General features: G+C 49.0%; 1 protein-coding gene across 2 annotated transcripts; it reads left to right on the top strand.

Moving 5' to 3' along the window:
* Window positions 1-24,233: 24,233 nt before the first annotated feature.
* Window positions 24,234-134,165, top strand: ERG (ETS transcription factor ERG). Of its 2 annotated transcripts, XM_056119418.1 has the most exons (10): window positions 24,234-24,359; window positions 71,504-71,721; window positions 91,005-91,156; window positions 110,196-110,399; window positions 111,175-111,255; window positions 113,431-113,502; window positions 125,015-125,083; window positions 126,574-126,630; window positions 127,127-127,174; window positions 133,542-134,165. In XM_056119418.1, exons 1-10 carry the CDS (start codon window positions 24,342-24,344, stop codon window positions 134,060-134,062), a joined length of 1,440 nt encoding a protein of 479 aa, XP_055975393.1. In that variant the 5' UTR covers window positions 24,234-24,341; the 3' UTR covers window positions 134,063-134,165. The 2 variants fall into 2 exon arrangements, with proteins under 2 accessions (XP_055975393.1, XP_055975394.1); XM_056119419.1 differs by lacking the exon at window positions 113,431-113,502.
* The last annotated feature ends 9,323 nt before the right edge of the window (window positions 134,166-143,488 follow it).

Genomic DNA, 143,488 nt, shown 5'->3' with positions numbered 1-143,488 from the left:
GCAAAGGAGGGGGTAGGTTGGAGAGCAGGGAAGTCTGGCTTTGGTGGGGGGGGAGGGTCACTCCTGCTGCCCCGACCTCTGCTCCCACCATCACTCTTCCTGCCACTGGGCTTAACTACTTCTTCTATCTTTGCCATTTTTGATACTTGGAGTTTTCCTCTTCATCTTGAACCACTTTTTCTCCCCCTGACCCAGGAACTGTTGCTGATACTTTTGTTTGGGAGCTTCTGTGGATTCCACCACTGAAGGGGTGTGAGGGTGGTATGGGCTGAACATGGGGGTTGCTGTGGCCCAAAAGACAGCTGGTTTGGGGGGTTCTGTGCTTATACTCCATTCACAAGGATCACCACCCACCAAGCGAATTGGGCTATAACATTGCTGGCCACCTGGATCAGGAGCAACTCCAAACTCTCTGGCATTTGCTCAGAAACATCGACCTTCCATGGTGGGTACTATTAGCATGGCAGGATTACTGCTTCTCACTTCCTCCCACCTGAAAATGGGGGTGACTCATCTATTACTGCCTCAGGAAGACGCTCCTTCATGGCCAATTTCATGTACCTCTGGCTGAGTGGGGACCTGTTTATAAGGTCAAGTCTTGGTTGGCTGACCCGAGAAGGACACATCTCCATGCAAGGTTTTCTTCACATATGTTTGTTTTTTTTCCTTCCTCTTTTTTGTGACGTCACACCTGGAGGTGTCCAGGGTTTCCTCCTGCCTCAGTGCTCAGGATCACTCCTATAGATGCTCAGAGAACCTTAGATAGTGCCGAGTTTTTGAAGCCAGGTATGGTGTGTGCAAGGCAAGTGCTTTAACCCCTATCCTGTCTCTCTGGCCCAGGATGATGGTTAAATATGTTACAGTGTTGTATTTCAGTTCTTGACTCGTCCCCATTTTCTCTCTTTTTAATCATTTTTTTTCTCCTCTATTTTGATCTTTGAAAAAATCCTAATTTTTGAAAATTGCAACGTGGGTTGGTGGGGCTGGAGTGATAACACAGCGGCAGGGCATTTGCCTCGCATGCAGCCAGCCCAGCCGAGCTGGGTTCGATTCCTCCGCCCCTCTTGGAGAGCCTGGCAAGCTACCGAGAGTATCTCGCCTGCATGGCAAAGCCTGGCAAGCTCCCCATGATGTATTCAATATGCCAAACACAGTAACAACAAGTCTCAAAAATGGAGACGTTACTGGGCCTGCTTGAGCAAATCGATGAACAACGGGAGGATGGTGTTGGATGGACAGACAGCAACGTGGCTCAATTTCTCATTACTGTCTCAGGGCCTTGAAGATGGTCTTCTTCATTACGTCCCAGACACTTGTTTTGCCCCCACATTCACAGCTATAGTCCACCTGGAATTGTTTTTTGCTGAGGTCTGAGTTCTCAAGTTTCTCTTCTCCCCATATGGAGATCCCATTTCCCAGACACCGTTTTCTAAGAATTCTTTCCTTCCTTCAGCACGCTGCATGTCATTTTTTGTCAAAATCCAAGGCTGTCCAGATCTGCCCAAATCTATTTCTGAGCTCTTTTTCTTTCCCACTTTACCTGCACAGATACCTCTCAACCTGAACCTTTAAAATTATAGGGCATTTCTCTCTTTTTTTTTTTTTTTTTTTTTTTTTAGTGTTTGGGTCACACCTGGTGATGCTCAGGGCTTATTCCTGTGTGCTGAGGAGTAAGCCCCCTGGAGGGCTCGGAGGATCAGATAAAGTACCAGGGATGGAACCCAGCGAAACTGATTTTACTTCTGTGTGCTGTCATCAGTAAAAGCTTAAAAGTTCAATAATGCCATTTTCATCCGTCTCAAAATATCTTGAAATCTGGTTATTGGAGACAGAGAGCTAGCACAGGGTCAGGAACCTAGTGATCCTAGTTCCATCCTCAGGGTGGCACACACGTTCCCAGCAATTCTAGGGACATGGGGTGCCAGGAATGAAACCTGGGTCAGCACATGCAACACATTGCGCTACCCACTGTACCATCTCTCTGGCCCCAAGCCTGACTTCTTTCCCCACTCATCTCTGGACACTTGAGTTTTGTCTGTGTCTTGGCTATTGTAAACCTCTCTTGGGTATATGATTTTGTTTCCTTTGAAGAACTGCCCGGAGTGGGTGACTAGGCCATGGGATAGTCCTAGTTTTCATCTTTTCTGACACTTCATACTGTTTTCCCCAGTGACCATGCCACCCACATCCCCAGCAGCAGGGCACCAACTTCCCTTTGCTCTGTAGTTCTGTGATGCTTGTTCTCTCTCAATTTTGGGGGTAACTGACATTCTAAAGGTAGGGGTGGAGGCAACATAGGCAAAAGTAGAATAGGGATAATGATGACTACTGTCTACTTAAGGCTGCCTTCTGATTGGTTGTGTGAAATATCCCGGCCTCTGCTCTTCATGGAATCACTGAGGTTTTTTTTAAAATTTAATTTAATTTAATTTTAATTTTTATTAGTGAGACATCATGAGGTACAGTTGTAGACTTACAAATTTTTGTGCTTGGGTTTCAATTATACAATGATCAAATACCCATCCCTCCACCAGTGCTCATTTCTCACCACCACGGATCCCAGTATCCCTCCCACCCCCCATCCCCCCCATCCCACCCTACCTCTGTGGCAGGGCATTCCCTTTTGTTCTCTCTCTTTCTTATTGGGTGTTGTGGTTTGCAAAAGAGGCAATGGGTGACAATCATGTTTGGTCTATAGTGTACTTTCACCTGGTGATGCTCAGGGGTTACTCCTGGCTCTACACTCAGGAATTACTCCCAACAGTGCTCGGGGGACCCTATAGGATGCCGGGGATCGAACCTGGGTCGGCCGCTTACAAGACAAACGCCCTCCCCACTGTCCCATCGCTCCGGTCTGCTCGCTGAGTTTTGATGGGCTTAAGAACCATCCTTAATGTCTCTGTCAACTTACACAGTGGATCATATCTTGGGAATCAGAGAGGAGAGCGATATTGTGTTGAATAAATGGGCGGTCTGTGAGTTCACCCATGGCTGTCCAGAGGACCCCACCCCCCCAGCTTGGACAGTCCGTGGATGTCTGTCTCACTCTGTCACTGAACTCGCTGTCTGGAGGTCCTCGCAGGTGCCAATCCACTTGGCTTTCTTCTGCTGATTGCCACAGACAGCTCTGTCCTTAGAGCTCTGCTGTGCATTCCTGATGCTCTGTGAGATGGAGCACATTTGCAGCACCTTCCACAGGCAGTCCGGACCCTGTGGCATCTAGGCAGTGGCCCCATCCTGCAACAGTCCTACCACAGCCTCAGTCCTCACTTACACATAGACAAAATGATCTTGCAAAGCTGATAAAATCATGTTGCTCTGGTCCAGTGTTTCTTAACTGGGAGGTGTTTGCTTCCAGTGCAGGCACCTAAGACACTGTCAAAGGAGAGTGACAGTTGTCACAGCCGGGCGGGTAGGAGGGTGGAGCAGGGCAGGCTAGCAAACACCTGTGTTACACAGTACAGCCCCCCCCCCCCAAAAACTGTGTGGCCTCCAGTGCAACCAGGTCGTCTACTCCCCATAACGTCCTAGAATTTCCAAATGTTCTTTGAATCCTTTAGATATACTGTTTTGCCGTGTTTTTAGTTTGGGTTTTTCCTTTCTTTTTATTTTTTTTTTAAATTTTTATTGAATCACCACTAGATACACTTACAAAGCTTTCATATTTGAGTTTCAGTCAGTCATACAGTGATCAAACACCCAGCCCTCCACCAGTGTACATCTTCCACTCAAAGGCTGGAAAGCAATTCTACAGGCAAACAACTCCTTTCTTTACTTTTTTAAAAAAATAATTTAATTTTTTATAATCACTTAATCACACTTAACTTCCCGTTAGTCGTCGATTTGCTCGAGCGGGCGCCAGTAACGTCTCCATTTGTCCCTGTCGCGTGCTAGTGTAGCCCAATGGCATCTCTTCGCTCCGGGAACATGGAGGGCCTCAAACCGATGGTTCATGACCTTGACAAAGAAGTCTGACCATCTGGTAGGTGGGCGGCCACGCGGTCTCTTGACATCCCGTGGAATCCAATCAGTAACAGCTCTAGTCCAACGGTCGTCTTTAAATCTCATTACGTGACCAGCCCATCTGATTTTCGACACCTTGGCAAATGAGAAAAAGTAGTTCACAATATTTGATTACATTTAATATTCAAACACCCATCCCACCACCCTTACACCTTCCCACTGCCATATTTTGGATGTTTCCATCCCAACTCCCAACACCCTGTTCCAAAGCAGAACCGAAAAAATTTATTTTGTATTGTTATGAATCTGTCTGTAGCACTGTCCTCCCGTTGTTTATTGATTTGCTCGAGCGGGCACCAGTAACATCTCCATTGTGAGACTTGTTACTGTTTTTGGCATATTGAAAACACCACGGGGAACTTGCCAGGCTCTGCCATGTGGGCAGGATACTCTCGGTAGCTTGCCAGATTCTTCAAGAGGGATGGAGGAATTGAACCCGGGTTGGCTGCATGCAAGGCAAATGCCCTATCCACTGTGCTATTGCTCCAGCCATGTAATGTCTTCAATTCTTATAAAAAGAAAAAAAGGACAATAAAGTGCATAAAATCATACTAAAAATATTAGGGAAATGTAAGATCATTATAGGTTACATTTTTTTATAAAAGAAAATAAACTCTTACCTACATCCATTTAATTACTATGAAATAGAACAGAAGAATATGATTTATTCTCTACTACGAAAGACTGTAAGACTTTTGCCACAAAATATATTTTGTGCAAATATTAAACAGAATTGTTATGAATAAACTGCTGAATATGCTCCAAAAAACTTTCCTTAGAGGAGAATGTGTGAAGATTGTTGAATTGTACCCAGTGGCCATTGAACCAGATTGCTAATATGTTGTTAAGGGTTGAGCCTTAACAACACACACACACACACACACACACACACACACACACTTGATCACTTGATCACTTGACTTCCCATTAATCGCTGATTTGCTCGAGCGGGCACTGGTAACGTCTCCATTTGTCCCTGCCGCGTGCTAGTGTAGCCCAATGGCGTCTGTTTGTTCTAGGAACACGAAGAGCCTCAAACCGATCATTCATGATCTTGATGAAGAACTCTGACCATCTGGTAGGTGGGCAGCCATGCAGTCTTTTGACATCCCGTGGAATTCATTCTATAATGGCTCTAGTCCAGCGGTCGTCTCCAAATCTCATTACGTGACCAGCCCATCTGATTTTTGACGTCCTGGCAAATGAGACAGTGTCCCTGATTCTTGATCATCGACAGAGGTTGAAACCCAGGATTCTTTTTCTCATTTGAGTGAAACGTGATACTCCAAGCATAGCTCTTTCAATTCCTCTTTGGGAGACCCGAATAGCATTCTCATCCTGTTTGCGTAGGGCCCAGGTCTCTGAGGCGTATATGAATGCAAGAAGAACAGTGGAATCAAAGAGATGTGCCCGGAGCCGGAGGTTCTTCGTCCTCTTAGCTATTTCTTCGATGCTCTTGAAGGCGTTCCAAGCTGCTCTCTTCCTCTTGTGCAGCTCAGGTGCCAGGTCATTTGTCATGTTGACTTCTTGACCTAGGTACACATAACTGTTGCAATCAGAGATGGTCGTTCTGTTGAGAGGGAATGGAGTGTCAGGGACGAAGCTGTTTCTCATAAACATTGTCTTTGTAAGATTCAGCTGTAGTCCAACCTTTCCACACTCACAGTCAAAGTCAGCCAGCATTTGTGCCTCTTGGCTAATGTTTGGTGTTATTAAAACAATGTCATCAGCAAAGTAGAGTGGTGTAGTTGCTGACCATCTATCTTCACTCCCATTCCTTCCCATTCCAGTCGTCGCATGATGTTCTCAAGGGTGGCACTGAAGAGTTTTGGTGAAATGGTATCACCCTGCCGCACCCCTCTCTTGACATCAACGATCACTTCTTTGTAGAATGGTGAGATCCTGGTAGTGAATCCGCAATACAGCTCACGGAGGATCCTGATGTATTGGGCTTGAATGCCCTGATTGGCTAGGGCTTCAATGACCACTTCCATCTCAACAGAGTCAAAGGCCTTCTTTAAATCAATGAACGTTAGACAGAGCGGCATTTTGAACTCCTGAGAAACCTCAATGAGCTTGGTTATTGTGTGGATATGGCCGATGGTGCTGAATCCTTTGCGGAACCCGGCTTGCTCGAATGGTTGTCCTTCATCTAGTGTTCTGCCAATCCTATTCAGGATGACTCGAGTGAACAGCTTGTAGATGACAGACAATAGGCAGATGGGGCAATAGTTGCCAATGTCGTGGATGTCTCCCTTCTTGTACAGTAGTACAGTCCTGCTGGTTTTCCATTGGGACGGAATCTTGCATTCAGACAGGTAGCGTGTGAAGAGCCAAGCCAACGTATTGATGAATACTGACGGTAGGTTCTTCAGACACACACACACATAAATATTGCCTTCTACTTTATTTATTTATTTTTTTGCTTTTTTGTGGGGTCATACCTGGGGATGCACAGGGGTTACTCCTGGCTCTGCACTCAGGAATTACCCCTGGTGGTGCTCAGGGGACCATATGGGATGCTGGGAATCAAACCCAGGTCAGCTGCGTGCAAGACAAATGCTCTACCCTCTGTGCTATTGCTCCAGCCCCCAATTGCCTTCTACTTTAAACCCCATCAAATGTGGTGCGCTACTCTTTATGAGTATGAGTAGTGTGAGGTATGAGATGTCCAGAAATAGGTTTACTTGTGGGTGAGGCTTGGTCTGAGTGTGTGGAGAGCGACCATGAGCATGGTGGTCATTGAGTTCTGGAGGTTTTCTGCTACTGGGGCTGGATCCCTTGGAGCTAGGAGGGGCCTCACCCCCACTTCCGGGGAGGGGTTGTGAAACAGCCTGGTGCGGGGTCTGGCGGCATGGCTATGGTGGTGTCATGCTATGCTCCCTTCTGAGAGATAAGGACCATAAGTCTCAGGATCGAGGTCGTTGATGAGATTATCTGGTGCCAGTCAGAGGTGGCTTGTAGGTGTCTGTTAGCTTGTTTTTGTTTTTGCTTTTTTGGGTCACACCCGGTGATGTACAGGGGTTATTTCTGGCTCTGAATTCAGAAATTACTCCTGGCGATGCTCAGGGAACCACATGGGATGCTGGGAATCAAACCTGAGTTGGCTGCGTGCAAGGCAAACACCCTACCCGCTGTGCTATTGCTCCAGCCCCTAGCTTATTTTTAAAAACTGGCATGTATTCACTAATGTATTGATCAGAAAGTATTATGGTTCAGTTTATTATCAGAGAGCATTCCTTTCTCTGCAAGCCATTCATTCATGGGTCCTGGTATGTTTTTCATCTTCGCATCTACAATCTTCCCTTGATAAAAGCCGAAGCCATGATGTCCATACTGTCTTTTTTACCTCACAGAAACAAAAATCTAATTTCAGTTGAGGAAATGGGAAGTCCCTTTGTAGCCTGACAGTGATTGTCATATCCACAGACATCCAGAGTCCATCATTGTCGAGCTGTGCATGTATTTATCCATCCCCTTGTGCCGACATCCAGGTCAAAAAACGTCCATCACGAATCACGACGACCATTCTGTTATTCGTGGATTGCCTCAAGCAGGCCCCAGTAACGTCTCCTTCATCCTAGCCCTGAGATTTTTAAGAAAGTGCTATATTCAAGGCTCTTTAGGAGAATGAGACCCATCATTGTTACTGGTATTTGGCATATTGGGTACGCCATGGGGAGTTTGCCAGACTCTGCCATGTGGGCAGGTTACATTCGGTAGCCTGCCAGTTTGTCTGAAGTAGGAAAGAGATAATAAGATGTTATAATAAGATGTCGTGCGGCCGCAAATGCGGCCGCGCAGTTCCGGAAGCTGGTTTTTATAGTCTCTGAGTCTTGGCCGTTGATGGGATTACACAGCGCCAGGGGGGCCAGTTGGTGGGTGTGACCCCTGCCTACTGGAATTCGGGGGATCTGGGTGGAGGATGCTCAGCCCCGATCCGAGTAGGCTTGGAGATCTCAGCCCCGGGACCTTCTTGCCTTTGTTCCTCTGCCGGTACCTTCAGGTGTGCGGAGAGTGGTCTCAGCATGGTGGTGGCTGGTCCTGGAGGTCTTCGGCTGCCGAAGCCTTGGTTGGGGCAGGGAGGAAAGCTCAACCCGCTCCCCTCCAAGGGGCCCTGGAGAGGACAGCCAGGTGCGGGGGCAGGAGACTGAAAAGTGTCCATATTGGAAACAATTTTCAATGTGATTTGAAATTAACACGGGTTTAGTGACTTGACATCATAAGGGCAGAAAGTTCCCATTTGGTATCGAATGGTCCATTTCTTCATTTTGGAGGTCATGAATTATTCTTATACCCAGTGATTTTTCTCCTTCACTGATATTCATTACTTTCATACTCAGGAAAATTATTTAAATACTAAATTATTTTCTTCCAAGGCAAACGTGTTGGTGACTGCATCCTTTACTAAGCTGCAGTGTCTTCCTCGTTTTGGAAGCTGTCGAATTTTCTCAAGAATTCAGCACTTACCAAATCTTGAGGGAAGGTAATAACAGGGACATCTTGTACTGAGGACAATTTCTCTCCTTCTAGATCATTTTTTAAATTTTTCTAAAGAGAACTGAGACAAAAACAGAGAAAAGCAAGAGAGCACTGAGTAGAGGAGCTTTTATTCCTGACTATTAGGGGAGAATATCTGAGTTTAGAGAAAAAATGGATTTTAATGGATGATGTCAGCTTCTTTTTTTTTTGGCATTCATGAGTGAGAAAAAAAGAAGATGGTTCAGGGGTGGCAGGTTGCAGTCCATAGAATGATCTGGAAGAGACTCAAAGTGCTGGGTGTCTACAAGGTAACTTCTACTCATGCTCACGTGTTTTTGATTTGCAGTAACTAGCTAGGAAGCCCCAGGTATGTATGGCTTCATTGTTAGGGACCCTGCTCCTTCAAAGACAAAGTGCTCCCCACTCCAAAGGTACTGAAATACTTTTAACTCCAATTTACAGATTAGGGAAAACCTGTTAGGTTAAGGGTCACTGAAGGCAGTTGAAAAATCTCTTTGTGAACGTCCCAGATTTCTGACTGTTAAAGAAAATAATAAAATAAAAAGAGCTCCGCAGTGCAAGAATTCCATAAAACAGAGAGTGGTGTGTGCGGCACATTAATGGTTTCCATTCCTGACGAATAGCTCCCAGCCACTTCCAGCGAGAACACTCCAATCCCTCCGGGCACAGGCAGGGGGTGAGGCGCAGACAGCAGCATCTAGCAGCGGAGTATTTGTTAGCAGGGCACCTTACCTGCCTTTGCTCATTCCCACTGGTGCAGACCCTCCGTGGCCTGGTGCCTGAATGGAGTCTGATGAACACCGACCCCGGTGACAGTGGATGTACATATCATTCAGGAAGCCTGGTCCAGTGGGTGTGCAAAACACTCAAGAAGTCTAGTCCAGTGGATGTGAAAATCACTCAAGAAACCTGGTGCAGTGGATGTGCAAATCATTCAATAAGCTGGGTCCAGTGGGTGTGCAAATCACTCAAGAAACCTGGTCCAGTGGGTGTGCAAATCACTCAAGAAACCTGGTCCAGTGGGTGTGCAAATCATTCAATAAGCCGGGTCCAGTGGGTGTGCACATCATTCAATAAGCCGGGTCCAGTGGGTGTGCAAATCACTCAAGAAACCTGGTCCAGTGGGTGTGCAAATCATTCAATAAGCCCGGTCCAGTGGGTGTGCAAATCACAAAAGAAACCTGGTCCAGTGGATGTGAAAATCACCCAAGAAACCTGGTCCAGTGGGTGTGTAAATCATTCAATAAGCTGGGTCCAATGGGTGTGCAAATCACTCAAGAAGCCTGGTCCAGTGGGTGTGCAAATCATTCAATAAGCCTGGTCCAATGGGTGTGCAAATCACTCAAGAAGTCTGGTTCAGTGGACGTGCAAATCATTCAGGAAGCTTGGTCCAGTGTGTGTGCAAATCACTCAGGAAGCCTTGTCCAGCGGGTGTGCGGTCTTTCAAGAAGCCTGTCGGGAGTCTGGGAAATGCATCTCCCTTTGGGGCTGCCACCCATCTCTTACTGACTGGGGGGACAGGCCTCCCTAGAGCTGCGGGTAGCGTGTCCGAGCCTCACCATGTGTCATGGACACTGATTTTCGGGCCAGCTTCCGTCCCTTGTTTGGCCAGGCCCACCACCATAAACTCCCCTTCTGGTGCTCACTACAGTCAGGGTGATGAGTTCCAGGGAAAGTCATCGCCCCTCCTCCAGCCCCCTGGGCTCACCTCCCTAGTAACTTGAGGGGCTGAATTTCTCCCTCTGCTGCTCCCCGAGCACTCACACTCTGGGGTGGTCCCAGAGGAAACCTTTCCACGTGTCCTGGGGAAAAGGCTCTGGGGGTGTTGGGCAGCGCTGCTGCTGCAGAGTGGACAGGAAGCACCGGCTGTAGGAAGCTGCTGCTGGGCATGGGTGTGGTGTGGGGAGAGGGCCAGAGAGAGCTGCTGGGGGACAGGGGACATGGCAGACGAGAGTCACAGGGCCAGAGCGAGGACAGGGAGGAGCTGTGGGTACTCGTGTTTCTGGAGTCAAGTTGCTGTCGATAGTTTGGCCTCTTGCTCCCTCCATGGAAGATTTGGCTGGGCATTTATGGCTATGAACTCCTTCCTTCCTTCCTTCCTTCCTTCCTTCCTTCCTTCCTTCCTTCCTTCCTTCCTTCCCTCTCTCCATCCTCCCTCCCTCCCTTCCTTTCTCCCTCCCTCCCTCCCTCCCTCCCTCCCTCCCTCCCTCCCTCCCTCTTCTTTCTTTCTTTCTTTCTTTCTTTCTTTCTTTCTTTCTTTCTTTCTTTCTTCCTTTCTTCTTACTTCCCTCCCTCCCTCCTTCTTTCTTCCCTCCCTCCCTCCCTCCCTCCTTCTTTCTTCCCTCCCTCCTTCCCTCCCTCCTTCCTTCTTCCTTCCTTCCTTCCTTCCTTCCTTCCTTCCTTCCTTCCTTCCTTCTCTCCCTCCCTTCTCTCCCTTCCCCCCTCCCTTTCTCCTTCCCTCCCTCCCTCCCTCCCTCCTTCCCTCCCTCCCTCCCTCCCTCCCTTCCTTCCTTCCTTCCTTCCTTCCTCCCTATATCCTTCCCTCCATCCCTCCTTCCCTCCCTCCCTCCCTCCCTCCCTCCCTTCCTTCTTTCCTTCCTCCCTTCCCTCATTCTCTTTCCCTCCCTCCCTCCCTCCCTCCCTCCCTCCCTCCCTCCCTCCCTTCCTTCCTCCCTCCCTCCCTCCCTTTCTCCTTCCTTCCCTCCCTCCCTCCCTTCCTTCCTTCCCCCTCCCTCCCTCCCTCCCCCCTCCCTCCCTTTCTCCTTCCTTTCCTCCCTCCCCTCCCTCCATCCATCCCTCCCTCCCTTCCTCCCTCCTTCTTTCTTCCTTCCTTCCCTCCCTCCCTTCCCTCTCTCCCTCCCTTTCTCCTTCCCTCCCTCCCTCCCTCCCTCCCTCCCTCCCTTCCTTCCTCCCTCCCTCCCTCCCTCCCTTCCTTCCTCCCTCCCTCCCTCCCTTCCTTCTTTCCTTCCTCCCTTCCCTCATTCTCTTTCCCTCCCTCCCTCCCTCCCTCCCTCCCTCCCTCCCTCCCTCCCTTCCTTCCTCCCTCCCTCCCTCCCTTTCTCCTTCCTTCCCTCCCTCCCTCCCTTCCTTCCTTCCCCCTCCCTCCCTCCCTCCCCCCTCCCTCCCTTTCTCCTTCCTTTCCTCCCTCCCCTCCCTCCATCCATCCCTCCCTCCCTTCCTCCCTCCTTCTTTCTTCCTTCCTTCCCTCCCTCCCTTCCCTCTCTCCCTCCCTTTCTCCTTCCCTCCCTCCCTCCCTCCCTCCCTCTCTTTTTATATACATACACGTATGAGGCTGGCTGGCCTGAGAGGTGGAGTCTGTTGTTGCTCTTCTTCCCCACCTCAGCTGGTGATGCTCAGGCATTAGTCCTAGCTCCGCACTCAGGAATTACTCCTGGCAGTGCTGAGGGGACCAAATGGGATGCTGGGGATCAAACCCGGGTTGGTTGTGTGCAAGGCAAGTGCCCTCCCAGCCGCACTATCTCTCCAGCCCTGTGCTACTTGCTCTTGATGACTAGGGCCCAGAGGAGGCTGGACCTCATCCCGAAGGTGCCTGACTCACCTGTGGGGGTGATGCCAGCTGGGTGGGTGGTGGGATTCCTACTCATGGTCTTCCCACGAACCCCATGAGGCATAGGCACCGTTGCTCCACGGCAGCCTTGCACGTATGTAGGTTGCCTCGGCTTAGGCTGGGGCCATGTACCCTTGTTGCTGGGGCACCATGGGGCCCTGGGAGGGGTCCTCCTGGAAAGGCAGCCACCTCAGTCAGAGCAGGTCCCTGGAGAGACAGCAGAGGGGCTGTAGGACCACCCAGTGCTGAAGGAATTTGGCAGGAAGTCCTTATAGCCAGAGCCGCTGGCCAGAGCTGCCTGGTATTCCAAAGGGAGCTGCTCTCCAGGGCTGAGGTCAGGGAGACCAGCTGGACACTCTGTAGGCTGCAGCCCCAGTGGATGTCCAGCCTGGCCCACATGTTTGTTCATGAGTTCATGTTTTCAGCACAATAGCCACGCCCTGCCTGCTTCCAGGTCGGCCATCAGTGGGGTCTCCATTCATGGAATCAAGGGAGGACTCTTAGTGGCCATGCATCTTCTCACTGCCCAGTGCCCTGCAGTTACCCAAGGCATGGCCACTGTCAGGAACTGGGGCCCTGAGGAGGACTTGATGCTCTGCTGAGGACAGGCCTGGCGGGGAGGCAGAGCTGGTCTCTCCATCCTCCTTTCTACATCTGTCCACCTGCCCATCATTGATTTACCTGCTGTCTCTCTATCTAGCTGTCTGTTATACCCATCAGTCATCTACCATTTCTCTATCATCTGTCAACCTGTCTGTCCATTATATTCATCACGTCCCGACCGCTTTAAATCCCAACGATCAGGGCTGGAGAGATGGCACAGATAGATATCTCTATCACCAATCAATCCGTGGCCTATTAGTATTATCTCTGTCGACCGTCAGTTGGGTCTGTGTCTCTTCTTCACCATCATCATCTCTTCTGTGCGTGACTCATGACTTGGGTGGCAGCTCTCCTCTGAGTTTTGGGCGAAAAGCTCAGGAATGGAGATTCAGCCTGCAGTTGAGAACTAAGTGAACAGCATGAAAATTGGGCACGTTCTGTCCAGAACTGAGGACAGAGGGGGGTGTTCTGGTCTCACGCATGGCCACAGCTGCCACGGGGCCACTCTTGTTCATATTGGTTCGCCCTACTGGAGTCTCGAGTTCAAGTCAAATATTAGGGCTCTGGGACTTAGTGGTAGAGTGATTGCTCTCATGGGTGAGTCCCTGTGGGGGGAAGGGGTGGAGAGAGAGAGAGAGAGAGAGAGATATGAAGAGGACGGGAGGGGAGGGGAGGGAAAAGGAAGAGAAAGGGAAGGAAGGAAACAGAAAGGAAGAAAGAAAGAAAGTAAGAAGGAAGGAAGACAGGAAGGAAGAGAAGGAAGGAAGGAAGGAAGGAAGGAAGGAAGGAAGGAAGGAAGGAAGGAAAGAAGGAAGGAAGAGAAGGAAGGAGAGAGAGAAAGAAGAAAAGACAAAAGGAGGAAGAGAGGGAAGGAAGAAAGTAAGAAAGGGCAGGAGGGAGGGAAAAGAAAAAGGGAGAGGGTGGGAGGGAGGGAAAGAAAAGAAAGAGGGAGAGAAGGAGGGAAAAAAAGAAAAGAGAAAGAGAGAAAGGTCCTTGAGTCTCAGGCATGGAAGCGAAGGCTTAGGCAAAGGGATGGGGTGCGCCCTGGGGTACCACTCTCTGCAGGGGTTTCCTGGAACCTCCATCCATGGAGAGACCATGCCGCTTGCTGGCGCTAAAGGGAGCTGCATGCCCACTCTCTCGAGTCCCCAGCACTCAGCCCTGCAGGTGCCAACCCAGAGTGGTTTGTCTTTTTCTGGCTGGGTCACGGTCATGGACAGCCAGGGCCCACAGTGTGAAAGTCGGTGCTGCACCCCCGCTCACTCCTGTGTCCCCCACACAGAATGGCGAAGTGTGTTTCCCAAGTGCGACCTTCTGGAGCAGCACCCACCGGGAGAGGCTTCTACTCTGCAGCACAATCCCTGGGACATTGTCTGGCCTCAGCCATGGGTCCCCAAGCCAACCCAGATGCAGATATCTCAGTCACGCAAGCTTCCCTCACCCTAGCTGGCCCCCAAAACATCAGCAGTACTCGACACTCTTGGCATCAGAGGAACTGGAGTGGGAAGGAAACAGGGACATAGGACAGAGATAGAGAGGAGGGTTGAGACACACCCAGCCGTGCTCAGGGCTGACTCCTGGCTCTGTGCTCAGGGCATCCTGCACAGTTCCTGCAAACCTACCAGGGCAGCTATGTGCAAGGCAAGCTCTCTATCACTGTGCTCTCTCTGGTCTTACTACAGATTTTTTTTTTTTTTGGTTTTTGGGTCACACCTGGCAATGCACAGGGGTTACTCCTGACTCATGCATTCAGCTCCTGACGGTGCTCAGGGGACCATATGGGGTGCTGGGAATTGAACCCGGGTCAGCCGTATGCAAGGCAAACGCCCTACCTGCTGTGCTATCGCTTCAGCCCCAAACTACAGATATTTTAAAGCACAAGTGAGGACATAGAGAGGAAAGCTATGTTATGATGTTACTCACATTTCTGGGCAAATGCTTCCAAGCACTGTATTTAGTATTGAAGTATTTAGTGTTTTGTTGTTGTTAGGTTGGAGCAATAGCACAGCAGGTAGGGAATTTGCCTTGCAAGTGGCCAACATGGCTGACTCGAGTTCGATTCCTCCACCCTTCTCGGAGAGCCTGGCAAGCTAGCGAGAGTATCTCGCCTGCACGGCAAAGCCTGGCAAGCTACCCGTGACGTACTCGATGTCCAAACACAGTAACAATTGTCACAATGGAGACGTTACTGGGCCCGCTCGAGCAAATCGATGAACAACAGGAGGATAGTGACAGTGACAATGAGTGTTTTGTTGATTTTTTTCTTTATGGTCTGTTTGTGGGGAGAACACAGCCAGCTCTGCTCAGGGCTTACTCCTGGCTCTGTGCTCGGGGGTCGCTCGCTCCTGGGTGTGTCTGAGGAGCCCTATGCAGTGTCAGGGATCAAACCCAGGTCCGGTTCCTGCAAGGTAAGCACCATCCACACTGTACTGTCTTTCCTGCCTTAAGGATTTTGATGGCCCAAAGACTCAGTGTTGTTTTATCATAGCTGCATTTCCAGGGAAACCTCCACATTTAATTGCAAAGGTGAGTTTATTTTATATTTATGTCTTAATAGGTATGCTATTAAAAAAATTCTTTGTTTGGGGGCCACACCTGGCGATGCTCAGGGGTTATTCCTGGCTCTGAACTCAGGAATTATTCCTGGCAGTGCTTGGGGGACCATATGGGATGTTGGAGATCGAACCTGGGTCGGCCATGTGCAAGGTAAACGCCCTCCCCACTGGGCTATCACTCCAGCTCCACATATGACAGATTTATAAGTGGGCTCCTTAAAGTAGATCCCCAAGTATTGTATTTACCATTCATAAAGAAAGGGACAAACAAACAAACAAACAAACACTGTCCTCCCGTTGTTCATCAATTTTGCTTGAGCGGGCCCAGTAATGTCTCCATTTTGAGACTTCTTGTTACTGTGTTTAGCATATTGAATATGTCACGGGGAGCTTGCCAGGCTTTGCCATGCAGGCGAGATACTCTCGGTAGCTTGGTATTGCTGTGCTATTGCTCCAGCCCAAAGAAAGCCCAAAGAAAGGGACAGCAAAGAAATTTTCAAATGTTACTTCTCGTCCCCTTCCACAAATCTTCTCTCTGGAAAGGGTTCATTAAACTTACCTTGACGCGAACTGCTGGGACTGGAGCCCATGTTGCCCACCAGGAAGTGAGGCCCTGGGCAAGAGAGCAGGGGGCTAGTTCATATGCTCACTTTGCATGCCTGCGACCCTCGCTCAGTCCCCGGCACTGCATGTGGTCCCCAGAGCACCACTAGGAGAGATCCCTGAGCACAGAGCCAGGAGTAAGGTCACCCAAGCAGCGCTGGGTGTAATGCACCCCACCCCTAAAAATGCAAGAAGGTCCTCCCCAATGGCTTGATGGAGCCCGTGGGGGAGTCTTGGACACCCCTGGTCCCAAGAGGCACGGCCGGCAGGGTGGTTCCCAGGGGAGGAGTCCCTCACGGGGTGTGCAGGATTCTCAGTTTCCATGGTCAGATCCCAACCAGGCTGTCTGCTGCTGCTGACCTTAGTACCTTATAAGCTTACTTCCTTACATTCTCTAACAACGGGAAATTGGTGGCATTGCGGAGGGAGGGGGAGGGTCCCCCACCCCTTCGTGTATCTACATAATAAGCATTAGATTGCAAGTTTAATGAATCAAAAGGACACCACTGTGTAGGACAATGATAGCAATTCCAGAAACACAGCCCAGCACAGCCCAGCCTTGGGCTTACCTAGAGTCCCTCTAAGGGCCTTTTAAGAGGGACGTTTAGCGCCCTCTAGTGGCAGAAATTCATGCCGTTCAAAGCAGCGTTCCCTTGGAAGCTTGAGGCTAACCGGTCCTGGACCAAGGGGTGGGAGCTTCCTAAAAGAACATAGGCAGGATGGTTTGTGCAGCTCTAAGCAGCCATGAGAAACCCCCAAGTCAGGCCAACTGAGGCTTGTCTTCTGGTCTGTCACAGACAATCACTTGGGGAGAATGTTTCTGCTTTGACTGCCCCCCCCCCCCTCCTCACTTCTCCCCGCAACCCCTCTCTCCCAGCACTGCAGCTTTCCACAAAGTGAGTGTGGACACTCTAGGGGAAAAGGCAGCTCAGATAGAGAAGGGAGCACCAAATAAAGGGTGTTGGGAGGATCCTCCCAGGATGGGAGAAGCATGCTGAAAGTAGACTATAGGCCGAACACATTTGCCACTCAATGTCTCTTTTGCAAACCACAGCACTCAAAAGGAGAGAGACAACACAGAGGCAGGGTGGGATGGGGGGATGGGGGGGGGTAGGAGGGATGATACTGGGATCATTGGGGGTGGAGAATGGGCACTTGTGGAGGGATGGGTACTCGATCATTGCATAACTGAAACCCAAGCACAAAAATTTGTAAGTCTACAACTGTACCTCATGGTGTTTCACTAATAAAAATAAAAAAAAAACAACGTGAGTGTGGAGACTTGTATGGGTTGGATAGAAAAGCATCAGGGGCCTGGTGAGAGGACAGCAGGGAGGGTTACATACTGCCTTGGCACCAGCAGACCTGGGTTTGAGCCCACATCCCATATGGTCCCCCGAGCACTGCCAGGAGTTACTCCTGAGAGTGGGACTGTTGGCTGTGCCCCCCAATTCAAACCGAAGCAAAACAGATACAAAAGCTTTGAGTTAACGTCAGTACAGACCATTTGAATTAAATCGGGTGCACTTAAGCAGAATGAAACACATTTTCCTGAGGGTGGGCTGGAAAAGAACACGCCTGACTCGGCTTGCAAGGCACTTCATAGCTGGCCGAGATGGGTCCTCTGGACACTGCAGGGGGTGAAGATACAGTGCAGGGAGGGGGGGCAGTCAGGGGGCAGAACAGGGAGAGGCCAGTGCAGGGAGGAGACCGGGAGAGGGGAGGGTGCACAGGCCACTGTGGAATGGGTTCAGTGGGGAGAGGGAGCAACAGAGAGGATATTATGCCCAGATGAGACTGTAGACAGGCTCTATCACAGAGCTGCTGCAGTGTAGACTGGGTGTTGTATAGTAGGGTCCAGTGTATACGGGCATAGTGTAGACAGGGTGTTGTGTAGAGATAGTCCAGTGTAGACAAGGTAGTGTAGGCTGGATGTCGTGTAGTAGGGTCCAGTGTAGACAGGGCAGTGTAGGCTGGGTGTTGTGTAGTAGGGGCCAGTGTAGACAGGACGTGATGTAGGCTGGGTGCTGTGTAGAGAAGGTCCAGTATAGACAGGGCACAGTGTAGACAGGGTGCTGTGTATTGAGGGTCCAGTGTAGACAGGGCAGTGTAGGCTGAATGATGTGTAGTAGGGTTCAGTCTAGGGTGCTGTGTAGGGTGATCTGTGTAGAGCATCTACAGTATAGAGTGGGAACATGCAGATGTTTGCAGTGTAGACAGTACAATGCAAGGAGGATTCCGTGTCACCGCCACCGCAGGGGCCAGACCCCTCTGTTCCCCTTCCTGTGAGCCACCTCCTCTGCAGACAGAGATGCAGTTTCTTCCTCTGCCTAGCAGCTGCACGTGATACAGTTTAGGGATACCTGTTTCTACTAAGAAACACAGAAACCCGCTGAGTCCCATAGAAACAAAGAGCCCATCTCGATCTCAGGCTTCCCCTGCCCCCTCCCCGGGACCCCATCTGGCAGTGCTCAGGGCTCAGGGCTCACATAGGGTCCAGAGGTCACCCTGAGGCCTGGCCTCCTGCGCCCCAAACTCCTCCTCTGATGCTGACTGAGTTCTCAGGCTGGGAGTTTCCATCCTCCGGGAGCCCCAGGGTGCCAGTTGTGCCCTTCCTATACGAAGTCCTGGACAAAGCAAGTACAGATCAAGACCCCCAATCAAGACACCTCATAGCCTACAGGTGGGACCAGCTTACAAACATGGATAGCTTTGACAAGGGGTCACACTGGCGTTCCTTCTAACAGCCCAAGAGAACTTCAGGGACCTCGGACGAGGACTCAGAGTGTTCGGGACAGTTTTCATATGTGAGGAGGAGTCATTGCTGACAAACAGAGACCACCCTGTGGGGCCCAGGATCGCCTGCTGGGCGTGTGTGTGCTGATGCCCGCTCACTGGGAGAAGGGCCTGGACACGCCTCAAACGGCTCACAAGTTCTATTTGGAAATCCGATCATTGAAACAGGAAATTTGAAAGTTGGCATAAGCTAAATCATTGTGTCAAAATAATTGCTCTGAGGATGTTCTTTGCCCTTGGCTTTTGTTTTCTCGGCGTCCTCTCAGCAATGGTGGTATTTCAACTCCCTGAAGCTGCTCTCCATTCTGGGCTGAGGTGGGGGTCAGAGCAGAGAGTTGGTGATTTTTTTTAATTGTGCTGATGAAATGGGGCCCCCTGAAACTGTGGCTCCACTGGGGCCCATGGGCCTGAGCCGACAGGGGCTTCAAAAATGAAGGAAATTGCGACTGGGTGTTGAGAAGTCAAGGATTTTAGTTTGCGACCACAGTTTCCTCAGGGTAGATTAGTTCAGCCTCACGCTGAAGAATTATCCAGCCCTCCGCGAGCGTGTTGAAACAATAGTTATTTAAATTGTAATTGGATTATTTCTTAATGTGTTGCTAGAGGGTGTTACACACACACACACACACACACACACACACACACATACACACACACATACACACGCATGAACGCATGCATGCACAGTCCATAGAAATTCAGACTTTCACAGGAGTTGGTGACCTTGAGGGCTGAAGGCTTCTGCCATTCCTGCTCATAAATGAATCCTCCCGGGGAGCAGGGCTGGAAAAGTCCCACCTTGGGACGGAGTTTTCCATTGTGAGGAGTCGGCCCTGGCTCCTTATCTCCCCTCCCAGACGTATCCCTGGCAGCAGTCCGAGGGACATCCTCCTTACCAGGCTTCTCTTGAAGAATCCAGACTCTCTGCGTTTCAGGATCTCTGTGTCACCCCCATCAGGACAATACGCAGCGTGTGCTGCCTCCGTTGTGGGCCTGGAAAGGGTCCCGGTTCTGTGTTTCATGTGTGTGGAATTTGAGTCTTGCTCGCCCAGACTTCCTGAAGGCTCAGATGCCCGGTCACTGGATGGCGCTCCGTCATCCTCGTTCCCCAGTGCCTGGGCTGGAAAAGCTGTTGGGGTTCCTCTGGCTGTTAGGATACAGCGTCCGTCCGTCTCTAAGGCAGTCCTTGTGCTCTAGGATTTAGAATGACTGGCCAGGTGACCAGAGAGAGGATCGCCCCAAAATACATGAAGAGAAGAGTGCTTGCTCAGCCGGTGGGAGCGCCACGTCTTCCAAGGGGATGTGTCTCTGGGCATGTCTGTGAGGGAAGCCAGACTGTGTGCTGGAGTCTCTGCAGAGGGTATAGAGCAGAGATTACATGGCGCTTATGTAGCTTCCATTGTATGTTTATAGTAAATGTTTCAAAAGTATAAATGAACCAAGGTGAAGAGGTGGAGGCGAATCCACAGAGCGTCCTGTCGTGTTCTGTCACCATTATTACGGGATGGAGCACCAGCTTTCTCATTTGCTCTTTTTGCTTTTAAAGGATCCATGATGAGCAGATTTTCCTTTAGAAGCTGATTTTCATCTCAGCGGGCGTCAGGTGCTCACAATTTCCCCTAGCAAGTATTCATCTTCCAGCCCTTTCCTGCCCTGAGTTCCGAGACGATGCGTCTTTCGGCAGCTGAATGTTTAACACAGGGCTTGAGAACGGAGCCCAGAAATCTCGAGAAATCTGTTGTGTTTCTGCTGAAACGCGTGCCCCATCCTCTCTTGAGAGGCTCCTGGAGCTGTCTAACTTTTTGGTGCTAATGTTGGAGCCCAGGGCCCCCCAAATGCAAGGCCAATGCCCTCCCACAGCCCGGCTTCTCTGTTAGACGCCCTTCTCTAACGATGCCCTCAGCTACCGCACCGTCCACCCTTACCTGTCCTCTGCATAGGACACAGAGGGAGGCCAGTGAGAAGGAGAGTAGGGGATTGGCCACTCTTGGGGAGCAGATGACAGGGCTCCTCAGAGCCTCACTGGCAGGACTGAGTCTGTTTCCCAGGCTTCCTTCCCTTCCCTGGGAGTGAGGCACAGAGTGACTTACAGTAAGAGTCTGAGGGGACTCTCTGTATCCATGTCAGCCTAGTACCAGAGGAAGCCATTGTCCAGAGTACCCCTGGGGTAGGGTCTACTGGTTGTGTTCCACCCCCAGATTGGCTATGAGTAGTCCGGGCTGAGATCATATTTACCAGGGACTGTTTGACGTGTGTGTGTGTGTGTGTGTGTGTGTGTGTGTGTGTGTGTGTGTGTGTGTAATAATATATGTGTTTTGGGTTGACTCCTCCCTTGGGGAAATGATTTCTGCACTACTGTGTTCCAATGAATACATCTGTCTTTGGCCCGAATCGCCCCTAAAATAGAACAAAGCAAAACCTAACAATGGACAACCCTTGCGTTAACTCCTCCTTGAATCCTGGGCTTGGAGATGTCATCATGCTTCTGTAGACATTGGGAAGAAAAGAGAAACCAGCCAAGCATCTTGTCATGAGGGATGACAAGGGTTCACCTCTCAGAATTGTGTTCACAGCGTTCACCTCTCATCTCAAGACTGGCTTTATATTAGGTCATTTTCCATGTTCATATATGTTTTTCAAGGACGGGTGTGTGGTACAGAGACAACAGGACTGATAGATAGCAAGGTACAGAGCCATCCTAGGTTCCGTCCCTGACATGGCATATTGGCCCCCGAACATGGCTAGAAGTGACTCCTGAGAGAGGGGGAGAGGGAGAGGGAGAGAGAAGGAGAGAGAGAGAGGGAGGGAGGGAGGGAGAGAGGGAGAGGGAGGGAGGGAGGGAGAGAGAGAAGGAAAGTCCCTGCCATAGGACCATCGAGGCAGACTGGGGGAGGGGGTGGAAGGAGGGAAACTGGGGTTATTGGTGATGGGAAATGGATACTGGTGAAGGCTCAGGTGTTAGATTATCATATGACTGAAACCTGATCATGAACAGCTTTGTAACTGTGTATCTCAGAGACTCAATTAAAAAAAATTAAACAAAATAAAAAGAAAAGTGATTCCTGAACACCATGGAATGTGGCCTCCCAAACAGACATTTCCCAAAGTAACCCAGAATATATGTCTTTTTAAGATCACACACAAACTGTATGGGCAGAGTCTTGAGGAGATAGGTCAAATAATAGCGCTGGGCTTTCTGTCTCTGAGTATCCAAGCCAAGACATTAAAACCCCCTAGTAAAATAATATGTTTTCTCAATTAAAGAATGAAGAATCAAGGGGCCAGGGAGCTAGGGCAGGGGTCAGGTGTGCACCTTTTCTGTGACTGACTTGCGGTTCAATCTCTGGCATGTCCTATGATTCCTCAACCCATCAGTTGGAACCCCTGATTGTGGAGTCAGGATTAAGCCCTGAGCACTGCTGGGTGTAGCCCCCAAACAATTTTTTAAAAATTTCAATAAAGGTTTCATATGTATAAAATATACATGTGTCCTCCCGTTGTTCATCAATTTATTCAAGCCAGCCCAGTAACGTCTCCATTTTGAGACTTGTTGTTACTGTATTTGGCATATGGAATACGTCATGGGTAGTTTGATGGACTTTGCCGTGCCGGTGAGATACTCTTGGTAGCTTGCCAGGCTCTCCAAGAGAGGTGGAGGAATCGAACTCGGCTTGGCCAGGCTGGCAGCGTGCAAGACTAACGCCCTACCACTGTGCTATCACATGTGTATTATACATAAATAAACACGAGAGAGAGAAAAGGCTGGGACAGGGTGCAAAGCTGCACATCAGTTACCAAGGGCAGATGCAGGCTAGGAAGGGGTCTTTGTAACTGGCAGTTCTGTTGTGTTGGAAATGATTTGAAAGCAGAGTGAGAGCAACTCTGATGTCTACTGTTGCATGGGAGACACATGGCCCAGGAGTGGAGGCAGGTGTTCAGTGAGACTGACTGTCTCTCCAGAGAATAGGAGAACAAGGCGGGACTGAGGGACCCCAGGAGGGGGCGGACTTTCATCTGTGGAATCTTCTCCATGGCTGCTGTTTGGGGGGGGGGCACGGGTCATACCTGTCTGCTTCCAATGGTGGAGAAATTCACAGCAGGGGGATGAGGACAGAGATATTTCTCAGGGGGCCCAAGAGCTCAGCATCTCTGGGTACCAAACGTGTCTTAGCACTCCTGTGTGCTGGTGCGAAGAGCCCAGATCAAACACCCCAAGACTTTGAAAATGGAGGGGTAGCAACGTTTAATCAGCCCCATCTCACACATTGTTCTGAGATGAAAGGGGGCAACATCCCTCAGAGTGGAGGTGCTGAGAGTTTGGTTTTTCTTTTTTTGCACAGGTTAAGACTTTTTTCCTATTTCCCCTGTCTCTCTCTCCTCCCATACCCCTTCGCCTCCCTCTCTCCTCCTCCTTTCCCCTTCCTCTCCTCCTCCTTTCTCTGCCCCCCACCTCTCTTCCCCATCTCCCCCACTAGAGAGCCAATCGGGGGAGAAGCTCCAACATGCAGAACGCTGGTGGGGGTCTCCTAGAGCCCTGACACAGGGGGGTCCGCTGTGTCCGGCCCCCACTCCCAGTGCCCCCAAGATTTGCCACATGACGCAGGGCAGGATTGGGTCTATTGTGTTCTGCGGGTCCCCTCTCCTGACCACACCTCCTGACGGGTCCAGCTTTCGTGGAGCTGAATTCAAAGCAAGCTTGTTTCTTCCAGAGAACAAGTAATTTCCGGACAATGAGTAACCGAAGGCCCGGATTCCCGCAGGCTCGCACAGGCCCACGCGCGCACAGTGTTTCCTTCTACCAGAAAACAGGCTGCCGGCCCTGGCCCTGCCTGCCTGGGAATCTCAGGGATTCTCCAAGGTCTTCCCTGTCCAGCAGTGAGTCCCCTTATCTTCCCCCGAGCCCCGGGTCCCAATGAGGTCCGGCCACTGATCTGACAGCACCTTTGTCTCCACTCTCATTGATTCGATGTTAAGGCAGATCTTGGGAATGCCCAAGAGTCCACTGATGTTCGCTTCTGATTGATTGTGGCAAGTTAATTCTGGGGTCCCGGAGACTCCAACGGGTATGGGGTAGGCAGGAGCACGTGTGAACATTTGCAAAGAACATGTGAAATTTTGTGATGCGTGAGAAGCAGTAAGCAAAGGCCGGCCAGTCTCCATGAAAGGCAGTTGCCTGTGGAGGCTGTTTACAAGCAAGGAGCCGCACAGCTCTTGGCCCCTCAGCCCCATGTCCCAGTTGGGGGCCAATGCAGGGGGACGGGGCCTCCTTCCCCCTGGCCCCCAGGTGCCCACAGCTGTGTGCAGCCTTGCAAACCCGGCGGCCCCACCTGCGTCCTGCTTGTGTCTCCTGCCACACGGCCACACACCAGGTCACACCTGCCATGGTAGTCCCGGTCCCCAGGCAATTGATGCTTTTTTTTTTTAATTAAAAAAAATTCTCCTGGCTGCATATCATCAAGAAAAACAACATTGTTTTCAGGGTCTCTTATCTCTCCACTCCCAAATATCCTGTTTCTTCGGGCTGGGCAGCCGGGACCAATAGAAGCCTCTTCCTGCCATTGGCTGACTTCATTTCCCAGACTTAGCACAATCTCATCCGCTCTAAACAACCTCATCAAAACTCCTTTCTGGTCAGCGAGAAGCAATAATTATTATTAACATTTATTAGCGATCAATAAACGTGTTGCGTTATGGCCAGCACTATTAAGGTAAGGAAAAGGGGTTCCTTCGCGTTCAACCAAATCTTGGGCTCCTCCGTCTTTTCTTGGGTTTCCTTTATCAAGCAGATAAGTTCGTGTTGGGTAACACCCCCACAGCCACAATAGAGGACAACAAGATTTCCTTTGCACTGCCTAGTAAATTTCCTTTTTCCTACTCCAACCATCCGCAAGGCTTAAAAACTTCAAACTCAGAAAAAAATTGGGGTTTCTAAATTCACGGTGGATGGCCGCGGATGACTCTGGCCCAGGCTTTTTGGAACGCTTCTGAATTTTCTTTCTCTTTGTCCCCTCGAGGGATGCGTCTCTGCTGGAAGGCCACGGACCGACAGACAGGAGAGAGAGGCTGGCGGGGTAGGGCAGAGGATCAGAGGGAAAATGGAAATTGGAAATGGAGATGTTGGGAGGCTCTTGAATAAGTCTCGAGCCTCTGGGATGCCCACTGGCCCCCCGTGGACAGGAAGAGCAGTCCCCGCCGGGCACTGTTTTTTTGGGGGTGCTCAGCTGTTGGCTGTATCTTTCGGAACATTCGTGGTCAGAGCTGGGCATTCTCAGTGGCCACTTGGCCAGTTTGGTTGTGTACTGTCCTTTAATAAAATGCCTAGTCTTCTGTGCGCTGTGAGTACACGTTTGTTGGGTGATGTAGGGTGTGGGGAGTGGGGCTTGGGGGGGCCGCGGCCTCTCTCGGTTCATTCTCTCTGCGGTGTGTGTGTGTGTGTGTGTGTGTGTGTGTGTGTGTGTGTGTGCATGTGTGTGGTCTGAAGCAGGTTTCCCTGCACAGGTTTTGAACAGGTGGTGTGAGAGGTGGCCGTGGTGGTCAGAGCAGAGCTGGGAGACGCTGACCCAGGATAGAAGGCTCCTCACGGCTGTGTGTAGGCCGCAGCTCAGGGCTGGGAGCAGGGCAGTGGCGGCGGGGGTCGGTGAAAATATTGCCGAGGTCACTGGTCCTGGGTGACACGGGGAGAAATGAGAAAAATCAGCAGGAGGAGGCAAAGCTGACGAGAGGGGGACAGTGTGTTTGGAGTGTGGGCTGGCTTTTGTCTCGCTTTGGGAAATTGCAGGTGGGACCCGGCTCCATTTTCGTTAGAGTTTCAGTTGATCTGAAAACTCCCAGAGGGAGGCAGGGGGTCCAGAACTGAGCCGGCTTTTTTCCAGAGGTCCCCCTTCGTTTGGGAATATTTACAATTTGCAATGTCTGTATTTGAGGTTTTGACTGACAGGGTGCTTTAGAAATTCTGCTCAGTTTTACATTCCTTGTGGGTGTTTTGATTCTCTGGACATGTCCAAATACTGTATCTTTTTTAAAAATCATGTACAAAAGCTTTCACTTATAGAGAACTTTTTTTCTTTGCTTGTCTTCAAGGGTGGAGTGTGCTAAAATGTAATTATCATATAAAATAGTTTTGACAACCTACGGATTAAGTTTGATGTGCTTTTATGTCAGTCATAGAACAGAACTTCTTTGATTTTTATACCCCAAATGCTGTCCTTTTTCTTCTCAGACTCATCCTTAATGGCGTCTCTATTTCAGAGCAATTAAATCAAACATTCTTTGTAAATCTTGAAGCGTTTAAGTACAGTCATATCTGAGCGTGAGTGCATGGTTCCATAAATCAGTGTATTGGAGAGTAAGGGAAGAACAGACCACCCTCTAGAATGTGGTCTTTTAGAATTGGCGACCCCTACAAATGTGGTCTACTGTTTCCTTGAGAGTAGACGTTTATGAAGATAGTTTTTGAAAGTGGAATTTTTGAGACTTAGGGGATACACTTAGGGGAGTACTTTCATGAGTGCGGGATACCAGCCTTGTTTCAACATCCTCTGCACTGCCCTAGACTATGTTGCATATATTGCAAGTGAACTTTGAAAATGGCTTCAAGTGTTCCCCCCACTCCCCAATCCTCCGTTAAAATTAAATAGCTCCCCTTTATAGGTAACTTCCTCCAAGACTTGTTTCTGTTCGACTTCCTGGGTAAAGTAATGAGATGATTTTATGGACTTGTTTATAGAGTGGAAAAAGCAGGTCTTGAGTCTGTTGACTAGTTTTAATTATGTTAGCGCAAAGCCCAAATTAGCATAGGGAAAATTCCGGCTGTCCGCTGGAGCCGGGAAACGGTTTCTCATGCAGGCAATTTCCAGTCTTCAACACGTTGGTTTTTGTTGTTTCGGTAAATGAACCAATTAGTCCCTGAAGTATCTGATGAGCTGCATGTCCCAATCTGAGTGTTTGTTTTTTAATCAATATTTACAAGGTCCGCTGAGGTATAAAGAAAAGCTGACTGCTTTTATTGGCCTGTTATTGAACTTCTCATCATCTTTTTTCCTTGGGTGTTTTTGGAATCAGGACCAAAATGTTTCCACTGAAAGAAGCTACATGTTAGGAGCGTTGGGATATTCACATGGATGTAATGATGAGAGCCAAGCAGAACCCCACCGGCCCCTGTATGATGCCCCCTGGCTCGGGTGTGTGTTGGTGCTTCCACCCACTTCAGTGCTCACGGCTAGCGTAAGGGGTGCTTGGGCCCTGCCCGGAGTAACACGGCATCTGCTCAGAGCCACAGAGACTGCCGTCAGCCACGGCCCTTGATTGTTCTTCAGGGGGATTAAAGCAGCTCCTGAACATATGCCTGATCCCTCTTAATGCCACAGCTCCTGGGAAGGCTAATGAAGCTAATAATCCCCCCTCTGAGGAATGCTTTTAAATGCCTTCAGCGCAGCCCATGGAACTCTGAGGAAGCTATGTCTATTAAAAAAGAAATGCAGGTCCAGCTTCCAGCCCTTGGGTGGTCCCAGTGTCCACCTTCCAGCCCTCCCCTCCAAGTGCTGCAGCTTAAACAGCCTTTTAAAATGGGGTCCTGCGGGGGAGGGGAGGTCCCTTTAGACAGAGACCTGACAGGGATCCACAGGGGAGCATCTAGGGTGGAAAGAGTCTGAGCAGACAGGATGTGGGGAGTTAAGGAGCAGAGGAGTCTAGCAGTTAAGGTTTCAGTGTGTTGTTTAGTGAAGTCACTTTCTTTGACTTCACCTGGGGTGGGAGGGTCGGCGGGTGCTGGAAGGGCAGAATGCACATTTCCAGGATGGCTGCTTGCTGTCTTCTGCCTCCTGAGGAGCTGAGGGGTTACTGGTTATGGGTACCCACCCGTTACTGGTTATGGGAGGTGGGGGTGGTTAGGAGGAATGATTCGGGAAATGAAGGCTGTTAGGACACAAGAGAATTCAGTGCTTCTGGTGGGGGGTGGAGTGTCCTCGAGTCAAATAAGCTTGGATAGGTCTGGTTATCAGTCCCCCACAGCCTCAGTCAGGAAGTGAGGTTTCTTTCATGGTTATTTGGGGAGGTTTCACAGGGGAGGGGTATGGATGTGAAGTGTTCTCTCCCGAGGACCAGTATTGGTTCACTTGCTACGTGAGCTTGCAGGGAGCTGAGGCTGGTGCCAATGCCGTGGGGGGCACGTCTGCCCAATGTGTCTCTGGGCTGTGTGTACCCTCTGGCCCACTGGCTCCCTCCCCCAGGAAGGAAAGATGAGGCCTGGGTTGGGGGGGTGCATTTCCCCCAGAAAACATGTATATGGGACTGCTGAGCTCTTGGGAAATGTTTGCTAATTCACAACCACTTCCGGATCCTCTCTATATTCTTTAAAGTGAATCTCTCTCTCTTTTTTTCAACAGATTTTTTTTTAATTTGAGAAAATATGCCCCTTCTCCCAAACACATATATGCATCGTTTCAAAAGTCTTTTTGGAAAGATAGATAAAAATGAAATAATAGAAGCAGTATTGTGACGGCCTTCAGGAGGATGATCCGTCTGCATTAGTTAGTGGCTCCTCCGTATGAGTTCTCGGTGGGAGCAGAAGCAGGGGTACCCCTGTAGCCTGGAAGAGAAACCGGTCCAGCTGGCGTCTCTCATCATGAGACTCTGGGAAGAGCCCGGAGGGGTCCTCTTGCTGATATCCGCTGCAGTGTGGCAGCACCAGCAGTCGGCTCTGCAGGCAGGATCTGCCTTAGTGGTAAGGGCCTGCCTCAGGCCCCAGTTCCCGACTTTGGTTCCTATGACAGGGAGTTCACTGATCTGAAACGGGCTGATACAGACCAGCCTGTCTTGTGGGAGGTGAGATGCCAGGGACGTGCGTGCATGCAGGACGTGGTGGACGCTGGCTGGCCATCCAAGTCTGTTTCACCTCTCCCGGTCAAGGGCACTGTCCCAGAGACTTACTCTGACCACTCTCTCTTCCCCTTTCTCTCCTCCCTGCTTCCCTCCCAGCGTGAACATGCAGATGCCATTCTGTTCTGATGTTTCCATGGGACAAACACTCGCAGAAGCCATTCTGCACGGCCCTGCCTGCCTTCACCTCTCGCGGGCAGGGCAGGTCATGCCTGGGTCAGGGGTCAGTGACATAGAAGGTGATGGCAAGAGATGTGATGGCAAGGCTGCTAGGGGACTTTGGAGAAAGGTGCTGGAGGCTGGGGACACGACACCTGGGCAGGCAGAGAGTCCGGGGGGCCGTGTGTGAGGCTGGTGAGAGGCAGAAGTTCGGCCAGCTCAAGGGCACAGGATGACCTCGCCAAGGTCACAGGGATATTCAGGGCTGTTTGGAGGACGAGGTCGTTGGCTTTGGCACAGAGCTGCACAGGAAGCAGAGCCCTGGGGTGCATTTTGTCCCTAAGTGGAGCAGGAAGAGGGTTATCCAGACTGTTGTATTTGCGCCGTGTTTTCAACTTTGTAAGAGGCGGGTACAATGCTCAAATTCAAGGCGCATATACCCAAAACACGGTCATCCTATATAACGATAAAGAAATAAAATAAAGCAAACGAAAGGAAGATGGTTGCAAAGCAAATAGGATCGCTCCATATCCAACCAGCCAGAGAAAATGACTAGCATTTGGCACATGTCTTTCTTAATTTGATTCAGTCTCCTCTTTCTACCTATGTGCCCTGATTTTCTGATTTTTCAGCATTGCTTCTCAGAGGTTTGCCCCACGCCACTAAATTTTTGGCATAAGCAGAAACTTTTGTGCTTACTTGTATTTCGATTGTTGTTTTGAAGCTACACCCGGCGATGCTCAGGGCTTACCCCTGGCTCTGCACTCAGGAATTACTCCTCACGATGCTTGGGGGAACATATAGGATGACAGGGATTGAACCTGGGACAGCCACATGCAAGGCTAACACTGTACTCACTGGACTCTCTCTCCAGTCCCTTAATTGTGCTTTGTCTCAAATAAGTAGTAGCATTTCTTTAACTAATGTCCTGTTGTAGAGCTTTCAAATTTTTACTTAATTACACTGTAACGCACCATCTAAATCTTAAAAAAAATATTATTTATATTGGCGCATATAAAACGAGTTACTGGGTTAGTCGTGCACGTATTTTCTCCAAGTTTCTGCTAAATTTAATTTGCTTTTTTATTTTTTTTTAAAAAGTGCCGGATTTCAGAATTATTTGTACCCGTCCACATGATGTTATAAGTGAAATTCGTTCTACTACATCAACAAGTTCAAGTTTGTATATGTATTTATTTATATATACTTGTTTGCTTTTATTTTGGAGGCACACAAAGCAGTGCTCAGGGCTTACTCCTGACTCTGTGCTCAGGGATCACTTCTGGTGGTGTTTGAGGGACCATGTATGGTGTTGGGGAGGGAACCCAGGTTGGTGGCATACAAGACAAGTACCCTACTTGCTGTATTATTACTCCTGCCCCAAGTCTGAATATTTTATCTTAAATCCTTGCCAATCTTATAGGTAAAAATGTGATCTTGTTTTATTTGCATTTCTTTAATTCATTCTTTTTTTTTTTTTTAACGTGTGGTGACTGTGACCTCTGGGTCCTTTTCTGTTCCTTCTCCCATGAGCTTATTTCCCACACAGTTCCCCTGTGGATCTCGGCTGAGGCAAGCGTTCTAAGGCTGCGGGTCCTTCCCTCATTCCGTCTGTGCTCTTGGCTCTGGTTTTCTCTCTCATCAGTCGGCCCATTCCAGGTCTGCTCCTGCTTGGGGTGTGAATAATCTCGGAATTCTCTAGGTGTGGCACAGAACCTGCTTTTGTCCTGGCCTTATTCTCTCTCCCCTTCTGGATGGTGATTGGCAGTGTGAGGCTTCCACAAATACTCGTTGACAAACAATGCATTTTAATTAAAATTTTTTGAAGTCAAAGAAAGCTAGCAGAAATGAGGATCATTATGGAGATTTCAAATACGGGCACTATTTCTTTGGAGCTCTTTCTCGTCATGAATTGATTAGACCAGCGGAAGGAAATGATGATTTCAAGGAATATAGAAAAAGGTTGTTTTTTTTTTCATGGTTGTATCCATAATCTACCTGGGCCCCGTCTTCACTATTGCTGGTGCATCTCTAGGGTAAAGCATCCACAGTCTCTCTTGCAATGTTCACAGCACCTCACGCTCTGGCCATATCTGTGCAGGAAAGGTGCAGGGTTCGACAGAAATGTGCTTAGCCACACATCTCTGTTTATTTCTCTCCCACTAAACAGTGCAGGAGCTCTTTCTCACCCCGATACTGATTTAGTGCTCAGGAACCATGGAGGGAGTGACGCGTGAAATAATTAGGCCGGAAAGATTATGCTAAGGGGCTTAAATGATGTGACATTCTTCATGAGAAATCCCTCAGTCACTTGTGACTAAAGGCACGCTAGGTGGCTAATGACAACTTAGTTCCAGGGACACCAAGAGCTCCAAGATTGCTTCCAACTCTGCAGTTACGTGCTGGCAAGGATTCTTTCCATATTTAGCCATTTCCAAGGAGCTACAGCTCTGACCTCGGTCCGTGGCTGATTTAAATTTCCTCACCCCAAGTATCGACTTCCTTGATCTCTGCATCAGTAATGATAGCATAGCTCGGGACTTTTCCACTGGGTCTCCCGAGTCCATAGTGAGGGTGTGTTTGAGCTCGAACCCTGAGGCAAGGTATTCGCTGTGATGCCCACATAAAATTGCTGAGCCCCATGGAAAAGAAACGTGAAGGCCAAGCACCGTTCTCTGTACATTCTCACTCCTTGGTGTGATCCTAACTTGAACGGCAGATGCTTTACTCTAGGACAGCTCAAGGCAAGAACTAACGAGGGGTAGAGAGAGATGACAGGGCTGAAGGAGTTCACCTTGCAAGGTTGATCCCTGGCATGGCATAGGGTCTCCCTAGCAAGCCAAGAGTGATCCCTGAGCACAGAGCCAGGAAAAAGTCCCAAGCACAGAGCCAGGAGTAAGCCCTGAGCACAGAGCTAGGAGTAAGCACTGAGCGCAGAGCCAGGAGTGAGCCTGAGCACAGAGCCAGGAGTCAGCCCTGAGCAGAGAGCTAGGAGTAAGCACTGAGTACAGGAGTAAGACCTGAGCACTGTCAGATGTTTCCTCTGCTTCCTTCCCTAAAACTCTGGAGAACAGAGTCATGATGCTTATCACGTCATGCAGAGAACTACTGTGTGTCCAGGCCAGTCACCCACCGCCTTTCCTCCTTGAGGGTCCAGTGTCTCCTCCAATTATGAAATTGTAGGCGAGCCCATAGATTTTGTTTTCCCTTCCGTAGATGCCATTAGAGTCAGTTCCAAGGAGACCTTTTTTCTCCAACCTAGCTCCATCCCCCAGAGTTGTACATACACACCCTCGGCAGGTGGAATAGGGACACCACATTCTCTTTAAAGTACCTGGATCTGACTGAATTGTCCTCCAAGTTAATCAACCTCAGGGGAAGAGGAAGCAGCTCAGAATTGGCCAGCCGGGGACTGGCATGATAGTACAGTAGTAGATAGGGTGCTTGCCTTTCACGAGACCGACCTCAGTTCAATCTCCGGCACCCCATATGGCCTTCCGAGCACCCCCAGGAGTAATTCCTTAATGCAGATCCAGATATAATCCCTGAGCATTGTCAGGTATGACACCTCTTCTCCATGCCCCCTAAGAAAAAAGTGGCCAACCTTTTTGGGTTGAGACTCAACAGGAACCCTATTTTCCATGGTGTTGCTCCAAGGTTCTGGTTATGCTACCTGTGTGACATTATAATGCAAAGTTCTTGCTGTGTCTACATTGTGAGGACATAATAGTCCAGATGCCAGCGATTCTCCCCTAAAACTGGAACATTGAGTGGAATGAGCCTGACTTATGTGTATTGGGGGCACTGATTCTTCCCTATGGGTTCAGAAACCCCCTTCAGTCGGCTTCTGTGGAGGAAGGATTGTTCTCAGCGTTCCCTTCCTGCTTGGGGTCTCAGCAGGCGAAGAGCTGGAGCTGTCTTCCTGCCCACCCTCCCGAACATCACCCCAAGTCACGCTCGCTGGGGTCTCTGCCTGCCGAGTCAGCATTCCCACGAGGTTGGGGCTGCCTGCGCTGAAAATGCCTTGAGTGCACAGACTCAAGTGTAAAATGTAAAATGCTCGACCATTTTACTAGTTCTTTCTTTATTGCTTGTTTGTTTGTGGGCCATATCCAGCAATGCTCAGGGGTAACTCCTGACTCTGTAGTTGGGAATTACTCCTATGGTGCAGGGGGATTATATGGGATGCTGGGGATTGAATCCAGGTCAGCTATGTGCAAGGCCAGTGCCCTCTATGTGTTGTACTATTTATTCTTTACTATGGACTATACATTACTATTGATTAATTTACCACTTATTGGTATCAAATAAATTTTCTTTCTGGGGTAAAAAAAATCAGGAAATCCAGAAATACTTTTAAAAATTTACTCTTTTTTCCCCCTTTTTGACCAGTTTGTAAATTAAATCCCCCCAGACACTTTTTGGGGTTTGTTTTGCCTTTTCTTTGGTGGGGAGAGTGGGCACACCCAGCAGATCACCCCTGGGGGTGGGCACACTCAGGAGAGCATACGGATGCCAGGGATCAATCCTGGATTAGTCAGGAGCAAGGCAAGCATCTTACCCCTGTACTATCTCTCTGGCCCTCACCCAGTGGCCACTTTTCCTGTGGCTGACACATGTCTTTCTTCTCTTTCTGAAGCTCTAAGAGGAATCTGTCTCAGGGAGCAGAGCGTTCTTTGATTGTCCAGCAGTTTGCTGCATTGCCTGCATTGGGGGTGACCCAAAGTGGTGCCTGGACATGGGACACCAAGACTGGTATAAACGTCAGAGCCTGACCCCTCTGCTTTAATTAATTAATTCACTTTTAAAATGTCTGGGGCTGTGCCCTGTGGTCAGGCTTACTCCTGGCTCTGCTCGGTGGAATTGAACCTGGAGCAACTTACTCCTCGCATGACCTCCTTGCTGGCTGCTTCTAGGCCTCACCTCCTTCCTTCTTCTCTACATAGCTCTAAGCCCCAGCAGTGGCCTTCCCATAGAGAACTGCAAATCACCTTCTTAAAGATCTCACAGACTTGGACTAAAGGGATGGTGCCCTGTCCTTGCACGTGGTCAACCCCTGTTCGATTCCCAGCACCACATAGCCCCCCCCCCCGAACCCATTGGAAATGATCCCCGAGCACAGGCAGGAGTAAGCCCTGAGCACTGTCAGATGTTTCCTGACAGGAAACAGCCAAGGAGTGACTCCTAAGCAGAAAGTCAGGAGTAACCCCAGAGCACTGCTGGGTGTGCCTCCCCCCCAAAAAAAATATCTCAGAAGTTCCGGGGAATTTGGGAGACTGGATTCTTGCACCTTACACCATATCCCTCCCAGGTACTCGACCAATCTCTCAGCCTAGGAAACCCGGTAAACACTTTGGTCTGGAATAAAAATGTTGAGGAGGTGGGTCGGGAGGCCTGGCTGTGCAAGGGAACCATCACCCAAAGCACCAGTGACTTTGGGATTCAGTGTGTTAACTTTCCCCCTCTCACCGGAAGCGGATGTAAGTTTGCATTGGAATTAAAGATTCAGTCCCAGGTCACAGTCCAGTGACCTCAGGACCCACGTGCCTTCCTCGTCCTCCACCCACCAGTGGGAGTGAATGTGGGTGCTCCAGCCCACCCGCCCTGTTCGTTATGCCAATGCTAAGCCTAGAAGAAGCTAAATAAAATGGACTTTGACAGAGGTAGGACAACCCAGGGAAGAAGTCTTGCCTCTTGGACACCTCCCAGGAGCTCTTTTGACTTCTCTCCCCCACCCCCCCCCCCAAAGCTGTGACACTATCTGTGGCACAATCCAATTGCACACCTTAGACCTTACATGCACATGGATTTTTTTTTAAAGCCTTGTGCTTTTGGAGCTGGAAAACATCTTTTTTTAGCCCCCCATATTTACTGCGTTGGTAAACAGTAAAACGCTGCCACAGCAATTCCCCGGAGGATAAAGGGTCTGTAGACGGATACTTCCTGCGCTCACTTCCTGCACAGATAGCCAGCCGGGCCAGTGGCGCACCCAAGCAGGAAGAGCTCCAGGGAGATTTCCTCTGTGCACGCCTGGTTCTTTCTCCACAAACCCCTCTCCCAGGAGGAAAGCTGCAGAGAAAGAGCATACAGAGTTCTCCATCCAGGAGCAGAGCAAAGGAGGATGCTTCTCCCGCCGGGTTTTGTGCCTGGGTCTCCTGCTTGATCTTGTCTGCTGGCTGGGTTTCATGTGGGTGCATCTCACTGGACCAGACTTGTCCCTGAGACCAGATTTGTGCCTTGTTCCTCCCCTCTGACCCCCTCCCCCTGCCTCTCCTCTCCACTCTACCAGCCATGGTCTCCTTGGAATCAGTGGAACTGAGGCAGGAGTATGCTTCTGTGTTTGGCAGAACAGAGCATTTTGTGAGGTAATAGAGTCTTACGCTGCGGTTCTGTAGAGTGAAGGGTTTCGCAGGCTGCATTTCCAAGAATCAAAACAAGGAGCATCAGATCACAAAATTTTCAGCACAGGACTTGTTCTCGATACTGTGTTTGCACGGGTTCTGAAATGTCCGTGAATGCATTGTCTAGGCCCTTTGAACCAAAACAAATAAAAGCACAACATACCAGCCCTGAACAATAGGGAATCATCAATTACCCATCTACAGGATATGTCCTTCCCAACGGGCCCCCTTTGTGGGGGGAAGAATATATCAAGTCAACAAACAGTAATGCTGGACAATAAAGCCAGCAAAATAAATAGCACCTGAAATCTTAACTCGAGTCCTGGCAAAACTCCCAAGACGATGTTTATATTCTCTAAACATGGAAACCTACAGCTCCACCCAGCTCTCCTACGGCCCCTGCAAACATCCGAAACCCAAGCAGTGGCTGTTTGGGAAGCGCTTCCGCTGAGGTCCAGACAGTGCCTTGTGAGTTTTCTCTTGCGTGGAGAAGAACAAGGAGGCCCCCAGAGCTTGCTTCTGTAGCTGGAGGACTTACCACAGGGGACAGAAACTCAGCCTGGCCCGGGGAAGTGTACAGATGCAGACAGCTCCAGCCCCCTCTTATGAAGGGGTTTAGGATGTAATGTTCCAGAGGGTTTGTCCATAGTTATGTTCCTCCTTACCCAGAGATGGGCTGGACAAACCTGAGATTGCCCAAAGACATTGTTTTCTTTCTCCCCCCGCCCCAGTATCACTGGCACTGATCAGTTTAGGGTGAAGAGTCCAAGAGATGGTTATTGTGAAGTGATTGTTGGGATAAGTAGGGCCCCTTTGAGACTCACCTGTCTATTCATGCACACATGCTCATCTTTGGAGGAAGTCTGCAAAAATTTCAGGATTTTTTCCTTTTTATATATATTTAAACTTTTTTTAAATTTAATTGACTTATCATTCATTTACAATATGATGGAATTCGGGACTTAGCTTCACACCTGCCTATGTCTAACAGTCACCATTTTCTTCACCAAATTTTAAATGTTATTTTCCCTCCCTCCCTAAACCCCTCTGCTCATTCTTACCCACATCAGTTTTCCCATTGCTCACCTCCCCCATTTTCGTTTTCACAGTCTAGGAGTGCGAGGTTGTGCCAGATTGTTTGCTTTAGTAATTCATATTCCACATGAGTGAAACCATCCGGTAATTGTCTTTCCCTTCCTGACCTATGTCACCAAGCATCATCACCTCAAGGTCCATTCATTTCATTCCAAAGGACACAATTGCATCTTTTTAACAGCAGAGTAATATTCCATGGTATAGATAAACCATAGCTTCTTCAGCCAACCAGCTGTAGATGGACATTTTAATGGTTTCCATGTCTTGGTGGTCGAGAACAACTGTGAACATAGGAGTTTAGGATTTGACTTTAGAATTAATTATGTAATATTCTTATTTGGGGGTTTTGTTGGCTTTTAAAAAAATTTTATGTCACACCCAACAGTGCTCAGGGCTTACTCCTGGATATGTGACATGTATTTAGGGTCACTCCTGCAGTTCTCAAGACACCATCTGTGGTGACTGAGATGATGAGTTGGCTGAGTGCAAGGCAAATGCCTCACCTACTGTACTATCTCTTTGGCCCTGTATCTTCCGGGTGAGGAGAAAGTTGGGCCATGAGGAAGATCACAGGTTATGACGGCATGCCCCAGCCTGCTCAGCTCATATTTCTGTGCCTCAGTTTATTCATCTGTAGAACAAAAATGATCACGATAATGATGCCAACTTCCAGGTAGTGGTATAAGGATTAAGTCACTTAGTGGGGCGGATGTACTTTGATCAAAACTGTTCACTGTCATGAACTCTCGTGGGTCACTGGGCCCAGTCTGTTGCCTGTTGTTTGATTTATCCTCACATCTTATTTGCTGTATTTCCCCCAAGTAACAACATCTTTGTTATAGTTACTATAATGGGGGCCACATCCGATAGTGCTCAAAGACCTATGTGGTGCTGGGCATCAAACCCAGGGCCCAAGAGAAAGCGGGGAGAAGAGAGAGACAGAAACAGAGATAGAGAGAGAGAGGCGGGGGGGAGAGAGACAGAGACAGAGATAGACAGAGAGAGATAGAGGGAGAGAGAAAGAGAAAGAGACAGAGAGACACAGAGAAACAGAGGGAGACAGAGAGAGAGAGAGAAAGAGAGAGAGAAATGGAGAGGAAATGTACCTGCCATAGACACTGGCTGGGGTAAAAAGTGATGGCAGGAAACCCGGGACATTGGTGGTAGGAAATATACACTAGATGGGTGTTTGAACATTATATGACTGAAATCCAATCATAAACAACTTTGTAACTGTGAATTTTATAATGATTTAATTAAAAAAATATTTTAACCCCCAAGGGCCCTACACATGCAAGGATGTATTCTATCCCTTGAATCACAACCCAGTTATGGGTGTTTTTCTTTGTCAAGATTTATATTTTCTTCCTTTTTCTTTTTTTAATTTTTAAAGTATGATTTCTGGGTCATATACAGCAGTGTTCTTGGCTCTACACTCAGGAATCACTCCTGCCAGTGCACAGGGGACCATATGGGATGCCAGGAATTGAACCTGAGTCAGCCACGTGCAAGGCAAATACTACTGCATCCCTCCTGTACTGTCGCTCTGGCCTGGAAGCTTTTCTTTTCCAAGGACATGGCTATTCTAAGGGGATGCATGCATTTCCCTGAATGCAATTCTGATTTTGTCCTCCGCTATTCCTTTGCGATGGATTGAGAAAATGTAGCAGGGTCCCTTTTGTGATTGCACCTTTTGTGGCTCATACAAAATGGTTTCTTTTTTTTTTTTTATTCTTTCCCAAAATGTTAGGGACAGGAGAGATAAGACAGTGGATAGGGTGCTTGACTTGCACGTGGCTGACCTGGATTTGATCCCTGGCATTGCCTATGGTTCCCTGAGTCCAGAGCCAGGAGTAATTCCTGAGCACTGCCGAAAACAAAAATTTATCTGTCATACAACATCTTAGCCAGATTTGCAGCTGCTGAATTCAGCTATGTTTTCAGGAGCATGAGAAACCAATCATTTTGAGGATCCAAAGGAAAATCGACTTCGAGGATCGGAGCGGTACATTGCTTCCTCCCAAGTCTTTCCTCAGGGCTTTGCCAGTGAGTGCATGGATGTGTTTCCACAGAGGGCAGCCAAGTTGGTCTCTGGAGTGTTCCTGGAATTGGAGTCCAGTGCTACTTTTGAACCAATACCCGTAGCTGGCTCATTCCTAGAGGGAAAATGTGGGCATCTACTGTACTGTATGATGTGGCCAACACATGCCCATGATAAAGAATCTGTGGCATACCATGGAGACCAGAAACTCTTCCTACATTATGTAGTTACAACTCAGCTGTTGAATTCTTAGGAGGTGAGGCTGTGGGTATAGCAACTTTGCTCTGTATTGCCCATATGTGATAAGAAGCAAGGCTCTCATACGTGTCTGTTCCATTTATTCACCTAGTCAATACGTGAGTCTCTATCTGAAGATGTGTGCGTGAAAGTGATTGTAAGGGAGGTGCTACCAGGTTACCTGTTAGAGAGAACAAGTTCATTCCATTCCACCAACAATGACTGACTTGTTGCACACAAATGCATAATTTGTTGCTTCTAGAGATAACGAGAGAAATAGTGTTTCTGGATCAGAAATCAATATTGTTGGGGGGGGTCTGGGCATCCATATCCCCAATGGGCCACATCACATGAAGATAGCTGGTGCCCCCATGTACTGGTATATTTTAAGAAATCTGCTTGTGTTGGACAAAGTAGGGGCATGGTTGGTGACCCGAAATCTAATGGTGTTCAGAACAGATGGATTATTGGAATAACTGCTATCTCTATCGGGACCTTACTGAAGTTGCTTTCTCTTTGAGAATCAATAGAAGAGGGACACTTCCCTGCCCCTCAGAGTGTTTGGCTGCCTTGCACTTCCCAGGGTGAAGCAGAACCATGGGGCTGAGTGAGTGGCAGAATTTAACTCACAGTGTCAAACCCGGGATTTGCTTTGTGCAAAAGAGTCACAGTGAAAGCTAAGTGCTTCATGGACTGTGACGGGCATACTGTTTTTCTTCCTTTTATTCTTGGAGTTATGCCTTTGAAATTAGAATAAAGCTAAAATTGAGTTTCTTAAACCCATTTGTGCGTATCCAAGGCCTTCTCTCATCATGTGACTCTTCCGTGCTAATGATGAGACCTGCATCCTTTTAGGGTCCACAGTCATTATATTGTAGCTCCTGGCTGTGGTTATCATCTGGGAGAACATTTTCATCAATAGCCAATTTTTTTTTGTATCTGATTGCCTAGTAGTCAGCTTTCTAAGAAAGGTGAGCTTTTGGGGCCAGAGCAATTGTATGGCAGGGAGGGTGTTTGCTTTGTATGTGGTCCACCCAGGTTCGATCCCCAGCATCCCGTATGGTCCTCTGATCCTGCCAGGAGTGATCTTTTAGTGTAGAGCCAGCAATAAGCGCAGCTGGAGTGACCTTAAAACAAGACAAAACAACAAAAGGAAGGTGAGCCTTGTGGGGCTGGAGAGGTTGCCCAAGGATTAAGTCCCTTCCTTACACGTGGCCGACCGCAGCTCAGTCACCAGTAGCACACATGGCATCCTGAGTCCTGTCAGGAGCGATCCCTGCGTGGAGAGCCAGGAGTATGCTCTGAGCATCAGTCAGTGCTGTCTCTCCCCACCCCGCCCCAAACAAAATATAATAAAAAATAAAACAATTTTCAAGAAAGATTAAATTGGGGGCTTCTGAAATGGTGCCCAGGGCTTCCTCCAGGTGATTCTCCACCACTGGGGCAGAGATTTCATGCAGGGACCCGAGGATGAGGTGCTGTCTGGAGACCTTGGTGATGGGATCACCTGGTCCAACCCCCTGCTATTAGGGCTTTTCAGGGCCACACTCAGTGGTACTTAGGGACCACTGGGGCTATACCTGGTTATGCTTAGGGCATCTAGTGGTGCCAGGGTTCCAACCTGGGTCAACCACATGCAACCCTGGCAATTGTATTTCCTCACTGACCCCCCACCTCCAATAAAGATGATGTTTAATAGAAATTCACAACTATTTTATCTGTGGGCTGGAGGGATAGTGCAGTGAGTAGTGCACCTGGAAGGATAGTGCAATAGGTAGCATGCCTCTCTTGATGCAGCCAACCCAGGTTCAACCTCAAGCACTAATTATAGGGTTCTCCCTCCCCACCCCAGCGCAGTCAGGAGTGAACCCTAAGCATCTCTGGGTATGGCCTCGGATAGCAAACAACCACAACCAGTTTATCTAAATCAGATAATGAAATTAGATTCTAATGGAACCTTTATGTTTAGTGAACATATTATTTAACTTAATAGAACCTATTGATCAAAGTACAATAGCTAAGTCAAGGGAACTTTGATGTTTCACAGGATCTTAAGTATTCTGTTACCTTGGTCAAATTCTTCCTAAGCACGGTTTTATTTTTGCAATCTAATAATGGGAGCAATTTAGCTCAGTTGCTCCCCACAAGTGCCTAGCACTGTGCCTGGCATTAAATGCCATCCCAGAAAATTTTGCTGGATGCACAAACATGCAAATAAATGGTCCACTGTGCATCAAAAGCTTCCCCCGGGTGACCTATGCCTGTGGCAGTGTGTGGATTAGAAGAAATGAACTTGGTCCCTCTCGTAGCCAAGTTTATCAGCTAGGGATCCATTGTTTCTCGCCCAATTCTACTTTGCATCAGAACCCTCTTCATGGGTTTTAGAACAATTTCACTGAATGCCCAAGAGGACTAGGGTTTTATTGCGGACCAAGGACATGTGAAACAATCAGAATTTGATTATTTTGGCCACAGAAAGTGGTTGAAGGACAACACAAAATTAGATTCTAATTTCCATTTTTATCACTAACATTATTTCCAAGCAAATGTGATGTTGAGAGATTTAAATATTCTTGTCCAAACCCCTCCCCATTAGGACTTCCATTTCAAACTCTGGACTACGGAGATTTGTGTTCACCGCCCCCAGCCCCCCTCCCAGTGGTCCAAGAGCCATATTTTCCAAAACATAAAAATCAGGGAACAGTCAGACAAAGGAATTTACATGAAACGCCTTGCAGAACTGGTATTATTTTGAAAAAGTCGGGTTTATCTGGTCTCTGTAACCAGGAAACTGCCCCATTTCTGGTGTAATCTGGAGCACTTTTGGAAGCTGAACAAACTTTGTCAGACAAATAGTGGGTCATATCATGCCCTAAACTGGAAAAAATTTTGTCAAGAATAGCATCCACAGGTAGAGTATTGGTTTCCTGGGGCTGATATCATAGATTGCCGCAATTGGGTGTCCTGGAGCCCTAGAAAAGGTCTGTGGCTGGCGAGGAGGTAAGAATCCAGAATGAAGGTGGAGGCTGGCATCATCCTTTCTAGGGCGATCTGTCCCACGCCTCTCAACTCTTCTCACCCCCAACTACAGGGACTGCCTGCACACAAAGGGTCCTGGCTTCTCTCTCTGTCTTCAAGTCACCTTCTGCCTTCAGTCTGTCTTCCAGAGACTTAGAAGCAACTTCCATTGGATTTAGGGCTTTTCCACTCTCAGAGGTTCTTGGCTCAATCCTCTCTTCATTTCATCTGCCAAATCCTATTTCCACACAAGGTCAGAGTCTGAGGTTCTGGGTGGATGTGGAGGCGGGGAGGGGGCCTTCATTACAGGTCAAAAGGAGGGGATTTCAGATGGCATTTAAGGTGGCCCCCTCTCTCTGGTACCCACTTGTTGGAAGAGTGGAACAGTTATTTGCTAATGAGTGACTCCCCAAGTGTTGATTTTGGGGTGCTGTGTGCACATCGGCCAGTGATTCATGTGTGCGTGGTGCTGTGTGTGGACCCTGTGGGCTACTAATTTCACTGAAGAAGCAATCCCTACCAAACGCACCACTCTGTCACACGCATGTCCATTGCTACATCATTAAATCCTGTCCAAGGGGTAGCCAGGAAATCACTGCCAGGCCAAGGGCTTTCTCTCCAACTCTGAGTTTTACAAGATACTGAGTTTGGTGCTGTGGTTTCCCTTATCTCATTATTTTCCTGGGTAAATCTGGGCAGCCCACACCCCCTCCTCTGAGTCACGTGGGAACTTCGCTACTTGGGCGGCCAGTCCCCCCCGCCCCTTCTCTCTTCCTGGTCTGGACGAATGGGAGAGTGCACTGTGATGTCTCATGAGAAAGGGGTTCATGTGGCTTTCATCTGACCCAGCTCTTTTGTTAGTTTATTTTACTGTCTTTTGTGAGTCACACCTGTGGTGCTCAGGGCTTACTCCTGGCTCTGCTCTCAGGGATCACTCCTGGTGGGGCTCAGGGGACCTTAAGGGGCTTTGGGACCTGAACTCAGGTCAGTGGCCTACAAGACAAACATCCTACCTTCTGTACTATCACTCTGACCCCTCAGCTCTGCCAGTTAAACCCACATATACTGCATCTCAGGCTGTTACTGTCAAGTACTCTGATGACATGGGTCTCTGCCATCTTTGATGTCTACAAAGGGTGTAGACACAGAGGATTTGGACTCAGATGTATGAAGGAGTTTCCCATAGGTGCTGGTGTTATGACTCAGACTCCAAACTCATCACTGAGCTTCAGTTGATCCCCGATACTGAAGGTTCTGGATTCACTTAGGATAGACACGTGAATCTCAAAGAAGAGCTGCATTTTCTGAGAACCCGTGCTCTGTCTAGTTCCAGGACACCCCGGTGGTCACTGCGGGGTGAAAGGTGGCCAGATGCCCCTATCCACCCTGCCTCAGGCTAGGACTCAATTGTGTTCAAAACCTGGAGTGGGGATCCCACACTTGCATCCAATGTGGCTGCAGATTCAGAGATGCTGTCAATCTTGTGAGGCCGGAGCACTGGGCAGTTCCCACTCACGAATCCTTCGTACCACTCGACCCAGAGACCCGGGACTTTCCTGTGCAGGAAAAATGCATGAGTGCAAGAAAGCCAGGGAGGCAAGACACTCGAGCCAAGAGACTTGTCCCAGATTGGGTCCACGTGCCCTATTACACAGACACCACCACCATCCGCATCCTGTCTCCTCCTGATGTACGTGGAGACAGTCTGGAGACTGACCTGAATGAGAAATGCCATCCAACTCATAGTCTTGTGCCCGAGCATACTCCAAGGCCCCCCATGGCCTGACCTGACTACCGGCAAAGGGGAGAGACCAGGATAGACCCCGTTAAATGCTCTTGGCCTGAGTGGATGGAATCCCAGGCAAGCAATGGATGCGCTCATTTTCTTTCTTCCTTGGTCTGTCCTTATTCTTGACATCTAAGTTCCCATCCCATTCTTGGACTGGCTTTATGTATAAGACTTTATGTATAAGACTCTTTATGTATATGGTATATACTTTATGTATATGACTTTATGTATATGACTCTCGTTTTGGGGACGGTGGATGGGGTTGGGAGGCACCCCCGCTGGCTCACCCCACCACTACCCCCCTCAGGTTCACTTGCCCTTCATCTGCTTCTTGATCCCACCATGCACAGCCCCTGGTGCCAAAGGGATCACCCTAGTGTCAGTTCAGTGACCTCTGAGATTCAGCCTCTGGGCTGTGCAGTTATTTTTAACCTCAGGCCTCCTTCCCGCAAGCCTTCCCCAAGCATCAGCCTTTTCTCACGGACCCGCCTGCTTAGCTCAGCGGGTGACAGCATGCGCTGATAAAGGCAGGATCACAGGTTGGCTACCCAGGAGACCTAATCACAGCCCTCAGATAAAAATAAATCTCCCTTCCGTGACCACAAGCTGCATCCCTCAGGCCAATGTGTCGAGAGGTGTGGAGAGGAATCGAGGGCCAGGAAGAGTCTACGGGGGTCACCTGTACAACCTGCTGGACAAAAACAAAAGGGACAGGGGACAAAAAAAATCTCACCCCTGGGTAGGTTCCTAGCCGCAGGCTTGCTCCAAGGCAGGAAAGCAATTGTGTTCCACTCCCCCAGATTTGAAAATGTCCCTCTGGGATTTTTCCATCCTCCCTGGTCTCCTCTCGCTTCAAATCCAGGCCAAAGTCACCTGAGTCACTGAGAGAGAGAGAGAGAGAGAGAGAGAGAGAGAGAGAGAGAGAGAGAGCGCCCACCTCCTCCCCCCAGCCCTAGCCCCGCACATCTGCAGAAAGAAGCCGCTTACGTGGAATTCAAATCTGGTTGTTTAGTCTAGGCAGAGGTGGGGGGAAGGATTCTGTCTCTTTAATGTTTATAACGGTTGGACAGAACTTGTGGGGTGAAGGTTAATTGCCCTCCCGTTGGAGCAGTTGTGAGCCCAGATGGGTTATCAGGCCCCAGCACTCGTTACAAGATTAATCTCATTTCCGACAAGACTTCCCTTTCCTTCAACTGATTTCTGTGCGGCCATTGGAGCTGTCACCAGCCGTTAAAGAAGGGTGGATTGGGTTGGGATATTCATGCTGGTATGCAGCGAAACAATGTCGTATCTCAGGGAACATCTTTAGGGGAACACAGAGCAGGGCTTATAAACAGGGAACAATCGGGCCCATCAAGCTGGGCACTTCTGCAAAGGCAAATACAGCCTCTGGGCAGAGCCAAGCTCTCGGTCTGTGGAGGGAACCAGAGGGGCTTTCTTCATTTCCGAAGATTGAAAAAAAAAATATGGTGCTCTGATCAGAGCTTCCTGCATAAGAAGCCTAAGTGAGAAGAAGTCCCCATAGCTGTCTCCCCACTGGCTCTCGAGGTGGCGTGGGGTGGGTGGGGTGCTGGTTGGCACCATGCCAGGCCTCTGTTACACTTGGATTCCAGAGTAACGGAGCTATCCGGCGTTTGTCTCAAAGCAGCAGCCGCCGTTCCTTCTTGGAGTCTCAGGAGCTTCTTTTTTGTTTTGTTTTTTTGGCCACTCCCGGCTTTTTGCTCAGGGATCAATCACTCCTGGCGATGCTCAGGGGATGCTCTGGGGTGCCGGGGACAGAACCTGGATCGGCTTCCTGGAAAGCAAGCACCACACCTGCTGTCCTATGGCTCTTGCCCCAAGGAGCTTCATTTCCTGGGTGGATTTCAAGACATGTTCCCAGAATGGGAACCCCTTGAGGAAGAGGGAGAGTGGGGGGTGGGGGGCGGGCACGAGGGTGGATTGAACCCATTCCGGGGATGAGCTCTTATCCCCAGCATCCCGCCGCTCCCCAGCCAGGTGTGCTGAGCATACGAGATATGGGGGTGAATCTCAGGGGACTGGGGAGACCCGAGCAGATGGAACCTAGTGAAAGGATGGCCATGCTGGGGAAGATGGGAGAGGAGCAATTAGCAGAGTGTGGGGGATGGGGCATGACGAGGTGGCACAGCGGTCCCTTTTGGATAAGGGGTTTGGGAGAAAGCCATGAGGCGGGGAGCAGGGGCCGGGGTAGGGTACTGTCAGGGCCAAGGCCCCCAGATGGGACAAGTCCAGGTCAGCATGAGTAGCGGGAGGTACCACCGGCTGGCAGCGGGCAGCCATCGTCCCAATCTGCTCTCTCCAGGGGGTAACGAGGCAGCTCTCCCTGCCAAGTGTGGAGTAGGGGCCCCTTGTCTGGATGGAGTTGCGGGGGAGTGTGGACCCTGGGGGCTGCCTTCCTAGGGCCTCTTCCTTGCTTTCCTCTGCAGCAGCGTCTCCTGCAGGTGGGACGGGGGACGGGCCGGTTGTTCAGTATCTGGGCACTTGTCTGCTCTGCTTGCTGCCCTGGCTCAGTGCTTTCTGCCGCTCCCACAGGGGCCTGGGGCAGGGGAGTTCCTGGCTTGCAGGGTGTCCATCCAGGTGCTGGTCCCCACACCCGTGTCCTGTCACTGGCCTTGCCTTTGGTTGTGACGGTTACAGAAGCATAGCACTACCTGTCTTCCTGTGTTTATACAAAAAGGACATTGCTCTGAATTAACTAGGCAGAGGACATAAGGAGAAGAGAAAAACAATATTTACAAGTTAACAGAGTCTGATTAGGGGATAAAGGTGATTGACCGGTTGGGGAAGCAGAGCACAAAGAAAGAGGTTACAGATAAACACAGAGGAGTCGGAGCACTGTGACGGGAGTCACCCAATAAACCTTAACTCCCTGTGGCAAGGCAGAAAGGACAGACCAATGTTATCCTACATGCGAGCTCCTTCTCCCTAGATGTCTGCTCACTGCACTTTCGTCTCCGACACTCCCGAAGGTGATTCCATTCCTCATTTGTCAAGCATTAAGTTTGAATCACTTCTCCGCCCTCTGCCATCTTAAGTGTGTTGACTTCTTCAAGTCCTCGTTGTCCTCCTGATGACAAGGGAGCAAGCTTTGTCTAGAGGGAGAGGGAAGCCGAGGTGACAGCCCCCCAGCATAGTGACACGGAACCCTTTGATCCAAGGGGAGCCGGTGTCTGAGGACCCAGGGTTTCCTCCGCCCAGAGCCAGCCTGAGCAGCGCGGGAATGACATTCATGGGGCACTGGATGGGATTGCAAACCTAACAGAGGAAATTGCTCTCGGTGGCTTGTTCAGGACAGAATGTTCTGGCCGTTATGAAACCTGAGTCATCAATGTATGTGGCAGATGTAATGAGCACCTCCGCGCTCAGCCCCGGCAGCCTGGGAGAGAATGGAGCTTCAGGGGAGCAAGAAGAACTGGGGTTCAGACTCACACTTGGATCAGACTCTAAAGCCACGCAGCACCCGAACCGTGGATGCCCCAAAGCAACACACCCCTGCCTGCCCCAGATGCAGACAACAGGGTCCTCTGGACACACGGGGCATTTGCTTCGTGCGTTGGCTCTGTCTCCTTCCATGGGCTGTCATCTTCCCAAAACATGATGTGCCATGTCCTGCTGACTTGTCCCCAAGCCTTCTGCGGCTGCCTGTCTTGTGGTGGGGACCCATTCTGATCAAGGGGCCTCTGAATCCTGTCACTCTCACCTGGGACCACTTTCAGGGCTTCCCACGTGGCGGGGACTTTGGGCTCTGCTGGCGCATGCGGGCCCACCCTTGTCCCCCCTCCATGGACTTACCTGGGGACTAGCACTGGACTCTGGGGACTTGCTGTCCCAGTAACCTGGATTCCTGGGAAATTTTGACCCCCATCTGAGGGATGTGGGTTGTGAAAAGCTGCTCTCACCCTTCCACAGAGGGGCTGAGGGTCAACGGCAACACATTTCCAGGGTCCACGGTCCTTGTCTGTGCATCTTTGCTAAGGGACAGGACTCTCATTCTCAGGATGTCAGAGCTCTTGCTTGTCTAAAGCTCATGGGATAGGAAAAGTCGCTGCCCCAGCTTCCAGGATGGCTACATGCCAGGTCAGGGCATATTCTTGAACAAAGCGCCTAGGGCTGGTGGGGGTGGGGGTGTCCAGTGGTCAGTACATGGGCTTGGCACCATGTGGCCCCTCAGACAGCACCAAGGAGTGTAGTCTTGGAGGGCTCCAGGCACTGTTAGACTGGCTTTGGAGGCTTCTGAGTCCTGCTGGGAGGCACCCAGATAATTAGCACCATCCCCGCTGGCCAAGAGCTGCTGGTGGTACCACCCCCCCCCCCCACTCTCGGCCTGACCTCAGGTCTCCTGAACACCTCTTGCAAACCCCCAGCTCAGAGGAAACACAATTATTTCTACATCCTTTTTTATTTATTTATTTTTTCTTTTTGGGTCATATCTGGCGATGCACAGGGGTTACTCCTGGCTCTGCACTCAGGAGTTACACCTGGCGGTGCTCAGAGGACCATATAGGATGCTGGGAATTGAACCCGGGTCGGCCGCATGCAAGGCAAATGCCCTACCTGCTGTGCTATCTCTCCAACCTCTCTACATCCTTTTTTAAATGAAATTATTTGAATCACAAAGATCACACCAAGCATCCCTGTATCCCTTCACCCGCTCCCCCTGGTCACATAACCCAAGTTACGATAATCTGAACCAAGAGACTGGCGCTGTGAGACTGTGGCTCGGGCCAAGGACAGCCCAGCCAGCCTCTCTCTCTCTCTCTCTCTCTCTCTCTCTCTCTCTCTCTCTCTCTTCCTGGCCAAATTGGGAGGCGGCCCTGCACAAACTGAGAGCTCGGGCAGCTGTTCCTTGGGGAGGCAGGAACCAGAAGAGGGGCACATGCTGGGCCTCTTACATCCCCCTACTCTGGCTCTGGATAGAAAAACAATCTCGTCCTTCAAATAACACTTTCTCCCAGTTCTCCTCCATCCTTCTGACCCGGGCCATATCTGTACTCTCCAGCTGGGCCACCTTCAGGCTCTTCCCCGTCCCCCTTTTTTTTAAATCATTGAATCATACTTATTGAGTTTTTATTGAGATACACAGTTATAAAGTTTTCATGATCTGATTTCAGTCATACAATGTTCCAACACCCGTCCCTTTACCAGTGTACATTTCCCACCACCTATGTCCCAGTTTCCCTCCCACCCCCATCCTCCAGCCTAGCTCTATGGTGGGCACTTTTCTGCTCTCTCTCTCTCTCCTCCCCCCTCTCTCTCATCTTCCCAAAACACGATGTTCCATGTCCTGCTGACTTGTTCCCAAGCCTTCCCCTCTCTCTCCTCTCTCCCCCTCTTTCTCCCTCTCTCTCCTCTCTCTCCCCCCTCTCTCTTTCTCTCCCTCCCTCCCTTCCTCCTCTCTCCCACTCCTCCTTTCCTTTTCATGCCCCTGACTTCTGCAACCAGCATTGCTCAGGCACTTTGCAGGCTGTCTCTCCCGTGACACTCTCTCTATGGCGGTTCTAGATTCTTTGGAAGGAAACACTTCTGGGATCTCATTTCCAAGAGTCAGACCTAATGTATTTTCCCACTGCTGATGTTAGTTGGGTCATTTCTGACCATGAAGCAATGCTCTCCTTTTCTGCATGAGTCCAAGTTTCTGATTTCTAGACCCTGCTGGTCTGAGGTCTGTGGATTCTCACGGGTAACGTTTTTTTTTTTTTTTTTTTTTTTTTTTTTTTTTTTATAATTTATTTATTTATTGAATCACTGTGGGAAAAGTTACAGAGCTTTCGGGTTTAGGTCTCAGTCATGTAGATACCGCACACATTTCCCTTTACCAATACTCATTTTTAACCCCGAACCCCAATAGACCCCCACCTCCCACCCCTCCCAATTCTTGTGAGGCAGATGAGTTCTAGTTAATACTCTATCTACTTTGACTAGATAGATTATTTCGATAGAGGATGCACAATTATTGTTTAGAGTTTACGACCCACCCCCCCCAATCAGACATGCTGAAACAGCGTTGTGAAATGATTTGCTTTCTACAACTTGGTTTAAGAATAAAATGATGTCGCGCGGCCGCGATAGCGGCCGCGCAGTTTTGAATTTCTGCTATTTTACTTATTGACCCTGGAAGAATTTCTATTAAAAGTTAGCTAGTTAAGAGATTGGTTTCTGTGCCCTGGAGTCGTGGCCGTGCCGGAGAGCCGCTCGTGGGGGGCAGCTGGCGACCTCGGTGGGGCGTGGGGGACGGCCCACAAAGCCCCCCTTCCCATGAGGTCCCCGCCGCTCCCCCCCCCCCCCCCCCCCCCCCCCCCCCCCCCCCCGAGCCCGGCTCAAACCTGCTTTCCACAAGGCTCCCGTGCGGCCGCCATCTTTCTTTCCAGAGAGGAGCGGGCGGGCTGGTCAACGCCCTTCCCCCTCGGGGCAGGCTTGGTGGCGCGGATCAACACAAGTCCATTTGCTTTTCTGCTCCAAGTGGCTGGTTCTCTGTGCTAAGTCCTTGTGCCTCCGGGGCGGGTAACGTTTTTAAAAAGTTTAACGTAGAAAAAAAAGCAGCAACTGTTGATACAATTCTAGAATTAAAATAGATCAGAAACAAAGTCCCAATATTAAAGTCTGTAGATCTAGAAAATAAATTTAGGTGAACATTGTTAAATTTGATTGCCGGGTTGGTTAAGTCCTTGTCTAAGAATTTATTCAGCTTTTTGTCACTTCAGGAGGTGTCCTGCAGCCGTGTAAGCGCCTGTGCATTTGAACATTCCAAATTTATGGTTTGGGCCAAAGGGTGGACAAGGCGGCACACGTAGGTGGTGGGTGGGACTGCAGGGGCTTCCGGAAGTATGGGGGTGGGAGAGAGGTCACCCACTTGGACTTTGAAAGAAAAATGTGCCATAGTTCTCAGCCAGGGCACAGGTACCTGAAATTTTTTGGAGATCAGTATCTGCAAAGGATATTAGTAGGGCCGTGGAGAGTTCTGCCCTTGGCGTAGCTGTAGTGTGGGAGTGGGTGCAGTAGTTAGAGCCTTATTTTGCCAGGTATTGAGACCACCTGCTTCCATGGGTGCTGCCAGGGCTCTTAACAGTGGGGGTCCAGCAATTCCATAAGATTTTGCTGCTCGGCGCATCTCTTAGGAGATTTAGTTGGGGTTTGGTGGGACAGAACCAGTGAGTGAGTCAGCATCTGAGACTCTATATTATGTTGGCAGCGTCTTAATGCTCCCTTTCTTGAGGGATACTTAAAGGGATCCCAAGAGATGATGGAAAGATGGTTACGGAACTGCAAAATGCTCAAAATAGAATCTATCAAATGACCTGGCTACTCCAATAGCCTTCCTCGGCCGAGTGAGAGTGTTCTAAATGCTTGCTGTGCCCCTGAACCAGCGCAGCTGCTGTGTTGGTTCACTAAGCATTGGTTCTGTGAACATTCAGTGCCCAGGGTGTTCTGGGGACATGCTTGGGTTTTGGGGACCCAGTCTCTCGCCTCACAGGTCTAAATTATGGAGCATCATCTATAGTTTCAAGTACCAAATATTCAAATGTAGACTGATAAGACTATGTACTCAGGCGGTAGAGGGATGGGGTGAGGGAGAAAACTTGTAGGAAGGAATGTGGGCTGCTCTGCATTGAGTGTAGGCTGCATCTCATCTCTGCTTGGAGTTGTTCTAACTCATCTGGTCACAGTGGATGTGAAATAGCGTTTATTTTTTGAAGACTGAAATGAGGTTATGGAGTCCAGCCATGGAAGTGGGTGCGGTCCTGTGACTTGACTTATATTTTACATAACTTATATTTTGGACACACCAAAAGAAAATGACTATTTTGGTTCTCGGCGTGAAGCAAACGCTGCTCACCTCTTATGTGGAAGAGTGGGAGGGTGTGGGAGGGCTTGGTGGGTGTGGATCACAGAGGCTTAGCTGTTGTTGGCAGGAGAAACCAACAACACAGACCCAGCTTCCTGCCACCAGCTTCCCCCTCACTGTCTTCTCCCAGATCCAGCTGTGCCTCCTGCAGGAAGACCACCCTACAGAGTCCCTTAGGGCAGAGGAATTGCAGGAATAGAGGCCAAAGTCTCCGTCTTGGTCCACATTTCATTTCCAACAGAGGTTTATGTTTTAGTCCATATCCACTTCTCCTAGTCCACCCATGTCACTTCGACAGCTATGATCAAGCCCAGTGAAAGCTCTGAAGCAGTTAGCCATAACTAGTAGCCTTCTTCCAATAACAAAGATCGGTTTTGCATCATTTCTGGTATTTCATTGGCTTCATTCCTCTCTTCTGAAACTTGAACAGGAAGATCGTACTCCTAAGAATTTGTTGACTAACAAAAGTGAACACAAGTCAACCTTCCATCTCTTTGTTAATGGTGAAAAGTAATTGTACTTGAAAATCTTGATAGTCAATGGACCTAGTGTGGAATAGAGGGTTTGAGAGAGAGAGCGCATAATGTCTGAAAAGACCATTCAGGTTCATGAATAATCACTTGGTCTTTCCTCCAGACTGGCCCCCACTTCCTTCTGTGTTAGCTCGTCTTGTCTAGACCCCAACTAGACTCAACAAGCACCAGATGCAGCCCTGTCTCCTGCTATTACTGTACGCGGGTTTTAGTAGACTCCGAGAAAGAAGTCGGTAGAATGTAATGGTACCCAAGTGGAGGGTTTTATGTTCTTCAAGCTGGATAATTTGGTTAGACTTCTGGCACCAGACTTTGCTAATCCAATGAATATAATTATGAAATGTAAGTATGGAACAAGAGATTCCACTGCACAGTTCTGCTGGAAAGTATTTCTCAAGCTCCTTGACTATCCAGTGAGTAATGTTCAACATTGTACTTGAAAATCCTGATAGTTAATGGACCTGGTCCACTTATGGTAAGTAGACTTAGGGCCAAAGAGGATCATGGGTAATACTTACAAGTGAATGATATTTAATACAGTAATGGAAATTATTTTGAGGGAAAATCCAAGTTTTTGATTGGACAAAGTTTGGATCCAGATATAGAGTTATAGAATTCCTCTCTTTCTTCCCTTCCTCCCTTCCTTGTAGATATTAACTCATCATATGAACTATAATTCAGAAAAATATATAATATCCATAGCAAGAGTAATAATGAACAAATCTTATTCTATGCCAAACATGTTAGATTTTTGAAAGATATCAGAAACCATATGACAGTGTAACCATCATCCCCATCTCAGAGATGAGAACCCAGGGCTAAGGAGAAGTGAATACATTCCTTGAGTGGCGCTGGGTTGGCCTTTACACACACACACACACAAATCCGACACATCCCCACACTGCAGGAGCTGAAGGTGTAATGTCTGGAGTTGTACAACTAAATCACAGTGCTTAAATAAAGTTGTACAAAAATTATGAGTTGTAAGCAATATGCGTGATAAAATTAAAACTTAAAGTCAGTTGCAACAAATACACTAAGTGTCAATGCCGACAACATATGATCTCAGATTTGGCTGAGAGTATGTGTATAAAATGATTTGTGAGAAGTGAAACTGGATAAAATAAACTAAAGAAAGCCTATCCTAGTGTTGCCTCATTACCACAGATCAGTCAGCCTCCACAGCTAGCTCTTTTCCAAGTAATGCCAAGACAGGCCTAAAAGCTTCCCGTCACTTACTCTGTAACGCCTCAGATGATCTAAAATAGATGTCATAATTAGCTCTCTAACAAATTAGTATTACCTAAAAGGAAAATAGATTCAGCTATTTTCTAAAAGAAAAGGGAAAGAATAGCCCACAGCAATAAATAAAATGAGTATAAGAAAGAACAACATGTAGTTAATTATATCCATCTGTACTCATTCATTTTTCTAAGAAGATGGGGTCTTCCAAAACTCATGAAGATGATGTTTATGAGCATTTGCAGTTGACTTTCCCTTGAAATTTCCATCTGGAGAGTTGGGAATTCTTAAGTTAATGGCATACAAATGGTCAGGGGTTAGAACCTTTGGGTCTTCTTGCCAGAGGTTCTGAAATAAATTTTATTACAGTACATATCCCTTAGTAACGAGTTCACAATTGATAGGCAATGCTAGGAAAATCAAGTGCCTTTGGAGTCAAAGGCAAGCTTCCATGTCAGTCCACATATCTTGGCTTCTCCGGCAACCCTTCTTTCTGGAGAAGCTTCACCAACCGCCACGATCACGATCATGATCATCCTGTTGTTCGTCTATTGCCTCGAGCAGGCACCAGTAATGTCTCCTTCGTCCTAGCCCTGAGAGTTTTTAAAAAAGTGTCATATTCAAGGCTCTTTCAGGCTTAGGAGAATGAGACTCATCATTGTTACTGGTATTTGGCATATTGGGTACACCATGGGGAGTTTGCCAGACTCTGCCATGTGGGCAGGTTACTTTCGATAGCCTGCCAATTTGTCCAGAGTAAGAACGAGAAAATAAGATGTCACGTGGCCGCAAATGTGGCTGCACATTTCTGGAAGCTGAGTTTTGTAGTCTCTGGGTCTTGGCCATTGATGAGATTTCACTGCGCCAACCGCCACAGACCAGGGAATTTCCCCTCCACTCTCTCTCTCTCTCTCTCTCTCTCTCTCTCTCTCTCTCTCTCTCTCTCTCTCTCTCTCCAGGTGCTCTTTACACTCCATCAGCTGCCTCAGGAGTCACAATATGGTTTTGTTTTGTTTTGGGACACACCCGGAGGTGTTCAGGGATCACTTCTGGCTCTATGCTCAGGGTTCATGCCTGCTGGGGTAGGGCTCCATCTGTGGGAGCCATCTGTGGTCCTGGGAATGAGACCTGAGTCAGTTACATGCAAGGCAAGTGCCTTCCCTGCTATACTATCTCTGGCCCTAGTTATGTCTTCACTTTTAGTTATGTCTCCAATGTACAGCTTCTCCCCAGGTCCGGGGTTCTCCAGGGTTGTGCGTGTGCGAGAGGCCTCCAGATACCTCCTACTGTCCCTTCACCCTTTCTGGAAGGGGAAAGCCGACGTTTTCATGGCAAAAGAAACTCAATCCTAGTTAGGAACACCCCTGGACAAGCACCTAAGGAAGAGCGAAGTGCCACCAGTAATGAGGTGACACTAGTGGTTGGGGCCAGGGAGGGGTGGGGGAGGTTGGCGGGGCATGAGATGGTACAGACACATGGTGGTCACCCAGAACGGAGGTTGCACAGAGCCTAAGACAGGCCATGGGTCAGCCTTAGGCCTTCAGAGATCAAGGCCAGACTGAAGGTCACTCTGAGCTGCAGAAACTTAGTCCCTTTGACTGTGTCCAGGGCCTTCCCCATCCCATGGATTCTGCTCTCACTTCAATGTTCTCCCCACATTCCTTATTTGAACATGTTCCTCACCACTGACTCATCACGTTCTTCTCGTTCTTCAAGATCAGCACCAACAACCCCTCTCTCTTTCTCGCCCTTCCTCCCCCTTTCCCTAGCTCTTTCCTTCCTATATCCTCCCTTCCCTTTTCCTTCCATTTTCCTTTTATTTTTCTCCTTCCATACCTTCCTTCCTCTTCTCCCCTCTTCTCCCCTCCCTTCCTCTCCTCTTCTCTCCTTTTCTTATCCCACCCTCCGTACCATCTTTCCACCCCTCCATGTTTAAGCAGTTGATCACCTTAGCACTGTCCTTCATACCTTCACACCACTCACTCACACAATGACTATTCCCTGTGTGAGGTTTGTTCCAACTACTGGTGAAATGTTGCTAGAAAAAAAAATGCAAACGATTTTTCAAGTCCTTACAGAGCCTGCATCTTCTCTGTCCTGACCCATCTCTGCATCTTTCCCTCAGTTTAGTTTGCCCCCTGTGAAGATCATTGTGGTCTGAAGGGCATAATCAAGCTGGGGAATAAGCTTTTCCAATCCAAATTCCAGCTCCCTATGCCCATGGCAGCTGTTTCGTGCTGGAGACGCTTCTACTTATTCCAGGCTCTTTGAGAGGTGCCAGGGGATACCTGAGAGGCAGGCAAGACCAACAGTGTTTGGCGGTGTGTCAGGGTCTTGGATTTTTGTCAGGGTCTTGGAACGCCAGACGTCTCAGGAACACGCTTAGCAAATACTGACCTGGAGAAGTAGGTATGAAACTTAGTACTTTGTTCTAGTTCTTGGTCTGGTGCCTGCACCAAGGCAGGCATAGGGGGCAGCAGTGAGCACAAAGCAAGCAGTCTGCCTGCTGGTTGTTGACACACTAAGATGGATGGGCTGGGGTCCCCGTCTTCTGCAAATCCATATGTTGGTGTGTAGCACCCCAGCTCCTTATTTATGCCTTATTTCGCTCTGGGGTCTGTGTGGACATTGTCAAGATGAGGACTACAGGGGATGCTAAGATGAACTCTACGGGGGATGCTAATCCCATAGGCTGGCAGTCCCCTATCCCGGAACCCAGGTGTCAGGATGAAAAGATGGGAAAAGGAAAGGAAGAGAGTGTGAAGACATGGAGGACACCAGCAGCTCTCAATCCTGGGCCCTGGAGTCTGCCTGGGACCCTGGCCAGGCTCTGATACCACATGGATGGAGGCCTTCTGCCCCCACTGCTGAGAGTCGAGCTTGGCTGCTTCCGCTTGCTCTGTGATCCTCTGTCCTGCAATTCTGGGAAACTGAGGCATCCTGTTTTGGAGGGGGAGGCCGTATACGGAGGTGACCAGGAGGTCCTCTACCATGATGTGCGGGGCAGGCCGTGGTAGAAGGTGGTGGAAGGAGGGCTTTCTTTTCAGAGATGGGGGTGGGTGGGAAGGGTAGACCCTGGAAGTGGGGTGGGGGTGGGGGTGAGGGCCCAGGAGGCTGTTCCTAGGCAAGTCCAGCCACACGGGATGTCTCTGATGCCTCCAGCTTGGAGTGGACAGAGCTGGTGATTTGCATCAAGGGCCAGATCCCCAAAAGCCCACCCTGATGTGAGGTGAGTAGGGAGGAGAGGTGAGAAGTGGCCCTGTGGATCCCCATTTGCTCCCAAGCATCCATCAGGCCTTTGATTGTGATCTCAGGCTGGAGAATGCCAGCTGGGTGGGGTGTGGAGGGCTCCAGCCAGTGGCCCTGGGGATGGGCCAGCCTCTGAGCACAAGCAACCTAGATGGTGGGGCAGGTGTGTGTGTGTGTGTGTGTGTGTGTGTGTGTGTGTGTGTGTGTGGTGGTGGTGGTGGTGGGAGCGGGGGCATCTGGCCTTGTGTTGTGCATCCTTCATTGACCCAAACGCCCTCAGACTCTTGACGGTGGGAGGTCAGGGCCCTGGGGCGCCTGCACCAGGGGACAGGCAGGGGCCCTCGGTGAGATATTTCTTACCCAAGCACGGCCCAGCGAAGGTAGCCCTGGCCACTACAGGAGCACTGAGTGGACAGCACCTGCTTGGAGCACCCCTGGTGCCTGGACGCCAGCGGGGAGCACGGTCCACATGGCCCAGGGCTCCGAGGCGGTACTGAGGGCTTTGGCCTTCCCACGGCCCTCGTTATCCATGCCCTCCCATCCCGTTTCCTTGGGAAAATACTAACACTTGAGAGATAGGATTCTCCTTTTGCAGTGCCTTCATGAGGAGGTGGAAAATCTGAGTAGAACGTCAGGGAAGAAGACAGCTTTCAGGGTACTTAGCCAAGTTAGCTAGAGGGGTTCCTGCCTGACAGCCAGGGGGACTCCTCCCGAACTGCAACTTTCCCACCCGCTTTTTTTTTTCTTTTTGGTTCACACCTGGCAATGCACAGGGGTTACTCCTGGCTCTGCACTCAGGAATTACTCCTGGTGGTGCTCAGGGAACCATATGGGATGCTGGGAATCGAACCCAGGTCGGCTGCTTGCAAGACAAATGCCCTCCTGGTTGTGCTATGGCTCTGGGCCCTTCTGTCCACGTTCTGCTGCCCACACCTCCTGCCCAGTGGGCCCCTTCCTGGTCTGGGGTGTCACCACATACCCACAAACCCACTTCCACCTCATCCCAGCTATGGTGGGGCCTGAAAGGCAAATTCCTTTGGACACAGCTGGTGTTCTTGCACATGTCTGAGTCCTCACCTCCTCCAGGAAGCCCTATGGAACTGTCCTAGATGACAAACAGCCCCTGTCCCCCCACTCCTCTGGCTCCCACTTTCCTTTCTTCTCAGAGCACATGTGCCCTTCACAGCCAGGTCTCAGAGCTTCTGTGTTTGCAGGGTTCTACTATGCTACTCGTTCATCTGGATTCTGTGTCAGCGGTCCAGGGTGGGGTCAGGGTCTGTCTGTCTGGGTTCCTCATCCCCCCTACCCCCCCCCCCCCGCCTCTGTGGCAGGGCATTCCCTTTTGCGCTCTCTCTCTCTCTCTCTCTCTCTCTCTCTCTCTCTCTCTCTCTCTCTCTTCTTTTGGGTGCTGTGGTTTGCAAGTAGAGGTACTAAGTAGGAGGCCAGTTTTATTTTTATTTATTTATTTATTTTTATTTTTAAATTTTTTATTAGTGAAATACCATGAGGTACAGTTGTAGACTTACAAATTTTTGTGCTTGGGTTTCAATTATACAATGATTGAGTACCCATCCCTCCACCAGTGCCCATTTTCCACTACCACGGGTCCCAGTATCCCTCCCACGCCTCATCCCCCCCATCCCACCCCGCCTCTGTGGCAGGGCATTCCCTTTTGTTCTCTCTCTCCTTTTGGGTGTTGTGGTTTGCAAAAGAGGCATTGAGTGGCAATCAAGTTTGGTCTATAGTCTACTTTCAGCATGCTTCTCCCATCCTGGGAGAATCCTCCCAACACCCTTTATTTGGTGCTCCCTTCTCTATCTGAGCTCCCTTTTCCCCTAGGGAGGCCAGTTTTAAATTGGATTTTATTCCAGTGCCTGACCTGACTCTGGAAGACAGACCTCTTGGGACAAAGAATGTCAGATGCCAGGGATGAGCTGAGCGCTTGGCAGGGCCTCACCCCAAGCCCGTTGTGATACTGCTGTACAGACATGGGGGTCTTACAACCCTGACGGGGACTGGGTCTATTGATTTGTTTGGGGGGGGGACTTTTAGGACTTTTGCTGTGTGCTCAGGGATCACGTCTAGTGGTGCTCAGAGGAAAATGAACTGGGTGAGACCACATACAAGGCAAAATAAAAGGACTTTGACCCCTGCATTATCTCTTCAACCCCAGAGCGATAGCACAGCGGTAGGGCATTTGCCTAGCACGCAGCCAACATGGCCGACCGAGTTCGATTCCTCCACCCCTCTCGGAGAGCCCAGCAAGCTACCAAGAGTATCTCGCCCACACAGCAGAGCCTGGCAAGCTACCCGTGACATACTCGATATGCCAAACACAGTAACAACAAGTCTCATGATGGAGACGTTACTGGGCCCGCTAGAGCAAATCGATGAACAACGGGAGGACCGTGACCATAATCATAATCATTATTATTATTGCTGTTGTTATTTTGGTTTGGAGGGCCGCACCTGGTAGTGCTCAGAGCTTACTCTTGATTCTGAGCTCGGGGATCACTCGTTGCAGTGCTCAGGGCTTAGTCCTGACTCTGTGCTTAGGGATCACTCCTGGCGGTGCTCAGGGGACCATATGAGGTATCAGGGTCTAACCTGGGTTGCTGTGTGCAAGGTGAGCACCTTAACCCCTGTACATCTCTCTACCCCCTGGGGTCCTGGTTCTGGGACATGTGAGACTAAAGGAGAGGTGGGGGGGGGGAGAGAGATAAGAGGAAAAGAGAGGAGCAAGAGGGGGAGAGGGAGAGAAAGGAGAGGAGAGGAGAGACAGAGAGAGAGAGAGAGAAGGAGAGAGGGGGGGATGCTGAATTGTTGGTGGATGGATGGTGGATGGGGGCCAGGACATCTGCACCCCGACCTCACGCTTGCCAAGGCTTCCTGTTGTGCCATAATTTTTTCATGAATAAAATTCTTGAAATTTTATCGGAAGCAATGAATCCGTGTGCAGGAGACGCTCGGCAAGACACGATCCAGATGTTCAGGACGCTGGGCTCAGGGCGGTCAGAGCAAGTCCGGGGGACCCTTTAGGATCTACCTCTGCCTGGCCCCGAGATCTGCTTTGAAATGAGCAGGCAGGAGACCTATCAGCTTCCTGTCAATCCCCACCTACCTCCCCGAGGCAGCAACTGTCATTCCTGGACACAGCTTGTTTTTATTGCATTTTGTTTGTTCCTCCGTGTTCTGTCCATACAGGACATATTGAGTGGATTCTACTTTCAGTCTACACAGCATTATTGGGTGGATTCTATTCTCTGTCCACACAGTGTATGTTGGGTAGATTCTGTTTCTCTCCACACAATGCACATTGGGTGATCTCTATTCACGTGCTCTGTTTCCTCTTGCTGGCCAGTGTTGAGCTCCCTATTTTTATAATGCCGAGGATGAGAGGTATGGTGTACCTGGAGGTTCAGAGAGGAGCTGGTCCAAATGGAATCATGACTTTCTCACCTCACAGACCTGAATGACTTCCTTTCTTTCAACCCCTGAATTACCTGCATCCCTTCACTTCCATTCCTGCTCTGACCAAGTAAAGAAAGCTTCAAACACTAGCCGAGCAGAACAAGGGCCCTCTGAGCTTTCTGTGAGTCTGACCTTTATAGAAGTGCTTCCTTGTCCAAATGTATCGGAAGAATCCATGGCTCTTAGGGGAATAGAAAAGATCGTGGATTTCACATTTTGTAAGAGGAAACATTATTTCCAGGAGTCTAAGAACAAAAACTGTACCACATGCTACCCTAAGGAAAGAAACGGGGGTGATGGTGTGAGAACATCATGGATTTATTCTTCTGTTATTTTTATTATTTTTTTTTTGCCACACATGGCAGTGCTGGGGGCTTATTACTGACTCTGTGATCAGGGATAAGTTCTGACAGGGTTCAGGGGACTCTAATTGTGCTGGGGATTAAAGCAGGTTGGCCATGTGTGCAAGGCAAGTGCTCTACCTGCTGTTTTTGCCCGTCCATCCACTTATTCTGCCACTGTCTAAGACCCCCCCCCCCATGCATGCTACAAAAGATGCCAGCTGCAGTGTGCAATGTCTGCTTATAGCTACAGATTTGAGTGTGTGTGTGCACACATGCAGATCCCTTCCTGCCCTAAGCCGATCTTTAATTGACATGAATCAAACCAATGTTGAATGAGGTTCAGAGCCCAAGAGAGCTGGACCAGAGAGCAGAGAGTTCGGTATGACTAATGTGCTCTTGACAATCAAAGAAAAGGTGCCTGGTCACTCTTCCATCCTCCTTTCCACGATCGAGAAGTTGGTCTTAAATGTAGTCATTCCCTAGTGGGAGAGCCTCATCAAAGACAGGAGACTGTATGTGGGTGATCCTACGCAGATCAGGAGTAGGGATGAATGTGTTGCTGATACTGCAGTCTTGGACGCCAGGGAGGGGAAGGGTTGGGTCAATCCCATCAAATTTCAAACTGAAGTACAATAGTCAGGGTTATTAATCCTTGGGGGCACACATGCTTGCAGTGGGAGCATCTGACAGGCCATGTTGGAACTCGGTGACTATTATTTTGTGATGAAAATGAAGCAAGAATGCATGAGTGTCCTTCCCTTTTTCTCCTTGAGGGAGATTTTGCTTGTGAAGAAGGTTCCTACTCACCAGGACTGGGACCCAAGATCTGCATCTGCATCTCCCACAAACTCCCTGTGGGATAGAACTTGGAGTTGATTGGGCCACAGCGATAGTATAGCAGGGAGGATGTTGGCCTTGCATACACGCATCTTCTCATATGGTCCTCTGAGCTCACCAGGACAGATCCCTGAGTACAGAGACAGAAGTAAGCCCTGAGCACTGCTGGGTGTGACTGCCATTTATCCCTGCTCCCCGCACCCCAAAATAAGTACTTGGAGCTGCCAGGAGTGACAGTCGAAGAACATGGGCAGAATCTGTCGTTAAACTTGACTCACTTACTGCCAAGGACAGGGCTGCTAAGATCAACCTTGCCAGTTCCTACCTAGTGGTGTATCTTGGTGCATCTCTCACCATGCTTATCCTGAATCTGGTGATCAACAATAAAGAGAAAATTATCTTTTCCACTCCATCACATTTTAAAAAGCCAGTTTAAAAACATGAATAAGGCTTTTTTGGTGAATGTTCTGTGAGTGTGAAAGGATTAGAGAATTGCAATAGAGAAGCATTGAATGTCAGAGCAAAATCATCCTCTGTCCCTACCCCAAAACCAGAGCAGAAAAGGCTTTCTTTAACCTCGCTGGAAACGTGCAAACAGGATGTTTCCACACATGTTTTTACACTTTTTTCTTCATCTGTAAAGATGCCTAATGGGAGAAAAATATGTCTCTTTGCAAGAGAACAAAGATGCAATTAACATCACTCACACATTGTTTCTTTTTTAAAACCTCGTTATTGAAGTTTGATTGAAGAAGACAAAGATTGACCCTCTCTGATGGATAGCATAGCTTAGCTGTAAAATCCACCCAGGAAATTGTCTCCCTAATTAATGCTTCAGAATCAGCAGCTCCAAAATGTGTCTCCCTCAGTCCCAATTTATTTTATTGGTTTTGGGGTGATAAGGACATTTCCCAGGAGTCTACCCCCTTACCAGTGTTGGAACATTCTACGGAGTTGTGAATGATACTGTCCAAGGAAGACTTGCATTCTGCTTACCTAGCATGCAGAATCCTTCCCTTGTCCCTTATCTTTCTCCTCTCAAAGTTCTCCCTGATGAGCACCACTCCAAAATCAACAGACACAGTGTTCTAGATCTGGGACTCGTAAGATTCATGTCAGTTCCATTGTCACTATGCTGGCATAATAACTCTTTGATGCTCTTCTGTGAATTCTCCTCACTGTATTGCTGGGGTGCCCACTTCCAGTGCAATGTTTTTTTTTTATCCTTGCTTTGGAGAAGCTTCATGTTCCCATTAGTCCCCTTGCTCTGTGGCATCTCTGCTTTAAACCTGTACAGATTCCAGAAAAAAAAACCCTGTACATTGATTTCTGCATTCCTGCTCCCTGACTACTTGGCCCCCAAGCCTTCCAAGGTCCGAATGCCTTTCTCATGGGATGAAACCCAATGCTGGAACTCACCATGAGCACCAGAAGGAAGATTTCATACACTGTCATGGATTAGTTTTAGTTGTCTGATTGAAAAAACTGAGAAGACAATTTGGACAAAGAGAATTCTGGGAACCAGCTGCATCTTCTTGGAGCCAAATAGGAATGAGTGAGGCCCACTGAGGTCAGGAAGGGCTTCATCTTGAGCTCAGTCTTTCCTGAAGAGTGGCATGTTGGGCAGGTGTGTGTCGGGTGGGTAAGGGGGAGGTGGCGAGCATTTCTGATGGTAAGAAAGGGACCAATACCGTAGCTGGAAGCCTACCTCATAAGCAGAGGGGAGGAGGCAGCTGGAATAGAGAAGGGATTACTAAAATAATGATGGTTGGAGGGATCACTCGGGATGGGAGATGTGTGCTGAAAGTAGCTAATGGACCAAACATAATAACCTCTCCGTATCTGTATTGCAAACCATAATGCCCCAAAGTAGAGAGAGAGTATTGGGAATATTGCTGCCATGGAGGCCAGGGGTCGGGGTTGGAAGAGGGGGTATACTGGGGAGATTGGTGGTGGGAAATGTGCACTGGTGGAGGGATAGATGTTTAATCATTGCATGATTGTAACTCAAACATGAAAGCTTGTAACTATCTCACAGTGATTCAGTTTGCTCAAGGGGCACCAGTAACATCTCACAACAAGTTGTGAGACTTGTTACTGTTTTTGGCATATTGGATACATCATGGGGAGCTTGCCAGGCTTTGGCGTGCAGGGGAGATACACTCAGTAGCTTGCTGGGCTCTCCAAGAGGGGCGGAGGAATCGAACTCGGGTCGGCCATGTTGGCTGCATGCAAGGCAAACGCCCTACCTGCTGTGCTATCGCTCCAGCCCATGGTGATTCAATAAAATTAAAAAAACAAAAAGGGAGCAACAGGCAAAGGAGACATTTTGAAGCACTCCATTGCTATGCATAATAAGGAACTCTTGGTCCATGAGTGTATAGCGGTAGGAATCAATGGTGTGTGTGTGTGTGTGTGTGTGTGTGTGTGTGTGTGTAAGTGTGCTCCTAATCTCCCACTGGCCCCGGGTTTCATTGCCTTAGAGCTGGTATTGCCTGTTGTAAACTTGTTTGATTTTGAAGTGACACCACATTGGATAAAGACTGTCTTTAGATGGACTTCATTTGCCTAGACTCATTTCCTTTGAGGCCAAGCCAAGATTTGAAAAAAAAAAATTTGGAAGGACTAAAATAGCAATGTGTTAAATTAGAAAAACATGAACACAGAGGAGCTAGATGCTGCATTTAATATATGATTTTAATGCTTCCTCTCCTGAAGAATTAAGAGGAAAAGAAAAGAATTTCAAGAAGGGGAAGCAACAATTTTTAGCCAGCTTGGCCTGACATCTTGACCTCCTTGGATTTGACTTTCTGGATGTTCTAATGCAGACATGATGGTCAGGTCAACTTGGCTTTCTCCCTTATCACGTGGGACAGTGACCAGATCTGAATGTGGCCGTGTGGGTATTGAATACATCTACTGGGGTTGCTGTAATATTGGGTGAACGGTGGTGCCCTGGGGGACCTTCTCTGGCATAGACTTTCTAGAACCCTCTCCTGTAGGTGCTCCACCAGGAGAAGCTATAAACAGTCGCTTTCCATTGTAATTAATTCACTTTCACGGTCTGGAGACGCCTCAGGACATCAAGTGACTATGGCTTGATTAGTTCTCGATGGAGTCCCTACTGCCTGCTTCTTCCATGAGGGATTCCTTAATAGAGGTTTGACATCCACCCAAAATGAAACGCATGCACCCCAACACAGGGGCATCCTTGCCTATGACTAATCTGATTTACCAAGGCCAAAAAAAAACAGGTTTGCTGATTGGAACTGCTTAGTAAGAAAGAATTGATTGCATCTGGCCTTCAGGCTCCTAGAGGTCCTTGCTGGACTTGGAAGTGTCCTCACTGAGCTCTGTCCAGTGAGGACACTTCCCAAAGGTTTTCCACTTCTTCTCTTGACCGTTTTATTCCATTCTAAATGTTGGGATCCGAGCATTGATGCCCTGAATCTTTATCCACTTCTTTCCTCTTCTAGCCTCTGTCCCTGTTTCTGTCTCTCCTCCCCCAATCCCCACCTCCTGGCTGATATGCTCTTTCCATATCACGGTGTGAACAGGCTGTTTGAGGCTTTCTTTAGGGGGAGAGGGCCATAGCAAGACCCTCCTTTGACCCCATCCTATCAATCAAGGTGATATTGTTGCTTGTACAATGTGTCCAGGCTTCAAAGCTGGCGGGTGGTGGGTGGCGAGCGGGGAAGTAAAGCCTGGAGTCCACACACTGAGGCGAGTCCTTACAGGGACCTGGTTGATTTCATGACAGGTCAGCAGTCTGTGAGACATGAGAATGTGGGGGAAGGGCGACCCAATTCATGAGAGTGCCAGGAGTTATGGGGTACAGCCAGTTCTGCTTGGTTCTGGAAGAAGGAAAGGGTAGAAATGTTTTGCTGTGACCTGTGTAGTGATGAGAACAGGGAGGTGGGTGGGTGGTCCAAGATCCCATTGGGTTCCTGCTGATGAGTGTTTTGAGGCGCTCTGACTTCCTAGTGCGGGTACTATGTTGTGAAGTTATGACCCAGACCTCCTCATACTTCTTCCTCCTATTTTTTCCAACTGGGTTTGCTCTTAATCTCTGGGAAGGGAGGAACTGCAGTTGGGTTTGGGACTCTAGTTCTGCAGACATCGCCTTCTGGCTCCAGGATCAACTCTCTGCTCTTCTGGCCCCAGATCCGACAAGAAATACTCAAGCCAGAGTCACTTGAGGTCCTAAAGCGTCTCCAGACAGTGAAACTTTATACCAATATCACACCAATCCCACGTAGATGTCGCTGAGGGAAGCTCATCGTTCTGAGACTCTGTGGCAACCCCCCAGCAGGACAGGCTTTGCAGAAATTTAAGTCTGGGGAGGTTCTCTTTACTAATAATGCAATATTTGGATGAACCACAGGGATCACAGATCAGAAGAAATCCATGTCTGACTTTTCAATTCTGACTCTTTTCCTTGAACTATGGAAACCTCTCAAAGTATTTATCTGTGTGGAAGGGAACCCGAAGCTCCCTGAAACCTTTGCTGGAAATAATATCATACTGATATTGACACAAAGGACATTCCTCATTTTTCAAATTTTGTGTTTGGGGTTTTTTTTTTTTGTCTTTTTGAGTTACACTCAGTGATGCTCAGGGCTTACTCCTGGTTCTGCACTCAGAAATTACTTGTGGTGTTATTCGGGGGACCATATGGAATGCTGGGGATCAAACCAAGGTTGGCAGCATGCAAGGCAAATGCCCTCCCAGTGACTGTACCATCACTCAGGCTCCTCATGTTAGTTTTAATACATTGCTGTACCAAGTCTAGTTTCTTGTGGCTAGAAGAGTGCTTTCCTCTCATGATCAGAAGTTGGATTATCTATTACCCATGACACAGATCCACTGGGATATTCCTTTCATGTTATAGGTGACTGCTGCTCTCAAGGGAATCCATAAATACCAGGGGCTAGACAGCGATGCATTTTGTGGAGGTCACTTTGATTAGAATTTATGTGTTTCTGCTCAGTTCATAAAATGGCATTGGTATCTTGCCATTTGCCACATCGAATATCCCAACTTTTCTGCAGCTACAGAAAGAAAAACATTAAACTAAAAACACCCTCTCACACACACCAGTCTAAAGTTCAGATCTTTTTATAGCAACATAGAGGCAGACGTATTAAATTACTGTGCTATGTTTCTGCCAGTATTTACCTTTTTCTAATGTCTCAGTTATAAAGCCACCCAGGCCATTCCCAACAGGTCAGGGATACTGAACAAGGACAACCACTCCATATATTCATATATATATTGCATATAATGTATGTGTTTGTATTTAAATTTTTAGTTATATTTTGAATCACTGTGAGATACAGAGCTGTAAGACTGATCATGATCGGATTTTAGTCGTTCAATGTTCTAACACCCATCCCTCCACCAATGTACTTATCCCAGCACCAGGGTCCCCAATTTTCCTCCTTTCATCTTCCCCCGAGACTGTCCCTATGGAAGACACTCCCCCCACCACACACACACTTTGGGGCGTTATGGTCTGCAATACAGATACTGAGAAGTTATCATGTTTGTTCCTTTACCTACTTTCAGTATGAAGTGCTTATCACACTTTTAGAGAGATCATTTCCAACCATCTTTGTCATGGTGTTCCCTTCTCTATGCCAACTGCCTTCTCCCCCAGCATTTGAAGCAGGCTTCCAACCTGGAACAGTCTTCCTGCCCTTGTTTTCACTGTTCTTAGGTGTTGGTCTCATAATATGTGTTTTTTAATATCCCACAAACGAGTCCAATCATCCAATACATATTAACTCTGGCTATACAGAGACACCTCATGCATGTAGGAAGGCGAACAGGAGAGATCCCCCAGCTAGGAATGAAGCTGGGCAGGACAGACTCTCCCAGAGGCCCAGCAAAGTACTTAGGGATGTGGAGTGGAGGAATTCCTGTGTCTGGCTCCGCACCTATCCACTGGGTCCTGGACTTCATCCTGCTGCACCCAGTGCTCTTGCTCAGCCCTTTGAGGGTGCAGGGCTATGGCCCTGGGGACACCCATGCCCAGGCAGAACTTGGTCACTCTTTGGTCCCCCAGGGGGTGGTGAAGCCCAATGAGCTGAGTGGGCTGGGGTCTGTGTGGTCCCTTCACTGCCCTCAACTTGCTGTACCTACCACTTACTTTCTTTGTTGGTTGCCTTTCGCTCTCTTTATCTGACTGTGGGTGATTTGTAGTTTGGGTTTCCTTGGAGTCGTTCTTTGGGGGTCCTGCTTTAAAAAATAGCAGTCTGGGACAGATATAGAATGACTGCATTCATCTGTGGAATATAGAATATCATAATATGAGACTGACACTCAAGGACAGTAGACACAAGAGCCAGGGATATTGCCCCATAGTTGGAAGCATGCCTCGTGAGCTGGGGAAGAAGGCAGCTGGGATAGAGAAGGGATCACTAAATCAATGATGGTTGGAGGGATTGCTCAGGATGGGAGATGTGTGCTGAACGTAGATAAAGGACCAAATGTGATAGCCTCTCAGTATCTGTATTGCAAACCATAATGTCCCAAAGTAGAAAGAGTATGGGGGAAATTTGTCTGCCATGGAGGCAGGGGGAGGGCTAGAAAGGGGGAGGTTGTATACCGGGGATATTGGTGGTGAGAATGTGCACTGGTGGAGGGATGGGTGTTCGATCATTGTATGACTGAAACTCAAACAAATTTTGTAACTGTACCTCACAGTGATTCAATTTAAAAAAGAATATATATGTATATTATGTATATCAGTCTCATTGCAAAGTGTCTGTCTCACAGCTCTGCACACATTTTTCTGCCCTTCCTCACTTTCCCAAGACAGTTTCTCCCCCAGTGAACTAGCAGAACTGCTGGATGTTCTGAATCAGGGAGCCTCTCACACATTATGCCGGATTAGCTTTGAGGACAATTTTAAGAGGCGAATGAAAGATGTGAGCCACCCCCACCCCCTTCGTTTTTGCCTCCCTTATCTCTCATTTTTGGAAGTTTCCTTCTTTTTTTCTTCCTTAAATCAATCTCAATTAACTTTGATATCTTTCTTTAGAAAACCATGTGCTGAATAATGCTTTGCCAGATGTGGGACTGGATTCCTCTCCTCTTCCCAACACACACGGAAGCCTGTTTTCCTTCTAAAATTTCAACCCATCTTAAAAAAAAAAAAAGAAGTCCTGCACTATGCTCATGGGGTCTTTAGATGCGCTTGTGAGAACATCCAACTTGTCGCAGGGAAACGCCGATAAGCATTTGTTCCTCTTTTTGTCGCAAACGCTACAGTCTGTTTCGTGTTTAATGTAGAATATGGCCTGCCCCCTCTGTGGAATCTGGATGCGTGATTCTCTTTTCATCCAAAGCCATCGTTACCTAGGGGGTCATTCCCCACTCAGCCTGGGTTCAGCTGGCGGGACAGGGGCACCAGCTGCCCTGTTGCCCACTCCAGATAAATCCACGCTACTCAAGTCTGCCATGGGAGGGACTGTCAGCCATGTGAAAATGATTGAAGAGGCTGTTGTTTCTTTTCTTCCTTCCTTCTTTTTATATACTTCTGGGGACACACCGGCAGTGCTCAGGGCTTACTCCTGGCTCTGACTCCTGGTAGGGCTCAGGGGACACCCTCTGGGGTAGCGTGGATTGAGCCACGGTGCAAACAAGACAAGTGCTTTGGCCCCTCAACTTCTCTCTGGCCCCTGTTTGTTTCTCTTCTTCTGCCTGCCTGGCGTGTTGGCTGGCATGATCCATCCTTTTGTAGGAGCTGCTGCCTCAACTGCTGGCTTCTCCCTGCTCCGCCCCCCCCCCCCCCCCCCCCCCGCCTCCAAGAAGTACCTTGAGTGTTTCTGGAGACTTCAAAGGAGGCGTTTTACAATCTGGCAGCTCTCATCAATACAATTGCCTGCATATTTGAGAGTGGTCACAAGAATCAATCTTAATGATAGTGCTCATTGCAAAAGATCAGTATGTGCTAGGGATGTGGCTTGGCAGTAGAAAACACCAGCTTGTGTGGGTTCTGGAGCCATACTGAACACCACAGACATGCATATTGAATGCAGAGTACACACACACACACACACACACATACACACAGACACACACACAAACACCCGTGACATGGCAGGGTGGTGAGCCATACATAGCTTGACTGACTGTGATCCCTGCCCCCGTGAAGTACAGAGGATCGTGCTGTGCCCATGAAATGGGTGTTGTACGCCGATTTCTGTGTGTCAAGTATTATCATGAAAGCTGTGTGCTGGATGCAGTTATTTCTCTCAAACGATGTCCACTGTTCTGAGCATAGAAACCTTAAGCTCTTTCCCTGTGTTTCTAGCTAAGTCAGGCCAGCAAACCCCATCCTGGGCATATGTGAATACAGCTAGAGTCTGGGATGAGATGGTAGGGTGAGGGAGTGGCAGTCCCCACTGGGTTGGGAGGTGCTTTGTGAAATAGTGTGTGTTCCTTAAAGATTCTGACACTTGGGGTCAGAGCAATAGTATAGCAGGCACGGTGTTTGCCTTGCACACGCTGACCCAGGTTCGATTCCCAACATCCCATATGGTCTCCCCAGCACCGCCAGGAGCAATTCCTGAGTGCAGAGCCAGGAGTAACCCCTGAGCATCGCTGGGCATGACCCAAAAAGAAAAAAAAATTCTGACACTTCTGGGTAGGAAGGGGTAACCACTAGGACTTACGCAAAGAGCTGCCCAAGAATAAGAAGGAGCAATCCTGTGTTCACATCCCTGACCTTCCACGACGAGGAGAAGTAGGATTGTCGGAGGCAGGGTCAGAGAGGGCAGAAGCTAAGACAAACCCCTGTCCTGTCCCTCTGTCTCTCTGCACCTCACCCAGCTCAGGGCAGGGCTGGACTGTCTCTCAGTCTTCCTCCCTGGAAATTTAGAACACTTGGGCAGCAAGATCTGCCGGATCCTCCCCGGCTTCCATTTCTCTTTCTCTCTTTTTTTTTCTTTTTGGGTCACACCTGGTGATGCACAGGAGTTACTCCTGGCTTTGCACTCAGAATTACTCCTGGCAGTGCTCGAGGGACCATATGGGATGCTGGGAATCGAACCCGGATCAGCCTTGTGGAAGGCAAATGCCCTACCGGCTGTACTATTGCTCCACCACCCGGCTTCAATTTTTCCTTTCTAAGAAGGTGGTGACCCAGCCAGCCTGTTCCTCTGCTCTGAGTAACAGTCCAGGGTCTATCAGCATTGAGGTGGAAATGATTGAACCTCAGGGGAGCTCAGGGGGGTGCTGTTTTCCCATCATTGAAGCCACAAGGGAGTGTGGTTGCTCTGGTCAGTGGCTGGTCTCTCACTGGGGCAGTTACAATTCCACATCCAGGGCTGGAGCGATAGTCTAGGGGGAAGGGCACTTGACTTGCATGCAGTCAACCTGGGTTCGATCCACAGTACCCCATATGGTCTCACAAGCCCACCAGGAGCGATTCCTGAGTACAGAATCAGGAGTAAAAGCCCTGAATACTGCCAGGTGTGTCCACTCCAAACACACAAACAAAAAATTCCAAGAAAACTTGGCTGATTTGTCTATGAAATCGAAGCCTCAACAGAGGCTTGCTTGCTTGAATTCAAAGCCAGAGAGACTAGCAATGGGAAATCCCTATTATTATTTTTAATTTTAGCAAAGGGCTGGAGCGATAGCACAGTGGGTTTTTTGCCTTGCACAAGGCCGACATGGCCGACCCGGGTTCTATTCCTCCGCCCCTCTTGGAGAGCCTGGCAAGCTACCAAGAGTATCTCGCCACATGGCAAAGCCTGGCAAGCTACCAGTGACATATTTAATATGCCAAAAACAGTAACAACAAGTCTCACAATTTGTTGTGAGATGTTACTGGTGCCCCCTCAAACAAATTGATGGATGGGAGGACAGTGCTAATCTTAGGAAATGGGGCAAAAGAGTCAAGGAATTCCTAGCATAAGCAAGAAGGGGGAAATCTAAAGTGATTTCCTCTAGATTGAAAATCTAGTGATTTCCTCTAGATTTCCTCTTGCTTGGAAACCCCAAGAAAGCTTGTCTGTGGGGGTATCTGAAAAAGACTCTCAGGGTATAGGGTTTGGGTAAGGGGGTCCTTTATCATCCTGATGTTCACCAGAGTAGAAGCCCGTCTTGAAATGATTTCACACCCAAAAGGAAACATCCACACTTTTCACGGGTGCCGAGGCTTTGCTTGCTCTCGGCCTCTCCTTCTTGGCCCGGCCTCTGCCCCAAGCTCCTGGGAGCGGAGCGTGGCTTCATCTCACCAGATGTTGAGGTGTGAGCGTTGGCGCTCTGGTTTGAAATCCTCATGGCCATTCTGTATGCTGTCTGCCCGAATTAGAGATTGCATTTGTCACGTAATGACATATGTAATTGGATGTCTTCGGAGACCTTTGAAATTCAACTTCCTTGAGTTGAGATTAAAGTGGGGGGACCCACGCCGCCAGCCTGCAGGCAATGCTGGGGAGGTTCAGTTCAGCAGAGAAGTTTTTTGGGGTTGACGGGTCTAATGCTTGTGGTCTTGGGGGCTAGGAGAGAGAAGCAGAGAACTTTCGATTTCTTTTCTCCGGAGAGGTGGACCTGGAGGCCACGACTGTGCTCTCCAGTGGGGTTGCAGTGGGGAGTGACCATCCAGCGGGTCTTTGAAAAGAGCATAGCCCCCCACCCCCACCCAGCCCTCCGTGCTGACTGTGCGTGTGTCTGTGTGCAGGAAGCTCTATCGGTGGTGAGTGAGGACCAGTCGCTGTTCGAGTGCGCCTACGGGACCCCGCACCTGCCCAAGGCCGACATGACTGCCTCCTCCTCCGGAGACTATGGCCAGACCTCCAAGATGAGCCCCCGGGTGCCGCAGCAGGATTGGTTGTCCCAAGCGCCCGCCAGGGTTACCATCAAGATGGAATGCAACCCCAATCAGGTGAACGGCTCCAGGTAAGGACACAGCCGGCCCTCGCCCCCATCCCTCTGATATTCTGCCCCCCCCCCTCCGGGGAAGCCACAAGGGAATGTGAACCTGGTGGGGGGGGCTGCAAAAGAGCAGACAGGGGAGTGTCCTGAGGCCAGGGACACCGTCCTCCCCCTCCAGCCCTGCGTTATGGGGGGTGGAGGGTGTAAGTTTGTGGCCCTGAGAACTCTCATTGAAGATGGTGTCTGATTCTGTTCTCCAGGTGGGAGGAGGATGTGGTCCACAGATGGCCAAGTCTGTGCCATGGGGGAGGAGGAGGGTCATTACTTGGGAAAATCCTCCTGACTTAGGTTTTTCGGGAGAGCTTCAGCTAGTGTCTGGGAGGAGAGCTGGTGTCCAGGGGCTGCCAATGGCTCCAGGGTCAGTCCAACTCCCTCTCTGTCCCCAAAGTACTTGGCTTCTCCTTCTTGCCCCCTGAATCTAGTGAGCACTGCGGTGTCCAGGAATGACTAACATTCTGGGTCCTGGAAACTGTCTGTCACCCAGGATGTGTCAGCAGGAACACGCACCCCTCCCACCCCAGTTCCAAAGGCCTCTTGGGATATTGTTGGGAAGAGTCAAGTTGATTCAGTGACACCGTAGCACCCATGGGGAGGCAGGAAAAACTCAAAAGCTCAGGATCCAAGAAGGAGAATTCCTTATCAGAGAGAGAGAGAGAGAGAGAGAGAGAGAGAGAGAGAGAGAGAGAGAACAGTGCCTTCCATAGAGGCTGGGTGGGGACAGGGAGTTGAGGGGGGAGAAAAACTGGGGCCATTGGCGAATGGGAAATGTGCACTGATGAAGGGATGGGTGTTGGAACATTGTATAACTGAAACCTAACCATGAACAGCTTTGTAACTATCTCATGGTGATTCAGTAAGAAAATATAAACAAATAAGAGATCATGTCATCTGACAGAGAGTCTGGGAGCAGCCCTCCCGCCAGGCCCCAGCATGGGGGCTACTGCTCACTCTGGCCCACCCAGACACGTTATGGTGACCCTGAATGGTCATTCACCGTGCCCATTTGTCTCGGGCCCTCTGGCTCCCAGTCTGTCTGGATGCTGAACCTGCTTTGGATCACCATCCTGGTTCCTAAGTTCCAAAACCATTGTCTTGACTTTCTTTTTTATTTTATTTTATTTTTTGGTGATTTTTATACATTTTATTTTCATAAAGTAGGTCACAGTAGTTCATTACAGATAATATTCAAACACCCACTCCACCAGCGAGCATCTTCCCACCACAGTAAGAGGGAAGTGTGTGAAGGTTGTTCTATTTCATTCTGGGGCTGTTTGAGCCCGTACATAAGATAATACAAGCAAGTATGTTAAAACCAAACAAATGTGTGCTACTTTAGGTACATAGTGGACTAGCGTATAAGAGGTGGCTGCAAACGTGGCCGTGTGCTCCAGGAAAAACTGCATCGCTCTCTTCCGGGAGCTTTAGTTTATTGTCTCTGGAGCTTGGCCGTTGATGAGATTACATGGTGCCGGGGTAGTTTGTGGGTGTGACTGCCAAGCTACTGGAAAACTGGGGACCTGTGGGGAGGAGGCCCAGTCCCAACCTGAGCGGGCTTGGAGATCTCAGTCACAAGTCCTGCATACCTGGGTTCATTTGCTGGTTCCTTCATGGGTGAGGCTCATCCAAACCTGTGGAGAGCTGCCTTGAGCATGGCTGTGGTTGGGTACTGGAGGTTTCCAGCTGCTGGGATTCTGCTTGGGGCGGGGAGGGAAACTCAACCTGTCCCCGCTCCGGGGTGCCCTGGTGAAGACAGCCTGGTGCAGGGTCAGGAGATTCTGCCTTCCTTGACTTTCTAGCATGGTGTTGGGCTCTCAGCACCTGAGCAGAGTTGTCCTTCTTGGGGCTGGCCGTTCCAAATGCAGTGATGGGAGGTTCCAGAACATCCCTCACTTCCTCTTTCTTCTTGAACATGGGGAGGCCAGCCCAAGTGTGGGGACAGCTACAGAGCCGCTGGAATGCCAGCCCAGCCCTGGTGGCAAGGAGGCAGATGCCGGGCAGAGACTCGGCACCTGGACCCACACCTGCGTGTCGCACTTCCTCCTGCTGGAACTCTACCACCCTGGCCTGAGGGGGGCAGCCACCTCAGGGGTCTCTGGGGCTACTTAGGACAAGATGTTCCATAAAGCTGTCTTTATCCATGGCCAGATTCTACCTGAGGTGACGTCTCAGTGTGTGTGTCTCTGTGTGTGTGTGTGTGTGTGTGTGAGAGAGAGAGAGAAAGAGAGAGACAGACAGACAGACAGAGACAGAGAGACACGGAGAGACACAGAGACACAGACAGACAGGCAGGCAGGCAGGCAGGCCGGCCAGGCAGGCAGGCAGGCAGACACAGGGGAGAAGACAGGGATGGAGCGAGGCAGGAGGAGAGGAAACGAGAGATAGAGAAATAGAGTGAGAGAAGAGGAAGAGGGGAGATGGAGAGAAACGAGAGAGAAGGAAGAGAGAAGAGAGGAAAGAAGAAGGGAGAGAAGGGAAGGGAGAGAGAAGCGCGAGAGGAGGAGAGGGGGTGGTGGAGCCGGGAGACCATGAGAGGGACCGAGGTGGAGACAGAGCCCTCTGGAGAAGGCGAGGGACGGCTGCCCTGGCCTCCTGGGGCAGCTGCAGGAGCCCAGCCGTCTCCCCTTGCATCCAGCGCCAGAAGGGGCCAGCACCTTGCCCTGCCTGGGAGCAACTTGGGACAGAGCCTCTGAGGGGAGGTTGAGTGAGGAGGTGGAGAACGAGGTGGCAGAAACACAACGCTTGTTTTCACTGTGGTCGTCCTGCAAGGTTGCATTGATTTTTTTTTAAGTGAAAACAGAGCAGTTTCCATTGAAAGAAGCTTAGATAAATATAAGGGGGGATGGAGGGAGAGATATGTGTTCAAGAGAGACCACAGCATTTTCTGGAACAGAAAAAAATGCCTATTTATTTGATTAATTAAATTTATTAGATTTGATTTATTTTCTTTTGGGGGCCTCCTGAGCAATGCTCAGGTGCTCCACGGCCACTCACAGTGATACTCAGCCTAGTTCTGACTGGATGGTTCAATGCCCAACTCACAGAAGCTGGTGGCCATCAGGGCTGCACCTGGCAGTGCTTCGGTTGCCTGTATGATGCCAGGGACAGCATGGTGGGCACATGCGCCAGCCTCTGAGCCCACTCCAGTCCAGTTCCTGAGCTGAGTGAGCCTGTGGCCTGGGCCCACCTCCTGGTTCCGGTAGGGCCATGTGGGGGGGGGGGTGTCAGTCTTCCGATCTGAGGGGACCAGCCAGGGGACTCCAGTTGGCCCTTCAAAACACACCAGATGCCAGGCAACCTGGCCCACCTCCTCAGCCCAGAAGGGGTCCAGAGGGGTCTCCCCAGGAAACAGTATCAACATCGTTGGTTTTCTTAGGCAGAATGAGGCAATGATTTTGATTTTTTGGCAGGGGAACAATGGAAACTTGAATATCTTCCTCCCGCAGCCCTCCCAGAATGCTAAGATTGTACAGAGTGTTCCATCAGAATATTCATAGTTTTAAAAACCACACCCTCCCCATTTTATGTGTGTTCTTTTTAAAAATTGTTCTCCCTTCCCTTTGTTGTCTCTGTTGTAGTTGTAACAAGCCGGACACACATGTGGGGCGCCCTGCTCGTGCACACGAGGTTGCGATGTGATGGCATTTGCTAGGACTCAGGGATCACAGCCACATGTGGGGTGATGCTGGGGGTTGAATACTCAGCCTCACAGCTACATGGCTGGGTTCCTACCTGGAGCCCTTCCTGGCTCTTCCACCAAAGCCCTCTTTGAGACAGTTTCCCCTTTAAAGCAAATCTTGGTGATGGAGATGGGATGAGAGGATTCTGGGACAGTCTTTGGTAGTGGCCATAGAGGAGACCTCTTCCACCTAGGTCAAGATACCAGATCCCAGATCCTGAGATCCCGAGGTCCTGAGACCCCGAGATTTTGTGGTTTCTTGGGGAGCAGGGAAGGGGTGACTGCTATGAGGAAGGGACTGGGCTTCAGGGACCTCCTTGCTCTGGGGACTAGATATCACCTGGTCACCAGGTGGAAAATTTCATCCCCTCCCCATACAACCAAGAGCCTTCTAAGGAGATAGTGGTGACACTAAGCAATCCTCTTTTTAAATTTTATTAATAATTTTTGAAATTCAAGTTTAGATAATCTGGTTACAAATGCGTTAACATTTATGGTTGGGGGCTGGAGTGATGGTACAGTGGATGGGACACCCCATATGGTCTCCTGAGCACCTCCTAGAATGATCCCCGAATGCAGAGCCAGGAGTAAGCCCTGAGGACCACTAGAGGTGTCCACCCCACCCCCAAAAAGGGCTAACATTTATGGGTTTTGGTGTATGCACCAAAATGTTGTGACACCTCACCACCACCAAAGCACCCAAGATCCACCGTCACTGTGTTTATCTCACCACTAGCCCATCCCTTTCTCCCCCTCTACCCCGACTGCTTGTAACTTGAGGTGTATGTCCAAGGCCAAGGGTTTGTCATCGGTCAATACTGTCTATTGCCTTGGGTGTTTCTCCTTAATCTGCAGATGGGTGTGATCACCTGGTATTCGTCCTTCTCCCTCTGACTTTTCGCTCAGCATGATTTGGTGCCTTTCAGTTCATCCACAAAGCAGAAAACTGCATGCTATCATTTTTCCTTAGAGCTGCGTAGTATTCCACTGTTTATAGAGACTCTCTCTTTCTCTCTCTCTCTCATCTTTTGTAGGAAGCACACCTGAAGGTGCTTAGGACTTAATGTTGGCCTTGTGCTTAGAGATCATCTCTGGGGGTGCTCAGGTGAACCTATGGCATTTCAGGGATCAAATTAGCTCTCCTTTTTAAAAATTTTGCTTTTTGAGTCACATCTGGAGATGCTCAGGGGTTGCTCCTGGCTCAGCACTCAGAAATCACTCTTGGTGGTCCTCGGGGGACCATATGGGATGCCGGGAATTGAACCTGCAAGGCAAATGCCCTACCTGCTGGACTACTGTTCTGCCCACCCGCCCCCCACCAATGAGCTCTCCTTTTCCTCTTAAAGTCAAGTTCAAGGGGGCTTGTCCTAGCCAAACACTGGAATTTGCCGAACAAGTTGGACTGGTTCCTTTGTGGTGCTCTGTGGCTGCTTTTGGGCAGCTGCTGGGAGAAGAGCGCCCTCTGCAGTGTGGGTCTTGCTGGACAGTGTCCCCGGGAGTGCTAGGGCATGACAGGCAGGGACCAGGATCTTAGTTCCCTGCCAAGCGATGCAGACCCACAAGACCCTCAGCCCTGGGGTGCCTGAGTCTAGGCTCCTGAAATGAAAGACAAGTGCAGGTGAGCCCCGTCTGTGCTCTGTACTCGAGTGTTCTAAAGGAGAAGAAAAGAGCCGCAGAGAGAGGAACCACTTTTGGAGCCAAGAGGAAGTCAGGGCAGGTCTGGTGTGGCTGTGGCCGGATCTGAGGATGCAATTCTCTCAGACGTTAATCTCAGGGAGAGCTGTGTAGACACAGGACCTGGAATCTCCCTTTCTTCACTCAGGCCTCACGCGCAAGCATGGCCCAGGGGTTTGCACAATGGAGAAATGTCAGCCTGAACCAGCTGTTCTCCCGCTCCCCGTACCCCTATTGCCCCGGAGGCGGGGTGTGGGGTGGAGTTAGTGGGGGAGGGGGGCTCGGGTTCAGCCCTGCCTGGCCTCTGGGGAGCCCCCGCTGAGAGTCATGATTTGCTGTGAGGTGTTTAAGGCTGAAGTCATTGTAGATGTGAAGATAAGCCAGGAAGTCATGAAATTTGCTTCTAAGTGGATGGACACAGAGAGTATCATGTTAAGTGAAATGAATAAGAAAGAGAGGGATAGACATAGAAGGACTGCACTCATTTGTGGAACATAAAATAACATGAGACCGACACCCAAGGACAGTAGACACAAGGGCCAAGAATATTGTCCCGTAGCTGTAAGCCTGCCTCATGAGCTCGGGGAGAAGGCGGCTGGAATAGAGAAGGGATCACGAAGTCAATGATGGTTGGAGGGATCGTTCGGCGTGGGAGATATGTGCTAAAAGTAGATAAAGGACCAAACGTGATAGCCGCTCAGTATCTGTATTGCAAACCATAATGCCCCAAAGGGGGGAGAGAGGGGAGAGAGAGAGAGAGAGAGAGAGAGAGAGAGAGAGAGAGAGAGAGAGAGAGTATGGGGAATATGTCTGCTATGGAGGCAGGGGGAGGGTTGGAAAGGGGGTATATTGGGGACATTGGTGGTGGAGAATGTGCACTGGTGGAGGGATGGATGTTTGATCATTGTATGACTGCAACTCAAACATGAAAGCTTTGTAACTGTATCTCATGGTGGTTCAACAATAAAAAACATTTTTAAAAAAGATAAGCCAGGAAATCTCCCTAACAAAATTACCTCCCCTGGTGCAGGTCGGCCGAGCCCCTGCAGAATAAGCCCAAGCCCGGCTGTGTCTGTCTGTCACAGAGCTCTAGGCCAACCTAGGCAGCTTGGAGGTATCTTCCAGCTGTGACCTGGGGAGGCACTTGCAGCTGGAACATTTGCATGCCAGGTGCCATTGCTTCTTGTGTGACTCTGTTGGTTGGAAGTCTCCCAGTTGGGGGCCTCATCTTCGGCAGGGTCAGTGACCCTAAATCAAGGGCCAGCCATCCTGGGGTCCTGCATCTCCCCTCCTGCAGTGCTTGCCTCTGGGCAGAATCCAGGGAGGTGACCAGCGAGAGTCCCCTGGAGCAGGGGTCGGTGAGCTGCAGGGGGAGAAGTCTGGGAGAAACCTCATGGGGTGGTTAGATCCTGGGAGGTCTGTCTGCCAGAGCCTGGGGATCATTCCTCCAGCAGATGCTGGTCACATGTTGGCATGGAGTGCCGAGTGTCCTCCTGTGGTAGACAGATGCAGATCTCCATCTCTGTTCTCCTTGAAATGCTCTTTTTTTAAAAAAAAAAAAACTTTTTAAATTGAATCACCGTGAGATACAGTTACGAGCTTTCATGTTTGAGTTACAATCATACAGTAATCAAACACCCACCCCTCCACCAGGGAACATTCCCCACCATCAATGTCCCCACCAGTATACCCCCCCTTTCCCACCCTCCCCTTCCTCCATGGCAGACAATTTCCCTCCACCCCCCCTTGAAATGCTCTGGACCTGGTACCTTTGATTCTATCCTGTGCACATCACCTGCATGAAATCTTCAGAGTCCATCTTCTTTCACTGGAGTTGAGTTGTCTGCATTCCTCTTGGCACCACCTGCATGAATTCTCATGAAAACATATTAAGAAAGAGTGGCTTAGGGACCACTGACATAATATATTGGCAGGGCACTTGCCTTGCATAGGGCCAGTTGCCGGCACCTCATAAGGTCCCCTGAGCCCTGCCAAGAGAAAGCCCCGAGCACAGAGCCAGGAGTAAGCCTTGAGTACCACCCTGTGTGTCCAAAAAATGAGAAAGGGGAGAGAGAGAGAAAGAAAGAAAGAAAGAAAGAAAGAAAGAAAGAAAGAAAGAAAGAGAGGGTAAGAGAGAGAGAGAGAGAAAAAATTTCTGTTCTGGGTAATCTCATTCTTGAACCATATCTTTCTCTGTCTCCTTCTCTCCCCTCACATCTCCCTGAATTTCTTTCAGTGAAACTATTTAGCAAAAAAACAAACAAGTGAAAAGAAAGAGGGTGCCAGAGATAGAGTTTATCAGGGCTGAGCACAAGCTTTGTATCCAGGAGGCCTGGGTCTGATCTCCGGTACTGTTTGGTCCCCTGAGCACAGAGCTTGGAGTAATCCCTGAGCCCCGCAGGGTGTGGCTCCAAAGCAAAAACAAAAAGAGAAGAAATGTGTATGTGTGTGTGTTTGTGTGTGTGTGTGTGTGTGTGTGTGAGAGAGAGAAAGAGAGAGAAGGAGAGAGAAAGAGAGAGATGCAGAATCAGGCACACCTGTGACTTGTAGGGCTGCAATCTAAAATAAAAATAAAACTCCACTGATACTTCTGTGGCTTTCAGGGCCGGCCGAAATCTGAAATAAAAAACCTCCATCAAAGAGAGGGACAGACATAGAATGACTGCACTCATTTGTGGAATATAATGGGTTGGAGCGATAGCACAGCGGGTAAGGTGTTTGCCTTGCATGCAGCCGACCCGGCCGACCCAGGTTCAATTCTTCTGCCTCTCTCGGAGAGCCCGGCAAGCTACCAAGAGTATCTCGCCCGCACAGCAAAGCCTGGCAAGCTACCTGTGACGTACTCGATATGCCAAACACAGTAACAAGTGTCACAATGGAGACGTTAGTGGGTACACTCGAGCAAATCGATGAACAACGAAAGGACAGTGATAGTGACAGTGAATGTAACATAATAGGAGACTAACACTGAAGGATGGTAGAGATAAGGGTCAGGAGGATTGCTCTGTGGCTTGGAAGTTGATCTCATGTGCTGGGGGAAAAGGGTGGTGAGGTGGAGAAGGGATCACTAAGTCAATGATGGTTGGAGGACTCGCTCGGGATGGGAGATAAATTCTGAAAGTAGACTATGGACCAAACATGATGGCCACTTAGTACCTGTATTGCAAATCATAACACCCAGAAGGAGAGAGAGTAAGAGGGAATGGTGCCTACCACAGAGTCAGGAGGTGGGAAAGGTGGGGGTGGCGGGAAGGACACTGGGAACATTGGTGGTGGAGAATGGGCATTGGTGGAGGAATGGGTACTCAAAGATTGTTTGATTGAAATGTAAACATGAAAGCTTGTAAGTCTGTAACTGTATCTCATAGTGATTCATTGAAATAAAAAAACTCCATCTCAGGGCCAGCAGCTTGCACCAAGGTTAGGATGCTGACCTTTCATGCAACTGGCCCAGTTTGATCCCTGGCACCATATACAGTCCCCTGAGCACGTTGCCCACGCAGCCCTTGGGGGTTGCTGGGGGCTTGCCAACACTGCCTGCCCTTTGCCCGGCCTCATGGTTATGCTCCTTCCTGCTCTGTGGCCTCAGCTGCATTGGATCCTCAGGGCAGAGGAAGCTTCCCATGGCCATTGCCACCCTTCTCCCCCTGCCTGCCTGCTGGGCTGGGACTCTCATGGGCAGAGCCGAGCCACTTCCAAGTGCCCTTCAGGACCCTTCTGAGCAGTGGATGGCCCCATGGGGGTGCAGGAGAGGTCAATTAGGAAGCGCCTGGAGGGGGTCCAGATATTGGGAAACTCTGATAGAGACCTGCATTCAGGAGAGTGGGAGGAAGGGACACAGCAGGATGCCCTTGCCTGTATGTCTAGAACATTCTCTGCCATGTCTGGGCATTCACATGGGCCATGGGGTGGACCGGCTCCCCTTGAGACAAGCAGAGCTAGGCTCAGCATTATGATGTAGGTGACCCCAGGACCCAGACTGTGGGACACGGGAGCTGCTTGGACCTTTCCTTTCTGCTGAGGATGGGGCATCCCCGATGTGATGTTTAGGAGGTCCAGACGCCCTGTCCCAGCAGCTACAAGCAGGCTGGCAGGTCAATGTGAGGACACGGTAGGGTGCCTGGACTCCTGCGGTACCCAGTGATGTCCAAGGCATCTCCAGGATTGTGCCCTGAGAGGCCGAGACCATGTGGGGCCGGGCATTAACCTGGGATTGATTGTCCTCAGCCATGAGCCTTAAATCCTGTTCGGTCTCTCTGGCCCCTGCGTTGGCACTTTCTAAATTAATCTCAGGTTAATTTGTCACGGCGCTTTATGACCAAGAAACAAGTCCAGAAGCCTCCTGAAGGATTGAGGGCTTCGTTCTCTCTTCCCTGAGAAAGGAAAGTGTGTCCAACGGCGGCAAGGAGAACTCACCAGCTAGCTCCCAGGGCACTTTGGCGCTTGCTGGTCGAGATCTCTGAAGCAAGCTCGTTTTATAGGCTCATTTATTTCCAAATGATGGTTCCCCAGAGGATCAGTTACCCACCCCCCTCCCGCCCCCACTTTCAAGTTCTAACTCTGCTGTGGTTTTGCCAATGCCTCTTTCCAGCCGTGAAGAGAAACTTCAGGAGGGAAACTTTCTCAGCTAGCCTAGAAATCTCTTGCAGGACAAAGAGCTAACTGTTGGCGAGTCGGCGGTGGACTTTTAATTAATTTTGTCTTCAGCTGCTTGGGAGGAGGGGGTGGTGGTGGAGGGCATAGGGCTGGGGAGCCCCAAATTCCAGTTGTAAGAGAGGAATATTGAACAGGGGTAAAAATAACAGCCAACCGTGAAGACAAACACCCACAGTTTCAGTTTGATGCTGGGCTTGGGCATGAATCAGCCCCTGGCTCCGGCCAAGGGTCTGAAGCAGCTTTTCCATTGCCTGGTTCAGAAATGAGACAGACCCACACACTCCCCCCCGAGATCCCTCTGCATAATCTCCTCCTTGTCTGGGGTCCGAAAAAAATCCCTTTTGTAGCAGTGCATGGAGGGTTTCTGCAGGGCGTTCTGCTCAGGGGGCTGTGTGGTGTCTCCAGAAGAAGCCGTCACGGCAGGGGTGTGTTTGCATTCAGGCCCCCCGTGGGTGCCTAGAGCAGCCTCACCCCCCAGCTACCTTCTGCAACTCTCAGAAGTACCAAAGAAAGCCGGATGATTCCTCCCGTCCCTCTCCCTGCCACCCGTCCATTGTAAAGTTCCCCGGAACAAGAGTAGAAGCCTACCAAGCTCAAAGCATATGGGGGGCTGGGGACGAAGGCAGAGGCAGAGGTGCATGACTTGCATGCAGCTGACCCTATTTGATCCCTGGCCCCCAGGGACCCCAAGCATCTCTAAATGCCTGGGGTCTCCTACATATTGCTTCCACTCACAACATTTCTAGCTTGCTCTACAGAGCTCCTGGCATCACTGTGCCCAAGCAGCCCCCTCATCCTTAGACATCCCCCACCCCCCGTATTGAACCTCTGGCTTGAGTAACGAAGAGTCACAGCCTGAGTGAGGCCCCAGGTCTCCTGGGCACTTTGGCGACCCCTTCCCCCAAATACCACTTGGGAGGATGGGTCTGTCCTGGTGGATGGGAAGGTGCCAAAGGCCGCTGGAAGAGGCACCACAGGCTCTCTGGGTCGGAGCAGGGGGACTGCGTCTCTGCAGGCACCATGAGACAGGTGACAGAGGCACATACACAGGACCCCTGGGACAGAACTGGCAGAGTCCCCCAATCCCACCAGCGAGTGCTTTGAGGAGACTGGGAGATAGGGTGCTGCAGGTCAGAGGCAGCTGGGTCAACCCAGTGATGCTCTGGTCAGGGAAAGACTTGGGCTGCCCTAGGGACCAGGGACTGGAGTTGGGGGATGCAGAGGGAGAGACACCCAGAGTTCCCCCAGGAACATGGCTCCCAGTGCAGCAGGTGTGGGGGTCCCGGGCGTGGCAGGAGGCAGCCCTGGTGTTGAAGGTGGGAACCTTCCCCTGGAGCACCAGCAGGTGTGGGCTGCTAGCAGAGGGAGACGTCTGACTGCCCCATGCCAGCCTGCCTTGGACCCTCTCTGCGGCTGCCCTGCTCGGCTCGCTGAGACAGGCTGAATCACCAGCTTCATGTGGGTGAGCTCAGGGCTGTCGCCCAGGGCCACCCTCAGTGCCTTTGGGGATAAATGAGGCCCATTCACCGTGGTGGAGGCGACAGCTCAGCTGGGCTCTGGGCGGGTCAGGCAGGGGCAGGGGGCACCCCTTTCCATGGTTCCCCGCTCCTCTCAGAAAAATCAACACAGATGCCAACTTTCTTTTGTTTGGCAGATGAGGCCCTCCTCTTCATTTCTTTCTTTCATCTATTTTTTTTTTGGCACTTGGGGTCACAGTTGGAAATGCTCAGGAGAATGACTCCAGGTGGTGCTCCAACAGGAGTGGGGAGGAAACCATCTGGGATGCCGGGGATCGAACCCAGATTGGCTGCATGCAAGGCAAACACTCTCCCGCTGTACTGTCGTTCCAGCCTCTGCCTCCTCTTCATTTCTTTTTTTTTTTTTTTGACATATTTTTAAAAAATGCCTTTGGGTATGCTCAGGAACTGCTCAAGGGAAGGTTGTCTGGGGCCTTAACACGGAGCCTAAAAGGTGACACACTGCAGCACAGCTCAGCCCTTCCCCAGGGCCTTTGTCTTTAGGCGATGCTCTGTGCTGGACTCTGTCTTCTGCCTCCATAACCTGGGACTTCTCGGACACCCTCAGGTCCTCCAACTTCCTCCCTCCATGCTCCATGAGAGATAATGGAACAAACTGTGCTGCAAACTGATGGGGAACCTACTTTTTTTTTTTTTTTGATTTTTTGAAGCACAGGGAAATACACAGTTACAAAGTAGTTCATGATTGGGTTTTAGTTGTATAATATTCCAAACACCCGTTCTTTCAGCAGTGTCTATTTCCCACTACCAATGTCCCGTGTTCCTCCTGACCCCCTCCTCCTACCTCTATGGTACATTTCCTCTCTCTCTCTCTTTCTCTCTCTCTGTCTGTCTCTCTGTGTCTCTCTCTATCTCTTTCTCTCTGTCTCTCTGTCTCTCTCAGTAACCCACTATTAGAAGAAACCAGCTGCTTCAAATATCAGTGTCCGTCCAAATAAACAATACTATTGAAAAGCCGCTGGAAGCGATCTTTATCTGCCCACAGCTACCCCTGAGCCAAACCACCTGCGGCATCTCCCCAGGATGGTCCTGTCCTCACTCTGAAATCACCCACAGTATGGAATCGAGCCTTACTCGGATCTTGGTGTGTGATTTCAAGAGGTCCTTCTCGTGGGCTGAGCAGGCAGGAGCTGAATGTCATCAGGAACTTGGCCCTATGTCTCCAGCTGTCCAGCCTGAGTGGCACCTGCCCCCTTTTGGCTCCCCTGCTCCCTGATGCCTCTGGGGTTGTCCTGGGTAGTTGCTGTACGGGTGGAAGCTTCCTAGCAATCACCCGTTCTAATGTGGTCCCCGTGTGAACAGCTGTCTGAGCACCTGGTGCGTGCACAGACCATAGCATGAGTCTCTGAGGAGTGTGGGGCCATTTCTGTGACCTGAGGAACTCACCCAATCCTGTCTAAAGAAGTGAACCAAATAAGCTTTAGAACCTGGGCCCATTGCGCCACTGGCAGGGCATTTGCCTGAAAGCCGCCCAGCTGAGTTCGATTCCAAGCACCCCGTGGGGTCCCCTAAGCTCACCAGGGCTGATCCCAGAAAGCAGACAGGAATAAGCCCTGAACGCCCCCAAAGTAAACTAAACTATAAATGGGCACAGGTCTACAAGGCAGCCGCTATGCTCAGAGGTGGAACGATTACCCTTCAGATGCTGGAAATGAAGTAGGAGTTTAAATGCTACCTCAACAGCAATTGGAAAAAATATCAAAATGAAATATAGGAATGAGGATGTGAGAGGGAGAGAAAGAGAGAGAGAGAGAGAGAGAGAGAGAGAGAGAACAAGAGAATTATGGAAACTAGAGGAACACGTAGCAATCTGTATCCTTTGAAACGCTTTATTAATTGTTTTTCACTTACGATACTATTCTTTTTAAAAATTTAAATTTTATTTTACTTTTTAAAAGCTGTTCACAATAAATTCTTACATTCAATATTCCAACACAAATCCCACCACCATTACACCTTCCCACCACCATTATTTTGGATTTTCCCACCACCACCCAAACTTGCCTCTAAACAAGTCCCAAATAATTTATTTTGTATTGCTTATTATGAATAATCTGATAAAAATGATCCAAAAATTTTTCCTTAGAGGAAAGTGTGTGAAGGCTGTTTTATCTCACCCTGGAGCCATTAAGCCCTTTTATAAGAGGTTACTAACATGTTGTTACAGGTTGAGTTTTTGTATGCTTGCTTACATATATTTTTTTGATCAGGACGAGAGATTTACAGTACTGCTAAAAATTTTTTTGGTGGATATAATTCCAGCACTACCCAACATCACCAGTGTACCCATCTCCCTCTACCAACGACCCCAAACCCCATCCCTATCACCCCCCCCCCACACACACACACACTCTTGTTCATTGCTGCTCTTAGCACAACAGCCAGAATATGGGAACAATAAATTCCTTAATACCTTACCTTTTAGGGGGTTTAGACCTTATTTGTGATATTTCCCCCTAATCTCTGGTTGGTCAATTTCATCCAGAGCTGTATCATAAAACAGCACGCATGATGATGGCTGAGAACACACCATCTCTCCATTTCCATAGCTGAAGTGGCTGAGCCCAGAGCCCCCTGCTTTGTTTCTCCCCCTTGTGACATGGTACAGAATATTTTTGACCCGTTCAGAGGTGTGGGCGAGGTAGTGGATATTGCATGATCCAGTTCTCTGCGGGGCAGTGAGGAGAGTAGTAGCTTCTCGTCCAGTCCCAGCGCAGGGCAAGTGTTGCTTCTGTTCAATGCCCCAATCATCCTGGTCATTCCCCACCTTCTATTGTAGCCTTCTCTTCCTTGCTTGGGTTAATGGGCGACTCAGGATAAATTGATGTTCTAGCGGTAGCAAACCTCTAGGTTTACCCCAGATGCTAAATCTTAGCTCTGGGGTAATTGCTTTCCTGCTTCCCTTTCCATTCTGAGATGAACCATTTCATTCCATATGTGCCATTTGATTCCCCTGCCTTTCCCCAAACTATGTGAGTGTTTGGGGACGCTCCAGACCCAGACCACCACGTTGACACGTAAATCTAACTCTCCCTAGGAAATGGATGGTGTTATGTAAACACCTGAACATTCCCATAGAATGCTCTAGAAGGAGGGGAGTTCATGAGGATGAGGATGCCGGGAACAAGTCAGTCCTTGGGTTTAAAAGCCCTAGGAGCACCCACTCAAGTGTGACCATGCCTGACTTCTCACCTTGGGTGGAGTCAAAGGTCTAATTGCTTTGCTTTTTCTTTCTCGATGTCCTTAACAACAAGACCGATCACTTGTTAAGTTTCTAGCAATACTATCTCTGCATCTTGGCTGATACTCAGATTGTGGTGAACTTTGAACTCTTTGAGATCTTGATTTCAGTTCTTTTACATAAATACCCACCTGTGGGATTCCTAGATCCAGGGGTCACTGTCACTGTCACTGTCCTCCCATTGTTCATCAATTTGCTCTAGCGGGCCCAGTAACATCTCCATCGTGAGACTTGTTGTTACTGTGTTTGGCATATTGAATACGTCACGGGTAGTTTGCCAGGCTTTACCGTGCGGCGAGATACTCTCCGTAGCTTGCTGGACTCTCTGAGAGGGGCGGAGGAATCGAACTCGGGTCGGCCATTTCTCTTTAACTTACAGAGAACCTGCACACTGTTTTCCCTGGGAGCTAAATCCTTTTTGCAATCCCACCAACAGTGCAAAGGGCTCTGGCTTTTCCACACCCTCAGCAGTGCTTCTTATCACTTCTTAAATAGTCGCCCTCCTGTCAGAGATGAAGTGACAGCTCCATGCAATTTTGATATGTACAGTAATTTTGGTATTCCCTTAAAAGAGTTTCAGAGAGCTGTACCAGGCTCTATGGCCATAAAGAAATCTATGCTCCAAATGAGAGGATAGAAACATTTTATAATCACCACATGATCATCCAATTTGCAAGCTTATAATAAACAAGCCTTAGACTTTGCCATTGCTAGCGCAAAACACGCAGGATGCTGAGAATGCACCATTCAGAAGGATGCTCTTTTCTCTGTGCCTTTTGGGAGCCGTGCAGAGGACGGCCCCATCCTTATCGTGCTGGAGCAGAGAACACCTGTGCCTCCATTATGCACACTCTGTGCAGGAGTAGTGTGGAGCTCTGGGGAGGTGGGGAGTGGGCAGCCTGGGAAAATGCACAATGAAGGGGTGTGCATGCGGGAAGGAGGAGGGTTTCTGTTTTGTGGCTCTTTCCTTATCATACCTGGGCAAGGAGCTGAAATGCATTCACAATGATTCTTCTAAATGTCCTCTGAATCACAATAAGTTATTATTATTTGTTTCAATCCGTGTCTAAATGGATACCCCTGGAAAACTGCTTTTCTTCTCCAGGCATTGAGTCTCTTTTCGACTGAGGTCTTTATACCTCACCCTAGATGGCCCCTATCTGCTGTTCCCAGAGGGCTGAACAGGTCTCGGGTCTAGGATAAAGTCCTAGGATGGGAATCATTTGTGGACAGTGATGTTTCCCCTATAAACTGCGCACCATGTGAATCAGGAGCTCCTAAAACCTTTCAGAAATGAGGGTTTGGGTTTCTCTTCCAAGACAGATTCCTGCCATTTGCTTGGTGGAGGTCTGTGGGCTGGGATTCTTTGCCAACCGGCAGAACTCAGATTCCCAGGTTGTTTGTGACCTGTTTTCTTTTTAACCTCTGAAGAAGGGAGAACTCTCAATCTCCACCTCGCCAGAACGTTGAGAGGACTGGTCACTGCTTAGGAAGCTCTCTGAGCAGGCCAGGTACCCACAGGTGTGTGCTCCAGATGGGCTGTTGGCATTCCCAAGAGGATATAGCAGAGGAAGTGAGTTTCCATTGAATCAGACTTCCTTGGAGTCCAGCATGTTGGCAACACTGTGGAGGGACTTTGTTCCATCCTTTGAATTCCCTTAGATTGATTTTCTTTAAAAAAAAGTCTTGAGATGATTAAAAATTATGGGTCCATTCTATCTTCCACTGAACCTAAAACAGAGAAAAGACTATTTCATTGTCTTGAGGTTTGGAAAATAGGGTCTGGTTGTGCTCTGTGGGAAACTTAATGAGGGAAATTTTATCTTGGGGTTGTCAGATGAAAACAAAGTTTCCTACTGAAAGCTCACCCCCCCCTCCAAAAAAAATTGCACATTTTGGGAAAGCTTTGGTAAGATGCGGTTTACAAGCTCTTCTAGATACTGGATTTGATGAGGTTTTATTTTAATTCCAGGCAGGGAATTGTGTGATCTCCGTCTGTAGCTCTTATTTTTAGATATGGAAAATATGTCCTCACCGGGGCCCCTTGGAGGGGGGAGGGTTGAGTTTCTCTCCCCCCCCCCCCCCCGACCCCGAGCAGAGCCCCAGCAGCTGAGGACCTCCGGAGCCGTCCACGGCCATGCTGGGACCACTCTCCACACGTCCGGACAGGCCTCATGCATGAAAGAACTGGCAGAGGAACCCAGGCATGTGGGTCCCGGGGCTGAGGTCTCCAAGCTTACTCGGATTGGGACTGGGCCTTCTCCAACCAGACCCCCCATCTTCCAGTAGGTAGGCATCACACCCACCAGCTGCCACCAGTGCCAGGTTGGTCCCATCAACGGCCAAGACGCAGAGACTATAAAACCCAGCTCCCGGAAGCTGGGAATGCGGCTGCGCGACATCTTATTATCTTATTTTTCCTTTGGAGAACCTGGCAGGCTACCAAAAGTATCCTGCCCACACGGCAGAATCTGGCAAACTTCCCATGTCGTACTCAATATGCCAATACCAGTAATAGTGATGGGTTTCATTCTCCTAATCCTGAAAGAGCATTGAAATGGCTCTATTAAAATCTCAGGGCTAGGAAGAAGGAGACGTTACTGGTGCCTCCTCGAGGAAATCAACGAACAGCAGGATGATCGTGATCATGATGGAAAATAAAACTATGAAGAGTAAAAAGAAGAAAATCAAAGAATTGGAGGAAAGGATCTACTTGCCAATGTCTCCTCTTCCTATAATTCTATACATCTCTTTGGCCATTAGGTTTTTAATATTGTTAGCTGCCCAGTGGAAGAAGAAAGAATTTACGGTACCTGGTACATAATAAGCACTTATTGAAAATGACCTAGACATATGAATGAATGAATCAGAGCTGGCTTTATCCTAGACTCTGTGGTTGTCACTTGGGCTCAATTCGTTACCTGAGCAGTAAAGCCTCTCTTTCTAAATAACTAAATCCCTTTAACTCTCTTCCCTAGTAACTTCTCTTCTTGCAGCAAATAGACCAAAACAGTCCCACTCATGGAATTTTCCAAAGGGATCGGAAACTAAGTCTCAAGTGAAGACATTTCAGTGTTTTGATATTAGGATGGGTCTTGTCGAGATAAACGCTTGAAGCCAGGAAAAATAGCATCAAGAGGAAATAATGCATGTGTAGGTGACGCCAGGGGAACTCACGCTGTTATTATTTTTAAGTGGCCTTCATGTTAGTACAGCTGTGAGACACCATCAAGCAGGGCTGTGTAATTTTGAGCCCAGGGTAAAAGCATGGTGAGACAGAGTGTAATCTCCATCCCCAGATGGAATGGGGGCTTCTTCTCATCAGGGCTGAGCTCGTTCCAGATACCTGTGCAAGTATAGCTGAGAACAAGCCTGTATTTGGAGAGTTCCCAGATCCCAAACCAACTCTGGACTGGGCCCAGCTCCCTTGGTGGTCAGCTCTTCTGGTCCACACCCTGCCCATGGCCTTTGCATATGAATGACTTTCTCCAGTCCATCTCAGCTCCCGCCCGCCTGAGTGCCCTCTTGCCTCTCTCGATTCTGACCCTCTCACATGTGAAGTCAAGTTTAGGCCAGGCTTCTACTTCGAGGATTTCACTAGTTGGCTCCCAAAGTCCTATCAATAAGCAGTGGGGGAGACCAGAGAGGGTCTGTGCATTTGGGACAGGACCCCCAGTTATCAAGGTCTTAGCTGTTGGGCTACAATCCAAAGGAGATATGGGGGCTTCTGAGAACATGAAACATTGTGCATGGGGTGGAGTTTGCGAAGATGAAACAGAAGTCTCCGGGTTCTTCTGTAGGCTTGATCTGATGGCCCAATGGTGTCACACTGCCACCAGGCCATGGAAGGGACACACGGCTTGCCCTTGACAGCACCATCTTCGTTGCATGCCGCCTTGCTCCTCCTTGGTTCCCTCTCCCTCCCTGTGGCTTCTCTGGTTTTCTCTGAGAATTGCTGGATGATGGGGTGGTGTGCTTCCTGTGGCCTAGCAGTGATATGCATCTGACAGGGTGGTGTGCATGCGAAAGGGCAGCATGTACCTGTGTGTACCTGGCAGGGCAGTGTGTACCTATGTGTACCTGATAGGGTAGCGTGTACCTGACAGGGCAGCATGTACCTGACGGAGTGGCATTTATCTAACAGGATGGCATGTACCTACGTGTACCTGACAGGGCAGTGTGTACCTGCGTGTATCAGACAGGGCAGTGTGTACCTGCATGTATCTGACAGGGAATCGTGTACCTGCATATACCTGGCAGGGAAGCATGTACCTGACGAAGTGGCATTTATCTAACAGAGTGGTGTGTATCTGCATGTACCTGACATGGCAGCGTGTACCTGACGGAGTGGCATGTACCCAAGAGGGTAGCATGTACCTGCGTGTACCTGATGGGGCAGTGCGTACCTGACAGGGTGGTATGCTTCTCAATCTAATGGTGGCCTGTGTCTGGTTTTCCCCAGGAACTCCCCCGATGAATGCAGCGTGGCCAAAGGCGGGAAGATGGTGGGCAGCCCGGACACGGTGGGCATGAACTACGGCAGCTACATGGAGGACAAGCACATGGCACCCCCCAACATGACCACGAACGAGCGCAGGGTCATCGTCCCCGCAGGTCAGACTCGCAACTCCCCTCTTCCGGTGGCTCAAGCGCCACCTGGGCCAGCATTAGTGTCCAGGCGCATCAGAGGAAGCCAAAGGGAGAGAGAGAGAGAGAGAGAGAGAGAGAGAGAGAGAGAGAGAGAGAGAGAGAGAGAGATGAGGAGGGAGGGAAGCAGACGGAAAGAGGGGGAGAGAGGGAGAGAGAGAAAGGCAGACAGAGGGAAAGAAAAGCACAGAGAGGCAGAGATAGCTACCGCAGAGCGAGCTTTCATTTAATTAGTTTTTGGTTTGTCTTCTTGATTGTGTTGGCGGGTGGTGGGGGGTGGGGGGGTAAGCACCATATCCCTAACATTCTAAGACTTCACTTCTTGCTCTGTGCTCTGGGGTCACTCTCGGCAGTGCTGGGGTGGACAGTATATGGTGCCAAGGACTCAAACCAATACTGACCACATGGAAAGCAAGTGCCTTACCCACTGTCCTAGTTCTCTGGCACAGAGAGCGTTTTCTTTTTGTTGTTGTTGTTTTTCTTTTTGGGTCACACCCAGCGATGCTCAGGGGTTACTCCTGGCTCTGCACTCAGAAATTACTCCTGGCAGTGCTCGGGGGACCATATGGATGCTGGGAATCGAACCTGGGTCGGCTGCGTGCAAGGCAAAAGTCCTACCCTCTGTGCCATCACTCCAGCCCGAGAGTGCTTTCTAAGCAGAAATTTTGCCCTATCCATCAGATTCTTTGCTGCTAAATATTACTTCCTTTTGTAAAAAACCATTTGTAGTCACTGATAGTCTTTTAACAAGTACTTTCAAATATGGCAAAACTAGAATTTGGGAGCTCCTTACCATTGCCAATTCCTGGTCCCCCTGGCCTATGAATCCCCACATACCCAGAGTTCTTCTTCCCCATAAGATGCAACCTTATACCGACCCCGAACAAGAGCCCTGAAGGAGACAAAAATGCAGAGTATTAGTCTGACAAGCTCAAGATGACAGGAAGATGGGTTTGAGGATGTGCGCCCCTAAAACAACAAAAGATGTTCACCGCACTCATGGTGAACCCCTCTCTGTGAGGTGTCTGAGGGAGCAACTGGACTCATCCCTGAAAGATGGGGAAGCAGGTTCCGATCCCCAGATCCTGAGGAGAGTGAAGCGTGGGGTGTCTGACCACTGTTCTGGGGGCTAAGTGTTGAGAGGGAGGAGAATACTGTCAGAACTCTGGGTCCCCTGGTCCCCCATTCTCTTGCTATCCCTGCAGGACTGAACCCCAGCTCCTGGCCATGGGCCCAGGTGTTTCCCCTCCACCTGCTATCCCTGAGCTATGCCTCAGGGCACAGACTCATGTTCTTGCTCAGGTGCCTGCCCTTGAACCTCCCCAGAGCACCCCCTGACCACTCCCCACCCACCCTAAACGCTTCACCCCTCTCTGCATCATTTTTCTTTGCTTTCATTATCACCGGGAGTGGTAGGGTATAGGTATGTGAATCAGTTCGTTTTCATCCCTGCCCCTCAATGGGATTTAGCCCCCTCTCCCAGTGGCAGTTCCTGCTTGGTTGCAGGGACACCACCAGATGCTGAAGACCAGGAAGAGGGTGTGAGCCTGTCAAGTCCAGGTGATGCCTCATGGCTGCAGGCAAGCTGAGCTTCCTCCACCCCACTGCCCTGGGCTGCTCGAGAAATCAGGGAATCACTGAAAGGTGTGAATTAGGAAGGCTCCCAAGTTCAAATCCAGCCCAGGTCTGAGGCCCATCCTGACAACCTTTTCAGTGTACAGTTACCTCCTGCCAACTTTTATCACTTTCTAAATAAGAGAATCAGCATGAAACATCTGACCCATGTCCTGGCATGGAGCCTTTCCCTCTCTCTCTCTCTCTCTCTCTCTCTCTCCTCCTCCTCTCTTTCCCTCTCTTGCTCTCCCTCTCTCTCTTCCTCTTCCTCTCTCTCTCCCTCTCTCTCCTTCCTCTCTCTCTTCCTTTCTCCCTCTCTCTCCATCTCTCTCCATCTCTCTCCCTTTCTCTTTCCATCTCCCTCTCTCTCCCTCTCCCTCTCTCTCTCTCCCCATCTCTCTCCTTCTCTCCCTCTCCCTCTCTTCCCCTCCCTCCCTCTCTCTTTCTTTCCCTTTCCTCTCTCTCTCTCCCTCTCTCTCCCTCCCTCTCTCTCTCGGAGAATCTCTATGCTTCTTTGATGGAACAGATGACAGATGGAATTTCAGTAGCAAAAGGCTGGTCCGGAAGGGCCTCCCCTGCAGACAGACTGCAAGCAGCAGCAGAGGGTCCAGGGAGATAGTGCACGGGTTAAAGCACTTTGATCCCCAGCACTGCATGTGGACCCCCCCCCCCCAATCATTGTCAATGGTGACCACTGAGCACAGAGCCAGGTGTGATCCATGAACACTGCTGGGTGAGTCCCTCTTCCCCCTAAACACAAAGGGCGATGGTAGAGACGCAGGCTACTGCATGTGTTACGGGGAGGAAACCCTTGCACCTGATGCTCCTTCCAAAGCAGTTGGCCTTTGCGCTGAAGACCTCTGCTTGGCTTGCACATAGCCGCTGAGCTCACTGTGGAGGAGGCCTCTCGCCTTGGGACATGCCATAGAGTGGGAGGTGGTCTCTGCTGCATGTGGGGAACTGGGGATGCCAGTGTCCGGGGTGCCACTCAGGGTGACGGGGCTGCCCCTGGGGTGGGGGTGGGATGCTGACTGGGGAGAAGAGAGGGTTGGAAACCCAAAGGACACGCATGCAAGCCTGCCCTAGTCCTCACCTCCCTCCCTAAGAACATAATTTCTTCAGTTTAGACAAAGATTTGAGTTCCCGGAAATGACACCATAAGCTTGAGGACACTGGTGTGGTGTTGCTTTCCCTGGTTCTTCATGCAGTTACACGCCCAGGCACATGAAGATCAAACTTCTGGCTGTCTAAATGCTTGGAAAGCAGAATAAGTAGTGTCACAGGGAAGAGAAAGGATCACTATAATCAAATCAGAACCCCCTGCATTTCTGGTCTGTAGTAGGTGCTCATTAAATGTTGACTGGCAGCACGGGTTGGGCCATATTCTGGCTTTGAGTCAAGATTTCATCCCCTGAAGAAACTTTCAGCTGTTCCCCTATTCCATTGCTTCACACCAATGCAGGCAGTTATTCGGTTAATAGTGTTTGTAAGAGAACTAGTTGTGGCCAATTTTGTAAGTTGTGAGTCTTTCAGTTATTGGTCAAGCTTCACGTATGTGTGCTTATACAGATGTTAGAATGTGCTTTCTCTCTCTCTCTCTCTCTCTCTCTCTCTCTCTCTCTCTCTCTCTCTCTCTCTCTTTCAAGCACAGACATAAACAGCTTCATTGAACAATGCAGTTACTTTTCCAGTGTGCTGTGAGGTTGCAGGTGCTGCCTGCCAGTTGTTGGCTCTATTCCTTTAGCCCTAAAACTTGGATCCAGGTGACTTATTTAGGCCATTTGTAGTGAAGGGTGTGCTGCATACAGAGGCAGAATTCTTCAAACCAGAGTTCTCTGGCTTATGCAGTTCCACATAGTTAAATGCATTGATTGACATTCAGATATTCAAGTGGGAAAAATGGGGAATTAACAAAGCATGCAGATTTTCAGTGAATCAGGGTGTGAGCCCTAATGGTGGGCTCATGGCAGTTATCTTGGGCGTAGCTCAGAAATTTACACAATGTATTTTAATATTTTTCCAAGAAGAGATTAGTTCCTAAATTGCAGGTCAGGCTGTACTGACATTTTGGCTCCCGGTAAACATGAACTGAAGTATGAACTAATAGAGTTAGTGAAAGCAGGGGCAAAATTCACACACACACACACACACACACACACACACACACACGCGCGCGCGCGCATACACACAATTTACAAAGTACAAACATAGACATTCTGTACAAAAAACTGGGCATTATTTGGTTTCAAGTTTGTCCACAGACTGTACAAAGGTTGGGGTGCAGGGGTCTCAATTAGTTCCAGGATTTAATGTCCAAAGATGAAAGAAAACCAACAAAGGAAAGATGGCTCCTCTGTGTGACTTTAGAGAAGAAGTGGTGTTTGGTTTGTCTTTAGAAGGTTGAGAGAAGAAGATAAAAACACTCAACTGTTTGTTGCTAAGCAACTGAGGCAGCTCTTTTGTCTTGGCAAGAGGATGGCTGGTTGTTCCTGTGTAAGATTTGTACTTTATCCATCCAACTGTCATCTATCCATGTATATATTTGTTCTCAATCCAGCTCTTGGATCATCTTATAGCTATCTGCATATCCATCCTTTATTTATTCATTCACCCATCCTCTCATCTATGTGTACCATATCTCTCATCAGTCCAGATCTTTGTCAGTCCAACTTTGTTCACCGTCCTTCCAATCATCCATCCATCCACCCATCTGTCATGAATCCAGCTCTCTCTCTCTCTCTCCATCTACATTTATCTTTCATCTCTCTATGCTCTTCTGATGTGCATATCTCTAGATTAGCCTATTGAAGCTATTTCTTTACATCTCTAGATCAAGTCTATTGAATTTGTTTCTTACATTGTAATAGATCTAAAGAGTCATTCAGCAAAATCAGCCTTAATATGTGAAGCACAGGAAGTGTGACCTGGGTAAATATCTCTCAGTTTAATTTAGAGGCAGTCTGAAAAATGTGTATGTTCCAGAACCCTGGAACATCCAGGGATACCCAGAACCCTGGACGAGGCATGAGAATTATCTGGAAAAGCTATGACTTAAAAATTGCACATTTCTAATTTATTTCTGAAGCTGCGCTTGGCACTGAGCATTTGACATTGATAAGGTCTATGCAGAATTAGAACTTTAAGAAGCTCTTCTCAATAAAGGACACCATTTTAAAATTAAAAATTTTACTTATTTTTAATAAGTAAGACATGGTAGATTGCCTTTAGAACAGAGGAGTGAGCAAAAAGGAAATGACCAATAGTTACATTGCTACTCAAAAATGTTTTAGTGATGTATCACCCATTCACTGGGAAGGAACTTTATCGCTCTTAAAGTGTATCTTCAGGTTCTGCGACTGATTGGAGCAGAGAAGTATGTAGAGGTCACGTGACAAGGAATTTACAGGAAAATCCCAACCATTATAGGCACAGCCTACAGTGTGAGAATATGACTTCCACGCGTTTGCGATCCTGCTCACCTAACCATGTATGAAGATCCATGATTTAATGTGTTGAATTCCCACCACTAATTGGATCACTTTGTGCTAGAGAACTTTAGCTTCACAGAGTCCAGGAACATCTGCCATGGGGCTGTCTCTCAGCCATGCACAGCCTCTGCCTCTGGACGTGCCTGGTGATTTTGGATTCCGGAGAATGTTTGAGTGATGTGCTAACCAAGGGGTAGGACAAAGAGGAAGGCACCGTCTTCATCTACTTTTCTTAAACGTTGCAAAATTCTAACCTGAACGCAACAGTCCCACAGGCTTTAGCAGGGGAGTGTTTTGAAAGACTTTGTTTCTCCTGCTTTTATTCCCTAAAATGGGTAGTGGAGTGTGGCATCTGTCAAAACTGTCAGTTTTTATGCTTCCAGCATCTACTGTGAGCACTAGAACTTTTGGTAACCAAAACTCTGGTAATCACAACTCTCTTAAGAGTTCATCTTGTCCCTGGGACAGGCTGTCTTTCCTTCTTTCTTTCTTTCTTTCTTTCTTTCTTTCTTTCTTTCTTTCTTTCTTCCTTTCTTGCTTTCTCGCTTTCTTTCTCTTTCCTCCCTCCCTTCTTCCTCCGTCTCTTTCCTCCCTCCCTCCTTTCTTCTTTTCTTTTTCTCTTTCTCTTTCCCTCTTTCTTTGTTTCCCTTTTTCTTTCTTTTCCCTCTTTTCTCTTTTTCCCCCTTTCTCTCTTTCTTATCCCCTTCTCTCACCCGTCTTTCTATCCCTCTCTCTTTCCTTCATTCATTCACTCATTCACGAGCTGAGCCATTGCTCTGTTCCCGTTGCCATGAGTGAAAACTCCTGTGACTTGAGTGCCCCTCCAGAACACACCTCCTGAAATAATTAGCATTAAGTCTTACTCAGGCTCCCCATGCTGGCTCGCTTCTCAGTTTGTGGACTAGTCACAAGTAACAAGTCACTGAGTACTTGTTACTCTACTGCTAGTCACCAGGGAGAAGTTGAACGAATTCTGTCAGTAAATCAGGCCCAGGCCCCTGGAATAGATAGTGACAGAGGGGAGAGAGCGAGAGTGAATGAGTGAGTCTGATGAGCAGCATTTGAGGAAAAGGATAAGTGGAAACACAGCTGGTCTGACAGAGCCTCCATCATCTTCCTTGTGATGAGAGTCCAACCTCCTGCATCTTCTTCCACTTTCCCCTGTCCCGTCCATTCAACGGTCAGTCATTTCACTCTACTCCGGTGCCACATTTCCTTATCCACGTCTTCACTCGTAGTGTTCGCTCTGCTGGGATGATATTTCCTTTTCTGCTTGTGATCTTTCTCATTCTAGATTTCTCCAAACTCTGTCTAGGTAGGATTTCATCTTCCAGGGCTTCTTTTAACAGATTCCATCGCCTTTGATCTCCTGGCAGCTGAAGTGCATCCCTTATTGTATCTTACCAACGGATTCTTTCCATGTCACTCTTTGTTCTGTTTCAAATCACATGTTTTGTCACTGACTTCCTTCAATGTTACGATGGCATTTAATTCCACAGAGCATTTGATATGCCTGTGAGCCAAACTTTTGATAAATATGGAGCCCAACCTCAGATCAAATAAGTATTTGGGAATCAGCCCTGAGGCAATGAATAATGCCAGAACACCTTTACTCCCATGATGGAGGAATGCAGCTCTCTGGAGACAGATTGGGGCTGGGATGCCGGTGCAAATCTCCCGGAATGACCTTCTGATTCCTCTGGGAGATGAATGAAAAGAATCACTAGGAGAATAAATTCTTGTTCAGAAATGGCTTACAGGATGGGGGAGCATTGAGTTCCTTAAGCAAACTCCCTGCGTTACCAGTTGGGTCCATTGAGGTTGGAGATATGACCACCTTCCAGTCCCTAAAGAAACAACCCACTACTCCAGCTTGTGTGTAGGGACCCTGGCTATGAACGGAGGTGAGCTCAGAGAGCAGCCACACGGCTTGTGCAGCTCCACTCTGCTGTAAAGGCTGCAGGTTGAATTCTCTGAGATCACTTTGCTTTCTCACACCTGGGATTGCTAAGTTAGGCTTTCAGAGCAGATACCTCACTAGTGATGGAAAAGCCGATACACCATCTAGGCCTGACTCACTCTGTTGGAATGCCATGGCAGTTGGTTCTTTCCAAGTCTGTCTACTCTCTGTGAGGGAAAGAGTAGGGAGTTGATGATTTCTTTTGCATTTTCCAATCCTCCAACAAGGCAGCAAGCCCCAGGCCTCTGTGCAGAGGTCAATAAAGTGCATTTATTAATCACTGATGATTATGGTGGAGTCAGTGGGGAAAAGAGCCACAGAGTTGCAGTTTCCCGAGTCTTCTTGATCATCTTAGTTCAGATTTGTAGTATTCAGGGTGCCTTAAAGAAGCAGAAATCATCTTTCCCATATATCTGTTCATGTAATTATATAATATGTGCTATATATTGAGAGCAAGGGTGTTTGTAACTCAGAGAGCTTAGGATGCTTGTAAGATGACTAGTTGTAGTTGATTCTGCAGGCTGTGAGACTTTTCATTTTTGGTCTTCATGTATATGTGCTCATACACAGGCACACAGATGAGTCACACATACGCATTCTCTAAAGTGTGACCTTTTTTGGAAATAGAGATGGAATCAAGTCAAGATGAAGTCATGGGGGTGTGTTCAAGAGAACAGCTCATGTCCCGTGCAAAGGGACATTTGGACACAAATACACAGAGGAAGGCTGATGCGAGAGATCATGGAAAGATGATGTACAGATTAGAGGGAGTTCTCTGTAAGCTAAGGAGCACTGATGACAAGATCCCCACCAGGAACTAGGAGAGGAAGGAAGGAATTGATCCAGAATCACAGGGATGGAGAGTCTGGCCCTGCCAACCCTGGATTTCAGACTTCTAGCCTTTGGAACAGCAAGTCAATGCATTTTTTTTTTAAATTTTTATTTATTTATTTATTGCTTTTTGGGTCACACCCGGAGATGCACAGGGGTTAATCCTGGCTCTGCACTCAGGAGTTACTCCTGGCGGTGCTCAGGGGACCATACGGGATGCTGGGAATTGAACCCGGGTTGGCAGCGTGCAAGGCAAATGCCCTACCTGCTGTGCCATCTCTCCAGCCCCTCAATGCATTTCTGATGCATTAAGCCAGTCTCTCTGTGAGACTAGACTGCTACCACCCATGAGGAAATGTATTAGACATGTTAGAGTTAGAACTTGGGGCCGAGATGGAATGTCCAGGGATTCAAATAAGGGAGGTGAGAGGAGGGCTGGGGGCATCAACATTTAAAAGGGGGCAAAGAAGGAAAATCCAGGCAGGAAGAGAGACTTTAAGCAGAATGAATCATGATTTGCTTGTGTGTTCTCACCTCTGTAAGTCATAAAATCCAAGCTTTTGAGGTTAAAATCTTAAAAACAAGTTTTCAAGTTTCCTGAAGGTAAGCACCTCCGAAAAAAATATTGCAATCTCAAATGACAAAAGCAAAAACAACAACAGGAAGAAACTATTTATCTATAAGAATAGGATTCCTGGGAAACAGCAGACATGATTAAAATCTTGAAGCTATACTAGAGACAAAGGATATAAAGTGATTTAAAATGACTACACACATATTCAGCAAGAAAGTAACAAATGAATAAATAAAATATTATGGAAAAGCAATAACTCTTTTGAAAAAGCCTAGAATCACACACACATACACACATGTGCTTTCATGCATGCGTGCATGAAAGTCATATTTTTAAGAGTAGAGTAGAAGGTTTACATGACTCTCTTGAATTTTCAGTGAATGAATTAAAGAAAGTCTGAACTTGTCTCTCAGAGGACAACCCAGTGCCTTAGAGATGAAAAGTATGAAAAAATCCAGCAGTTTGGAAAGACTCTGGATAATGTCCTATGCAGTTTCTACCACAAGTTCAAGAGAAAATAAAGAGGGTGAAAGAGGTGAAGTCATTAAAAAAACATTTAGTAGATTATACCCCCAAAACTGATGAGAAAGAAAGTAGAGTGAATTACCTGCACCGATCCTATTGTGGAAGCCTGTAGAACAAACAGCTAAGGAACAGAGTGGAGATTCAGAAAGATTCTCAACCACAGACCCAGGAGGAGTAATTTCCAGAGGGAGCCCAGAGAGGCATCCAGAATGTGTTCTGCTAGAGTCTCTCTGGACTGTTATTTCTTTGCCACTGACCCACAGTCACTTGGTAAAGCCATCAGACTTTTCAATCGTGTCTTTAAATGAGTAATTCACCCAAGCTTTATCTTCCATGCAAATGTTCAGGATCTTCCTGCCTTCTTATAAATTAGATTGGAAAAAATACTCCAAAAATCAGTTGTGCATTACTTATAGAAACATCTAAGCCAAAGAAGTCACATAGGGAGAGGGTGACAGCAATAAAGCTGGTGAAAAATGGAAATAGAGGCTTGGAGAGCAAGGACAGCAGGTGGGGCACTGTACCACACATGGTAGACAACTCCAACACCACATATGGTGCCCTAAGCCCTGCCAAGTAAAAATGGCTGTCAGATTCACTGAAATTGCACCTTGTTGTACCATCATGAAGTGTGTGTGTTTTTCTAGTGGCAGTAGACTCCGAAGAGTCAAGTCGGATAATGAACCATTTCATTCTCGAGTTGTGGCACATTGCTTGGTCTTGAAGCCAGTATGTATTTTAGTTATGTATGCAACTACCTTTATTGCACGTGGTTGTCACAATTCAATTCTCTTTCAGGTGTTGTAGAAAAATCTACCTCTTTCAGACTGTAGATGGGAATAACTGAAAAATGCAGATGATCTTCTAGTTTAATAAACACACTGCTTTATTTTTATGGCCCACATCATTCATGAGGCTACAACTTGTTGAGGCAGTCTTGTTTTGCTTTTCAAAGACATTTTTGTAGAGATTTTTCACTAATGTGGATCTGATTTTATCTATTTGAGTCTGTAAATATGTATGATAAAAAAAAACACAAAAAACCTTGGTATAAATGGGTTTGATCCAAAACCTAGGGGGAAAAGCAACCAAGGTAGCAGAAGGCATTAGAAACCATGGAGAAAAGAAAAAATTTGTGTTTGTGAAAATATCAGCGTCAATTTATGAACTAACTTCAGAGATTTGATAAATGGCAAAAGATTGAGTAGAAGTCAATAAGAAATGCTCCCATATGTATCCAAAGCATGGACTGAACAAATTGAAAGCATGAGGTCTAAAATGCAACCACCAAACTTTGAAATGTTCCTGTCAAGGTGGTCAGGGTATGTGGGAGAGCCGAAGAGAGCTCGGGAACACAGGTGGAGGGAAGTTGACACTTGTCGTGGGATTGGTGTTGGAGTACTGTATGCTTAAGACTCAACTAGCAGTAACTGTAAATCACAGTTCTTTAAATAAATAAAAAAAATTTTAAAGGAAAAGAAATGCAACTTAGCTTTGAAGTAAAGAATTGTAAGGAGACTAGAGAAATCTATTCCATCAGAGTTTAGTTTTCGTTTCTCACCATCTGATAGACCAGTGACATAAAATGTCACATGCCTATGACCAATTTTTGTCTAAAGGTTATTTGTATAAACCAACACCCAACCGTTTGAGAATGTGCATTCTTTCTAAGGACTCAGGAAATAGTTACAATGGCTGAGACACTGTCCTTGTCGTAGGCCACCAAAAAAAAAAAAAAAGGACAGAAATAACCGGTAATAAATACCACTTTTTTATGTTGGCCACCAAACAAGGAGCTCATTTAGTGGCAGAGTGCCATAAAATTAGAAACCAATTATTCTCAGAGCAAGACCTGAAACCCAGGAATTTGTGAGGAATGAAAAGTTTCAGGAACAGTCTTGAGCATAGGCCCTTTATTTGAAATTCAGTTTCTTTTAGGGAGGGAGTGACGCTCAAATTCAAACTCAAATTTAGCCCTCTCTGTTGGACCTACTTTATAAACGTCAAGTCCATCTGCAGGAAGAGGTGGAATGTTTAATTTACATTTGCAAGGTTCGGAGCGCCCTGGGCAGTGAACTGGTAAGCTTCCTCAGCCTGGGATTATAAATAAAGGCTCTTAGAATGAGGATGTGGCTTGCAGGTAAACTTGATGTGAGTTGGCTCGAGTTGTTTTTTGTTTTTGTTCTGTTTTCATAGCCAAAGTTGGCTATGAAAAAAAGTTTCTGATTCTTTGTATCTGGAAACTAATCTTATACCTGACCACGTTCAGGGGAAAAGTGGATTTCTGGGACTGTGAGTTTGGGCCTAGTTTACTATTTTTTACCTTTACAGACCGTTCTGAAACTGCACATCCTGAGGGATTTCATAGGCGGAAACTCTTTTTCCATGTATGAAATAATTTGTTTCATGAAGGTGTGGTGTATCTCCAGCCATGCAATATTCTTTGTCTGGTTTGAATAGATACTGAATTCTTTCCTAGTGGCAGTGGAAATCTACTAGGTCAGAACCCAATTCCAGGGCCCGATTTAAAAATGTTGAATCTTCTTCCCAGCTGCTGCCATCTGTCTGTCTCTTCTAACGCACACACACACACACACACACACACACACACACACACACACACCACATGCCCTCCCCCACACCCCCACATATGCTACACACACACACACACACACACATACACACACACCACATGCCCTCCCCCACACCCCCACATATGCTACACACACACACACACACACACACACACACCACGTACACACCAACCATTAAATAACGTAACTCCAGAACTATTGCTTCACTTTCATTTTAATTCCCGTTTCCTGAAATAGCTGGAGCATTTGTAAAAACTTTTGACTTATTAACCAGGTAGTCTAAGACACACACAAGATACTTCAGAGAGAGTTGGCTTCCTTTTCCCTTTCCTCCTGTAGTGTTGTGTATGTGTGTTGGGTAGGGGGGGGATGTTCACGGTCCATTTTGATGTCTGTGAAATGTGGAATGATGACACAGATGTTTTCCAAACAATCGGACTGGTGGGCTGAAAACAAAACAACTTATCTTTAGTGGTTCGTGATTCATCTGACAGCAGCACCTCCAAAGGCTTCTTAAAATAAAGTGATAAATCAGACTTCCGAGCTTCAAGGAAGAGGCTGCCTGTGATAATAGATTGTTGATTTCTTTTTAGCAGCGTTTGCAGTACAGACCCTTGTTCTGAGATGTGTTATTGTTGGCACAGCTTCCCCATACATTATCTCATTTACTTTTCCATTCTCCTAACATTTCACTTAATTACCCACGAAAAAGTAAACAAATTCCAAAGAGGTTACCATTTACATCTCAACAGCGATTCCAACAGAGCTCACTGTGAGTCTATGGGCTCTGAAGTAAAGCTTTTGTCTTGGGTGCTGGCTTTGATGTCATTTAAGACATTTTTTGGATTCTTTAGACATTATCAAGGGCTCTGAAATTCCCAGATCATAAAGTTTAACCTGCTTTGTAAAATATTCCAGCTCTGGGGCATTGGACCCAACCTTCATCTGCTTGGTCTGGGGCACGGGACTCCTTCGGATCTGTCTACATTGCCCCCACTGAATCCCTCCTCATTCCACACATCAGGTTTTTCATGTTGCTGTGACTCTGGGGTCAAGGCCACTCCCTAATCGGAAGGATTTCTCCACCTCTAGTCCCCCTTCTTCTGTCGAATTTTCTTTTCACACTTGCAGCTCAGGACACTCCTTTCTGATGAAGCCCTTCCAGCTAAGCACCTCTGGACGCCAGGCCCTGCTAGGGAGCAGATTTCCTTCAGGAGGTGACTTGTGTTCACAGAGCTTCCTCGGGGGAAATTCTCAGCACGCCTCTGCCTGGCCGCTCTGAGTCCTGGCAGGGTGCATGCAAAGCCCGGCAAGCGTTCTATCAGGGAAGGCCTCACTCAGATCCCGGCATTCTGCCCCTGGTCTTTGGTCAGGTGGCAGCTCCCAAGTCACACTTCTGCTGCCACACCTCCTGCTCAGGCCATGGGACCGGGAAAGGAAAGTTTGTTTCCTCCTGTCCTCCTTCTGCATGCAGCTTCCTTCACTCGGTTGAGTTGCTGAGTCCCTTTGCAATGAGTTTAGAGGAGAAAGGACTGGAGATCAACTCCCAGGCGGATATAGGAGCTCCTGGACTTTTAGTTGTAACAAAGGAAGCTATTTTCATTCACCGGCTGTGTTAAGATAAAAGAGATTAAAAAGAAAACTTATTCCTGAAAGAAAACTTATTATAAAGAAGACAAGATAAAGGGACCAGAGAAATAGGGTAGGGCTGAGGTACTTGCTGTGCATGTGGCTGATCCTGGCTCAGTGCCAGGCATGATCCCTGGCACCACATAGGGAACTTGGAGCACTGTACAGAGCCATTCCTGGAGCACTGTACAGAGTCATTTCTGGAGCAGTGTACAGAATTATTCCTGAGCACAGGCAGGGGCTCAAAGTAGCCAACATACAAAGAAAAAAATTATATATGTTGTTTTCATATATTTTAAACATACAACCAGTATTTAAAAGTAACATGTTCTTCAAAATTTTTATTTCACAGAAATTTATAGATTCATAGACTTATATTGTTTTTGTGTGTGTGTGTGTGTGTGTGTGTGTGTGAGAGAGAGAGAGAGAGAGAGAGAGAGAGAGAGACACCTGGCAATGCACAGGGGTTACTCCTGGCTCTGCACTCAGGAATTACTCCTGGTGTGCTTGGGGAACCATGTGGGATGCTGGGAATCGAACCTGGGTCAGCGTGTGCAAGGCAAACATTCTACCTGCTGTAATATTGCTCCAGCCCCATACAGTTTTAATTATACAAATTGTGATATATAAATACACAAGTAACGGCACTGTCCTCCTGTTGTTCATCGATTTGCTCGAGCGGGCCCAGTAACGTCTCCACTTTGAGACTTTGTTGTTACTGTGTTTGGCATATCGAATACATCACGGGGAGCTTGCCAGGGTTTGCTATGTGGACGAGATACTCTCGGTAGCTTGCCAGGCTCTCCAAGAGGGGTGGAGGAATCGAACTTGGGTCGGCCAGGTCGGCTACGTGCAAGGCAAACACCCTACTGCTGTGACCAACCTGGTCATTTCCTTAGACTCCTCTGTAAGTAAGACATTTTGATTTTGAAAGATAGAAGAGAATTCCCCCCCCCCCCCATTTTTGGGGCTGTTGATTGTTGGGCCATGCCCACAGTGCTCAGGGATTACTCCTTGCTCTGTGCTGAGGGGTCACTCCTGGTGATGCTCAAGGGACCATATGGGGTGCCAGGGATTGAACCCGGGTCAGCATGTGCAAAACAAGCACCTTACCTGCTCCAGCCCTGAGAATAATTTTGTTTAAAATAGTTTTTAAGCCAAGTACTATGTGTTTATTGTAAAAAAAAAATTATACAGGGCAAGCGAGATAGTTCAGAGGCTAATATGCTTGTCTTGCACGCAGCTGACCCACAGACTCTGTCCCTAGCACCACATATGGTCCCCTGAGCCCTGCCAGGAGCTATCCTTGAGCACAGAGCCAGGAGTAAGTCCTGAGTACAGACAGGTGTGGCCCCCAAACCAAACCAAAACAAAACAAAATTAATTATAGTTCAATGAAAAAGAAACATAAAAACTTTATTTTCTTTTCTGAAATTAGCACCCATCTGGTGTGTATTGTGAGCTTTTATTTACATATCAGGATATCAGAAGTTTTGTAAGGAAAATTTCTATTTGTTTCTTTTTAAATAAATAAAAATGGAAATCTGCATGGCCCTGCAAATTTCTTCTCCTGCGTGGGCTTATATTTCCATGCAAAATCTAATTCTGGAATAACATTTTCAGACTTGTTGATTGGATTTACTTTAAACGTTTTCTCTGCATCGACAAATACATTAGGCAGGGTGATCTTCAGTTTCCAGATATCTCTGGAACATTCCTCAATGCACCACCACAGCTCATAATCTTTCTGTTGGACATTTAGGGTGTTTCCAGTGTTTGGCTTTTATAAACAACACTACAAAGAACATCCTTGAAAATAAATCATTGCGCACATCCTCTTTTATTTCCTTGGGATAAATTTCTAGAAGTGGAATTTTTAGTTCAGAGCTGATGCACAATATTTGTTTTAAGACATTTGAAATCCATTGCCGAAGAATTGTGAGCAAAGATTGTGGCAACACTCACTTATCCCCCCCCCCGCCCCCGCCATGGGAGAGGGTCAGAGGGAGGTGGGGATGCGTCTGCCATGGTCCCAGAATCAGGGGCTGGAGTCTTGGTCATGACCCCCTAAAGGAAAACCCAGCCAGGACAACCCTAGCTATGGGAAGGCACACCCAGTGGTCTAGGCAAAGTGAGTTTCTTTGTCAGTGCCCTTTTTCCAGGGTCAGGTGCTGTTTCTTCACTTAGACATGGCACTGGGGGGGGGGGGCAGAGAGATAGGTAGACAGGTGAAGGTACTCGCTTTATATGCATACAACCCAGGTTTGACTCCAGGCACTGCCAGGGGTCACTCCTGAGCACAGAGGTAGATGTAAGGCCATAGAGTGTGTCCCATCCACTTGCCCCTGAGTAAAAACAAAATGAAACGTCAGTCTAGTGATTTTTCTGCAGTTTTGCTTTATCCAGAGTATCTAGTTTTGAGAGAAGAAATTTAATTGTCAGAACAAATCAATGTCCTGAAAGTGGCTACACTCTGCCCTATAATCTTACTGTATTGTCTAATTTTTAATTTGTGAAGCTCTTCATTTTATTTATTTACTGTTTGTTTGGGGAACACCCAGCAGTGCTCAGGGCTTACTCCTGGCTCTGTGCTCAGGGGCTACTCTGGGTGCGTCTCGAGGACCCTAGAGGGTGCTTGGGATCAATGCTGGGATAACTACATGCTAGGCAAGCACCTTACCTGCAGTGCTATCTCTCCAGCCCTCGTGTTTGTTTAAAGGCAAAACCCAACAAAAGAAAAGGAAAAAGGGCCAGAGAAATGGTGCAGTGAGCAGGGTGCTTGCCTTGCATGCGCTGACCCTATTTAGATTCCAGTATCCCATATGGTCCCCAGAGTACCCCCAAAAGTGGTTTCTGGGTGAAGATCTAGTAGTGAGCCCTGAGCACCGCTGGGTGTGGCTCAAAAGCCAGAGAGAAAAAGAGGACGGAGAGAGAGAGAGAGAGAGAGAGAGAGAGACTGACTGCTGGAAGGGACCGTCTTGGACGCATCTTGAAAATGCAGAGTGCCCAAAGCAAATCTGTTTGTATTTATGTTAGCCTTCAAAACAACGAAGGGAGTTAGACCGTTGCTAGAAATTAGTGAAAGTATTTTGAGTATGGAGAGAGCGATGATGAATTTATCCATTTCAGGATGGTCATGACGTCTGGGAAGTCAGGATGCTTGAGCAAATAGATGAACAATGGGAGGACAGTGCTACAGTGATTATATATATATATATATATATATATAAGAGAATTCATCACATCATATATATATGATGTGATGAATTCTCTTGGACTTGAAATTATTTCTATGTAAAAAGGATTGAATCAGGGGCTGGAGCAATAGCACAGCAGGTAGGGAGTTTGCCTTACATGTGGCCAACCTGGGTTCGATTCCCAGCATCCCGTATGGTCTTTTGAGCATTTCCAGGAGTAATTCCTGAGTGCAGAGTCAGGAGTAACCCCTGTGCATCGCCGGGTGTGATCCAAAAAGAAAAAAAAATAATCGAAGCAGTCAGAGAAATAGGACAGTGGTAAGGTGTTTGCCTTGCACGCAGCCAGTCTGGTTACATCCTCAGCACCACATCCCCTGAACCAAGCAGGAGTTATCTCTGAGGACACAGACACGAGTAATCTCTGAGCAATGCTGGGTGCGGCCCCCCTAACAAAACCCAGAAAGATATGATACAGAACGGAAGGGCAGAGAGAAAGAAAGAGAGAGGGCGAGGATGGAAGAGAAGGAAGAAATGATGCATGGATGGATGGAAGAAAGGATGGAAAGAAGGATAGAAAGAATGATGGAAGGAAGAAAGGACAAAGAAAAGGTTGGAAGGAAGGAAAGATGGAAGATCGGAAGGAAGAATAGAACTACAGTAATAGAGGAAGGATGGAAATATGGAAGAAAGGAAATATGGATAGATGGAAGAAGGGAGCATGATAGGAGGATAAAGAAGGATGGAAGGGAAAAAGGAGAGGTTGGAGAGAGGAAACGTGGGCGGAGGCTGGGCCGCATGTGAGGTAGATTGGGGTTGGCATCTCCTGCCTTCCCAGCTTCTGCATAAGAGCTCCTGGGGCCCTGTGGGTGCTAGTAGAGTGTGGGGGATTGAACCCACAGCTGCGGCCTGAAAAAGTGCCCCCTCCAGCCCAGCACCACGGCTGCCATGAGTCCCACCCCCACGCTCAACACAGCAGCAGCTGAACCAACCTCATTCTCTGGGCCACTTGAGGGCCAGTCTTGTTCTTCTTTAAGCTTGATTCCCATCCTGGGCTCAGGTTTTCGGCATTTCCTACAAATCATGCCCTGTGTGCACGCATGTGTGTATGTGTGTGTATCCATGTGTGTATGTGTGTGCATATATGCATGTATGTGTGTATGTGTATATTCATGTGTGTGCATGTGTGTATGTAAGTGTGTATGTGTTTGTGTCTGTGTCTTTGTGTGTCTGTGTGTATGTATGTGTGCATGCATGTGAGAGCGTGTGTGTGCGCGCGTACGTGTGTATGTGTGTGTGTGTGTGTGTAGTCTGTACATAGCATCTACCTGTCATGAATGCTGAACTCTTCCTCCATTCATATCAAGAAACCAGTAGTTCTTCAGGCAAAGAACATATCTCCCCATCTGTTTTAATACAGAAATAACGAAACTCCATGGGAACAGAGGGAAACTCTCTTTATTTTTTAAATTTTCCTCAAGGCATTGTGTTTTACAATCCCATTCATCATAGATTTTCTGGGAACAGTATTCCAAGCCCCCTCCCCCCGCCCCTCCCCCCCCCCCCCGGATGTTGGCTTCCCTCCCCCGCTGCCTGTGGCCCCTTTTTCCAGCCCCGGTGCCCATGGCAATCTCGGATCTGTGGACAAGTTCTCAGGTTCTGTTGCTTTGGCTTTTGTGGCTCCTTGACACCTGGGGGTTCTTCTGTGTCCCCCCTTCTCCTTTGATGGAACTCACTCAGCACAAGATCCTCTTAACCCTTTCTCACAAGGAATTTCTTTCTTCTTATTAGTTTATTTATTTCTTTATCGGGATGTGCTCAGGTGGTGCTTTATGGTGGTGCTCAGGAGTTACTCCTAGCTCTGCACTCAGGAATCATTCCTGTTGGGCCCAGGGAACCCATTCCTGTCAGGCTCAGGGTGCTGGGATCAAACCTGGCTCTGCCACGTGCAAGGCAAGTGACCTACCTGCTATACTCTTGCTTCAGTCTCCTAAAAAAAATTTTTTTTTTGGTCTAAAGTTTCCTTGAAGGGAGCCAGGGAACTAGCACAGTGAGTAGAGCACTTGCCTAGCATGTGACTGACCCCAGTTAGATCCTCAGTACCACATACGGTCCCCCACAATCCTGCGGGGGGAGAACCCTGAGCATAGACCCAGAAGTAATCCCTGAGCACTGACTGTCAAATGTGCCCCCCTCTCCTTCCCCCCCATAACAAAACTGTGGAAAAAATACCAAAAAAAAAAAGTCAGTACAAAATGAAGTTTCCTAGAAGGCAACAGAGTGGTTAATTTGGAACCATGCCTTCCTTTTAAGAAAGAAGTTTTATTTCAAGAAGTTGACGTGTGAGGGAAGAGGGATGGGTAAGAAAATACGGGCTTCTCCAGAGTGGACAAAATGAACCATGAACTGCCCCTCGGAAGCCCGTGAGCTATGGGGAGAGCCTGGAGTCCAGTAGGGCTCTCCCTGCCCCTCTGTTCATTTCCCTTGCCTCTGGGGCAGTTCCGGGGCTCCCCTGGAATGTTTGGTCGGCACCTGGAGCTGACCTCTGACTCAGATGCAGTCTTGGGGGCTGATGGTGCATGTTTGCTTCCCTGCAGACCCCACGCTGTGGAGCACAGACCACGTACGGCAGTGGCTGGAGTGGGCGGTGAAGGAGTACAGTCTGCCAGATGTGGACCTCCTGCTCTTCCAGAACATCGACGGCAAAGAGCTGTGCAAGATGACCAAGGATGACTTCCAGCGGCTCACCCCGAGCTACAACGCCGACATCCTGCTCTCGCACCTGCACTACCTCAGAGAGAGTAAGCGGGGTGTCTCCACGGCTGCCCACCTCCCCACCCTGCGGGCTGGGGTTCTCACCTGGTGTCCGAGAGAGCCGGGTGCTGAATAGGTGTATTGTCAGGTGTCATCAGAGCTTTCCCTGGAAGCCAGAGATGCCCCTACCAGGAGTCTTCAGAGATCCCCCCCACCCCGCCCCAGTTCCCAGCCAAGGTTTGAAGTCACAGGGAGACAGAGCTGTCCCTGGGTCTGGGTCTTGGTCCCCTTGGGGCCCTGTGCAGGAATGGGCTCATTGGGGGAGATGTTGGGACGTGGCTTCCCCAGAACTCCCCAAATGCCTTGAGTTCTCCAACCTGAACAAAAAATGTGGCATGTTCCCCGAGGTGTCTTGGGATATGACTGGGCCCACCCGCTAGGAATGGCATTTTGGCATGTGAAAGCATGAACCCTCTTGTGTGCTGCATGCTTTGATCCGCAGCCCTGCAGCAGGGGGAGAGGAGGAGGGTCTGGGGTCAGTCAGTGGGTGAGGTGTAGACGCTTTGCCTGCCACTCATCCGTGGACCCCCGTAATTAAGCAGGGCCCCCCACATAGAGGTTTTAACATGCTAACTTGTGATAAAATGAGGAGACACACAATTTCAAATTAGCCTGTGAGATTTGGGTGGGGACGGCAGACATTTCTTTCTCTCTTTTCTTTTCCTTTTTTTTTTTTACCTAAGAAAAGTAATTTGCTCTCTTTAATTTATTATTATTATTATTATTTTGCATTTTGATGTTGCTTTGTGTTTTGTTTTGTAGCTCCACTTCCACATTTGACTTCAGATGATGTTGATAAAGCATTACAAAACTCTCCGCGGTTAATGCATGCTAGAAACACAGGTAATAGTGGCCCTGCCCCCTTCCCATAGGAAAAGCCTAGGTGTTGTTGGTCTCACCTCCAGTTGCCTGCTGTCCAGCCGGGCAGGGGTGTGACCGGAAGGCCCAACAGAGCTGGGGTAGGGGCCTCTCCTTGGGGGAGAGAGCTCGGGCGCAGGTATCAGGACGGAACGGCAGGAGGCGTGCGTGGGTTTCGGGGGGCATGCTCCCCCTCCCTCTAATCATTAAAGGTTTCCTGACTCCAAAGCTGGGTAGAATTCCTCATTAGCCACAGCTTTACCCCACATTCTCTGAGTTCCAACCTGCTGCTCTTAATCCCCCAATAACTGTCTGCTGTCTGTAGACACTAAAAGCATGTTTGACTAAAGGAGCTCTTAGTGTTCGCCTTTGTTTTTTTCTGTTTTCCTCTTAAAGGAATGTTTATGAGGGGACACTTAGGAGCTCTGGTTTTTCCTTTCTGGTTAAGTTCTCTTGGCCCCTGGACTTGTCTAGACTTCAACCTTCCAGTTAAGGTGGCGACTTTTTGCAGAAGGCAGTTGGGGGCCGGGGAAGAGGGTTGATGACAGTGACTTCTAGGCAAACTTTATTGCTAAGGGTAAAATGCAGAACTTGGGAGGCTGTGAAGTGACTCACTAACCCAGTTCCTACCATTCTTTCTAACGCTTCACTCCACCTTTGATGGTTGGTTTGCTTTGTGTCCGCGCCTGAGTTTGACACGACGCTTCCTCCTGGCTGACTACGGCCTGGTCTGAGTTTGGTCTCCCAGTAGAGACCCTGTTTTGGGGGCTGAATACGCTCCGCACTGGACCCCGAGGTCTCCCGGGTGGGGATCTCTACAAATGCATGTCCACGGGCTGCTGTCCCAGCCTGCATGGCACCGCTGACACCCAGTCTAGGGAGAGATGTGGTGGGTGCAGGAGAGAGCTTGGCAGCAAGTAGATTCACACCCAGACACCCCTCAGGGAGAAACACGAGTTCCTGAGTGTTGGCCCTTTCATTTAAGAATGCAAACTGAGGGGCTGGAGTGATAGCACAGCGGGTTGGGTGTTTACCTTGCACGTAGCCGACCCAGGTTCAATTCCCAGCATCCCACCCATATGGTCCCCCGAGCACCGCCAGGAGTAATTCCTGAGTGCATGAGCCATGAGTAACCAACCCCTGTGCATTGCTGGGCGTGACCCAAAAAGCGACCACATCATTTAAAAAAAAAAGGAATGCAAACTGAGTACATTCAGGTCAGACTCTGACTAGGAAATAGTGGGTTTATTTTGGTCTCCAATATCTGGAACACTGTGTTTCTCCATCTCAAGTGGTGGGGGGGGCAAAGGATGCTTTAAACAGGTGATGCTCTTTTTCAATTTCATTTACACATATTTTCTTACCAATGACTTTCTGATGACAAATAATGATTCAATTAGACCAAGTAATTTCCCCTTCTTAGAAAGCACCTCTGAGCTACACAATTAAAAAAAATAGATTAATTTCAGTCCCTTGCATGCACATTGCAAGAAAGCTCGGGTGATGTTATACTTGCTATTGTCAAGCACAAAATGGTCAAAATACAGGAGGACAAATTCCAAATGGATACACGAATCCCAGAGGGTGTTTTTGGCTGATGGCAGGTGCCTTGATGGAGGCGAAGGAAGAGAAAAACGTGCGTTTGAGTAGACATGCAGAGTGGCTTCTACTCAGATCTATGGATTTAGATCCCTTGGTTATATACTCGTAATTCTTTGGCACACTACTCCAGGTTCTGGACAATGATTTTACAGGATCTTATGCCCTTGGGCCTGAACACACACCATAGAATATTTTGTTCATCACATGAGCTTCATGAGCTTGCTGTATGCCAGGATGGGCACCTAGGATTGGACTGGTATCTGGTATGATGCTGTAAAATCAACACCCGAGATGCTTTCATGTTAAACAAGGCCCTTGGGTCACACACACACACACACACACACACACACACACACACACACACACACACACAGCTTCAGCCCTGAAGGTCTGCCTCTCCCGGGTGCTCCTTTTGTCCCTTGGGAAGGCTGTCAGGGCAGCTTCCCAGTGGTGGGTGGCCGTGTGGCTTGACCCTGAGCACTGCTGCAGAGATGACCCCACCCCACCCCCCCAGCCACCACCACAGACTCTCACACATTTCTTCTCTTTTGCCTGCAGGGGGCGCAGCTTTCATTTTCCCCAATACTTCAGTCTATCCTGAAGCTACGCAAAGAATTTCAACTAGGCCAGGTATGACCCCACTCTCCCTCCACGTGATCTGCTCCTGCACAGGCCTCTGGGGTGGGGGGGGGATGGTCCTGCTGAGACCCCATGAATTAAGTCACAGGGGAGAGAGAGGGGGCAGCTGGATCAGAAGCAAGGCCCAGGCTAGTCTTACTGAGGTGGGTGTGGCGACCACATCATTCACTGATCACACACACTGGATCTGCAGAGTGGGAATCGCTGTCTAGGTGACAGCTGGACACAGAGATAGGGATGCCTGTGCTAGAGTTTATCCACGTGCCTTGGTGTGACCCTGATGGCTCTAGGCCTGGGGAGGGAGGGGCAAGGAGCCACATCACACCTGTGACCTGGTCCAGGGTTCAGAGCCTGGAGCAGAAACTGCAGGACATAACTGCATGGACTCAAAGACCACAGATGCCAGAGGGGTGGTCATGGCTCTACTCACACCGCAGCCTGTGTGTGACGGCCTGTGTGTGTCAGTCTCACACCCGGTCCCAGCTCTGCAAAGATGACCCAGTCTTGAAGCATCACATCCCACCTTCAGAAAACCCATCTGCTTCCAGATGCTTGGGAGGGCCCGGGGCAGTGGGGGCTGGGGGGTGGGCAGAGAGCAGGCTTCCTGGCTCAGGAAAAGGTTTCCCCTCAAATTTGAGATGTTTCCATCCGGGTACCCTACGTACGTGTGTATTTCATACTCAGGCAGGCGCCTGGCCAGGGCAGGGAGCCCAGGAAGGTGACTGAGCAAGTCAGGCAGGGCTCTGTCTATAGCCACAGAGGTCACGGGGCAGTGGGGTGACGGATAGCCCTGGGAAAGGAGCCAGAGTGTTTTCCAGAAGAATCCTCTGCCACCAGAGGAGGACCTCTCTTCCAGGTAGACAGAGGAGGGGGCGTTCCAGACCAGGGCCAGCATATCTTTTCTCTCCAGGGACTTTGGAAGGTTCAGGACTGCCCATTCATCACTGAACACTAGGCATGGGGTGCAGGGCTGCTCGCTGTAATTTTTATGCTTTAATAGGAATCTGACATCGAAAGTTATGTTGGGGCTGGAGAGATAGCACAGCGGGTAGGGCATTTGTTTTGCATGCGGCCCACCCAGGTTCGATTCCCAGCATCCCATATGGTCCCCTGAGCACCGCCAGGAGTAACTCCTGTGTGCAGAGCCAGGAGTAACCCCTGTGCATCACCGGATGTGACCAAAAAATCAAAAAAAAGTTATGTCACCTGTGACCTCGGCCAGTATGGAACATGTTGCAAGGCATAATTGGGGTGAGTTCAGGGTGAGGACCCGAATGGGACGAGCCCAGGAAGCTTCCCTTTTGGCTTCCCAGCAATGGTCCCTGACCCCACCAGTCAACATGAGCTCAGTACAACAGTACCAGGGGACAGTGGAGCGAATGGGGCCCCAGCCAAAAGGAATTAATGATCATCCTGTTTTACCTGTGCTTATTTGCGGCAAGTGTATTCTGGAAGTCCCCTTATGGTGTTTGTTTCTTGCCCCTTAGAGTTTGTAAGACTGACCCTCCTGGCAGTAAATGAGCCACCTCTCCCAGACGCTCCCAGAATGTGCGTCTTCCTTGTGCCTCAGCGTACCCACTCTCCTATTATTATTATTATTATTATTATTATTATTATTATTGCTTTTTGGATCACACCCGGCGATCACACTCAGGAGTCCCTCCTGGCTCTGCACTCACTAATTAGTCCTGGCGGTGCTTGGGGGACCATGTGGGATGCTGGGAATTGAACCCGGGTCAACTTCATGCAAGGCAAATGCCCTATCTGCTGTACTATCACTGTGTTATCACAACCCCCCCACCCTCCCTTAAAGGGTCACTTGCCTCCTCCTGATGGTGATCAACCAGCAGAGCTGGGAGAGCTGCCATGGCTGGCCTCTTGGTCAGCCCGGTTACTCCTTGAGAGTGGCAGGCCAGGACTCTTGACCTTGACTGATGTGGGCTCCAGGCTGAAGTGCTCCCATAAACTTCCCACCAGCAGCTCCTTTTTCTTTCTAGGGCACATGTGTGCTCACCAGCCCCCCACCCCGCCCTGTGCAGCTCTCTAGCTGGGCCTGACCCTACCTACAGAGCATGGATTCTGGGAAGTTCAGGAGGAAAGGCTTAGCCACACCACTCTAATGTCAGGAATGTGGCCCAGTGGACAAGTCAGTTGGATGGGCCCCAAAGAAAGGCACCACATGTGCTGAGAGAGACAGTGACCGAGGCCTGCTTTGGGCTAGCCATGAGATTTCCGATGGTAGCATTAGTGAACATAGGAACCATCGGGCAGACGCAGTGGGGGTGGAGAACCTAAGGACTCGTGAGTTGCCATCAAGATTCATGGCTAGGGAAGTTTGGCTGTCTGGTTGGTGTTAGAATATTTCATAGTTGCCATTGATGGAGTGACTTGTGTCAGGGTTTATGAGCAGCTGTGCTCACTGTGTCAAGGCTCCCAGTTTTGCCTGCACAGGCTGGTGCATCTCAAAGTCAGACTGGGTAGCTGGCTGCAGGCTGCCCCATGAAGAGAGAAGTGACAGAGCTGGTACTTACCTCTGTCTCCCGTTGGAAGAGACGGTGAAGGAGTAAGCGAGAGCCAATGAGCTGGAGGGGTAGGACGGTGGCTGCAAATGATGTCCAGGACACTCACCTGTGCTTGCAAGCCAGGGTGGCCAACTCAGACCTTCCTCCCAGAAGGTTCTTCTCAGAGTTTCGTCATGACCTGGAAGAGATCCCACCTCCATAGCCCTATGACTTGGGAAGTGTTTCTGAGACTCGGTTTATAGCAGGAAGACCTGCTTTGATGGTGAAAGGAGGTCCACGTAGTCATTTCTGGGATGGGGCAATAGTCTAGGATCCCGGTGTGATCTTTAGCATCACATGGTTGCCCTGAAAACTGTCGGGGGGGGGGGGTAGAGTGGGGTCCTGGTGAGCCCAGCACTGCTGGACTGGAGCCTTGGGGATGTTGCTTTCAACCTCTGATCTGGCAGAGAATGGCCAGGAAGGTCCCCGGTGCCTACTGGGCACTGCTTAGGAACCCCCTTCTTAGAGTCAACAGCAAACAAGTCATGTTCTGAGTTGTCAAGAATTTAAATCTGACTGAGCAAACCGGAGAACTCTTTGTAGGGTCTAAGATTTGACCCTGGAGAAGAGAATGCTGTTGATCTTTTTGGTGCACCAGTGAGACCTCCCACCCCACCCCAGCCCTCAAAAGAAACAGTGCTGTGGGCTGGGACCAGGAGAAAGGGTTCATAAGGAGGACTGGCTTGGAGGAATCCTGCAAAGCTGATTCCCAGAGATCTTAACTCCTCGGGAACCATACAGAACAGAACACCAGCCCTGTGCTCAGGGGTCTAGTACTCCTTCCAGAAATGGACTTGTGGATGCTGTCCTTGTGGTTAGAGATCCACATTCCTACACATCGGGTTTGCAGTGTTTCGAGATAGTCCCTCAATGTCTTGAATCTGACCTCTGTGGGAACAGAGGGTTTTTCACCCACAGGGCCATGCTGTCTAGCCCTGCTTCCAGGGATGCACCTCCCACCTCACCCCTCCTGCTTCTGCCCTGAGTAACCCGTGCCTAGGCTGCTGTCCACATCTCTGTTTTCTCTCTCTGTGTCGGGGCTCCCCAGATGGCCCCTTCCTCCCACACACCCTTTCCAGCTGAGTCTGCCAGGTAGTCTTGGCAGCTTCTGTGCTACTTCAACTTTACTCACTGTTGGGCGAGATGTGTGGGGCTTAAAGCAGTTGCCTTGCATGTGTCTGTGTCAGTTGTAAACCTGGTTGGAACCCCAGGGGTCACATACAATGCCCTGAGCACCATCAGGGGTCTCTCTTGAGTGCAGACTCAGGAATGGTCCCTGGGAATCACTGGGTCCACATGGTCCAAAACCAAAAAAATGAACACTGTGAGTAATAGACAAGGTATATAATAATGTAGGCCATCACTGTATCACTGTACCACTGTCATCCCATTGTTCATCGATTTACTCAAGCAGGCACCAGTAATGTCTCCATTCATCCCAGCCCTGAGATTTGAGCAGCCTCTCCTTACTCATCTTTCCCAATGATTGGAGGCTCTTTCAGGGTCAGGGGAATGAGACCCTTTATTGTTACTGGTTTTGGCATATTAAATATACCACGGGGAGCTTGCCAGGCTCTGTCCTGTGGGTGGGGTACTCCCAGTAGCTTAATGGGCTCTCTGAGATATATATATATATATATATATATATATATATATATTTGTTGTTACTGTGTTTGGCATATCGAATACGTCATGGGGAGCTTGCCAGGCTCTGCCGTGTGGGCGAGATACTCTCGGTAGCTTGCCGGGCTCTCTGAGAGGGGCGGAGGAATCAAACTTGGGTTGGCCATGTTGGCTGCTTGTAAGGCAAATGCCCTACCGCTGTGCTATCGCTCCAGTCATGATGGAGACGTTACTGGGCCCGCTCGAGCAAATCGATGAACAATGGGAGGGCCTTTACCTTTACCTTTATATATATATATATGTATATATATATAAATATGTCACTGTCACTGTCCCCCCATTGTTCATCGATTTGCTCAAGCGGGCCCAGTAACATTGTGAGAGCTATTACTGTGTTTGGCATATCAAATATGTCACGGGTAGCTTGATAGGCTTTGGCATGTGGGTGAAATATTCTCATATTCTCGGTAGCTTGCCGGGATCTCTGAGCGGGGCGGAGGAATCGAAGTCAGGTCAGCCATATTGGCTGCATGCAAGGCAAACGCCCTACCCGCTGTGCTATCGCTCCAGCCCATTTATAAATATATATTTATAAATATTTGATATATAAATATTAATATAATATATTAAATATATTTACGAACATATAAATATATATTTTCCCTTTATGACTTGTTGCCTACTGTCTGAACCCCATCAAATATGATGTGGTAATATAGGCCATATCAGACCATAATACACCATATCAGTTCATAACACATAGGTTTCTCCTCTGTTCCTGCTCTGTCCCACCCCCCTGCTCCTCCCAGCTCACCTCCCCATTCTCTGCTTCAGCATGTGATGGGGTAGTTATCTCGTAACTGTGGAGACCCTGGGAATGAGGAGACTGCCAGGCTAGGCCATCGGATGCTCAAAGACAGTATGGCCGAGACAAAGTCCCCTACAGAGGCCAGTGACTCATAGTCACATGACAATGTTGTTAAGAAAGACAGTGGTTAAGTAGAGGCTGAGGGAGGATGCCTACGTACACTAAGAACCAGGTGGCAGAGGGTGTTGGTATGACCAGGAAGAAGCTGCTGGAGCTCTGTCCTCGATGCTCTAAGGCAGAGGTGAGGCTGAAGTTTGACGGCACCCAGAGATGTCTGTTTCCCACCTCTCAAGCCATCAGCAGCCAGCAAATCAAGACTAGTCAATCTATGCTATTCTTAGAAATGTCAGATTCCCCTGGCAACATCCAGGTTCCCCAGAGAAGTCAGGACCTGGGGCACTCCCTACGGGCCCAGCGACCTCTAGTGGTCAAGGGGTGGTGCCAGGGAGAACTTCAATAGGCGCCCTTTTTCATGCCCTTTGTGGGATAAGCCTTGAAGTCTCTGCTGCTTCTCATCACGAGTTGGTTCACTGGTGTGTCACTGCATTCCTTCTCAGAAAAACCAGTTTATGTGGTCTCTCTCCTGTGGCATCTTCCTCCGTTGCTTCCACAAGCCCTGGAACTCTCAAATGGCATCACCCAGAAACAGAGCTGGCACTCAGAGTAAAGCCAGCCAGCGTCTGGTCTGGCCCTGTAGGTTATGAGCTAGTTTGGGTATGAAGGTCTTGCCAAGTGGGGATTGTCTCTATCCCTCCCACCTCCTCCATCACAACCCAGGAGTACTATTCTCCAGGACATTTGCTCTCCAGAGAGACAGGGTGAAAGTGAAACATTGCAAGTGCAAACTTCACTCTTGTTCTTCAGCAGGTGCCTTCCACGGAGTTCTTCGATCTTGAGTGATTCCCGCAAGAGAGTTCCCAGTATCATGGGTCCTAGGGCAAAGGAGCAAAGTCCTTTCTCCTAGAGGAGATGCTGAGTGAAACTCCTCCCATAGCAGACAGCGGGAAATGAGTGTTCTGCTTCCCTCAGCTCAAAGGTGAACCCAGAGACCTGTTCACCAAAAAGAAGGGAGTGCAAAGAGCCCCAAACCAGCAGTGTGTGTGCAGGATTAAGGAATTTGTAGGAAAACAAGAGAGAATGACTGAATCCTGTATGTTAGGGTTGGTTCTAGAAATTTCTTCCACCAAATTGGTGTTTTATTTCCCTTGCCCCCTCTCCACTTAATTTAAACACCACGGCTTACAGAGTTGTTCATAATGAAATGTTACAGGCATTCGATATTTCAACACCAATTCAACACCACCACTATCACCTTCCCTCACCCTTATCTCCATTTTCCCAACCACCCCTCAAGCCTGTCCCCATAGCGGGCACATAATAATTTATTTTATACTGATTGTTGCCACTGAATGCTTAGTGGAATGATCAAAAATTACCTCGGTTAAAGAACACTTGTGAAAATTGTGGTATCTCACCACAGAGATGTTAAGTCTTTGTCTGAGGGTTTATTTACTAAGCTGTTGTTGCCAGTTAAACTTTCTGTGTTAATGCTTTCGTTAGTCAAGACTCGTTGGCTTCTATGCTGCATCCCCATCCAATCTGTCTGTTCCTACTGAGATGTTAGTATTGTAGAGTTGGGGATGTCACTCCAGAAAATCCAGAATGTTTTACTGGGCTTACACAGCAATGCAAACCACCCTGTGACATATTTGAGATGCCAAAAACAGTAACAAGTCTCACAATGTTACTGGGCCCGCTCGAGCAAATCGATGAACAACGGGAAGACAGTGACAGTGACACAGCAATGATGGTGGAATGTGGGTGTGACTGCCAGGGGTCCCGGAAGTATGGGGAGGTAGGAGGAGGTAGCTCATTCTGGCTTTGGGAAGGCTTGGAGTCTTCAGCCAAACAATAACTGGTGTACCTGAAATTTGGGGTAGGTTAGCATCTCTGTGGAGCTCAGTCGTGAGGTGATGGAGTCCAACTGGAGGCAGGGCAGCAGCTGTCGGGGTGTGAGTGCAGCTGCTGGGGCTTAAGCGGGGCAGGAACTTGAACCAGCTTCTGATGAGGTTGCCCCAGAAGTCTTAGCCGGGACTGGGTATCTGAGGAATATTTGTAGCCAGTTGCTCTATTTGGAGATTTAATTATGAGTCACCTGATTGGTGTTTCTATACAAATTCTGTGCAAGAGCTCTGGTTCTTTATGTCCTTGCTCTTGGTGTTGAAGTTTATTGAGAACAATCCAGCTTGGTCCTTTCCTATCCTTCGCAACCAGTGGATCTTCAGAGCTGCTTTGGAAATGCAGGGAGAGCGGGGGGACTCTCCCACCAACCAGGGCATGTCATAGAAAAGAGCAAGTGGGGGTGAGGGGGGTGAGGAAGGCAAGAGGGATGATGCTCTTTCACAGGGCTTGGTGGAAGATGAATATAAAACCTGGAGAGCTGGATCTTCCAGGAAGGGTGGCTGGGGTGTAGGCTTGAGCCAGTGATGTCTAGAGGAGGAGTTAGGAGAGGACAGAAGTCTGCTTCCACTTCAGAAAGGGATCCCTGCTTCCAGGAAAGGGACAAAGGTCCAGGCCTGGAGATGATAGTGTGTGTCCAGTCTCTCTTTGGAGAGTTGAGTCTGTAAAGTGGTGTAGACTCCAGCTTATGAGTAATTACTGGGCTGGGACTCTCACGCAGGACTCAAGACATATTTTCCTGCTATCCCTAATCTACTTCCGAGTTGTTTTTTGTAACATCTAGCATTGAACACAAATGTTTTATAGGGGAAAACTAGCAGACCCAAGTTCAAAGGCTTGTGTTCCCCATCAGAGACACTTCCATACAGTCCATGGCTTAGTTGCCTTGAAGAACAAACAGAGGGAGGAACAGAGAGTGACTTGGCATGACCAGAAAATACAGAATCTACCACCTGTGCTTATTCAAGTCTTCATGATCTATAAGGCACTAAGGACAGATGTACGGAGAGTGAATTCATATAGAAAAAATAATAATTAGAGAACTTCTCCGGACCGCTCTGCAGAGAATGGGGGCAGCTGCTGAAGGGTTGACCCCGCCTGTCCCCCTTTCCAGGGTCACACCACATAGGAGGGGTGTGGTGCCCACACCATGTGACTAGTGGCTGATAAGGAAGCTTTGGACCAGAATTTCATGGACGGAAACAAAAGCTCGCTTATCTTCCAGGGCAAAATGTTGATGAAAATGTTCGTCCTCGCTCCTGTAAACATCTCAAATTCTTGGCTAAAATTCAGGGGACATGTAGGTTCTGACTTCTTTTCAAGGCGGGGAGGTTGGGCCACCGCTCCACCCCCTCAGCAGGATTTTATGAATAAAGAACTTCAAAAATATTTTTCTATGGGCAGCGAGATGTTTCATTTTTTCCAGTCACACTTCATGAGCAGAGCTTTTATGTTTAAAGCACGCTCATGTGTGTGTGTGTGTGTGTGTGTGAGTGTGTGTACTAACCCACTGACATTATTATTTGTTCTCAAGACCCAAAGAAAAGCATTTGATCTAGAACTCTCTCCACATGCTGCTTTATTTTACCCTCTCTGAACTCACTATCTGGATTTTTAGAAATTCTAAAATTTTAAGAAGAGTTTTGTGCAGATGGGCTAGAGCAGGCTTTTTCAAACCCCCTGTGCACACAATTCCCCTAGGATCTGAGTTCAGAGAAATTCCCCAAGGTGTCTCTGGCAGGTGAACCCGCAATTTTAACAGGCTGTCGGGACTGGCCAGGTTTGCTGGATACTCTGAAAATAAAGATCCAGGGAATGTTTCTGTTCAATGTTACATCTTTATTTGTGGGTGGGGGTGAGGGGAGGGACACCAGAGGTGCTCAGGGATTACTCTGGTTCTGTGCTCAGAAATAATTCATGGTAGTGTTCAAAGGACCATATAGGATGCTGGGGATCAAAATCAGGCCAGCTGTTTAGAAGGCAATTGCCCTACCCGCTGTATTCTGGCCCCAGATGATGTTACTTTAGAAGTTGTGTGAGGTGTCCAGGAGGCCCAAGGCCTCTCCATGATTCTCTGGCCGCAGCTCAATGCAGCTCAAGGGTGCAGTGCTGCTTGTGCCCTGCAGAGCAGGGGTCTCCAGACCACGCTGGTGGTGCTGGGAGCCTCCGGGGATGTACTTGGTGATTTTATTTATTTATTTATTTATTTATTGCCTTTTGGGTGATACCCAGCGATGCTCAGGGGTTACTCCTGGCCCTGCACTCAGGAATTACTCCTGGCAGTGCTTGGGGGACCCTATGGGATGCAAGGGATTGAACCCAGATCAGCCACATGCCAGGGAAATGCCCTACCCACTGTGCTATTGCTCCAGCTCATACTTGGTGATTCTTGAGGACTGTGTGGTACCAGGGAGCACACTTGTGGTTGGCCCATGCTAGGCATACACCCCATACTACCGCTATACTCCTTACTTTTGTTGTTATTGTGGTATTTTTTTTTGGGGGGGGGGGAAGGGAATGCCCAGCTATGCTCAGGGATTGCTCCTGCCTCTTGTTCTCTGGCATTACCCCTGGTGGTGTCAGGGGACCCTGTGTAGTGCCAGGAAGTGAACGGGGGCAGGTTATGAACAAGGCCCTGATAGACTCTTGCTCCCTCCCTGTACACTTTGAATGTAGCCTATAAAATGCCCTTCATGGTAAACTGTGCCTGTCTGTTCCTCAGTTAGGCTAGAGGCTGCTTCAGTTGCCTTAAGAGTTTTTTTTTTTTTTTTTATCTTTTGGAGTATTCTCTAATAGAAATGCAGACTCAGCATTTTCTAGATACAGTCCGGCCAATAAGAATCCATGGGCAAACTGCTCCTGGTGGAAATTGAGCTATTGGTGCGGAGCTCTGTTGGGATTCCCCTGTGTAATCCCAGCACCAGGAAAGCAAGTGTCTGAGGGCCTGGGTGGGAAAGACTCCCAGTCCCAGAGCCCCACAGATTGAGTCACAGGCTCCTAGATGATGCTCTGATGCCAGCTGAGAAGTCGAGTAAGCGTTTCCAAAGGAAAACAACTCACCCACCCAAAGCCCTGGAGAGTAGGGTTTCATAGACCACACTCTGGGCCGGCCACACTCCTAGCCAGACAGATCCAGTGAATTAAGGCAACTCTGTGTTGAATTTCACATTTTTATTTCATTGCCATCCTCTCTGGGATATGAAAATAGATAGGAATGAGCACAGCTTATGCAGCAAAGTCAAGGGTTTTTAAAGATTGACCCACCAAATTGCTCATTTTAAATAAGGTTAAATGATCTGTTGAGAGAGAAGCTTAAAGCTAAGTGACACGGACTCATCCAAGGGTGATTTGAACATCATTCCAGGTGCGTGACAACTGTCTACTTCTTGAGGTATCTGGTTGTGGCATTTAGTTGGCCCAGAACAGCACATGGCATTAAATGGAGGCCTCCATCCAAGAAGACAAAGTTGTTGCTTTTTTTTTTGAACAATTCTATAGTAAGGTTGCTTGTAGAAGTAGCTCTCTGTGTGCACCATTTGTAGGATCAATCATCACAATTTTTCCAAACTATATTTTGGAAAGAAACTTAAAGGAAGTCAGATAAGTCTTCTTGAGCATCAATAGATTGCAGAACACCAGCTGAGCTTTATGGAAGCATGGTTTTTCAGTTTGCATGTGCAAAGGGTTGAGGGTTGAGGAGCAGTGAAGATGCATTACAAAGACAAAGAAGTCAGAGATTTATACCAAACTCATCGTGTGTTCATGTTGTGCTGTTTAGGTCTTGTAATTGGGTTCATGGAATTTATTTCAAAGGCATAAACATTCATGTAGAGAAGGTAAAAGCACAGATACTTGCTTAACTAGAATGAAGACTGATTTATTAGAAATGTGAGAGAAATGGAGAGAGTTTTACTAAACATGTAGTGAGGAAGCTGGGTAAATGGGAAGCCAAGAAGGCTGTGCTGGTCTCCAGGAGTGAAGAAGAGGGTACATGGATTAAGTATTAATGGAGTCATAGGCAAAATCCCAGCAAGAAGTTTGTGTTGGCAAGTCACTGGGAATCGGGTTCACAACAGATTGGTTGATTCATCAAGGTTGTGCACTGTTTTGGATGGGCCATGAATATAATAAAGGGTAGATTTACATAGACCTAGTTGGAAGTGGAACATATTTCATTGTAAGAAACTTTTAATACAGTTTTGATCACACACACAGAGGAAATGACCCCAGAAGTTTCGGCAAGCTTTAGAAGAACCACTCAATAAGAATTTTAGATTGATGGTGAAAAATAAAAAAAAAAACCTTTTAAATGAGAATTTATAAATATTACTCAAATCTAGTGGACTCCAGCTTGGATGTGTCTTTGGATGACTGTATTTTCTTGCCTAACATTTATCCTATTAAATAAAACCTGAAAACCACATATCTGTTGTAAGTTGTATGTTCATAACTTTTTCGCCAATTCATTTGTGGGTTTTTTTTTTTCTTGCAGATTTACCTTATGAACCACCCAGGAGGTCAGCCTGGACCAGTCATGGTCATCCCGGCCCCCAGTCCAAAGGTACAGTACTGGCTCCCAAGTTCCTGAGTCTGCATGTACTAAGGCTTGGATGGTTGCTGATGGCATCAGTAATAATTTCTGTAATTAATACGTGCTTTTCCCACGCATCAAGTGTGAGCTAATTGCTCTTGACCAGGATTCCTTGTCTATGGTTTTTATGCCTCCTTCACAAAAATGGAAGGAATAACACCCTGTCCTACAACATGGACAAAGGCATATTCCCAGAATGTCTAAGTTCAGAGTAGATACGAGGTGATTTCTAACGTTGGCTGTTAATTTTTGTTCTTATTTTGAGTGGGGAGGAGAGTTGCACATATTGGTGCTCAAGAAATTGGAGGTGGGTTGGTGATTCCTTGTGATATTTAGCTGGTGGTTCAAGGTAACTTCCATAACCAGCCATGCTAGGGGAACAGGCAGTGCCAGGGATAGAACCAGGTGTGGCCGATGCAGCTCCAGTGGCCTGACCCCTCTCCTTTTTCTTTGATCCCTCCTAGCCATCTTTAAATGTCTCCATGACTTTGTTTTATTTTCCTGAAATTTATTTTATTTTTTCTGTAGTGATAGCACAGTGGGTAGGGCATTTGCCTTGCATACGGCCGACCTGGCCAACCCAAGTTCAATTCCTCCGCCCCTCTCAGAGAGCCCAGCAAGCTACTGAGAGTATCTTGCCCGCACGGCAAAGCCTGGCTAGTTACCCATGACATATTCGATATGACAAACACAGTAACAAGTCTCACAACGTTACTTGGCCTGCTTGAGCAAATCGACGAACAATGGGGGGACAGTGGCAGTGACAGAGACAGTTAAATAAATAAAATAAACATATACATTTATCTAAATGTAAATAAAATTAAAATAATTTTATTGCCTTTTGGAATTTTCAACTGTGATTCATTTAATTTCATTTTTTAAGCCCTTGCAACTGCTGTTTTGTTTGTTTCTGGGAAAAAAGAGGGAACACAAATAAAATACCACAAGCACCCTCACTTTGTGTTGTTGTGTTTTTTGCCTCCAGTCTCGTTGGAGAAGAGCATGTTTCCTGATCATGAGATGGTCTTATTCTTAGACTTATATTCATAGCACTGTAGTACTGTCCTGTAGCACTGTCCTCCCGTTGTTCATCGATTTACTTGAGTAGGCCCAGTAACGTCGCCATTGTGAGACTTGTTGCTACTGTGTTTGGCATATCGAGTACATCACGGGTAGCTTGCCAGGCTTTGCTGTGCGGGCAAAATACTCTCGGTAGCTTGACGGGCTCTCTGAGAGGGGCGGAGGAATCGAACCCTGGTCGGCTGGGTCTGCTGCATGCAAGGCAAACACCCTACCCGCTGGGCTATCAACTCTGATCCGGCTAGCTCAGTTGGTTAGAGCGTGGTGCTAATATTCATAGCAGAAATGATGAAATGATTATACAGTCATAGCCAAGGCTAATGACTAAATATAAGTTGCAGCTCACTGTCCTTTATTCTGTTTGTTTTTTGAACTTGCAGCTGCTCAACCATCCCCTTCCACGGTGCCTAAAACAGAAGACCAGCGGCCCCAGCTAGGTACGTTCCAGGGGCTATAGAGATGGGGTACCAAACGCAAATGAGCACGTGGTCTCCTCAATTGCAATGACTGGACATGGGCTAGAACATTTGCGACACCTGTGAAAAGTCTAGGAAATAGTTACTTACCTGTTCCACGTGTAGCTGTACACATGTAGCCATGTCAGCACACCTGTGCAAGTTTAACGGTGGAGATTCAAGAGCAGGTGGATAGTGCCAGTGAGCTGGGCAGTGTGACCTGCATGGTTCTGGGACTTTCCATGTATATATTTGCCCTGTCCTGGCCTGAGAGGGAGAGACCACTGGGCTCGCCAGACCCAAACCTGGCCACCAGTTTGGTGGTGACTTGCAGGAACCTTGTTGGCTTCTACCTGGGTCTTGTCATATGGGGGAGCTGGTACTGTGAAGCCATAAACACGGTGGCTGACACCTCCTGACAGCCCCTCCCAAGTCCATGACTGCGTTATTGAGTATTCACCTTCTCTTCTTGCTGCAGATCCCTACCAGATTCTCGGACCCACCAGCAGCCGCCTTGCAAATCCAGGTGAGGACATTTCCCGGCTGGCTTTTCTTTTCTTTTCTTTTCTTTTCTTTTCTTTTCTTTTCTTTTCTTTTCTTTTCTTTTTCAGTCTTCTCGTTTTGTTTTTGGAATACACTCGGTGATGCTCGGGGGCTACTCCTGGCTCTGCACTCAGGAATCACTCCTGGCTGAGTCGAGGGACCATGTAGGATGCTGGAGATTGAGCTGAGGTTGGCCAAGTGCAAGGCAATTCCCCACCCTCTGTGTTATCACCCCAGATCAAGTCTAGCTTTCCTTCTTACCAAATGTGCCAGGTGAGTGGCAGTGGTGATTCTGAAAGCTGGAATGATGATAATGGGGGAGTCTTTCCTTCAAGAGATCACATTTGTCTTTGCATTATGTCTCTGTGGATTCTTTACCTACATGGGAAAAGAATGTGTCCAACAATCAGCGAAGGTTTTACCTTGAGCAAAGAGCCTATTTTAGCTCACAGAAGTCACATCCATTTTTGAGGGCTGCCGAGACCACACCCCCACCCCAAACCCCTTCGCAGACCAAGGCTCAGACCACAGACACTGATTGTCTTATAGTTCTCAGGACAGAAACCCAAAATGAAGATGTCAGTGTTGGGTTGGTCCTTCTAAGGGCCAGGAGAGCGGTGTCTGATTCAGACATCTCTCCTTGGCCTGTGGATGGTCTTCCTCCTGCATCTCTGCCTCTTCTCTTTCATTTATGTCCTGCATCCCAGTCTCCTATTTTATTTATTCATTTATTTTATTTTTGGGTCACACCCGGCGGTGCTCAGGGCTTACTCCTGGCTCTGCACTCAGGAATTACTCCTGGCAGTGCTCAAGGAACCATATGGGATGCTGGGAATCGAACCCAGGTCGGCCACATGCAAGGCAAAAGCCTTACCTGCTATGCTATTGCTCCAGCCCCAGTCTCCTATTTTAAATGATGAAGCCCAGTTGACTGGAGCTCAACCAAATCACCTTGTTGGCTTTTGAATAAGCCCCATAGCTCACATCCTGAGGGCCAGCGGGTGTGGGGGGGGGGGCGGGAGTGGATAGGACTGAAGTAGAAAATGTGTCGGGGAAGGAGCAAAAAATCCAGCCCGTGACACAAGCACCAGGCTCTTATTTTCAGAAAGAGAAGCTTCATCCCACAGGCAGGATCGCTTTCCCCCAAGAGCCTGTCCCTGGGCCCAGTTACAAAAAGAAAACACAGACGCCTAATTGGCTATTTGAAGCTGCAGCCTTGCCAAGGACTGTCCCCTGTCATCACATCTCAGTGCCCACCAAATACCACCAAAGGGGGGTGTTTGTTTGCATTCAGACCAGAGCCAGCTGTGCCGACATCAGCCACAGAAACTCTTAGCATCTGCCGTGTTTTTCTCAGTGGCCCGTTCAGTGCCAAGCTGTCCCAGGCAGAGTTTAAAGACAAGCTGGATTGCCTCTTTCCTCAACAGTGAGGCCAAAACATGGTTGGAAATGGAAATCTCTCTCACACACACACACACACACTCACACACACACACAGGCATTGTAAGTATGTGCACGCGCACACGTGTGCAAACATACACACACAGAGACACACTGGCATTATAGGTGTGTGCATACACACACACACAAATATACACATACATCATTTAGATTCGAACAGCCGAACACCACAAGGGAATTTAGGTTCTGAGAACATTAAAGATCACTATCCTCGGGTGTCTGGCTCTGGGACCTGCAAGTTTAGGGAACTTGTGAACTCATTCAGCCGAGATGTGTGGATATACCTGAGCTGTGCGAAGGGGCTATTTTGTTCACTACTCCTCAACCCAGTGCTCCATCATGACTTGCTGAGTAAATGAATGTAGTCAATAGGAGAGGCCAGCCTGAGCCTGGCAGGTGATCAGATGCTGAGGGCTGGGGCTGGGTTAGCTGGTGACTGTCCCGTCCAGTGCATCAACCTTGGACTCTGGGCTTTCCTGGGTCCATCGGGCTGGCGTCAGCGTGGCCGGGTTCTCTGGCCCCATTCCTACCTGTATTCAGCTCTCCTTGTGTCCCCACCTGTAAAACCATGCAAACGTGCAGCTGTGTTTGGCAACGGTGCATAGGGGGTGAGCTTCTGGAGACAGGGATTGGACAGCAGTGTTCTGGGTGGGCTAGAAGAAAGGAAAGGCTGCTGGGAGCTGGACCCTCCTGGGAGCAGCAGCACAATGATGGCAAATCCCAGGCAGGGAGCAGGTACCCAGAGTCCTGGGGCAAGCTTCGCCCCTTCTCAGCCTGAGGCTGGGCTCTTCCTTCCTCCCGCCAAGTCTGCAGAGAAGAGGCCACTTCCCCCAGGAGAATCAAGATGGCGCTGAAACCAGGGGCAATAGGATGAGTGTGGTCATCGCACCAATGAACCCTGTCATTTGTACGAGTTGGTGTCATAAAGTCACGTTGCAAAATCTGCATCCAGAAGCTTGTGGTGACTGCTCAGAGCAGTGGCAGGGAGAGGCCCATAGGGTCTGGGACAAGCCCCAGCAGCCTCCACCCGCCTTCCACCCCTCTACATAGAAAGGAAGATGATGGCCGTTCCTTGTCTGGAATTAGACTCTCCCCACCCTTTCGCCTGCAGTGGGGACCCAGCGGGGCTTCAGAAACCCCCTCCCCCCCAAACCAGAAAGAGTCTTCTCTTTCTCGCAATGGGACTATTCCTGTTTGATTCTGTTTTCCCGTTTCTGACCAAGTAAATTCTCTACCACGTAACTGTGCTGCCTTTGTGAATTGGAGAGAGAGCTCAGGGGACTGCACTCTAGACTGAGTTTCTCCTGTTGACCACGTGATTATGCCAGGGGTCAGATTAAATGCTTCCCCCTTCATGCAAAATTGGAGACTGGGTTTCAGGTGTTTTGTCCTTGGTTAGGAGACAGGAGGGCCAACCAACTGGGGAGGAGAAGGGTGCCCTTCGAGGACTAGCCAGACCACAGGGCTGTGTGCAGAATCTTGAGGACTGTGTGCAGTACTCTGAGGGATGAGTGCAGAATCCTGAGGGCTACATGTAGTACTCTGAGGGATGTATGCAGAGCCCTAAGGGCCGTCTGCAGTGCCCTGAGGGATGTAGAACCCAGTGGGCTTGTGGGTTTGCCTAACCCCCACCTCTTCTTGATTCAGAATTCCATGGCTGTAGTCTAATGTAGCCTTGTCACTGCACAGGAATGGGGCCATTGGGCAGCTACCAAGAGTATAGGATATATTGGAACCAGCTACCCACAAGGAATGCCCTCAGTTGGCTGTTGACTTTTATTTCCCAGCCCCCATAGTTCACCCTGAGCTCGCACAGGCAGAGAAGACCCTCTATCCCCGCCTGTGAGGGATCAACCAGGAGACACAGTGCTTCTTAGATTGAACCTTGGCTTTGCAATGAGCCTTGAAAGCTGGTGGGTTCTATTGATAGGTTTCTGCAACTAGTTTTACCCACGTGGTGTGGCATCTTTATTTTCATTCAAGTTCCTTTTTATTTATTTCTTAAAAATAGATTTCTAAGTCCCATTGACTGCAGCTATGCTGGGAAACTTGAGCCCAGTATCTTAAGAGACTAAGGGGTAAAATTGTGTTTACAGAACTAGCCAAGTCATTCCTCTGTTCTTTGAGCTTTGCTATTCAGCCATGAGTGATTTTACTTCTCTCACCTGACCCAATGCTGGGATTGGACTAGAGGCTGAGCATTATTGCGGCTGTTGAGGAAGGTCTGTGTTTATAGAAAATTGATGGAATTGTCCTTGCTGTGGCAGGAAGTTGACATGGAAAATTTATTCTCCAAAAACTGGAAAGGATTAGTTGGACCATTCCCTGAAAACCAGGCTTCCCCCAGCTCCCAGGTCAGAGATGGATTTTACTCAAGTTTTATTCAAGCTATAATCCTTGGTTACTACATATGTCTCTATATACATATTTATATATATACACATATTTATACAAAATCCATATGGTGTTCTCATACCAAACTTCATATTTGTTTTCCATGCATATTAATGAAATGTTGGGGGTAACGCAACCTGATTGAGAACAGTTTGAGTTTGGGATCTGCCAGAGAAGACTTCCATGGCGATGCACTACAAGCTGTTAATACATTTCAAATGTTTTGCTCAACTGAAAGTGATAATATTCCAGAGCATGTTCAGAAAAGGCTGCCCTTTCTCACGGTCGTACGATGATATGGATGAATTCACCCGCTTCTCCCCGCCCGTGTAGCCTACGTGGAAACAAGGATTTATGGGCTGGACAATTTAGAGAGAAAGCTGTTCTTCCATAGTGAGAAGGATTTGGAGGAATCCCCATTTATTATTAATTCTTCACATGACCTCAGGGCTCTGGGCAGTTGTCAGTGAAAGTGACTTCAATCATGCAGCATACGGATTGATTGATATTTACCATATTTACCGATAAGAGGATCAGGGGAAACTCGTGATAAGTGCAGAGTCAGGGGCAGTGACTGGGGCTTAGGGGAGAATGATCTGCTTATTCTCATCCCCCTCTTAAGTTTCAGGTTTTTAAAATCCTGTCTTCCCTTGGGTTTTTTGGGTTATCGATGCCGAGATAACTTTTTCTTTATGAAAGGGCCTGAGGTCATCTTCAAGTTTTAAGTTTTGTAGCCTTGCATCTGGAATGATAGGACTGGGCTATTCTTGGAATTTAAGAAACCAGAAAAGATCCCAAGGGTGTCAGAAACACTTTGTGCACCCCCCCCCCAATGAAATGAACCTTCCTTGGGATCCCCACAAAGGGCCCCCAGCACTCACTGAGCCAGTGTTTCCCTCAGAAACTCATCTCAGCGCCATCAGGTTTCCAGGGCAGGGGGTGGAATTTGACTTTCCGTTACAAGGCAGTTATCCACGTACTGGAAGGGGGAGGGGGAGGGTTCTGGTTTGAAATGGAGCCAAGCTTCTTCTCACCTCCCTCATCTGGAGGGGGCTGCTTCTGTTCTAGGAAAAGTTTTGATGGAGGAGCTTTCCGAGTGCCAACAGAATGTTATGTTAGAAAGAACAGTGTTTACTTCCATTCTCAGTGTTTTTTCCATCGGCCTTTAGAAATTCATTTCCTAAACCTGACTTTTATGATTGTGCTGGAGGACCCGGCCAAGTCTTCACGGCATGAGGTCATTACTGCCGCCTCCACTTCATGGCCCTCTGTGCCCCACGAAAGCCAAAGAATAAGTCGGCCTGACCTCCTGGTCCAGGAGGGGGGCATGGCTGTTGTTTGTGGGAAGCCAGGAATGGCCAGAAGCACCCTAACCTTTGCCCTGGAGTTGTTTGCTGCACCCCATCAGAGAAAAAAAAATCCGGAATCTGCTTCAGAAAGGTCGCCTCCAAGGATCCTTCTCTTATCTCTGCAGAGTTTGGGAGGAGAACACTCAAGCAACTGATTCTTCCCTCCAGAGTCACTGATGAGCAGGCGAGGGTGGAGGGGCTTCGGGTCTTAGCTGAGAGCCCCTCAGCTCTGGGACAAGATTAGCAGTAGACTCAGTATCTCTCCTGGAATCTGGGCTCAGGCCCTCCCCCTGGATGTGTGAGGAAACCTCTCTCGAGCCTAGGGCAGATCTCGAGAGAAGGGGTCTGGGGAATTGTTAGGCCCAAATTCCAAGCAAAGGAACTTTATTGCTACCTTGAGCTAGGGTCTGAGTCTCCTGCAACACAGCGGAGTCTTGACAAGGACCCCCGACTCCAAACCACAAGGGGTTTATATAGGGTCCAAAGCTTCAAAGTGAAGCAAGCACTATGGAAACCATGGTCAAGCAACAGTTAAACAATAGTTTCCAGTAACAGTAATAGTCCTAGGATTACATAGGCTACCCATTCCTTACAGTTAACAAAAAGATAATTTCTGGATCATTATAACTGAGGCATAGTGATTGATTGAGCATTTATTGGGCCCAGGAACTTCCCATGTGGCTCAGGTTGGCTAGTTACACAGTGTTTCATTGCTGGAAAACAAAATCTGTTTCAGTCCTAGTAACTGAACCTGAGTCCTACTTGATTTTTCTCATTTCTGCCGCCTGTCACGGCGTCAGTTATGCCCTTACAGAATGTCCCAAAGAAGAGGGAAGGGGCTTGGCTTTTGGAAAGGGGAAAGGGGGGTTCTACAGCCCTGAGTTCTTCTCTGGATTGTGCGAGTGCCTGAGAGATAGTCCAAGGGTTAAGACACTTACCTAGCATGTGCCCAACCTGGGTTTGAATCCCAACCCCGCATCGGATGCCCCCAACCCCTGCCAGGGGTGATCCCCAGGCACAGAGCCAGAATTCAACCCTGGGCAATGCCAAGTGTGCTTCCCCCCACCTGCCAACCAAATATAAAATAAAACCATAACCAAAGAAAGCCGTGCTCACTGGTCCTCTCTCTCCTTGTCTACACCGCAGGGAGCGGGCAGATCCAACTGTGGCAGTTCCTGCTGGAGCTCCTCTCGGACAGTTCCAACTCCAGCTGCATCACCTGGGAAGGGACCAACGGTGAGTTCAAGATGACGGACCCGGACGAGGTGGCGCGGCGCTGGGGCGAGCGGAAGAGCAAACCCAACATGAACTACGACAAGCTCAGCCGGGCGCTGCGCTACTATTACGACAAGAACATCATGACCAAGGTGCACGGCAAGCGCTACGCCTACAAGTTCGACTTCCATGGCATCGCCCAGGCGCTGCAGCCGCACCCACCCGAGTCCTCGCTCTACAAGTACCCCTCGGACCTGCCTTACATGGGCTCCTACCATGCCCACCCGCAGAAGATGAACTTCGTTGCTCCCCACCCCCCAGCCCTCCCCGTGACATCATCCAGTTTCTTCGCCGCCCCCAACCCGTACTGGAATTCGCCCACCGGAGGGATCTACCCCAACACGAGGCTTCCTGCCAGCCATATGCCTTCTCACCTGGGCTCTTACTACTAGACACCAGAGAAGGGGCCTTTCTCGCCACCCCCAATCCCCCAGCGCCTGCCCTGAGAACATGCACTGAGAACATGCACCCCAAGTGCCTCCTCCATGGGAATGACAGAGCTGGACCAGGGGCTGGGGGAAGGGGGCTTGGGGGGAGGAACAGAAAACTCTTCCTTAGCAGGAGCATGACTAAAGTTTCACAGCAGCCGTCAAGCAAGACGCTGCTCAGACTGGCGTGTCTACGGATGAACCATCTGTAGACCCACCTTGGAAAAGACATTGTAAGTCCAAGAACAGTTGTGCCAAAGAAAGGCGTCTCCAGGCGTAGTATACTCGTGAGAGTCTGGGGTTCTGCCGGTACAAACCCAGGATTCCCTCAAAGCAATAGAGAGACCCATGCTGTCTCGCCCCGTCATCCCCTTAATGATAACATTGCCAGGAAAACTACCTGTATTTCAAAATCAAAACATAGTAAAAACACCTGAGAAGAAAAGACCAGGGGGGCCCCCTCAACTGACGTGTTGGCAGGACTCGTCAGTGCCTGCTTTGGGGGCTGAATTGGGTTCCTTCCGTTGGACAGAGCGCTACGCGATCTCTCAAACTGTGAAGACGATCCAAGTGTTCCAACTCCTTGATAGTATTTCAGGGTCGGGGAGGTGATCCGTGGGACCGGGGCTATGACCAGAGAGGTTGTGTGGTTGTGGACAGAGGGTTAGCGGAGGTGGGCCAGGAAGAGGTGTGGAAAGGGGCGGCCAGTCTGGGGAAGGGACTTCTCGGGTCACCGAGTGTGGCCATTGGGAGCATGGCGGGAAGCTGGAGAAGGAGTTAGGGGTTTGCGTGTGGCAGATGTGGAGTTTGTGGGATCAGGATGGTATCACACCGAGTGTCAGGGATGAGTCAGGACGAAGAGTTGCTGAGACAGGAAGGGGTGGGCCTTGCATTCAGAAACCAAAACGGGGCATCTTTTTTTTTTTCATCGTTGTTATTTTGTCCAAAGCAACTGTGTAACTGGAAATCATCTGATCTGGAAAAAAAAAGACACTTTCAGGACCTCATGGTTCTGGTGGGGGCCTGCTGTGTTCCCCACAGGGGTCCGGTCAGAGGGGGCCTTCTTGGCCGTCACCATCTCAGTCACTTTGACTCCTGGGTTGGGTACCACTGAGGCCCCAGTTTTCCTTTTGAGTCGCGAACGCTGTGCGTTTGTCAGAATGAAATCTCCAAGTCAGTGGTCTTGTTTCCCTCCACCCCCTTTTTATATAATAATTATATAACTTATGCATTTATACACTACGAGTTGATCTCGGCCAGCCAAAGATACAACAGAGACAATCGTGATATGATGTGGCCTTGAATTTTAACTCTGTATGCTTAATGTTTACAATATGAAGTTATTAGTTCTTAGGATGCAGAATGTATGTAATAAAATAAGCTTGGCCTAGCATGGCGTACCATACAGGCCAGCGCGTCTGCATGTGCACCTTCATTTTGTGGGCGGAAGACTCCTCAGGGGACCCCAGGCTGGCTGCATGGGGATCTATGTCCCAAATTCACTTTCCCCGGGTCCTTGAGCAAGTGGGGAGCCAAGCCCATGGAATGTCTTGACTCCAAGGAGAGCCTGTGGGCTCCTGACTCCCAATGACCCCACGCCCCTCCTGGCTCTTTGGGAGCAGAATGGCCACATTGCCTTTTGGAGGCTCCATATTTTTCCCAGATTGAGCAGGGACCTCAGGAAATAGGACCCTGCTCAATTTCTCTGTCATTCAGAGAACCCAGCTCAAGTTCACCCATCACCCTGCTCCTTCTGTGGTCATAACCCCGGCTGTGTGACCGCCTCCGCCCTGGTGTGTCCATTGACACTGGACTCTCACTGGGGAGTGAAGCATCCCAGGGAACCGCCTCTCACTTGCAGGGGCAGGAAGAGATTCTGCAGCTGCTCCTTCACCGCTCACCTGCAGTCTCACTCCCACCCATGTCGCGTACCCTGGCTACTGCGGGCGGGAGTCACCTACCCTGATAGACAGCCCAACTGACACGCTTTGTTGGTCTGGGGGCCACACCCAGAGGGGCTCAAGGCTTCCTCCTGGCTCTGTGCTCAGGGAGACTCCTGGGGGGCTTTTGAGACTCTACGAAGTATTGGGGATCAAACCCAGTTCAGCCACATGCAAGGCAAGCACCCCACTGCTGTTTGAACTCTCTGACCAGCCTTTTTCGCTGTTTTCTTTCTTCTCTTTTTTATTTTTCTCTCGCTCCTTTCTCTTTTATTTTCTCCACCCTTTCTCAGTTTCTCTTTCCCTCCCTCCCTCCCCCTTTCTTGCTCCTTCCTTCCTTCCTTCCTTCCTTCCTTCCTTCCTTCCTTCCTTCCTTCCTTCCTTCCTCCCTCCCTCCCTCCCTCCTTCCCTCCCCTCCCTTCCTTCCTTCCTTCCTCCCCTCCCCTCCTTCCGTCCCTTCCTTCCTTCCTTCCTCCCTCCCTCCCTCCCTCCCTCCCTCCCTCCCTCCCTTCCTTCCTTCCTTCCTTCCTTCCTTCCTTCCTTCCTTCCTTCTGTACTCAGGGCTTACTCCTAGCTCAGTGCTGAGGGTTCACTCGTGGCAGGGCTGCAAGAACTATACAGGATGCCAAGGATCAAAACCTGGTCCACCATGTCCAACTTGAGCTCCAGCCCCGCTGTTCTCTCTCCGGCCCCCGACACAGGTCCTTCCTATGATCTGAAGTCAAAACCCTGACTTCTTGACTCCTGTCTGTGTTCTCCAGCACACCACTGGGTAGGTAAGTCAAGGCAACAGCCTGAGACAGCCTTCAGGACAGGTGGGATGTCAGTGAGCCGGAGGCAGCAGTGGCCTGACTTTGTGCAGGAACTGGCCGTGCACGGCTTGTGTATACTGCTGGGCTTGTTCTGCAGTGATCACGGGAGTTTGCAGACAGACGGCCGTGCCATAGGTCTGTGGGCAGTGGTCTTTAAAGCAGGTGGGATCCGGTTCCTGCAGTACCACAAAAACGCCTCTGTACTTGGATTAAGAGACACCCCAGCCGTCAATCATTTTGCAGCCGTGAATGTGGGGAGAGGCCTCACTAAGCGCTGCATCTCCTTAGAGAAAATCAGGAATAACTAGAAGGTCAGAGGCGGTGTGTGGAGTGACCGGCCTGAGGCAATGGGGGAGAGCCGTGCTTTTCATCTGGCAGCAAAGTGGGCCCCACCTGCCCTCTGCCTCTCCCTACAGACTTACTCGGATCATCACTCAGAGGCACTCTTTGGAGACCGTCCGTGAGCAGCATCGTAAGAAGCCAAGGCACAATTCCCAGACTCAGGGCTCCCAGATGTTTCCCGTTAGCCCCCCTCTCTCGCCCCCCCCCTCACCCATCCCACTCCACCCCTCCAGAGCATTAGCAAGTTCTGAGCAATTGGGAGCGTTTTATTTTGGAAAATACGATCGTGCCGCGTTCTCCCAAGCCCGTCATTCTCTAATCGGCTCATAAATTAAATCACATGAACTGGCTGCCCTGTTTTCACTGCAAAGCATCCCCCCCACCACACACACACACTTCTCGTTCTCATCCCCCTGGGAGGTGCTGTCCTCTCCCTGCTTCTCCTAAAGAGCCCCCCCCCTCCATGCAAGGACAGTGCATCCCCCCACCCCAACACACACACACACACACACACACACACACACACACACACACACACACACATCCCAACACCACAGATCCCTGCCTCTCTAGCAGGAGATCTCTCTTCTCATCGGAACAGCCTGTGGGGCCTCGTGCCGGGTGGATCTCCCGAGACGAGGGGTCGCCCGACCTTCCTGATGGACTAAGTTGACTGAAGCAGGGGTGGAGAGTTGCGTCTTTGAACCAGCCCGTGCAGGGCTGTAGCACCTGCCATGAGGGGGGCACGGAGGGTGCCACGAGGAACCACAAAGGCCCAGGGAGGCCACGGAGGGCCATAGAGGGCTACAGTGGGGGGTCCCAGAGGGCCCAGGAGGGCCTCAGAGCTGGGGCACTGCCTCAAGCCTGGGCACTGCAGAACTTCCTGGCCTGGTAGCTGAGGAGGTGACAGGAACTGGGCGCCATGAAGACCCGCAGGGCCCGCTGACCTCGACCCGGTGGCCACGGAAATTCATCAACTCACCAGGTTTTCTCGCTTCTTCCTCACTCCACCCCAAATAAAACGTCTGAGCTGAAATCAGAGACAGTCTCTTCCCCTCGGAGGCCGAGCAGACGCTCTTGCTTGGCTTATGGGAACCTGGGCTTTACTTTTTGATCTTGTGATGGTGGGTGGGCACACATGATGGGGGTTTGGGGGTGTGTGTAGAAATCTGGTACTTGAGAATGAAGCAGGAGGAGTCTTGGCTGACCCTTGCTGGTTCTCGGAGGGAGGCTGTAGGGCAGCAGCGAGGGGCAGGGCGCTGTTCCCAGAAGGCGAAGCACATGCGATTTCTCGAACCCCTACCCGGGATTCCTGGGAGGGTGCCCCCTCCCCTGTGGCCACTCAAGCTGCACATTGTCCCTAAGGCAACTCAGCGGCCCTGTGTCCCCTGGGTATCCCTTCTCGTTCCTGCCCCCCATGGGCAGCATAAACCTCTCAGAGTCTGTCTGACGGCATTTGTGCCGCAAACAGAAGGGCCAAGGAGAACCTTCCTGTGGCATCTGCTTGTTCTTTGATGTCTACTTACAGCGCAGCCCTGCAGGATTCTGTGCAGAAGTAACAGAGACGCAGCTGCAAGCCCTTCTCTTCAGCTCATCAGTTCAGCTCCCACCCGGGCTCAGGGGCTCAGGGTCTAGCCCTGCGGTATTTGGTCATGGGGGCTGGTGGCCCAGGGATGCTGTTCCAGGCCACCGGGGTCATTGGGGTCACACTGCACATGCTCTGAGGCTCCAGGGTGACACCTGGCTATGCTCAGGGTCCACCCAGGTTACGCACAGTGAAGCAAGGGAAACTGAGTGGTACCAGGTTCTGAGCTGAGGCCACGCACAGGTGAGGTTTGTCCCCACCCCTGGACACTGTCTCCCTGTGCCCACTTTCTCGTGTGTTCTAAATTGGTGCCATGGAGTAGAAGGGCTTTATTCACCCTCGAATTGTTCTTTTTATGAAGCATTACTTTGTCGAGGCCGGCCAGACTATTCCTAGATAATGCTTTGTGACAGAATACGCCGTTGAGTAGCAGACCCACGTGGAAGAGCGATCAATGGGAGACTTTAAGGAGGGGAAGAGAACAACTTTCCCCGTCCCATCCCGCAGATCTCTAGCAACTCCTGAAAGCTAATCGTCCAAGATCACCAGCTCCCCTCTGGGAGCTTCATAGGCCAAGACCTGCCGAATGGGCACGATGCGGGGGGCGGGGGGGGGGGGGCAGGGGCAGGTCTCAACAGAAACAGCTGCCATCTGGGGGAGGCCAGGGACAGACGCCAGGTCCTGCTGGGGACCCGGGTCACCAACTCACCCTGCTCAGTCACTCAGCCCACACATCCCACTCCACTCAACCCACTCACCCCAGTCACCCCACACCCCCTCACACCCCACATACATCCACCTCAATCACCCCAACATTCCACTCAGCCCACTCACCCCAGTCACCCCACACACTCTACACTCTCCACACACCCCACACTCCCCACACACATTCACCTCAGTCACCCCAACATTCCACACACCACAGTCATTCCACACACCCCACAGACATTCACCCCAGTCACCCCACACACCCCACACACATTCACCCCAGTCACCCCAACATTCCACTCAGCCCACTCACCCCAGTCTCCCCACACACCCGGCACTCTCCACACACCCCACACTCCCCACACGCATTCACCTCAGTCACGCCAACATTCCACACACCCCAGTCATCCCACACACCCCACGGACATCCACCTCAATCACCCCAACATTCCACTCAGCCCACTTACCCCAGTCACCCACACACCCCACACATCTCATACTCCCCACACATCCTACACTCCCCACATATCCCACAGTCCTCACACATCCCACACACCCCACACACATTCACCTCAGTCACCCCAGCATTCCACACACCCCACTCACGCCACTCACTCACTCACTCACCCCATACACCCCCTCACCCCAGTCACTGCAACACCCCATACACTCCACAATCCCATTCACCCCATTCATCCCAACACCCCACACATCCTGCTCACCCCACTCCCTCCACTCACTTCACACACCCTCTACACCCCAATTACCCCACATTCCCCACCCCTGCACCCACCCTGCTCACTCCAGTCACCCCACACCCCACACCCACGCCATTCACCCTTCTCACCGCACTCACCTCACAACCCCCCACAATCCCACTCAGCCCACTCAGTCCACTCACAAGATAAGGGCACAGCGGTACACTGAGGTCTCCTCTGGGCACTGGGGGCCACTGCAGACTCCGTAAAAAGCTCAGGATCTCAAGCACAGGGAAATGTAGCCAGGTTACTGGAACGATCTTATTACCCGTGTCTGAGCGAAGTATATATGAACAGGATATTTGAGAGGTGCTCTGTTGAATCCCACCTTTGGTGCCTTTGGTACATGGCACCAGGACTCTGGAATTGCAGCATTGCTGCATCACAGCTGGTGTGGAAGGCTGTGGGCAGACGCCAAGCTGCAAGCACCTCACTGGTATTAGAGTGACTCCTTCCCACTCGTGCCTCGCACAAGTCCCGGCGCTCACATTCGGCAACTGAGCCAGCACACCCAATGTTAGAGAGGAACTGAGCCTTCTTCCCCTAGCACCCCTTGATTCTCAGATCTTTATTCTTATAGATTTTCCCCCGTCCTGTGGTACAGGGGACCAAACTCGGGGGTTTATAAGTACAGGCATGCTCTCTGCCAGCTACATTCCTGCCCCACATTCTTTTGTCCTCAACTACTTTGTTCATATGGGAAGGAAGTGGGAGAGAGAGGGTGACATATTGCCCCAGCTTGGGTTGAAATTTCTAAAATAGATAAGTGGTTTCTTGTTTGAAAGGACAACACCTTCATTTCTGGACAAAGATTTGCAGTAGGACAAAAGGCGGTTAGTGCCAGCGCCATGGAAAGAGAGGAGGAGAATGAGTAATACAAACATGCACCCCCCACCCACACCCACACACACAGGGGTGGGGAGAGAGGGAAGGAGAAAAGGCAGAGAGCGGAGAGGGGACGAGAGTGAGGGGGGTAGGGAGAGAAGGAGGAAGAGGGAGAGAGGGAGAAAGAGAGAGTATAGAGAGGGAGAGGAAGGGGAGAAGAGATAGAGTGGGGAAGGGGGAGAGAGGTGAGAGAGAGAGGGAGAGAGAGGGACAGAGAAGGATATGGGAGAAAGAGGAAGAGAGAGAAGGAGAGGGGAGCGAGTGGGAGAGAGAGAGGAGAGAGAGGGGAAAGAGAAGAGAGAGGGGAGAGAGAGGGAAATAGAGGGATATGATAGAGAGAGTGAGAAAGAGGTAGAGGGGAGAGAGGGGGAGAGAAAGAGAGAGGAAGAAAGAGGAGAGAGAGGAAGAGAGAAAGGGAGAGAGAGAGGGAGAGAGAAAGGGAGCACATTTGGTAACCAGGACCCAGCATGACACAGGCAGTATTAAGCTGTCAGCAACCCCCTTCAATGTGCTCGAATACGCATCCAGAAAGGTACCATCTGGATTCAAGGTGGATTCAGCAGGGACAACCACTGGCCCAATCATGGAAGTGCATTTGAGGGGTGCCATGTGGAAGGCTCACCTTTGGTGTCTTGGTTTCACAGCACCAGGGGACTCAGAGGCTGAGAACAGCAGGTGTGTGTGTGTGTGTGTGTGTGTGTGTGTTGTGTGTGTCTGTGTGTGTCTTTCCGATCTAATGATAGGAACTCTCTCTCAGGGTCAGTGGCACAGTTCTGCTTAGAGGGAATCCCGCTCCTGTCGTGTTTTCTGTCTAGACTGACTTGCTTACCCCTGCAAGTTGACTAAGACAGCCTCTGCCTCAACCCCTCTGCCTGGCCATTGAGCTGTTCTGCCTCTAGAAGAAGTTAAGAGTGAAACTCGGGGCTGGTGGTCGTCATCCCAGAGCAAACCAACGAAGGAGGAAGAAAGTACGAAGAAGACATGGTTGAATTATGAGTTAGGGTGTGATGTTGTCCAGGAGTGTGTGTGTGTGTGTGTGTGTGTGTGTGTGAGAGAGAGAGAGAGAGAGAGAGAGAGAGAGAGGGGGTCTCAACACAAACTCACAGAAATGCTTGCGGAAGGACCTGTCTCTCTCTCACACAGGAAATAATTAGGCAAAACCAGAACCAATGATGAATCCAGCCTACAGAAAATTCAGCTGCAGTTAAGTGAACACTCTGAATGGGAGGTCAAGGAGTCTTGGAAGGTTTATCATCTGATCTTCATATTAGGGAAGTCCGTATCTATTCCCAGCTTATAAATCCACTCGAATTTTCTCACTTCTTTAACTAGTTCTTTAGAAACCTCCCATTTCTCCCCCACCATGGATGAAATGCCTCCGGGAGTGTTTCTTGGAAAGAATGCCACAGTAACTCTTAGAATTCAGATAAGTCCACGAGGATCAAGAAAAGACTTTTACTTTGATTCCAAGAGTTGCAAAAAATGCTTATTTCACAAGAATGTATGTGGTGTCTCTGATGTCACATCTCTCTGGCAGGGACAGAGAGGTGCTGTTCGTGTCACTGCTCTTGAGATGACTTTCCAGGGAGGAAAGGGAAAGCATGTGGATGCTTTCAGCAAAACTGTAGTGAATAGTGAGCACATCCAAGTTCAGGGGAGGGAAGAGTCAGACAGGGGATCATCAGGAAGACTTCTTGAAGGAAGCAGCATTTTAGGAGGAAGGAGAGGTTACCCAGGTAGGATGATTTTTATTTTCTTTCTTGAGCCAAAAAAAAAAGAATAGTATGAACAATATCTCCTTATATCTCTCTAAAATATCTCCAGGGGGGTGGCCAGGGAGAAGCCCCAGCTGCAGCTCTCCCTCTCGCCGCCCAAGTTCAGGTGGGCCTCTGGCCACTCCCTCCCCCCAGCCGGGGCAGCCCATGCCATGGGGAAGACGCAGGAGGAAACAAGCGCCAAGCCAGTTGATCGATCAGTTGGCATTTATTCCATTCTCCCCATGCAACCTGTTCCAGTCTCTCTGAGCCTCCCATTCTAGTCTCACACTGCCACTCACTCCCGTCTCCTCCTGTCTCTCCCACTCATCTCTCCATGCTCCATCCCACAGCCTGGGCTCTCTCTCCACGTGCCTGCTCCTGTACTCTTCTACATCCTTCTCTCTGTGCCCTTGCTTGTCTCTCTGCAGTCCATCATACCGCCCTGTTCTCTCTCTCATCTCTCTCCAGCTCTCTTGTCTCTCCAACTCCCCAGCACTCTGGGCTGACACTGCACACAGTCTGGTAACCAAATCAACATAAGAAAGCCCTTCCTGAGAGCCCACCAGGTTCAAAGGGAACACTACCTAAGAGGTCTTCCAAAGC

Source organism: Sorex fumeus, unplaced genomic scaffold (assembly GCF_029834395.1).
Source record: "Sorex fumeus unplaced genomic scaffold, SorFum_2.1 ptg000041l, whole genome shotgun sequence".
NCBI classification, from domain to species: Eukaryota; Metazoa; Chordata; class Mammalia; order Eulipotyphla; family Soricidae; genus Sorex; species Sorex fumeus.
This window is presented reverse-complemented; position numbering and strand designations above follow the sequence as displayed.

What these genes read in the sequence shown, in the direction of transcription:
- ERG (XM_056119418.1), top strand. An exon ending in AATGCATGCTAGAAACACAG is followed by an intron (nt 111,256 to 113,430) that starts GTAATAGTGGCC and finishes TTTTGCCTGCAG; the next exon opens with GGGGCGCAGCTTTCATTTTC. An exon ending in TCCCGGCCCCCAGTCCAAAG is followed by an intron (nt 125,084 to 126,573) that starts GTACAGTACTGG and finishes TTGAACTTGCAG; the next exon opens with CTGCTCAACCATCCCCTTCC.